The sequence below is a fragment of the Equus przewalskii genome, chromosome 15, assembly GCF_037783145.1.
Source record: "Equus przewalskii isolate Varuska chromosome 15, EquPr2, whole genome shotgun sequence".
NCBI lineage: Eukaryota > Metazoa > Chordata > Mammalia > Perissodactyla > Equidae > Equus > Equus przewalskii.
Genome location: NC_091845.1, coordinates 41,556,669 through 41,696,898, shown reverse-complemented (window position 1 = coordinate 41,696,898; position 140,230 = coordinate 41,556,669). Strand labels below are relative to the sequence as shown.

General features: G+C 49.0%; 7 protein-coding genes across 31 annotated transcripts in view; 2 read left to right on the top strand and 5 right to left on the bottom strand.

Moving 5' to 3' along the window:
• Positions 1–14,459: 14,459 nt before the first annotated feature.
• Positions 14,460–23,692, top strand: FAM240A (family with sequence similarity 240 member A). Its single transcript, XM_008520332.2, has 2 exons — positions 14,460–14,602; positions 23,115–23,692. The coding sequence occupies exons 1-2, from the start codon at positions 14,460–14,462 to the stop codon at positions 23,203–23,205; spliced, it is 234 nt and encodes a 77-aa protein (XP_008518554.1). The 3' UTR covers positions 23,206–23,692.
• Positions 23,693–51,333: 27,641 nt separating this feature from the next.
• ALS2CL (ALS2 C-terminal like) lies at positions 51,334–74,662 on the bottom strand. 16 transcript variants are annotated; one of them, XR_011527461.1, is made up of 28 exons: positions 73,703–73,813; positions 71,350–71,461; positions 70,762–70,896; positions 69,589–69,714; positions 68,592–68,790; positions 68,130–68,195; positions 67,513–67,678; positions 66,907–67,038; positions 66,069–66,188; positions 64,469–64,527; positions 64,269–64,335; positions 63,599–63,795; positions 62,515–62,580; positions 61,984–62,082; positions 61,731–61,892; positions 60,909–61,020; positions 59,713–59,790; positions 58,599–58,729; positions 57,252–57,425; positions 57,000–57,096; positions 56,630–56,787; positions 55,993–56,061; positions 55,106–55,279; positions 53,798–53,840; positions 52,890–52,951; positions 52,634–52,797; positions 52,217–52,313; positions 51,334–51,830 (listed from the first exon to the last, which is right to left on the bottom strand). XR_011527461.1 is itself a non-coding variant. In XM_008520323.2 (28 exons), exons 4-28 carry the CDS (start codon positions 69,689–69,691, stop codon positions 51,750–51,752), a joined length of 2,862 nt encoding a protein of 953 aa, XP_008518545.1. In that variant the 5' UTR covers positions 69,692–69,714; positions 70,762–70,896; positions 71,350–71,536; positions 73,703–73,841; the 3' UTR covers positions 51,334–51,749. The 16 variants fall into 16 exon arrangements, 12 of the variants coding, with proteins under 12 accessions (XP_008518545.1, XP_008518546.1, XP_070433237.1 ...); XM_008520323.2 differs by having other exon boundaries at positions 52,634–52,783; positions 71,350–71,536; positions 73,703–73,841; XM_008520324.2 differs by having other exon boundaries at positions 52,634–52,783; positions 73,703–73,825.
• A 3,502-nt stretch (positions 74,663–78,164) lies between these two features.
• On the top strand, positions 78,165–87,303 carry TMIE (transmembrane inner ear). Its single transcript, XM_070577134.1, has 4 exons — positions 78,165–78,672; positions 82,143–82,260; positions 85,571–85,720; positions 86,018–87,303. The coding sequence occupies exons 1-4, from the start codon at positions 78,577–78,579 to the stop codon at positions 86,116–86,118; spliced, it is 465 nt and encodes a 154-aa protein (XP_070433235.1). The 5' UTR covers positions 78,165–78,576; the 3' UTR covers positions 86,119–87,303.
• A 1,164-nt stretch (positions 87,304–88,467) lies between these two features.
• On the bottom strand, positions 88,468–94,045 carry PRSS50 (serine protease 50). Its single transcript, XM_008520321.2, has 7 exons — positions 93,811–94,045; positions 93,370–93,595; positions 93,099–93,296; positions 92,007–92,169; positions 90,709–90,992; positions 89,307–89,473; positions 88,468–88,845 (listed from the first exon to the last, which is right to left on the bottom strand). Exons 1-7 carry the CDS (start codon positions 93,898–93,900, stop codon positions 88,615–88,617), a joined length of 1,359 nt encoding a protein of 452 aa, XP_008518543.2. The 5' UTR covers positions 93,901–94,045; the 3' UTR covers positions 88,468–88,614.
• Positions 93,993–110,028, bottom strand: PRSS46 (Putative serine protease 46). Of its 4 annotated transcripts, XR_011527460.1 has the most exons (7): positions 109,853–110,012; positions 106,925–107,102; positions 106,490–106,749; positions 105,521–105,684; positions 95,270–95,520; positions 94,512–94,686; positions 93,993–94,402 (listed from the first exon to the last, which is right to left on the bottom strand). XR_011527460.1 is itself a non-coding variant. In XM_070577131.1 (6 exons), the coding sequence occupies exons 1-6, from the start codon at positions 109,932–109,934 to the stop codon at positions 94,390–94,392; spliced, it is 948 nt and encodes a 315-aa protein (XP_070433232.1). In that variant the 5' UTR covers positions 109,935–110,012; the 3' UTR covers positions 93,993–94,389. The 4 variants fall into 4 exon arrangements, 3 of the variants coding, with proteins under 3 accessions (XP_070433232.1, XP_070433234.1, XP_070433233.1); XM_070577131.1 differs by lacking the exon at positions 94,512–94,686; XM_070577133.1 differs by having other exon boundaries at positions 93,993–94,686; positions 106,490–106,557.
• A 10,323-nt stretch (positions 110,029–120,351) lies between these two features.
• On the bottom strand, positions 120,352–133,770 carry PRSS45 (Putative serine protease 45). The gene is made up of 6 exons (XM_008520320.2): positions 133,487–133,770; positions 126,702–126,728; positions 123,007–123,154; positions 122,218–122,492; positions 121,177–121,340; positions 120,352–120,849 (listed from the first exon to the last, which is right to left on the bottom strand). The coding sequence occupies exons 1-6, from the start codon at positions 133,596–133,598 to the stop codon at positions 120,616–120,618; spliced, it is 960 nt and encodes a 319-aa protein (XP_008518542.2). The 5' UTR covers positions 133,599–133,770; the 3' UTR covers positions 120,352–120,615.
• Positions 133,771–135,796: 2,026 nt separating this feature from the next.
• Positions 135,797–140,230, bottom strand: part of LOC103551049 (serine protease 44-like) — a 4,898-nt gene continuing 464 nt past the window's right edge. Inside the window, exons 2-6 of one of the 7 annotated variants that reach the window (XM_070577129.1) lie at positions 140,131–140,230; positions 139,782–139,938; positions 139,160–139,422; positions 138,247–138,407; positions 135,797–136,555 (exon numbers count right to left, since the gene is read on the bottom strand). The exon at positions 140,131–140,230 is cut by the window's right edge and continues 89 nt beyond it. In XM_070577129.1, the coding sequence (XP_070433230.1) occupies positions 136,487–136,555; positions 138,247–138,407; positions 139,160–139,422; positions 139,782–139,938; positions 140,131–140,230 (750 nt within the window). In that variant the 3' untranslated portion in view covers positions 135,797–136,486. Of the gene's footprint in view, positions 136,724–138,246; positions 138,408–139,159; positions 139,423–139,781; positions 139,939–140,130 lie in introns of all 7 variants that reach the window. The other 6 variants (XM_070577127.1, XM_070577128.1, XM_070577130.1 and 3 more) reach the window with 6 other exon arrangements.

The following is a 140,230-nucleotide window of genomic DNA, read 5'->3' as shown; positions in this document are numbered from 1 at the left end:
TGTAAGTGAATATCTATGTTATTAGAAAATGCACATTGAAATATGAAGTATTTGGGAGCAAAAGAGCATGACGTTTGCAGCCTACTTTCAAACAGTTCAGAAAGGAGATGATGATAGATACAGATAGATTAGATAGATGATAGATAGAGAGACAGATGATAGATATAAAGAAAAACAGAGAGAGGTAGGAAATGCTACAGCAAAAGTGGCAAAATTAACATTTGGTTCATCTTGGTGAAGGATATGGAATTCTTTGTACTGTTCTTACAACTTTTCTGTTAAATGTGAAATTATTTCAAAATAAAAAGTTAAAAAAAACCCGAAGCAAAACAGGACAAGTGAAAAGGAAAATACCAAATGAAATACATGCAGGGGAAGAATATAGTGGTACAGTCACTCTGGAAAATAGTCTGCCAGTTTCCAAAAAAACTAAACAAGTACTTACCACATGACCCAGCAACTGAATTCACGGGTATGTATCCCAAAGAAGTGAAAACTTCTGCCCATAAAAAACCTTTACACGGATGTTTGTAGTAGCTTTATTTGTAATAGCCAAAAGCTGGAAACAACCAAAACATCCTTCAATAGGAAAATCGTTAAACAAACTGTGACGCATTCATACAACAATATACTACTCAGTAATAAAAGGAACAAACTATTGAATACACACAACAGTCAGGGCATTATGTTGAGTGCAAAGAGCCAATCCCAAAGGTTACATACTGTATGATTCCATGTATATAATGTTCTCGAAATGACAAAATTGTAGAGATAGGGAACAAACTAGTGGTTGCCAGAGGTGGTGCAAGAAGGCAGGGAAGGAAGTGGCTGTGATTATAAAGGGACAACACAAGGGATCTGCGCGATGGAACAGGTCTGTATCTTGACTGTGGTGTTGGACACACAAATCTATACATATAGTACAATTGCACAGACCTACACACACACAACACACACACACACACAAGCACGTGTGAAACTTGATGAAGCTCTGTGGACCGTACCACAGTCAGTTTGCTGCTGTGCTGTAGTTCCACAACGTACTAACACTGGGGGAAACTGGGTGGAGGGTGCACAGGACCACCCTGCACATTTCTTTGCAACTCCTTGTGAATCTATAATTATTCCGAAATAAACAGTTCCAACCAGAAAAACAGCAAGCCCCAGACAGAGCTCATGTGGGCTCCCTTCCTGAGACAGCTGTGACCTCTGCTCCAGGAGGAGACATCCTGTGGGAAGTCGGACCTGAGTGTTGTCCTCACTTCTCATTGTATCTGGCAACCCCTAAAGCTTTGCAAGAAGTCTCAACTCCCTTCTTCATTTAACTTATCACTGGGGAAGAGACGGTGAAAGTACAAGAGCAGAGACCCACGGAAGTCTGGGTGTGGCCCTTAAGCATGAGGTCATTCCCAGGTGCTGGAGCTCACATTGGATTATGGATTTTGAAGTCAGACTGCTTGGGTCCAAACCCAAATCTGTCACCTACTCTCAATAAGACCTCAGATAAGGTGCTTGCCCTTTCATGCCTCAGTTTTCTCATCTGGGAAATGGGGATGATGCTCCTAGGTGTACGATGTATATCATACCGTGTTTGTACAGATAAAGCTTAGAAAAGTACCAGACACCTAGAAAAGGTTAATAAATGTTATCTGTTATTTCTAATACTAACAAAACTATTGTTTATCATTATCGTGGCTCTCTACAGGTTTTATCATTCCTATTTTACAATGAAGAAACTGAGATTTAGCAAACTAATTAACTACCGTGGGCCAAATAGTGACAGAGCTGAGGCCCAAATCCAGGTTTCAAAGCTCAAAGCCCTTCCCATTATGCCTGTTGGAGTAAGTGTGTGTGGAAGGCTTCCCAGCAAAAAGAGGAGAAAAAAATTCAGACAGCAAAGAAAAGGAAAAAGAGTAGATTATGTTCTAGAGAAAGATGTGAAAGACCATCTCAACTGACTTAAACGATAAAGGAAATTTATTTTCCCACTTGCCATGAATCCCTGAGGTTAGGAGCCTCTGGGGTCAGTGAATACGGTGGCTCAGCAACGTCATCAGTCACATGGGTCTATCTTTCAACTCTGCCAATTTCAGTGATGATTTGGCTCCCATGATGGTCCCAGCATAATTGCATCATTCCAAGGGTCATATGGAGACATGACAAAATCCAAGGGAAAAAGAAGACTACTCTCAACATGCATTTCTTTTTTTTTTTTAATTGAGTTAATGATAGGTTACAGTCTTGTGAAATTTCAGTTGTACATTAATGTTTGTCATTCGTGTTGTAGGTGCACCACTTCACCCTTTGTGCCCACCCCCCACCCCACCTTTCCCCTGGTATCCACTAAACTGTTCTTAGTCCACAGTTTTCAATTCCTCATATGAGTGGAGTCATACACAGATTATCCTTCTCTAGCTGGCTTATTTCACTTAACATAATTCCCTCAAGGTCCATCCATGTTATTGCAAATGGGATGATTTTGTTCTGTTTTAGGGCTGAGTAGTATTCCATTGTATATATATACCCCATCTTCTTTATCCATTCATCTGTCGATGGGCACTTAGGTTGCTTCCATGTCTTGGCTATTGTAAATAATGCTGCAGTGAACATTGGGGTACATAGGACTTTTGGGATTGCTGACTTCAAGCTCTTTGGATAAATACCCAGTAGTGGGATAGCTGGATCGTATGGTAGTTCTATTTTTAATTTTTTGAGGAATCTCCATACTATTTTCCATAGTGGCTGCACCAGTTTGCATTCCCACCAGCAGTCTATGAGGGTTCCTTTTTCACCACAACCTCTCCAACATTTGTTACTATTAGTTTTAGATATTTTTGTCATTCTAATGGGTGTAAGGTGATATCTTAGTGTAGTTTTGATTTGCATTTCCCTGATGATCAGCGATGATGAGCATCTTTTCATGAACATTCATTTCTTAAGACAAAAAAATCTTAACCAGAATCCCCATCCCAGGAAACACCATTTCACATCTCATTGCCTAGAATTGTGTCACATGCCCATGGATGACCCTTATTGGCTCAGTGAAGCACATGCTGTGTGGAGAAAGATGAGTTACTGTTATGGACTGGGTGTGTCTCCCCAAAATGCATATGTTGAAACCCTACTCTCCAACTGATGGCCTTTGGGAGGTAATTAGGATTAGATGAGGTCACAAGGGTTCCATCCTCATGGATGGGATTGGTGCCCTTATAAGAGTCACAAGAGAGCTTGCTTCCTCTCTCTGCAAACTGCCACATGAGGACACAATGAGAAGTCAGCGGTCTGCAACCTGGAAGAGGGCCCTCACCGGAACTCAGCTGCTCTGGCCCCTGATCTCAGACTTCGGCCTCCATAACCGTGAGGAATAAATTTCTGTTGTTTATAAGCTACCCAATCTATGCTACTTTGTTTCAGCAGCCCAAACAACAAGACAATTACCCAAGCAAAACTGAGATTCGGTCACAAAGAAGTGGACAGGGGCTATTGGGTAAGTAGTCAACAGCTGTGCTGTGGCGGGTAACCACGTCCTCCTCCCACCAGGAAAAGCACCTTCTCCTTTGACAGTCCTTGTCAACAGGCAAGGTTGGTTTAAGGACTGAGCCACAACACAAATCTTACAAAGTTTCAGGTACGACAAACTGTTTTTGACAATAGTTGATACCTGTATGTATCAGTCAGAACAGGCTGGGCTGTGATGCCATAATAGGCAACACCAAAATTTCTGAAACAAACAAGTGTTGCAGTTTACCTTTTGTTCCCCAAACCCCCGACAGGTGCAAGCACCCAAGGTCGTACTCAATATCCCAGGCTCAAGCATCTTCTGGCATCTCCACCTCAACCAGTGATTTCAGAGTTCACAGTGTAGGAGGTGCGAGCTTGGAGAGTCTCACACCAGCCTGTAAGTGCTTCGGCCTGGAAGTGACACACAGTACTTCTTGCCCAGGCCTCTGTCTAGTGCTGGGCCCATGGCTCTGCTCAGCTGCAGGGAAGTCTGGTACTGCAGTCATCCACGTGTCCAGGAAAAGAAGGAGAGCCAGAAATATCCATGAGTTCTAGAAAAGTCAACCACAGCCCCTGTCCAGGAAGCCCAGAAGGGGCTCCTGCTCCATCTGGATCTGGGCATCAGAGAAGGAATCTTGATTCAGCCAGGACAAGGCTGGAACAAGCAGCCTGTCCGCTTTCTTCACCACAACTCCCTCCTCCAGTGGGACCTCCTATATTTGATAGGAGCTTGGTTCCAGTGGGGACCAGCTCCAGCTAATCAGAATAACTGGAAATTGTCTTAAAGTGACAAATGTAAAACTTTTCAAAAATTGAAAACACAGGTAGAAGCATGCTGAGTTGGGAAAATCATTGTGCCCTTATCCCCAGGCCCCTCCTAAGCTGTGAGGCTTGTTAAATACAATTTTAAATGTTTCCTAGCCTATAATATGAACCATGCTGGTATTACAACAGAAAGGACCTGGCTGTAAACAGCCCTCCTTCCTCCCCTGGTGATGGGAAACCCTGAAACAGGAGTAAATATGTCAGAAACAGGTCCAAGGGAAGTGACCGTGGCTAGGGATGTGCACTTGGTCAGAATCCGCCTGCCCCCACCCGCCAGAGAGAACTTTGATTCTGTCTCTGAGGTCTTCTTACACTTTGCAGAGGAAGACTGCAGATAACATGGATCCTGGGCACACGCTCATTCTAAATAAGATGCTGGGCTTCATGCAGTTGGAGAGTCTGATTAAGAAGACCCCTGTAATGCCTGTTCATTAAATAAGTTATAAACACAGAATAAAAATTTGGAAATTCAGAAGATTGTCAATTCAAAACTCAGTTGAACTTGGAAAATCATAAATGTTTGGCATCTGAAGTAAACAAATTATGGAGCCTGGGAAATTCCAGGCTAGGGGATTAAGTAGGTTTTTCAGATCATTTGTGAGCCCACGGCAGCAAATACTTAAGAAGCTTAATTTGATAAGTTTTTTCTTAAAGGCCTTGCTAATGGCTTCAATAAAGATTGAGGAATCTCCTGTAACCAAAAAGGCTTTCCCAGCATTTAGCATGCCAGTGCAAAAAAAAAAAAAAAAAAAATCCTTCACGATAATCTTTCACCTATTAAATATTCAGCTCCACTGTGGATTTTTTTATAGAGGGAAAACGTATTTAAAAACTTGCAGTAGAAATATCTTCCTACCGTTTCTATCCTATCCTCTCTGCTCGCATAACACTTAGCAGCAGAAAAACACTGAAAGCAAAATGGGTATTTTTACCTTTAAATACACTTCAGCGATATCAGGGTTGCGCCAGTATCATTTTCAATAGGTGGGGCTTTGAGGACTGGCTTCCAAACCTATCCCGCTTCTCCACTATGAGAAAACCTCAACTGCGTGAGCTGGTTCCACGGCTCCATTAGGCATTCACATTAGCAAGAAAAAGGCTCATTAAAATACCTGCATGGATTCGACATCAGCTATTCCACCTTGCCTCACCGCCCTAGGCTTTTGCAGTAGAGGTCTGAGCGACATTGTTAAGTCGTAAGCGTGCTTATTGATGGCCTAGCTGAGTTTGAGGACAACCTGACTGTCTTCAGAAGAGGGACCCTTCCAGATGTTTAATCCAGGAACACAACATCTCCTTGAAATGGCTTGAAGGCCACTCTCACCTGAGACCCCTTCTCTTTTGAAGCTTTTTACTAGCCAACTGTCACTGGTAGCCAGCTCCTGCTCCCACAAGAGGAGCGAACTAAGCAGACTGTGAAATGTCATCGCCAAGCTCCAGGCATGGATTAGCGACTCCAAAGGGCAACAAGCCTCTCTAAGTCATCCTGTAAAGTGACCCCGAAGTGTGACTTGCCATGCCATCCCAGGCTCTCTTGCCCCCTGACGGGTGGAGGGCTGCTTTGCCTGATACACAGCAGATTCGTGCTCACGGCCGATCCAGAGCATCTTCTAAACAATAACTCTGGTTCCAGCCAAGTCATGGTCCCTGTAGGGCCTGCCAGAGCAGAAGCTCACCCCTCCCAGGGTGGGCAGGGGGAGCAGGGGATGGGGACTATTTTTCACCGGGAAGGAGGCCACCATGTCCTTGGAATGAGATCTCTGTGATTCTGCTACTAATTTGGTGCATGTAACCTTGAAAGGCTGAGGCATTTCTGTAATTCCTCCACTCCCCATATAAAGGGTTGAGACCCTGAGGTTTCAGGACCAGGCTCTGGCCTTTGTAAGCCCCCAGAGCTGCAATACTCGCCCTCCTTGACACCGTATCAAGACAGCAGCAGATTCATCTCAAAGGTAAAGCATGTTGAACTTGAGTGTGCTTGTGATGGAAGTTCATCTTGCACTTCTTGGCGGAAGTGAAGTGGACGTATTCCTTATAAAACTGTCTTTTTCCGTCACTGCGATTCACCTTCCCCTCTGAACCCCCTCCTTGCATCTGCTTGGGAATGACTTAGAAATCCTAATGGAGATTTTACAGCATGTAACCGCTATCACAATCAGGCCACAGAAGAATTCCACCTCCCCAAAATCCCCTTGTGCTATGCCTTTGTGGTTACACTGTCCCCCTAGCTCTAACCCCAGGCAATTATTATAGTTTTGTCTTTTCAAGAATGTCATGTAAATGGAATCATAGAGACTATATAGTGTAATGAGATTGGCTTCTTCCACTCAGCATGATGCCTTTGAGATTCATCCAAGTTATTGGATATATCAATAGTTTCTTCCTTTTCATTGCTGCACAGTATTCCATTGTATGGATGTTCGACAGTGTTTTATCCATTCACTCGTTGAAGGACTATTATGTTGTTTCCACTTTTTGGCAATTACAAATAGAACTGTGTACAGATGTACAGGCTGTTCCTGGAGCACGTTTCCATTTCTCCAGGCTAAATACCTAGGAGCGGGCTCCTGGGTCACACGGTGGGTATATGTTTATAAGAAACTGCTAAACTGCTTTCTGCAATAATACCTGTACTATTTTGCATACCCAGGAGCAGTGTATGAGAGTTCCAATTGCTCCACACTTGTCCTCTCTAGCACTCGATATTGCCCATATTTTTTATTTTGGCCATTCTTATAAGAGTGTCGTGGTATTCCTACACAGTTTTAATTTGTATTTCCCTAGTGGCTGATGATATTCAACATCCTTTAATGTGCTTATTTGATATCTGTGTATCCTCTTTGGTGAAGTGTCTGTTAAATGTCAAAGTACTTTGCTCCTCTTTTAATTGGGTTGTTTTCACAGTGTTGAGTTTTGAGAGTTATCCATTCTGGACATAAATCCTCTATCATATATGTGATTTGCAATTTTTTTTCTCAGTATATATCTTGTCTTTCATTTCCTTGTCTTTTGCAGAGTAAAACTTTTTAATTTTGATGAAGCCCAAATTATTAATTTTTTCTGTTATGAATTGTGCTTTTGGTGTCATAGCTAAGAACTCTTTGCCTAACCCCAAGCCACAAAAACTTTCTCCTAAAATTTTTAGTTTTGCATTTTATATTAGATCTATGATCCATTTGGAGTTAATTTTTATGTAAAATGTGGGGTTTAGGTCGAGGTTCTTTTTTTTTGGCATATTGCCATCCTGTTGTTACAACACCATTTGTTGGACACGTCTTTGCTGGGTCTCTCCCGGTGCCAACACCACACGTCTTCATTATCACAGCTTTATAGTAAGTCTTAAAATGAGGGGGTGTGATTCCTTCAACTTTATTCATTTTCAAAAGTTTAACTTGCTCTAGTCCTTTAGCCTTTCCATATAAGTTTTAGAATCAGCTTGTTTTTATCTGTAAAAAATCCAGCTTGGATTTTTATTAGAATTGTGATAAATCTATGGATTCACTTTGGGAGAACTGCTCTCTCTGCGATGCTGAGCCTTCCAGTCCATTATTGACATGATATGGCTCTCCATTTATTGAAGTTTTCTTTTATTTCATTCATCAGCATTTTGGAGTTTTTAGCAAACATATTTTTACCCGTTTTGTTAGATTTATACCTAAGTATTTCATTTTGGGGAGTTACTGTAAATGATATTGTATTTTTAATTTCAGTTTCCAATTGTTCATTGCTAGCATATATTAATTTTTGTGTATTGATCTCATAGCCTGCATCCTTTCTAAACTCATTTGTTAGCTCTGGGAATTTTTTTGTCATTAGTTTTATGTGCACTTGAAAAGAATCTGTATTCTGCCCTCCTTGGGTGGAGAGATCTATAAATTACACTTAGATCTAGTTGGCTGATGGTGATGTTCAGTTTTTCTATATCTGTGATGATTTTTCCCTCTCTACTAGTTCCGCTGTTGGGGATCAGATCCAGGCATGTGCAGCCTGGCGGCCAGCCTAGGCACTTACAAGCAATTTTTAAGGAGTCTCTTTCCAGGGGTCCGCCCACCTCCGTGGTATCCCTGGTAGTCTCCAATTCCCTGGGCTCCCCTTCTTCAGTCCTTTGGCCAGAAACCCACGGCTTTAGTTACCTGTTCTGCCATGTCCTTCTGCTGGCTGCACTCACATCTGGGGTCAAGTGCCCAGAGGACTGAGAGAGAAAAAGGAGCGAGGCCCTGCTCCACCTGACAGGATCACGGCTCCTCCTATCTGAGCAAGTGTGCCGCCCCCAGGGTTTTGTGTCTCTGCAGGCCCTGTTGCTGGGCCCTTCCATTGCTGCTGCCAAGCCTCCCTCACCTTGGTGTTTCCTGGAGACCCCAGAGAATAAAGGAAAACAAGTGATTTCCCTCACTGTCTGAGCCTTAGGAGTCTCCTTTCTCCGTAGAACCAGAGGTCTTCTTGGAGCCCTCTCTATGCACGATCCCACTTCTGGGATTCGGGTTGCCTTGAGTGTATGCTGGGGATACCAGGGTAAAAGAGGAAAGCTTCCCACCATTCGGCGGCGATTGGAATTCTGGCCTTCTCCAATCCACCTGCCACTGTTTACTTTCCCAAGTTCGCAAACAGCTGCCCTGTGCGGGCTGTCTGGGCTCTGCAGCTGCGTTCCTGGGAGAGTCAGAGCGGGGTGCATGTCCTCCATTTTGTCTGGAGCTGGGACCCCTCTGTTCTATTTCAGGCTGTGGTCTCTATGAAGCCTTTTGAAATGTTGTCAAAAATAATCACAGAATAGTTGCTCCTCTGAGGTGTTGGATATGCAGGAAGTGTGTCGGTGGTGTGCGTGGTCAGCTGGTATATAATGAGCCACTCTAGCCAAGAGTCTAGAATAGTCAGTATAAGCCCAAATCCTTTTTTAAAAAAACCTCTCGCATTTTTCAATTTGGGTTTAATATTCCGAGTAACCTGAGACTTGGGACATTAAATGGCTGGCACAGCATCAGGGCTCACAAGGGACAAATGTGCCTTTGTGTAGTTGGCTTCCTGAGCATTAGCCGGCCCCTTGTGCAGCAGCCTCACAGATGAGGAAAGTGCAATACATTTTGTTTAACTGAATTGGTGTGAAGGTGTTCCCTGCTGTCATTCTCTTTAAGCACTATTTCATTTTGTGACGGAAAGTTCATAATTGTCATTGAAGTTATGGCTTCTGCAAGTTGGTGGTGATTGACGGGAAGCAGTAGTATGAATTCTCTAGATAGAAATGCAATCTGGTGGATAGTATTCTTGGCTGGGGAGATGCAGAGGAACAGAGCCATTTATTTATCAGGACAGTCCCCTGTGTTTCCAAAGGGCTGTCCAGCTGTTGATATTTTCCTCGTCACATTTCTGCAAGGAGAGCAGTTGTCCTCATTTCCTGGTTTTAAAAGCCAGGAAACCGAAGCACAAATGCTCACAGAAACCCACGTACCCTGGGAAGGAAGGAGCTAAACCCTAAGAGAGAGTGGGACCCTGAGAGGCTGACAGGGTGCCCCAGTAGGTCAGAGCCAGGGAACTCAGATGGATCTCTAGTCCAAAGACAGAAGACATTTTCCTCTACTTTTATTGAGCCATAACTCATGCATAATAAAATTCACTTGTTTTAAGTGTACAGTTTGATAAGTTTTGGCAATTGTATACAGCTGGGTAGCCATCACAAGAAACAAGATACAGAACATTTCTGTAACCCTCAAGTCCCCCATCCCGATCCCAGGCCACCCCCACTGCTTCTGTCGCTCTGCTTCGGCAGGGCTGTTATTGCAGGTCTCTGCATAGCCCACTTCCCGTACCTGGGTGCTCCTACCCACTCATTCTGCATGTCCCTTCCCCTAGGAAGCACCCTGAACCCCTCAGACCAGGTCGGGGGACTCTCCTTGTGCCCCTCCATCCCAGCTCCTGTCACAGGAAGTGCTGGTGCCTGTGGCAAATGTGTGTCCAGCTCACTTCCTGTTACACCTGAAGTCACCTGACTTCTCCAGCCCTTGGGGGTGAGGGGGGATGGGGCATCAGGCATCTTTAATTCCCTCTTTCTTGCTTTATTTCTGCATTTTCCTAAAAGAATATCTCTAAAGTTGTCACTGTTATTTCCTTGAGGATACATTATTGTATCTCTACAGTTCTGTTCATAAAGAGGAACAACGGAAACAGGTTAAGAAGAGAAGGTAGCCTGTCTAAAAGCAAAATGCATTTTTTCTTAGAGAAGATCCTGCTTGTTTTCACCATTGTTTCACCAGCATTTTCCAGCAAAACAGCTGGTTAGGTTGTAAAAGTACACGATGGAGACGGAGGCGAAACTTCCCTCTAGTGGGAGGTCTGCTGTTCCTGGGGAAACACGCAGCTTCTTCTCACACTGTGGGACACCTCCCAGTGCATGGGCGTGGAGAGGCTCATCTCTGATGGATCAGAGGCAAAATGACATAAGGATGACATCAGTCAGAAGCTCTGACCACACGCTTCTCTGGGCGTGATCTCATATGCGACGACGCCGGACCTAAGAACAGACTTCTGCCCTGTCGTCTAAGCCTTCCGAAATGGTGCCCAGCAGACCAGGGACAAAGCTAAATGAATCTCAGCCACATACTCAAGGAGGCAAACATTCAATAGAACGTACAAATAAGGAAAACTGACACTTTATTTAGGTTGTCAGCTACATTCTGTTAGCTTTGGCTAATGGTGTCCCTACACCAGACCACAGTGAGAAAATCAGAGGGGCAGGACCAAGCTCGTCAGAGTCGGGCACACAGGACGATGCTGAATACACATTTATGTTAGGCATTTTCATAAACATGATCTGATTTAATCTTCATAACAATCCCATTTCACAGATGGCAAAACCGAGGTACGGAACACATAAAGTCCCAAAGCTCCGAGCGGATGACGGGCACATGCTGCCCTGTGGGGTGTTCCTCCCCGGCTCTCTCGCCCTCCTGCTTGTTGCTATGTGAATCTGGGTCCCGGGAGTGAGCAGGCAGCAGCCTGTGTTAGGCACGCAGGGTAGGTGCATCTGGGCATCTGCTGCAGGCGAGGTGAGATTTCATGAATTTCTGATTCCAGGAGCTGCCAGGATGACAGGAATAGCAGCAAACCAAGGCAGCGAGCGTTTTGCAGCCTAGGCACAGGGTACAGCTTGGGGAAGGGAGAGGCTCCGAGAGGCTCCGAGAGGCCCCAAGTCACTCCGTAGAAAAAGAAGACAGGGAGAGAGCTGAAGAGTGCAGCACCCTGAGGAGGGCTGGGAAGCAGAGGGGGCATTTACAGAGGGTCTGGGAGGCCAGAGCGGGGCACAGGGGTGGGAATACATCCTTAAGAGAGACATGAGGTGCATTAAATTCACGGCTGCAAACTGATGGTCCGCAGGCTGAATTTGGTCCCAAACGCCTCTCTCCTGTGTCCAGTGGGGTAAAGAAAAAGTGTTTTGATGCTCATGGGTGGGACATGAATGGACTCTGTGGTGTCCACGTCCCTTGGCTCCCTGCCGGACACAGCTGCTTCACTCCCCTGTGATGTTCACCTGGCCCAGGGGGGCTGGGTCCGTGATTCTGCCTAAACTGCTCCTGTTCTCAGCGACTCCTCTGGCCTGGAGCCCCAGAAGCTCAGCCCAGAAGAAGACTGCAGCAGATGTAGCACGAGTGGTTTCCACAGCTTGCTGCCTGCATTCTTCTGGGCCCACCCTGATGTGATTGTCTGCTTGTCGGGAGGCCTCCCTTGTTTTCAGCTGTTCTCTGAACCTGGTTCCTAACTCCCCAGCCTTGGCATCCCTCAGACCCAGACACACGCAGTGCATCCAGACGAGCAGTTGTGAAGTGCCCGACAGCGTGCACAGTCCATGTTCAGGCTCAGACTTGTATTTTCTTAAATAAGCTAAATGCTTCAGAGTAAAAAGAAACCCTTTAATTTTTGCGGGAAAAAAAATCTAATGAGCATTTCCTTCTCCAAACTGTCTCTCCCCTGAGTGCCAGACACATCATGTGAACTTGCAATGGTCAGGACCAGGATGATTTTGTGTTAATGCACTCCAGTAAATAACCGTGCAAATGGGGTTCTTCCCTTTGCCCGCCCTGAGGAGCATGTTCTGCCGTGACGCGTGCCTGCCAGGTCCACTAAGGCCAGTAGGTAGGCAAGGTGACTGGAGGGTGCCCCTCACACTGTCCCTACAGACCTCCCCTCAATGCCCGAAGCAACACCAAAGCACTGCTGGCCACTTGCAGGCCAGCTCTTTGGGATAAAGATAAGCTGGTGGTGAGGGAGGGGGCGTGCGTTTATTCAGTTCAACAAATATTTATTGAGCACCCCTAGACGCTTTAAGATCTTTAAACAAAACATAGGATAGTCTCCATTTTCCAAAGAACTCTGCTCCGGGGTGAGGGGCTGACTGCAAAGTCAGTCAGATCTCTGCTTACACTGTGTGACCTTGATAAAGCCAAATTGCTACTGCTGAACCTCCACTTTATTACCTGCAAAATGGGAAAATAGTACCTGCTCTCCAAGACGACTATGACTGTGACACGCCTATGCCCCCCGCCTCACCTCAGCCTCCCAGGGGCCTGCTCTGGACACAGACGTGACCCTACCACGAGAGGACAGGATCAAAGGCTGTGCGCCTTGCTGCACATTCGAATCCTAGGGGGGCTTTAAAAAGTCCTGATGCCCAGGCCACGCCCCAGGCTGATGAAATCAGACTCCCTGGGGTGGAGCCCTGGCATCAGCTGAGTGTAAAGCTCCCCAGGTGATTCCAATGAGCAGCCAAGGTGAACAGCCACTGACCCAGAAGGAAAGAGAAGTGCAATTATTTCATCTCGAGAGACAGAAGTCTGGGGAGGCTATTATGACTACTTCTTGTCAATTATAGTATTATGCCCTGTGTAATTTGAGGTTTAAGAACTACAACGTCATATTTATTCAGAACTTTATAAACTGCAAAGCACTTTCACATTCATGATCAAATTTAATCTTCAGAGAAAATTTAAGGAAACTGAGGCCTGGAGAATTTAATGACAAGCAGAAGGTACATCAGGTTAATGGACAAACACAGCTGGAGTGAACATCTACCTTCAAACCCCTCTCTCCTGCCCCAACCCCACCACCCGGGTCAATCCCTCTGAGAGCTGTGATCCAGACCTTCATGCTGGATTCTGGACCCACGTGTCCAGATGCCCTCCAGGATTGCCCCCTTGGCTGTTAGCGTTGGGCAGCTCCACTCTGTCCAGCACTGCTCAAGGCCGCTGCCCACGGGCCGTCCTCTCTGGTGTCTCCCATCTTTGGTCAGGCACAGCCGCTGGAGTCTCCACTGACACCTCCTCACCTTCATTGACCACAGGGAGTTGACCGCCCCCAGAGGACCGTGTGAATCCGTCCACTTTTCATGATCCCGGCCTCTACCACCCCCATCACAGCTTCTCCCTGAGCAGTTCCAATAGCCTGCTAACTCCTTTCCCTGCACCCCCTCTCATCCTCCAGTCCCTGCTTTTGACTTCTCTGCTGGACCCACTGAGGTCTGGGAGTCAGGCAGAGTTTCTTCATTTAAAAAAGTGAGCATTCTCGAGTGTCTGACGTGTATAATTCCACACACAAGTACGCGTGCACACATGCACGCATGCACCTCAAAGCTGCTTGCTCTGGGTGTGTCACACACTAGGACCACTTTCTGTGACAAACTCCTTTAATAAAGGGCTTGAAAACATTCAGAAGTCTGCAGCTGCCTTCTTCCAGCCAGTCGTGGGACCACAGGCAAGTTCTGTAACCCTTCAAATGTCTCACCTACAAAATGAGGAAGGCAATGCCCACTCACGGGGATGTCGTGACCATTGAATGGACTGACGGCATAAAATGCCTGCACACTCTACTTCCTGGTAAAACTGGAGAAGGCGTTCTTCTGGGAGGGGGAAGGAGGGCCAGCGGTGTTTGCCAGGTGCCTGTGATGTGCCACACTCCCAGGGGAGCTTCTGCAGTCCCATCACTGCATCCCAACAAGCGTGAGGTGATGTTGTCCCCACCTCAGTGAGGTTCCGTGGCCGGTCAGGGTCTCCCTCAGGTCAGTGGCAGAGTCTGGTTCAAACAGTCTGCACCCTCCGGAGTCCAAGGGAGCGTGCTGTGCGGGCTTCGGCTGACGTTTTCCTTTTCAGGGGATGAACAATCAGTATGCCCGCCGGGAGGTCTTCTGCCGGAACACCTGTCACGAGCTCAAACGCTTCTGGGAAAGGGAGATTGGCAAACAGACTTACTATCGAGAGTCGGAGGAACACCGCCTGGGAAGAAGCGCCCTGAGAAAGTAGGTGGCTTCTTTGCGTATTTTTTATTAATTACTTTTTAAAAGTAGACTATTTTCTAGAGCAGTTTTAGGTTCCTGGTAAAACTGAGCAGAAAGTAGGGAGTCCCATAGACCCTCCGTCCCCACACAGCCTCCCCTGCTGTCAACATCCCCGCCAGGGCGATCCATGCGTTACAATCAAGAACCTACCTTGACACATCATTCTCACCCTTCTTTGTCTATTTTTTTCAAAGCAAAATTGATTTCCCCAGAAGAATGCCAGATGGCATGTTAGAATATGTAATTATCTTAATTTTCCATGCAGTCCTGCCGCCATCTATAGTTATGAGCAGTAATTTAAAAAAGCCAAGTTAACAAATGTACACTATAATTCTTATCTTTATGAACGGAAAAATCTCTCCTTTCTGTCACCATGTCTAGCTCGTGAGGGTTACACTAAACTTGGGGGGCGGGTCAGCAGAGCTGTCCGTGAAAAGCAATCAAGCAAAGGAGACAGTGATCAATTCTCAGCACTTGTTTGGGTAAAGACATGAGATGCCCTGTGTGTTCATGAAGGAGGGCTGATGGGCCCTCAGCCCTCTGGTGTGCATCCCTGTTGTCACGAAGTGAGTCCATCCAGTGGAGAGACCAGGGTCGCAGTCATAGTAGAAACTGGCAGCTCACCACACACACACACACACACACACACACACACTCACTGCCTCTCCATTGCTGGAGGGAGCCACTCACAGGCCACAGTGAGGGACAGGCCCCTCTGGGTTCTCTGTGCACTCCTGGAACAGCTCAGCCGGTGCCCATTCACTGAGGCCACAGCTTGTGCATGGCTGGCAGGTGGTGGGGCAGGTGCGTGCTGGCTGGACAGCAGGGCTCATGATTCCATTCTGTCTGAGAACATGCATTAATTCACATGAGTTAAACTCATTGTTGCCTTCCAAGGCCCCTCCTAGCCCTAGACGGGAGCCCAGCCTCCTCCACATTTAGAGACCTGCTCAGCCCCGTTCCTGGTCACAGGCAAGAAAAAGCAGGCCGTCCTACCTGCTGAAGCGTCGTGTTAGGGCCTCTCGTCTGGGGATTCTCAGAGTAGCTGAGTTGGGTGTTCAGTCCTTTCTGCAGTCCCTGCCATCCTCCTACCCCCCAGCCAGGCCACTCAGCAGGCTATACACCAGAGGCCACAGTGAGTTCTGTGCCGTGCGCGTGTCCCCCCAGGGAGCACACAGAACGCCCCAGGTGGAGTGAAACTGGCCTGAGGAAGATGCAGAAACCAAAGCCTGGAAGTGAGGTGCAAGCCAAGGGGTGAGCAAAGTAGGCCCTGGAGCAAACTGCACAGTTTGTAAAAGAGTTCAAATATATGTCCGTCGATACAACAGAAGACTGCAGGAAATGAGCTCTCTGGGTGGCGGGGTGGCAAGACTTTCACTTATTATTTATCCTTCCCTCCTCTCTTCCACTTTGAACCAGAGAGCCAGCTCCAGAGAGCCTCTGCTCTTGACCACTACTCCGTCTTGTCCATTCACTAAAAAAGGCAGAGTCCCAGCTCATTAGGTTGTTCTGCGGCTTGAACAAGAAAATGTGCCTAAAGCACCCAGCGTGGTGCGTGGCCGAGCTCAGGGCTCAGGGATGTCAGTTCCCCTCCCTCCTCCGCACTCCCACCAATCCAGGACCCATCGAATGTAGCAGCAGCAAGATGCCAAAGGAAGAGCCCTGGCCTTTGGGTCTCTGGATGAGTTAGCAAATCTCTGTGTGCCTCAGATTCCTCCTTGTTATTTTTATCACAGAGAAAGAGACACTAAGAGAAGTAAGAGGGATGCTGAGGGGTTACTGCCTTTTACTAGTGGGGAGCACTTGGTTGATAGTGTTGTTCAAGTGTTCTATGTCCTTACTGATCGCTTGTCTATTTGTTTTATTGATGGCTGAAATATGGGAATTGAAATCTTCAGCCATAATTGCGGATTTGTCGATTTCTTCTGACAGTTCTATCACATTTTGTTCATGTATTTTGAAGCTCTGTTATTACATGAATGTTTAGAATTGTTATATCCTCTTGATGAATTGACCCCTTTATTGTAAAATGACATCTTTCTCTTGGATAATATTCTCTGCTATGAAATCTACTTTGTCTGATATCAATATAACCGCTCCAGCTTTCTTTTTAATTTATTTTTTTACTGTATTGAGGTCATAATGGTTTATAACATTGTGTAATTTCAGGTGTACGTTATTACGTATCAGCTTCTGTATGGACTGCATCATGCTCACCACCAGTAGTCTAGTTTTCATCTGTCACCATACATCCGTGCCCCTTTACCTCTTTTGCCCACCCCGCCAAACCCCTTCCCCTCTGGTAACCACTAGTCTGTTTATCCATGTGCTTGTTTATCTTCCACATATGAGTGAAATTATACGGTTTGCCCTTTTCTGTCTGGCTTATTTCACTTAACATAATACCCTTCAGTTCCATCCATGTCATTGCATGTGGGATAATTTTGCCTTTTTTATGGCTGAGTAGTATTCCATTGTGTATACATACTACATCTTCTTTATCCAGTCATCAGTTGATGGGTACTTGGGTTGCTTCCACTTCTTGGCTGTTGTGAATAATGCTGCAGTAAACATAGGGGTGCATAAGTCTCTTTGAATTGTTGATTTCAATTTCTTTGGATAAATACCCAGTAGTGGGATGGCCGGGTCATATGGTATTTCTATATTTAATTTTTTGAGAAATCTCTGTACTGTCTTCCATAGAGGCAGTACCAGTTTGCATTCCACTAGCAGTGTATGAGGGTTCCCTTTTCTCCACATCCTCTCCAACATTTGTTATTGTTTATCTTGTTAATTATAGCCATTCTACCGGGTATAAGGTAATATCTCACTGTAGTTCTGGGTTGCATTTCCCTAATAATTAGTGATCTTGAACATCTTTTCATGTTCCTGTTGGCCATCTGTATATTTTCTTTGCAAAGATGTCTGTTCATATCCTCTGCCTGTTTTTCTTTTTCTTTTTTTTTTTTTTGAGGAAGATTAGCTCTGAGCTAACATCTGCTGCCAATCCTCTTCTTTTTGCTGAGGAAGACTGGCCCTGAGCTAATCCGTGCCCATCTTCGTCTACTTTATATGTGGGATGACTACCACAGCATGGCTTGCCAAGTGATGCCATGTCTGCACCCGGGATCCAAACTGGCGAACCCCAGGCCGCCAAAGTGGAATGTGCAAACCTAACCGCTGCACCGCTGGGCCGACCTCTGCTTGTTTTTTGATGGGGTTGTTTGTCTTTTTGTGTTGAGCTGTATGAGTTCTTTATATATTTTGGAAATTAACCTCTTGCCAGATATATGACTTACAAATATTTTCTTTCAGTTGGTGGGTTGTCTTTTTGTTTTGTTCATGGTTCCCTTTGCGGTGCAGAAGCTTTTTTTAGTTCCATTTATTTTTTCTTTTGTTTCCCTTGCCTGAGTAGACATGGTGTTCAAAAAGATGCTGCTAAGACTGATGTCAAAGAGTGTCCTGCCTATATTTTCTTCTAGGAGTTTTATGGTTTCAGGTCTTACATTCAAGTCTTTAATCCATTTTGAGATAATTTTTGTGTGTGATGTAAGATAACGATCTACTTTCATTGTTCTGCATGTGGCTGTCCAGTTTTCTCAACATCAATTATTGAAGAGACTTTCCTTTCTCCATTGTATGTTCTTGGTTCCTTTGTCAAAGATTAGCTGTCCATAGACATGTGTTTTATTTCTGGACTCTCAAGTCTGTTCCATTGCTCTGTGTGTCTGTTTTTGGGCCAGTACCATGCTGTTTTGATTACTGTGGCTTTGTGTGGTATATTTTGAAGTCAGGGATTGTGATGCCTCTAGTTTTGTTCTTTTTTCTCGAGATTGTTTTGGCTATCAGGCTCTTTTGTTGTTCCATATAAATTTTAGAACTCTTTGTTCTATTTCCGTGAAGAATGTCATTGGGATTCTGACTGGGATTGCATTGAATCTGTAGATTGCTTTAGGCAATATGGACATTTTAACTATGTTTATTCTTCCGATCCATGAGCATGGAATATGTTTCCATTTCTTTATGTCTTCTTCTATTTCTTTTCAATAATGTATTACGGTTTTCATTGTAGAGGTCTTTCACCTCCTTGGTTAAATTTACTCCTAGATATTTTATTCTTTTTGCTGTGATTATAAATGGGATTGTATTCTTGACTTTTCTTTCTGCTAGTTCATTACAGTGTAGAAATGCAACTGATTTTTGTAAGTTGATTTTGTACCCTGCAACTTTGTTGTAGTTGCTGATTATTTCTAATAGCTTTCTGGTGGATTCTTCAGGGTTTTCTATGTATAAAATCATATCATCTGCAAACAGCAAGGATTTGGATTCTCTCTCTCTCTTTCTTTCTTTCTATTATTCTATTTCTTTTATTCCAATTTGTATTCCTTTTATTTCTTTTTCTTGACTAATTACTCTGGCCAAAACCTCTAGTACTGTGTTGAATAGGAGTGGTGAGAGTGGCCACCCTTGTCTTGTTTCTGTTCTCAGAGGGATGGTTTTCAGTTTTTTACCGTTAAGTATGATGTAGGTTTTGGGTTTGTCATATATGACCTTTATTATCTTGAGATATTTTCCTTCTGTACCCATTTTTTGGGAAGTTTTTATCATAAATAGATGTTGGATTTTGTCAAATGCTTTCTCTGCATCTGTTGAGATGATCATGTGATTTTATTCCTCATTTTGTTAATGTAGTGTATCACGTTGATTGATTTGTGGATGTTGGATCATGCCTGTGTCCCTGGTATAAATCCCAGTTGATCATGGTGTATGATCCTTTTAATGTATTGCTGTATTGGATTTGCCAATATTTTGTTGAGGATTTTTGCATCTATGTTCATCAGTGATATTGGCCTGTAGCTTTCCTTCTTTGTGTTGTCCTTGTCTGGCTTAGGAATCAGGGTGATGTTGGCCTCATAGAATGAGTTAGGAAGTGTTCTGTCTTCTTCAATTTTTTGGAATAGTTTGAGAAGGATAGGTATTAAATCTTCTTTGAATGTTTGGTAGAATTCTCCACAGAAGCCATCTGGTCCTGGATTTTGTTTTTTGGGAGGTTTTTGATTACTGTTTCAATCTCTTTACTTGTTATTGGTCTATTCAGATTCTCTATTTCTTCTTGATTCAGTTTGGGAGGTTGTATGAGTCTAAGAATTTATCCATTTCTTCTAGGCTGTCCAATTTGTTGGCATATAGTTTTTCTTAGTATTCTTTTATAATCCTTTGTATTTCTGTGGTATCCATTGTAATTTCTCCTCTTTCATTTCTAATTTTATTTGTTTGAGGTTTCTCTCTTTTTTTCTCAGTGAGTCTGGCTGAGGGTTTGTCAATTTTGTTTATCTTCTCAAAGAACCACCTCTTAGCTTCATTGATCCTTTCTATTTTTTTTTAGTCTCTCTTTTATTTATTTCTGCTCTAGCTATTATTATTTCTCTCTTTCTTCTGTCTTTGGGCTTTGTTTGTTCTTCTTTTTCTAATTCTGTTAGGAGTAGTTTAAGATTACTTATTTGAGATTTTTCTTCTTTGTTGAGGTAGGCCTGTATTGCTATAAATTTCCCTCTTAGCACTGCTTTTGCTGCATCCCATAAGAGTTGGTGTTTTCATTTTCATTTGTCTCCAGGATTTTTTGATTTCTCCTTTGATTTCTTCATTGATCCAGTGGTTGTTCAGTAGTATGCTGTTTAGTCTCCACATATTTGTGACTTTCCCAGACTTTTTTTTGTAATTGGTTTCTAGTTTCACAGCCTTGTGGTTAGAAAAGACACTTGATATGATTTCAATCTTCTTAAATTTATTCAGTTTGCTTTGTTTCCCAAAACATGATCTATTTTTGAGAATGTTCCATGTGCACTTGAGAAGAATGTGTATTCTACTATTTTTGGATGGAATGTTCTGTATGTATCTAGTAAGTCCATCTGGTCTAGTATTTCATATAAGGCCACTGTTTCCTTGTTGACTTTCTCTCTGAATGATCTATCCATTGATGTAAGTGGGGTGTTGAGGTCCCCTATTATTATTGTGTTGCTATTACTTTCTCCCTCTAGGCCTGTTAATAGTGGCTTTATATACTTTAGTGCTCCTGTGTTAGGTGCATATATAGTCATAAATGTTTTGTCCTCTTGGTGGAATGTCCCTTTTATCATTATATACTGCCCCTCTTTGTCTCTCATTGTCTTTTTTATCTTTTTTTTTTTTAGGAAGATTAGCCCTGAGCTAATTACTGCCAATCCTCCTCTTTTTGCTGAGGAAGACTGGCCCTGAGCTAACATCCATGCCCATCTTCCTCTACTTTATATGTGGGATGCCTACCACAGCATGGCATGCCAAGTGGTGCCATGTCCACACCTGGGAACCGAACCAGCAAACCCCAGGCTGCCAAAGCGGAACATGTGAACTTAACCATTGCGCCACTGGGCCAGCTTCTGTCTCTTTTATCTTGAAATCTGCTTTGTCTTATATAAGTATGGCAACATTTGCTTTCTTTTGCTTGCCATTTGCTTGGAGTATTGTCTTCCTTCTCTTCACACTGAGCCTGTGTTTATCTTTAGAGCTGAGATGTATTTCCTGGAGGCAGCGTATTGTTGGGTCTTGGTGTTTTTGTTTTTTTTTTTAAAGATTTTATTTTTTTCCTTTTTCTCCCCAAAGCCCCCCAGTACATAGTTGTATATTCTTCATTGTGGGTCCTTCTAGTTGTGGCATGTGGGACGCTGCCTCAGCATGGTTTGAAGAGCAGTGCCATGTCCATGCCCAGGATTCGAACCAACGAAACACTGGGCTGCCTGCAGCAGAGCACGTGAACTTAACCACTCAGCCACGGGGCCAGCCCCTGGGTCTTGTTTTTTAATCCATCCAGTCACTCTGTGTCTTTTGATTGGAGAATTCAATCCATTTACATTTAGAGTGATTATTTATATACAAGGGCTTAATAGTGCCATTTTATCTCTTGTTTTCTGGTTCTTCTATATTTCCATTGTTTCCTTTCCCTTGTATTTCTGACTGCATTTCAGTTTGGTGATTTTCCATCATGGTTTTCTCTTTGTTTATGATTTGCAGCTATGCTCTGATTTTTTGTTCAATGGTTACCACGAGGTTTGTTTAAAAGATCTCATAGCTGAGATAGTCCATTTTCTGAGAGCCTCTTATCTCCATTAGCCGAAGTAGGCTCCATCCCTCTCCTCTTTCCCATCTAAGTTATTGTTGTCACAAATTGTTCTTTTCTGTGTTGTGAGTTTGCAACTAAGTTGAAGTGTTTATAGTTATTTTTCATGGTTTTCTTCCCTTTATCTTTTATGTTATAATTAAGTGTTTACTAACCTATTCTGGTATAGAGTTGCAATTTTCTGATTCTATCTGTCTATTTATCTCCTTGGTCAAGGTTTTGTAAATTTTTCTTTTTAGTTTCAGATCACTCCAGCTTTCTTTGATTGGGGTTAAGATGGAATATTTTTCCATCCTTTTACTTTTAACCTATTTGTTTCTTCATATTTAAGTGATTTTCTTGTAAGCAGCATATATTAGATATAGCTTTCTAATCCAATTTGACAATTTTTGCATTTTAGTTGGATTTTTACGTCATTAACATTAACTGGTATAACTGAGTTTAAGTCCTCCATCTTGCTTTTTGTCTCCTATTTCTCTCCCCTGTCCTTTATTCCTTCTTTTCTGCCTTCTTTTGGATTAATTAAATATTTGTTATGATTCCATTTTACCTCCTCTGTTGGCTTTGTAACTATATCTCTCTGTGTTATTTTAGTGGTTGCTTAGGATTTATATTTACATCCCTAACTTATCACAGTCCACCTTCAAGTGATATGACATTTCCTGTAGAGTGTGAGACCCTTACAAGGTATAGTCCCATTTCTCCCCTCCTGGCTCTTGTGCTATTGTACAAAGTATCATTTGACTTCCACATACGTTATAATCCCCACATTACATCAGTTTTTGCTTTCAACTGTTGATCATCTTTTAAAGAGATGTAAATAGTAAGAAAAAAATTATTAATATGTACTCACATGGTTACCTTTTCAGGTGTTCTTCATTCCGTTGTGTACTTCCAGATTTCCATATGGTCTGATTTCCCTTCTGCTTGAAGCACTTCTTTTAACATATCATTTAGTGACAGTCTGCTGGTGATGAATTCTTTGAGTTTTTTCATGTCTGAAAACATCCTTATTTCACCTCTGTTTTTGAAAGATAGCTTTGCTGGGTAAAAAATTCTAGATTGCCAGGGCCTTTTTTCTGTATTTTAAAGATAATTTACTTTCAAAGGAAAGTTCAGAGGAGTAAGATTAGAATATTTTGAACAGAAGTGAGAGTTAAAATATGTATATATTTAAATTTGCAAGTCCTGTGCATATCTTTTAAAACCTGAACACACACACACACACACACATTCAGAAAAAAAGGGAAAGAAGCTTCCCTGAACCAACAGACACGGAGATGAGCACTCCGTTTATGTGTGTCTTGTTTCTATTTTCAGGCTCAGAGAAGAATGGAAGCAGAGACTAGAAACAAAGCTGAGACTGCGGAACAATCCAGATGAGACTGAAAAGCGGGCCAATGTTGGCTGAGAGCTTCTTGCTTCGTTGACACAAGAGAATACACAGCACTGAGATCACTCTGCCAGGAGAAGTTCATGCAAATCCCTGAGCCCCTTTGCTATAGCAAACAGACCTCAAGCCACTGTTTCCCCCACCTGCGAGGGGATTTATCTGTAAATCCTTTCCCAGGGCTAAATGGGAATAATTAGCCAAGTCAGTCCTCTGCCTGGGGGCCAGAATGTTATCCCAGATATCCCTAAAGCTGAGATTATTTAATATCAAAGCTCCACACAGCATATTTTATTTCTATATAATTGTCTTCTAATTTTGAAATCCAAATATTGTGAATTCTAAGCACACTAGGGGAGATGATCTTCACAGTCATGCTTTAAACAGTGCATAGTAGTTTTCCCCACATTTCTCCTTGGAAATAGTTTTATGTAGTCCTATCTCTTGTTTTCTTTTGATGAAAAGAGAAATGCACCTATCGGCAGAAATTAAAACATTGTAAATAGTCATTAAGAGAAGGTTTGCAAATAAATTGATCTAATATCATTTTTTCTTCGAATGAATGCAATTGGCTTATTTGAAAACATGTTTACCTAGAATCGTTAAATAAGGTCAGGATAATTTTAATAAAACTTGGTTGTCTTGCCATTACTAGTGTGCATGCTCTTCATTTTATTGCTTTACTTTAAATCTCTACATGCTTTCACTGGTTATCTCTCTGTCAGCTCAGCTAAAGTATATCTGGCCACCTCAACAAAGTGTTTGCCACATAGATTCTGGACTTAGAAATGTCACTGTCACTCCCCAGCCATCTCTCAGTTCCCCTTTATAGGACTGCTGCTCCCAAAAGTGCAAATTGCTCCTTGCCAACCATGGCAAGGGAGCAGAGAGATGCATGCTGTAAAGTACCCGATGGTTGTAGGAAGCACCTGCAAGGCCTTACATACACAGGAGCAATGTTACCAGGACACACACAGAGCAAGGCAAGGGCAATTCCAGACAGTAGTGAGTGTAGTGTTCCAGTCCTCTAAATGCCCTGATGTGCCATAAAGTGCTCCTATCCACATCCCTGAGCCCAGAAGCCTTCATCAGGGTGATAAGAGGCACCAAAAGGCAAGAAGTGTTGAGAGATCATTTTCCCAGGTCCCATTCTCATATGATCCAGGAAACAGGGCTCAGAGCCCTCCCTCCCACTACGGTCTCTCATTCAATCTGGGATTCGATCCAGCTAATAAACTATGAATTCCAGCTGGGTTCATTCGAGAGCATTTTTATGAAAGTGAAATTTTTGTCGGGTATAAGAGGAAAATAGGAATTAAATAGAGGGAGAAGAGAAATAGGGCTCACAGGCGGAGAGGCTCTCAGAAGCAAAGGCCTATCATCATGAGCTGTAAAACACTGCCGCTGGAATCAGCTGGAACCTACTGCTGGAATGAAGCAGAGGGAGGCAGAAAATGCAGGGGAAGAGTCATTGTGCACTTACTCGTTCACCACATGCCAGGCTCTGTGCTAGACAACTGGAATACAGCAGAGAAGACCAGAAGCACTGGCTCTGGAGGCTACAGTCTAGGGAAGACGGCAGAAAAGTCAAGGCAATTCAACGTGAGGGACTTTAGCACTGGGAGCCACAGCAGGCAAATGTGCACACCCCATGTGGGGACCCATTCTGGCCTAGGGAGGGCTACTTAAGAACAGGCTAGTTAAGCCCAAGTAAGCAGGATCCAGGTAAAGCTGAGATTCAGGGCTCATGGGTCCGGGCTCTTGAGAGAACACATTCAATAAGGCAGGAATAGGAATGAGGAGAAAGTGTAGGAAGAATCTGTAAGAATCAGCATACAGGGCCTTTTTGGCTGAGAGTTTGAGCTTTTCCCAAGGGCACAGGAAGCCCCTGAAGGGTGTTAGCCAGGGAAATGCCACAATGGCCATGGTTGTGAAAGGTTACTCCATACTGAAAGGTGGGAAGACCAGCCAGGAGCTTCTGCAGCTGCCTCCTGAGAAATGAGAAGGCCACACTAAGACTCTGTGCCCTGGCAGCAAGGACTGGGAAAGAAAGGGAGAGGGAAGGGTAAGTGCCATTTTCTCACAGTACTGCAGCTGGAAGCCCAAGATCAAGGTCCCAGCCTGGTCAGTTTCTGGTAAGAGCTCTCTCTTGGCTTCCAAATGGCCACCTTCTCACTGTGTCCTCATATGGCAGGGGAGAGGAAAGGGACAGAGAGAGAGCAAGCTCTCTGCTGCGTCCTCTTATAAAGGCATTAGTCCCAACACAAGTGCCCCACCCTCGTGACCTCATCTAAACCTAATTTTCTCTCAAAGTCCTCATCTCCAAATGCTGTCACATTGGGAGTTAGGGCTTCAATGTACGAATTTGCAGAAGGGGGAGAGATGATCCACAGCTCAGCCCACAGCAGAAAGGGATGCTTTACATCTGTGTATCAAGTCTTAGACACGTCCCTGGGCACATCCCATTTGTGAAACTGACCAGGATCAACACAGCAAAAACTTTGAGAGCTGAACTATGGTGTGGAACACTACCCAGGTTTCAAATTGGCCTCTGGGTAGCACGCAACAGCAGACCACAAAAGCAGTCAAAGGCTTTGAAAAGTAATTGACATTTAAAACATAGCCCACAAAAGTGGGCCAGGACATGATTCCTGGACATAAATAGATTGACTGCCTGTTAAAATAGATATGTAAAAAGGAGAGCCTCATAATCTTGGACTCAAAATGTCCAGGATATAATCCAAAATTACTCATACCAAGAGCCAAGAAAATCTTAACTCAAATGAGAAAGGATAATCAACAGACGCTAATAGTGAGATGACACAGATGTTTGGAATTATCTGACCATAATTTTAAAGCAGTTACAAAAATGCTCCAACAAGCAATTACAAGCACTCTTTAAGCAAACGGAAAAAGTAAAACAAATCTCAGCAAAGAAATAAAAGATATAAAGAAGAACCAAATGGAAATTTTAAAAATGAAAAATACAATAACCAAACTAACAAACAAATGATAAAAATAATACTGCATGAGCTCAACAGCGGAATGAAAAATACAGAGGAAAGAATTAGTGGATTGTAGAAGTTAATAAAATTATCTACTTTGAACAATAAAGAGAAAATAGGTTTTCTTTAGAAAAAGGAACAGAGTCTCAGGATCTGAGGGACAATAACAAAAGATCTAAACTTTGTGTCATTGGAATCTCAAAAGGAGAGGAGAAAGCATAGGCTGAAAAACATTTGAAGACATAATAGTTGGAAAATGTCCAAATTTGGTGAAAGACATAAACCTACTGATTCAAAAAGCTGAGAACGATTGTTAACAAAAAGAATAAAATACCTCAGGGTGAATTTAACTAAGGAAGTGAAGGACCTATACAACGAAAACAACAAGGCTTTCCTGAAAAAAATGGATGAAGACATAAAGAGATGGAAAGACATTCCACGTACATGAATTGGAAGAATAAACATAGTTAAAATGTTCATACTACTTAAAGCAATCTACAGAATCAATGCTGTCCAAATCAGAATCCCAACGACATTCTTTGCAGAATTAGAACAAAGAATCCTAAAATTCATATGGGGCAACAAAAGACCCCAAATTGCTAAAGCAATCCTGAGAAAAAAGAACAAAGCTAGAAGCATCACAATCCCTGACTTCAAAGCATACTACAAAGTTACAGTAATCAAAACAGCATGGTACCGTACAAAAACAGGTGCACAGATCAATGGAACAGAATTGAAAGTCCAGAAATAAAACCACACATCTATGGACAGCTAATCTTCGACAAAGGAGCTGAGGGCATACAAAGGAGAAAAGAAAGTCTTTTCAACAAATGGTGCTGGGAACACTGGAAAGCCACATGTAAAAGAATGAAAATTGACCATTCTTTTTCACCATTTACAAAAATAAACTCTAAATGGATCAAAGACCTAAATGTAAGACCTGAAACCATAAGCCTTCTAGAGGAAAATGTAGGCAGTACACTCTTTGACATCAGTATTAAAAGGATCTTTCAGACACCAAATCTTCTCAGACAAGGGAAACAATAGAAAGAATAAACAAATGGGACCTCATCAAACTAAAGAGCTTCTTCAAGGCAAGGGAAAACAAGATTGAAACAAAAAAACAACCCATTAATTGGGAAAAAATATTTGAAAGTCATATATCCAACAAAGGGGATATACATATCCATAATATATAAAGAATTCACACAACTCAACAACAAAAACTCAAACAACCCAATCAAAAAATGGGCAGAGGAGATGAACAGACATTTCTCCAAAGAAGACATACAGATGGCCAATAGACACATGAGAAGATGCTCATCATCACTGATCATCAGGGAAATGCAAATCAAAACTACACTAAGATATCACCTTACACCTATTAGAATGGCAAAAACAACCAAAACAAAAAGTAACAAGTGTTGGAGAGGTTGTGGAGAAAAAGGATCCCTCATACACTGCTGGTGGGAGTGCAAACTGGTGCAGCCACTATGGAAAACAGTATGGAGATTTCTCAAAAAATTAAAAATAGAAATACAATATGACCCAGCCATCCCACTACTGGGTATCTATCCAAAGAACTTGAAGTCAGCAATTCCAAAAGTCCCATGCACCCCAATGTTCATCGCAGCATTATTTACAATAGGCAAGACGTGGAAGCAACCTAAGTGCCCATCAACTGATGATTGGATAAAGAAGATATGGCGTAAATATACAATGGAATACTACTCAGCCATAAATAAAAGAATAAAATCATCCCATTCACAACAACATGGATGGACCTTGAGGGGATTATGTTAAGTGAAATAAGCCAGACAGAGAAGGACAATCTGTATGACTCCACTCATATGAGAAATTTAAACATGTGGACAAGAGAACAGATTAGTGGCTACCAGGGGAAAGGGGGGCGGGGGTGGGCACAAAGTGTGAATGGGTGCACCTACAACACAACTGACAGACAATAATGTACAACTGAAATTTCACAAGATTGTAACCTATCATTAACTCAATTAAAAAAATAAAATAAAATAAAAACCTGAGAGACTCCCAAACAGGATAAACCTAACGAAATCCATATACAGTATGGTCAAACTTCTGAAAACTAAAGACAAAGAAAAAAATCTTCAAATCAGCTAGAGAGAAATGATGTATCACCTATAAGATAACAATGATTCAAATCATAGCAGAAGCTCATCAGAAATCATGGAGGCCAAAAGGAAGTGGCATAACATTTTTCAAGTGCTCAAAGAAAAGAACTATCAACCCAGAATTCCATATCTAGTGAAAAGAGCTTTCAGGACTAAAGGTGAAATAAAGATGTTCTTAAAGCAAGAAAAACTAAGAAAATTTGTCACTGCCAGACCTACTCTAAAAAATTGTTGCAGGAAGTCCTTCAAACAGAAAGGAACTGATGGGGGCTGGCCCAGTGGTGCAGCGGTTAAGTTCACACGTTCCACTTTGGCGGCCCAGGGTTCACAGGTTCAGATCCTGGGTGCGGACATGGCACCGCTTGGCAAGCCATGCTGTGGTAGGTGTCCCACATATAAAGTGGAGGAAGATGGGCACGGATGTTAGCTCAGGGCCAGTCTTCCTCAGCAAAAAGAGGAAGATTGGCAGCAGACGTTAACTCAGGGCTAATCTTCCTCAAAAAAAAAAAAAAGAGAAAGGAACTGATATCAGAAAGAAAGAACAGCAGGAATAAAGAGAAGGAACAGAAAGGGTAAATATCTGTGTAACTGTAATATACTCTTTTCTTCCTGAGTTTTTAAAATTATGTTTGATGGTTGAAAGCAAAAAATTGCTGTGATTCTTATCTGATGTGATTCTTACTGTATGTGGAGGTAATATTTAACTATATCATAATTGGTGGTAAGGTTTCTATTATTCCACTTGAATAATGGTGATGCAGCACACTGTAAAATTAATTACATGTATTATAATCCCTGAAGCAACTAATGAAAAAACTATAAAAAGTGATATCAAAGTCAAAAACACAGATAGATAAATTGAAATGAAATACTGAAAAATATTCAAGCAATCCACAGGAAGGCAGGTAAGTGGAAACAGAAAAATGGATAACAAGGGGAACAAACAGAAAACAAGTAATAAAATAGCAGACTTAAACCCTAGCCTATCAAGAATTATATAAATATAAATAGCCTAAACAATTAAAAGACGGAGATTGTTAGAATGGATTAAAAAACACAACCCAATTCTACGCTCTCTATGAGAAGCTCACTTCAAATATAATAATGTAGGCAGGTTAAAAGGAAACAAATGGAAAATCATATACCACGCAAACAGTCATCAAAAGAAAACCAGAGTGGCTATTTTAAAATCTACCAAAGTAAACTACAAAGGAAAGAAAATTATCAGGGATAAAGTGGGACATACTGATAAAAGGGTCAATTCACCAAGAAGTCATAGCAACATTAAATGTGTATGCACCAAGCAGAGTTTCAAAAGACACAAAGCAAAACTGACAGAACTGAAAGGAGAAATAGACACATTCACAACTACAGTTGGGGACTTCAACATCCTTCTCTCAGTGATCAATAGGACCACCAGAGAGAAAATCAGCAAGGATATACAAGAACTAAATACGGGGTCTAATGGACATTTATAGAACACTCCACCCAATGATAGCAAAATACATATTCTCTTCAAGCACACCAAGTTAGAGCATATCATAGGTCATAAAAGAAGCCATAACAAATTCAAAAGAAGTAAACTAGAAATCAGTAACAGAAAGACAACAGGAAAATCTCTGAACTTGGAAAATTGGAAATTAAATAACACATTTCTAACAATCTGTGGGGAAAGAGGAAATCTCAAGAGAAATTAGAAAATATTTTAAACTGAATGAAAGTGAAAATACAACATATAAAATTAGTGGGATGTGCTCTACTCAACAACAACAGCGTACACATTTTTCTCAAGTGCACATGGAACCTTCTCCAGGATAGACCATGTGCTAGGCCACAAAACAAGTCTTAATAAGTTTTAAAAGATTGAAGTCATATAAAGTATCTTTTCCAACCACACGGAATGAAACTTGAAATCAACAGCAGAAGGAAAACTGGAAAACCCACAAATGTTTGGAAATCAGACAACACACTCTTAAACAAGCAATGAGGCAAAAAAGAAACCTCTAGGGAAATTAGAAAATATCCTGAGACAAATGAAAATGAAAACACAACATACAAAACTTATGAAATACAGCAAAAGCAGTGCTAAGGGGGGAATTTATAGCTGTAAATACTTACATTACAAAGGAAGATCGCGAATCAAGAACCTAACCTTATACCTTAAGGAACTATAAAAAGAAGAAAAAAACTAAACCCAAATCTGGAAGAAGGAAAAAATAATAAAGATTAGAGCAGATACAAACAAAATAGAGAATAGAAAAACGACAGAGAACATCAACAAAACCGACAGGTGGTTCTTTGAAAGGTTCAACAAAATTGACAAACTTTAACTAGATTGACTAAGAAAAAAACAGAGAAGATTCAAAACCAGAAATGAAAGAGGAAACATTACTACCGATTTTAGAGAAAGAAAAAGGATTATAAGAGAATACAATAAACAATTGTATTCCAACAAATTGGAAAACCTAGAAATTGACAAATTCCTAGAAATACACAGGCTAACAAGATTGAAACGTGAGGAAATAGAAAACATGACCACACATCTATCTAGTAAGGAGATTGAATCAATAATGCAAAACCTCCCAACACAGAAAAGCCCAGGGTCAGATGGCTTCACTGGTGGATTCCACGAAACATTTAAAGAAGATTGAACACCAATTCTCCTCAAACTCTTCCAAAAAACTGAAGAGGAGGCAACACTTCCAAACTCATTCTATAAGGTCAAAATAACCATGATATCAAAGCCAGACAAAGACACCAAAAGAAAAGAAAACTACAGATCAGTATTCCTGATGAATATGGTTGCAAAAATCCTCAACAAAACACTAGTAAACAGAATTCAACAGCACACTGAAAAGATTATACATCATAACCAAGTGGTATTTATTCCTAGGATACAGGGATATTTGAACATATGAAAATCAATCAGTGTGATACACCACATTAACAGAATCAGAGACAAAAACCACACGATCACCCCAATTGATGCAGGAAAAGCATTTGACAAAATTCAATACCCTTTCATAATGAAAACATTCAGTAAACTAGGGATAGAAGGAAACTACCTTAATTTAACAAAGGCCGTATATGAAAAGCCCACAGCTAACATCATACTCAACGGTGAAAGACTGAATAAAATACTTAGGCATTAACTTAACCAAAGAGGCAAAAGACTTGTATACTGAAAACTATAAAATATTGCTGGAAAAAATTAAAGACACAAATAAATGAAAAGACATCCTGTGTTCATGGATCGGAAAATTGAACAGTGTTAAGATTTCAGTACTACCCAAAGATAAACAGATTTGATGCAATTCAATCAAAATCCCAATGATGTTTTTTTTTACAGAAATAGAAAAATCTGCCCAATATTCATATGAAATCTCAAGGAACTCTGAATAACCAAAACAATCTTGAAAAAAGAAGAATAAAGTTTGAGGTCTCACATTTACTGATTTCAAAACTTTTCACAAAGCTACAAGTAATCAAAACAGTGATACTAGCATAAAGACGGACATATAGGCCAATGGGATGGAATAGACAGTCCAGAAATAAACTCTTGCATGTGTGATCAAATGACTTTCGACAAGGGTGCCAAGAACCTTCAATGAAGAAAGGACAGTCTTTCCAACAAATGATGCTGGAAAAACTGGATATCCACATACAAAAGAATGAAATTGGACCCTAAACTTACACCATATACAAAAATTAATTTCAAAATGGATCAAAGACCTAAACATACGGCTAAAACTAAAACTCTTAGAAGAAAACGTAGGGAGAAAGCTTTATGACCTTGGATTTAGCAATAATTTCTTGAAGATGACTCCAAAAACATAGGTAACAAAAGGAAAAATAGATAAACTGGACTACATCAAAATTAAAAATTTCTATACATCAAAAGACACAATCAACAGGATGACAAGGCAACCCACAGAACGGGAGAAAACATTTGTAAATGACATATCTGATAAAGGATTAATATGCAAAATATATACACAACTTCTACAACTCAACAACAAAAAAATAACGACCCAGTTCAAAAGTAGGCAATAAACTTGAGTAGACATATTTTAGTAGGAATTCAATAGACATCTCCAAAGAAAAAATATAAATGGTCAATACGCACATGAAAAAGATGCTCAACACAACTATTCATGAGGGAAATGCAAATCAAAACCACAGTGAGATACACCTCACACCCATAGGATGGCTACTATCCAAAAAAACAGAAAATAGCAAGTGTTGATGAGGATGTGGAGAAATTGAAATGCTTGTGCCCTGTTGGTAGGAAAAAAAATGGTGCAGTTGCTATGGAAAATGGTATGGCGGTTCCTCAAAAAATTAAACATGGAATTACCATATGATCCCGCAATTCTATTTCTGCATATAGACCCAAGAGAACTGAAAGCAGGATCTTGAAGAGATATGTGTACACCCATAGTCATAGCAGCATTATTCACAATAGCCAAAAGGCAGAGGCAACCCATGTGTCCAGAAGGATGAACGGATAAGGAAGATTTGGTATATACCTACAACGGAATGTTATTCAGCCTTAAAAAGAAAGGAAATTCTGACACTTGCTGTAACATGGATAAACCTTGAGGACATGTGCTAAGTGAAATAAGCTGGTCACAAAAGGCAAATACTGTATGATTCCCACCAGGCCTACATGGAATGGGGAAGGAGCAGTTTCTCCAATAAAAAGTGGAAAGTGTACTGAGCAGAAAATAACAACAGTCCCCAAAGATCCAAGGGGACTGTGACCAAATGGCAAACACCCACAAGACCCACCAATCCTCCTTGGGGCCCAGTCCCACTCCCACCCTTGACTGTTTTGAGCAGCATCTGCTCAGAGGAGAAGTTTCCTTCTGGCCGTTCCTCTCCAAATCTGTGGTCCCCACGACACTCATGATTGTACCACAAAGCCCTGTCCTGACTTGGGTTCAGAAGAGAGTAGGTTGCAGATGCCGCTGATATTTCCCCAGTGTGGGGTGGGGCCAAGAAAGAGAATCCATTATCTTCTGAGTGTCTGAAGTAGTACCATGGAAATTTGAGAGCTCAGGGGGCCACCACTGTGACCGGAAGCAGAGAAGTCTAACTGCTGGGAAACAAGAGGGAAGACGCCAGGAGAAAAGCACAGGGGTGACAAAAGTGCCCTCCAGGGTTCTCGGCAGCTTCCCTCTCCCAGTTCCAGTCCTTCCCGGAGTCTGGCTGCTTTCCTGACTTGGGCTCCATGAGGTACTGCTGCATCCATATAATAAATTCCCTCCCTTTAAACCACTCAGAGTTGATTCCTCCTATGCACAAACAGTCCCAAATAACGTAGAGTAAAAGGGATTTCAGGGTCTGGATCAGGGGGTGGGCTGTTCTTTAGACGCTGGCCTCCCGCATCACCTGTAAAGTCTGTTGGGACCCTAGGCCCCAGATGTTGGACAATGCTCTAGTATGCCGAGTTACACCTCTGAGGAAAGCGTCAATCTGAGAGTTTTGGCGTGATGGGTTAAGAAGAGCACCCAGTGTCCACTCATCTCAGGGACTGAATTCTGCAGATAAACCACTCCCAGTCCCATTTCAAGGGGACCCAATAACCTGGGCTCTCCAGAGCAGTCCCAGTTTCAGACGTGCCACCAATATCTGATCTTGTGTCAAGCATTAGTGAAGAAATGTGGTCACCATATCCTCCAAGAGTGTTCCAAGGATTTTTTGTGGCTCTCAGATTCACTTTCTAGGCGAGTAAGTAGTCCTGCGCTCTCACTGGATAAAGGATCCGGTGATCTGGAGAAGCTGCGGGACAGGATAGAATATATTTCACAGGGACCAGGGAGCTGGTGCTGTTTGTTCTGAAACCACAAAGCACCTACTGTATTGGTCTAACTTTCCATGTAATATAAATATACAGAAAGAGAATTCTGTGCATAACTCCAGCGAGGTGAACTTTGTCACCTTCGTTGTTTAAGATCTGAGCTTCATTTTGCCATCTTTAAAATACAGTTAATAATAGTAGCTGAACGTGAAGGCAGAAACCTTGGCTGCCTTGGCATCTAGCACAGCCCTGGGGTCTGGAACAACACTCATAACATGTTGTGAGACACAAAACTTATCTGTAGGATGAATGAATGGAGGGTTTGCGTATGGCACAAGCCCGTTGCTTTATGAGAAACTCCTAAATAATACCCCATTCAAGCAGGGCTGAAGAGATTGAAGAGATGTCATTCAAGGCTTATTTCCTCCCCTTTAAGCAGAGAGCTAGCTCAGCCTGTCTGAATCAACATAAAACAGGCTGATGGCAGTTGCTAAGCTTCAGAGGCTACTCCTTTTCACAAGGCCACTTCCTGACCAGGAAGCTTTCAGTATTTCCTAACTGTCCAAATGTTTCCATTTGGCCTACAAACAATGGGAATTACAGGGCTGTGGTGCTTCTGGAACCTTCCCACAGTGTGCCCAGTTCAGTTGTGCCAGGCCTGAGTCCACCTCCTGGTGTGCTCTGCAGCTTCTCTGTTTCTAGTTTGTCTGTAATAAACATAATTGTACATCTCTGCCCTGAGTGGCTTCAATGATGGGTGGCCCATGCCCCATGTTCGTGACCGTGGCCCCACTCAGATCCTCCCAGCCCCAGAAGGCTGTCTGGGAAGACAGCTCCTGAGTCTACGGAGGACTTGAGACAAGAAGAGGGAAGAATACAAAGAAGGCAGAGAACAAAACTGAGGAAAGTGAAACCCACAAAGGAGAGAGAGAGTATAGTTTTCTGGAAAGACTCTTGTACAGGGTTTAGAAGAATTCATTGTTAATCTGATTCATCTGACTGACAGAGGCTAGCCAATTTCATCTAGTTTGACTCATACAGCATTTAATTAAGCCAACCGTGAACAGGACTTCCAGCTGCAGGATGAAGCCAAACTGTAGTACTGACCGCAGCCATATCCCCCAGGGTCCTGGGTCCAACCAGCTGAACAAATTCCATCAACCACCTGGGATTTCCACCTCAGAAAGCCAAGTGGCTTTCTCCTTAGATTTCAGCATCGACCTTCCCCCTTGGCCCGAGGGATTAACCCAGGTACAGCAGAACGTATTAGCAATTGCAGACTCCACCTCAACCTGCAAGGAGGAAGTCAAGGGAGAGTCTACATCCTCCATAATAACCCTGGCCAGTGAGCTGAGGCTGACCTGAATGTCTTCCAGAGCCAAGGTGGCGTCATTGATCACGGTAGCTAAAATCAGAGACAAATTTCGTACCACCTTTTCTAATTGGATGACTCCCATTGTAGGGAAAAATGCTCTCAGGGTGTACAGACATAGGGAGTCTGAGTAACAACACTAGCCTCATTTTGAAGAAATCTCCACAGTTGTCTGAGGGCTACAGGATCCACTGGTGGTGTTTCCTTAAGCGCTTAAAGTCTCCTACGACAACCCTAAGGTACCGGCCACCTGGGGCCTGCTAGGATGGAGACAGGTGTCTGTATCCAAGAGAGCCAGGAAAGAGAAGTCCTTCCCTTCTCTGAATTTCCCCTCATACTCAGACAGCTGTGCGTGGCTTTGAGCCCTCTTGGGGAAAGGGAGACCTCTGCCCTCCTTTGTCCTTGAAGCCAAATTTCTCCTGGAAGCAGTGAGGTTAGGATGGAAGGCGTGGAGGGATCAACATCCTGTCTTGTGGATTTACTCCTGGTTTGCTGGTTTCCTGTGGTGGCAACCTTGATGCTTTATGGACATTATTTTTCTGGACTTTTTAATTCTATACTGTGCTTTTCTGAGGGATTCTTGAATGAAAGGCTCAAGTAACATACACTGATTGTCCAGTGTATAATTATTTATAAGCAGAATTTTAGGTGTGCAATATGTAAGAGACACAGTAGGCTTGAAGCAGTGTAGGTAGACAGACATAAATTAATAAAGCGAATCAGTCTTATTACGTCGGGTTACAACAGAGAGCATCAATAACTGGAATAATTGTGCCCATTTTAAAGGAATGTTGTGATATTTTAACTTAAATAGTGCTTAAATTTGGGACTCGGGAATGAATTAATTTTGCACTGAAATCCAAATTAGTTATGTTTTTTTTAAAGTTGTTTATTTCTATTCTGACAACAGTTTGCGGGTAACTACATAAATGGTCTTGGAACTGACTTTTTTGTGTGTGAGGAAGATTGGCCCTGCGCTAACATTTGTTGCCAATCTTCCTCTTTTTGCTTGAGGAAGACTGGCCCTGAGCTAATATCTGTGCCAACCTTCCTCTATTTTATATGTGGGATGTGGCCACAGCAAGGCTTGATGAGTGGTGTGTGTAGGTCCACGCTTGGGATCCAAACCCGTGAAGCCTGGGCCACCAAGGCAGAGCACGGGAACTTAACCACTACGCCACCGGGCCAGCCCCTTAATTATGTTTTCAACTTAGGAGAATTTGCCCCAGATGAAGTTTATGTTTTTCTTCTCTTCTGATCTTTATATTATAAACATTTTCAAATTTAAAGTGTAATGACAGTATTATGAATATGCATATACATGTGATCAAGAGTTAACAATTGTTAACGTGTTGCTATGTTTGCTTCATTCAACATTGTTTTGAAAATCTTTTTGAAAATAAATTATAGACATACTGACATTTCACCCCTCACATTTCTCTAAAAACTGTCATTTTTCCTATATAACTAGTATAAAATTATCACACCTAACAAAACCAAGAGTCATCCCTTGAATTTATCTAACACCCCGGAAAAACATATTTCTCAAGAATGAATTGCCCAGCTAAAGTAGGGAAACATTGCATATCCAGGACATAACCTGAAGATATGATATTTGTCTCTAAGAATCTAGAATAGTTTCCTTGTAGAAAGGAACAAAATAGCTCCCTTAAACATGGGAGACGATAAGTGACAGAAATTTTAATTTTGTCCAAAAAACCTGTAGGCAGCATCAACAGAAAATTATGCAATTCATTGCTACTGTCTTACTGTAGCATCAGGGTGGACAATATGTCTGAAGTTCTCAAAGGGACTCTTTTCCTTGGAAATCAGTAGGCACCCCTGAATTGAAGACATCTCGTCTTTTCTCTTCTTGTCAGATGCACACCCATGTGTGAGGTGCCTAGATCATCAGCTCAAACCCAAATCAAGACCACTGTCTCCCAAAGAAAGCGACCTTCTGGGCTTCCATGCCCACTGAGGATGGCTCTGGCCTGTGCAGCTCTGTGCTTCTCTGTCCCCACGGTTGTGGTCCTTGGGGTCTCTGTGAAGCACTGAGACCTGCCTGTGTGAAGGCCAACAAGCGGACTCAGTTCCACCCTGCTAGCCTCCCTCACCCTGTGTTTCCTCTGTTCCTTTCTTCTCACTGGCCATCCCAACATGGGCACCTGCATCCTTCAACAAACGACATTTGCAGCTGTGTTGACTGTGGCTATTTCCACTGTTTTGGCTAAAACCATCACCGTGGTTTTGGCTTTAAACACCACTGCACCAGGGGAAAGGATGAGGCACTGGTTGATACCAGAAATACCTAACTCTGTCATTCCATCTGTGCCTTGGTCCAAGTCACTATCTGTGGTTGGGAACCTCTCCCCCTTTCACTGGAATGAACACACACTCTGAGCCTATACATATCATCATTGGATGCAGTAAGGGCTCTGTCACTCCTTCTACTGTGTCCTGGATACCTGGGATCCTTGGCCCTGGGGAGCGTCACTGTGGCTTTCCTGGCCAGGAACCTGCAGGACACCTACAATGAAGCCAAGTTCAACCATGCTGGTGTTCTGCAGTGTCTAGGTCACCTTTCTTCCTGTCTATCACAGCACCAAGGGGAAGGCCATGGTGGCCGTGGAGTTCTTCTCTATCTTGGCCTCCAGTGCAGAGCTCCTAGGCTGCATCTTTGCCCCCACGTGCTGCATTATTATTCTGCTGAGCCCTGATAAGAACACCCTGCAAGGGATAAAGAATAAAACCAGTCCCAGAATCAATAAGCCTTCCAGAGATTTACCTCATGGCTCTCAAATAGATAAGCAACAGACACTGAAAATAAATCACCTTTTTTGTAGAGATAGTGGTTCAAAGTTAAATTTATAATTTATCTGTCTCAATTGACAAAGGTTTTTCTTATGTTCTCTACTATAGCAGGGGCACAGCCACCCTCAGTCAATAGTTCCTACCAAAGCAATCTTGAGAAAGAACAAAGCTGGAGGTGTCATGCTCCCCGATTTCAAACTATACCACAAAGCTATAACAATCAAAACTGTATGGGACTGGCACAAACAAAGAAACATAGATCAATGGAACAGAATAGAGAGCCCAGAAATAAACCCATGCATATGTGGCCAATGGATCCAAGACAAAAGAAGCAAGAATATACAATGGGGAAAAGACAGTCTCCTCAATAAATGGTGCTGCGAAACTGGACAGCCACATGCAAAAGAATAAAACTGGACCACTTTTCTACATCATATACAAAAATAAACTCAAAATGGATTAAAGACTTAAATGTAAGACCTGAAACCATAAAACTCCTAGAAGAAAACATAGGAGGTAAACTCTTTGACAACGGTCTTAGCAAAATTTTTTTGGATCTATCTCCTCAGGCAAAGGCAACAAAAGCAAAAATAAACAAATGGGACTACATCAAACTGAAAAGCTCTTGCACGGGGAAAAAAACCATCAACAAAACAAAAAGGCAATCTATTGAATGGGAGAAGACATTTGCAAATGATGTACCTGATAAGGAGTTAATATCCAAAATATACAAAGAACTCACACAACTCAAAATCAAAAAAGCAAATGATCCAATTAAAAATTGAGCAGAGGGGCTGGCCCCGAGGCCGAGTGGTTAAGTTCGAGCGCTCCACTGCAGGTGGCCCAGTGTTTCGTTGGTTCGAATCCTGGACGCCAACATGGCACTGCTCATCAAACCACGCTGAGGCAGCATCCCATATGCCACAACTAGAAGGACCCTCAACAAAGAATATACAACTATGTACCAGGGGGCTTTGGGGAGAAAAAGGAAAAAAAAATAATTGAGCAGAGAATCTGAATAGGCATTTTTCAGGAAGACATGTAGATGGCCAACAGATACATGAAAAGGTGCTCAACATCACTAATCATCCCGGAAATGCAAATCAAACCACAAAGAGATATCACCTCACACTGTCAGAATGGCTATTATCAAAAAGACAACATATAACAAGAGTTAGTGAGGATGTAGAGAAAAGAGAACTCTCGTGCACTGTTGGTGGGAATGTAAATGGTGCAATCACTATGCAAAACAGTATGGAGGTTCCTCAAAAAATTAAAAAGAGAACTACCATATGATCCAGCAATTCCATTTCTGGGTATTCATCTAAAGAAAACGAAAACACTAATTCAAAAAGATATATGCACCCCTATGTTCATTGCAGCATTTTTTACAATAGCCAAGATATGGAAGCAACCTAAGTGTCCATTGATAGATGAATAGATAAAGAAGATGTGGTGTATATATACAATGGAATATTATTCAACTGTAAAAAGAATGCAGTCTTGCCATTTGCAACAGCATGGATGGACCTACAGGATATTATGCTAAGTGAAATAAGTGAGACAGAGAAATACAAATGCCACATGACTTCATTAATATGTGGAATCTAAAAACAAACAAACAAACAAAACAGAAACAAACTCGTAGATACAAAGAACAATCTGTTGGTTGCCAGAGGGGAAGGGGTCGGGGGATGGGCAAAATAGGTGAAGGAGATTAAGAGGTACGGACTTCCAATTATAAAATAAACAAGTCATGGGGATGTAAACGCACAGCATAGGGACTATAGTGAATAATACTGTAATAACTTCATATGATGACAGACGGTTACTAGACTTGTCGTGGTGATCATTTCGTAATATATATAAATGTCGAACCACTAAGTTGCATACCTAATACTAATATAATATTGTATGTCAACTACACTTCAATAAGAAAAGAAAGAAAGAAAAGGTTAAATTAAATTTAAACAAAAAACAATTCCTAAAACTTCAAGTTTAATCTTGGATATTCCACTCACCAATATTAAATCTATCATTTGTTTGTACGTCCTAGGACTTCATTTTACCCTCCACTTCTTGAATCGATTTTGCAGGCTATGCACTGACAGGTGGTATAGCCACCAGGTGGTGGTCTATTTTAATTTTGTCCAAAAACCTTTAGGCAGCACCAAGAGTTGATATTTGTTGTTAAATAAAATGGTCTTTCACATCCTAATTTGGGGGTTTATTCTCCTGTCTCTTCTTCTAATATTTTTTAGGGTTTTATTTTTACCTTTTAACTGTTCGATTCATCTGGTATTTATTTTTGTGAAGGTGCATGGAGGAAGCTACATCATCCTTTATTAAGAGAGGGAACTGGAGGGGGTGTGGTTTGTCACCTGCCCTGAGTGAGTGGGGTCTACGTGACCAGATGGGCCTAAAGGGTAAGACTGAAGGGAGTTTGGGGCCAAAAGGCCCAGCTTTGGGAAGGTCCTACATGATGACAGGGGAGTATATAAGCTGAAGATGTCACAAACTAGGAAGGAACAGAATCTTGGCTTCCAGGGTGCCTGGGAATCAATCCTGCAGGGTCTGTGCTCTCCATGCACAAGTGACGGGCAGGACAAGATCAGAGAGCTGCAGAGGCTGCATCAGAGGGAAGAATTTCCTGAGAGTCAGAACCGACCAGCACAAGAGATGGAGGTGGGAGAGGTGGGGTCTGCCCTGCACTCACTCTGTCCACCATCTGGAGTGACGGGGAGCATGCAAGACTTAAGGGAGTTGGAGGGTGTCTCTGTATTAGCCAGGGCTGGCGAGGGTGAAACCACACCAGTTATATTGACAAAAAGAATTTAATATTAAAGTGTTAATCAGTGTATGTGTTTTCTATTGCACTGTAGCCACGATCACAGATTTAGTGGCTTCAAGGTTTCTTATCTTTCAGTTCCATAGGTTATAAATCCAACACAGCTCTCCCTGGTCTAGCGTCAAAGTGCCGGCAGGGCTGCATCCTCGCAGGGGGCTCTAGAGGAGAATCCAGTTCTCTGCCTTTTCCAGTGTCTAGACGCTCTCACCTTCCTGTGCTCCCACCTCCCTATGTCCCCATCTTCAAAGCCAGCAACATCCCATCTCTGGGGCCATTCCTCCATAGTCATATCGCCCTCTGATTCTCTTCTTCTGTCTCCCTCTTCCACTCTGAAGGACTCATGTGATTAGATTAGGCGCACCCAGATAATCCAGAATAATCTCCCCATCTCAATGTCCTTAACTTAATCACATCTACAAAGTCCCTTTGCCATATAAAGTGACTTATTCACAGGTTCCAGGAACTAGGTGATGGACATCTTTGAGGACAATTATTCCGCCTACCATGCCCAACAACTGATGAACTGAACAGGCAAAAAAAGAATTCTCAAGTATAGAAAGCAGCTTCCTCTCCCTAGGGCCAGGGAAAGAAATGGAAGAGGCTAAAATATCAAAATTTAAAATCTTGGAAGATGGGCCCCATGGTTCAGGAACCCAGAACTCTGAGAAAGGGTGCATCTCATCACTTGCACTGGGGGTGGGGTTTGTAAGAGGCCTCGATGAACTGGTTCTGCAAATGGTGGAAGACTGCGAGCTGGAATGAGCACCCACCGGGGCGAACCTGCGAGACAACTGCCCACCTCGAAACTAAACATGCAGCTCTGTTTCCTTTGTGTTTCTTTATACAATAGTCTTCCATGTTTCGTCATCGATGATGGATTCCCATGTACATAAGGATATGAAGTTTCCCATCTTAATAAATTCCCGTTTTTAAAAGGAAGTATATAAAAAAATTGTAATTCAATGACAAATAGTTGATATGGAGAAAGGACTACTCTGTTCACCTATCGCTACGTTAAAAAGACACCGCAATTGTTTATTTTTTCTTCTTTTTCCCCTTGCCCGAGGAGACATAAGATTCAAAAAGATACTTAGCAGTCTAAGATCGATCGATGTTAAAGAGTGTACTGCCTATGTTTTCTTCTACGAGTTTTGTGGTTTCAGGTTTTACATTCAAGTCTTTAATCTATTTTGAGTTAATTTTTGTGTTGTATGTGGAAGATAAGAGAATAAACACATAGATAAGGAAAACAGATTGGTGGTTACCAGAGGGGAAGCAGGGGGAGGGAGGGGGAAAGGGGGAAAGGGGCATGTGTGTATGGTGACTTCCAGTGGTGAATACGATGCAGTCTATACAGAAACTGAAATATAATAAAGTTCACCTGAAATTATACGTTATAAACCAATGTGACGTCAATAAAAAATAAAATAAAAATAAAATATTAAGACACCACAAAACATGGCTTAAAACAACAGCAGTTACTTAGTTTGCACGTGAATCTGGGGTTGACTGGACTTAGCTGGGCAGCTGCTGCTTGGCAGTATCTCCTAATGTTCCGGTCAGATGGTGGCCGAGGCTGCACTTATCTCAAAAGTGTTCTCATCCCCGTACCCAGGGTCTGGGCTGGAAGACTCAAACTGGATGCCAGAGGAGTTGGGTCTACCGGGCATCTCCCTCTCTCTCTCCCGAGGTGGAGAACTGACTGCGGTGGGGCAGACTAGGGAGACCAAGGAGGAGGCTGGGGCAGGCGTCCAGCTGAAAGGTGACCATGGCCTGCAGAAGGGGGTATCCATGAACCAGAGAGAGAGGCAGATGCTCTGGAGGTCCAGGTTGGACTTGACCGACAGTGTGCTGTAGGAACAGCAGTGGGGCGGGGAGGAGGAAGGGGTCAGAGATCTTTCAGGACTTCCAGGTGCACTCTCCAGGCCAGATCAGGGATGAAGGCTTGAAGGGGGAACAGGGAGGGATGTCGGATCTCTGCTTTGGAAACAGCGAGTGGAGAACAGGCTACGGCTCTGCCCTGGCACTCTAGCATTCTCGCACATCCCACACACGCCCCGCAGGCAAGACTTGACTGCAGTCTGATCTGAGTCCTAGCAAACGCCCTGCAGCTCCTTCTGGAGCACGGGGAGATGAGCGTGGCGAGGAGTCTCCACAAGGCCTCTCTCCTCCATTTTCCTAGTTTCACACACACACCCCCCGTTAGGGTACAGCCACGAGCTATAAAATTGCTTGGCTGTAATTTGGAGGCAGCCCCTCAGTGGTTAAGTGACCCACTGCTCAGGCTGTCTGTCTTCTGGCCCCCTGGTTCAGTGTATGCTGTGGGACCAGGCGTGTGGGAGCTGACACCACGGAGAGCTGGCTTACGCTCTCTGTGTAGACAGTAAACAGTCTGAATCCATGTGGGCTCAGTGTTTCTCACTGGCTGGGTCTCTGGGAGCGTGGCACGTCCACACAGCAGCTCCAGCAGTGTTAGCCGCCCCGCTGCTCCTTGGGGCCTGCTTCACTGCTTGACAGCGTGCCACCCAGTGTAGGGCCAGCAAGAGTACAGTGCCTTTTTTGGAGAAAAGACACAGAGGCCCACACAGCCAAGCTGAGGGATGGGAAAACACTCCTTAGGATCCTGCTGGGCACCCTGTACCCCAAGGGTGGGTGGGAGGAGAGGAACAAGGGTGCCCCCGTCCCGCCCGTTAATCAGTGTCTGAGGCTGAGCAGCAGGTGGTAGGATTGAAGCAGTCACCAGAATGTGGCCTCAGCCGTAGCTGTGAGTATGTTGAGGCAGAACTGGCGGCTACTTGACATTTACGTAACCCCAGAGTCAGCCTGGGGTACAGAGCTGCTCCCCCCCGCCCTCTTCTGCCCTCAGCTGCCTTAGGAAAAAACAATCCCCCTGAGAACAAGTACTCCCTGGGCCCTGAGAGGGGCACGGCATGAAAAGCCAGAGGAGAGAAGAAGCCGCAGCCTTGCCGTCCCCGGAGCCCCGGCTCCCCCAGCCCTGCACCCCGGAGTCCCAGCGCGCAGAGGGCAGGTAGCATGAGCTCCGCAGCGGCTGCTCCAACCCCTCAAGTGCACACATAACTCTTTGGTCCACTCCTTTAAACAAGCAAACAAAAATGCCTCGGTGTAACTGATAGGATTTGGGCAAAATTTACAGTGAAAAGCAGAGTTTTAAAGCCATCTTGTGTGGGGGGCGTTCTGGCCAAGTTACCGTCCTGCTGCAGAAATGCAGAGCTGGTACTGGTGCGTCACACGCTTGTCCTGTAAATGCTCACGAGGTAGGGGAGGTTCCACTGCTCAGGGCACAGCCACAGGTAAAAAAGTGCCAGTGCGACAACCCCCCTGCCACGTGCCACCAGTGGTTGGGTCAGAATTCAGTGGCAGTGCCTCTGCTCTCTGAAGAACCAAGTTTTCACTGTGTAGATGAAGTCTTGGTGTTGACAGGTCGGCAGCCTCAGTCTTAACAACCTGGCGTTACCACACCTCCACCAGCAGGGGCGGCTGCGAGACCCCAACAAAACCCAGGGGTCTGCTTGCCAAGGAGCGTCTTGAACGACCTGGACAGATTCCCAGTGCCAGAGCTCTGGCAGTCAAGAAGAGAAGCGCTGTCCCTCACAAGCTGAAGTCTGTTTCTGACGCAGAAGCTGTCACTGTGTGCTGGATTTGTAACTCCCATCAGAAGTTTTTCTTACAGGAAAAACGGCCACACTCCATGGAGCTCTGGCCCCAGCTTAGTCTGCATCGGATCTTTGACCTCCACCCTCTAGGGGCAAATGGTGCTGCTTCACCACTGTCAAGACTTTTTCAGGTTACAAGTGACTTTTTCTGTCCAATCAGCCAACTCTGGCCCTACCATGTCCTTGAAACTAATGTGTGTTGTTTCCTTTGATGGACATTCCGCACACCCAGGTAGCGGATCCTGCTGAACGCATGGTGGAAACAGATGTTCTAAGGATGAGTAACACTGCTCCTGACCGTAAAGGATGCTCCCACTGGGGAAAAGCCAAGGTTAGGACAGTGGCAATGGGACAAGCGCAGAGCTGGGAACCTACTAGGCTCTCTTGTCTCAGCCATGTGGTGGCAGTAGAGCAGTACAGAAGACAAGGATGGATGGCGGAAGAGACCACCACCACCAACCGCAGAGCTGGTAGATGCAGAAGTGCTTAAAGAAACCACCCAATAGGCTGAACAGACTGCCCTCCGCTCAGCCCAATTAGTCTAAAAGAGCCTTTAAATTACAAGTGTTGTTGACTGACAATCATACAGACTCTCAGCAAAAGCGACCCCCGGTGTTTTGAATATGGCAACTGCCTGACAAATGTCACTCAGCACACCCCATTTGAGTGCCAATTCCTGGCTTGTAACTGGGCACTGGTGGACAATGATAGCCCAGCTTCCCTTCCCACGTGTTGTTCCTCCCTGCTGTCTCCATTATGGAATAAAGCAGGCACTGCCCAGCAAACATCTATTATTCAATGAAAATGATATATCTAAGAAAGGAGTAAACTAGCCATTGATGGACTCTCCCGCCTGCATGAAAGGGTGGCCAGTCACCCCTAGGCACAGCTGTCCTGGCCATGGGGTCTGGGCCAGCACCTTGGACTCCTTGTGAGCTTCAGTACACCAAGGTCCCTGAGGACTCCTGGGCCTAATTCTCAGATGGTCCAGCTAAGTTAAAGGGCCCACTGCAGCTGGGCAGCTGCAGAGAAAAAACTGTATAAAACAGTGTGTGAAGAGAAAACTCTGCCCCAGGGCAGAGCTGCACACTGTGGTGTCCATCCTGGAAAACACCCCCAGAATGCATCTTGTTACACTTTCACTCACTTGTAGCTGGTAGGCAATAGGCCGTCGGTGTGGTCAGGCACCTGACAATGGGACAACTGGATGATCAAGTCCCAACCCCTGTAGGGACAAACATTGTGGCAGCAGACTACACCAGACTCACGCCGTCTGTTCATGACCCATATGGACGTCCATGGACAAGGACCCTTTGGCAATGAACATCAGTGGGACCCACAAGCTAACCAATTCTGCATCATCAAGGTAAAGACCACAGCCACCTGGATGCACCATCACACGGGGCCTGGCAATTCAAGCTACAAATCGAAGCCTGGCGATGCCAACACACGAGGCCAAGGAAGACTGGTTAACGTGCCTGATTCCAGCTCCACTGTCAAGTGACGAAGGGAGCTCCAGGGCGCATAGTCCAGTGCACTGGACCTGCCAGTCCTGGTAAATAGACTCTACAGACCCTCCTCCCCGCTCCCAGGGGTACTGCTGGGTGTCAACGGTAGTAGATGCCTTTTCTGGGTGTCACAATAATTCCCATCTGCAGAGCAAACGCAGGCCGTACTACCCAAGAACTCCCAAATGTACTGCTACATATTTGAACTTCCGAACACATCCAGTCAATGATGCCACCCTCATGGTCAAGAGCACCAGCAGCATGCAGCTATCCAGGCATTCAGGGGACATTTCATGGCCCGTCTCATCCACAGACAAGAGGGGCCATTAAAAGATGAAATGGGGCTGGCTCCATGGTGTAGTGGTTAAGTCCGGTGCACTATGCTCCAGCAGCCTGGGTTCACAGGTTTGGATCCCAGGCACGGACCTACACATGCTGTGCCATGCTGTGGCAGGGACCTACATACAAGATAGGGGAAGACTGGCACAGACATTAGCTCAGGGCTAATCTTCCTCAAGCAAAAAAAGAGGAAGACTAGCAACAGATGTTAGCTTGGAGTGATTTTCGTCACAAAAAAAAAAAGAAAGAAAGAAAGAAATGGACTCTAGGCACTAGCCCCGTGGCCAAGTGGTTAAGTTTGCGTGCTCTGCTTTGGGCGGCCCAGGGTTTCACCAGTTTGGATCCTGGGTGTGGACCTAGCACGGCTCATCAGGCCATGCTGAGGCAGTGTCCCACATAGCACAACCAGAAGTACCTGCAACCAGAATATACAACTATGTACTCGGGGGCTTTGGGGAGAAGAAGAAAAAAAAAAAAGATGAAATGGACTCTAAAAAAAACCTGAAAAAATAAGTAGATTCTAATTGTGGCAATTCCCCAGAAATGCACCACCCATTTATGTACAATGTTTAATCACGAGGTGGGAAGAGGGAATGAGAAAAGGCCCCCACTGGCTGCGAGAGCCCCCAGCCACGGAACGAGCCCTCTCCCTCTCCCCTTTTTCCCTCCTGTGCCTACCTTCTGGGACCTACGGGTGGCAGAGTAGAGCCGGCGGTGGGAGATTCCAACCCGGGGCCTCTCTCGCCCCCTGCCTACTCTTGCTGCAGCGGCGCAGTTATGGACACTGGTGATAATGGTCATGAGCACGAGGTGACCGCTCTAAGGTGGTCCTGCTGGTGCGGCCTGCACGTCAGGGGTGGGCGATGATCTAGGATGGCGCATGGTAATCACCTCGGGATGAACCTAGCCAGATGGAGTGGGGTAGACACGGTGAGACTTTTAAAAGGGTAAAGTACCTGTGCTGCAGGAACAGGTCATACTGACTGGGCGGCCACGAAGGGAGAGCTCCCCCAGCGGGGAAGGAGAGGTGGGGGTGGGGCCATTAGTGTCTCACCTGCAGGACACCTGGCCCAGCCTGTCATCTCAGAATGCTTTGGTAACATTGTCCCCGACTGTGCCCACTGCCCTCAGTCTTACTCCTGGAAACCTACTTTCTAGGGAGACTTTCAACTGAGGGCTATCGATGTGGAAGGCAGGATGGCCTTCACCAAAACGATAAAACAAGATTAATTTTCTAGATACTGACATCAACTCCCGTGGCTTCATCTTATTATCGCTGGTGTCCTGTGGTCTCCCTCTGCTGCCCAAAACACCAAAACCCAAACCACACCTCTCTCATGCGCTTCTTCCAGGCCACGGCCACTGCCTAAATTGATTGCCGGATCTGTCCTCCCCCACCCAACCTGCTGACGGGACCACCTCCCCCTCCCCTGAACTCTCGTCAGCCACCCCTGGACCCGAGAGGGCAGGCCTCAGCTGGGGACACATGTGGCGATCACTTTGGGAGAGACCTGCCCATCTTGAAGCAACTTCTGTGTGTGGGAAGAGGGCCCAAAGGAGGAGAGGACAGGTGGCCCAGACACCTGGGCTCCAGGCTCAGCACCCACGTGGCACTGGGGCTGTGCCATCAACCATCTGTGCCTGGGGTCTGAGTCAGGTCCCCAGCCTGACCTAGCTGCTCAGTCCTCTGCTTCTCCAGGAGCAGAAAGTGTTCCTCCTGCCCCGAGGGCCTCGGTTTCCCGGTTTTGGATTCCTGGGGCTTTGGTTAGGAGGAAATAGAGCCAGGCACACTGGGAGAGCCTGCAAAGGCCTGGGAAAGCCCTCTTCACAGCACGAGCCCGAGCTGCACCACTGCCTGCTTTTCCCAGCTCCAGGTCTCCTCCCATCGGGATCGCAGGACAGCAGTGCCGCCTAACAACTCTTCTTACAGACAGCAAACAGGACCTAGTTAGGGGAAGGACTTGGGCAAGGTCATGAAGAGACCAAGGCCCTGGCAGCGTGGCTCCTACCCCAGGTTCATGCCCACGGCAAGAGTGAAAACCAAAGCTCATGTCTGCACAACACTTGACAAAGCCAACTGAGAGAGTCCTGCCCAGGACAGGACCCTGAGCTGACCTGAACCTGACCTTGACCCTCACTCTAACCTAGCTCATTCTAAACTCTCACTCCCACTCTAATCCTAACTCCTAACCCTAACCTCACACTGACCCTGACTCTGACCTTAACCCTAATCCTTTACACTGACCTTGACCCTAACCTTAAACTTATCCCTTCTCCAGTGGCCATAGGAGGGCAGTCCCCACCCCTCACTGATCTAAGTGTGTAGCCATCCCTCTGGGAGAGTCGACAGCTGAGGCCGTGTAGCCCTCACTGAGGTCCCTGCTCAGGGAACACTGGCCTCAGCTACATGGCACCACTAAGGGTCTCGCCAGTAGCCCCACAGCACCCCGACTGCCCCTCATGCTCCCATTCCCTCCAGCCTTCTCTGGGGCTGCAGCGGGCAAGCAGCTGCCTGGGTGGTGCCCTGGTTTCCAAAACCCTTGGGGGTGATCTGAATACACAGAGGCTTGGTCAGAACTTGGGTCACTCTGGACGTCTGCCAGCTCCCACTGTGGATTAGCTGTGCACTCAATTTCTCCAGCTCCCTCTTCTCCCTGCCTAGCATGCCCAGGTAGTCTACTGGTGCCTTTTCGGGAGAGGTCTTCTCACCTGAACAGGGCAGGGACCTCATTTGCCATGTTCCAGATCATACTCCACACAGGGAAAAGGGCTGCCATCCAGGAGACCCCGGTGAGTCTCACTGACTTCCTGAGGAGGGAGCTAGTCCCTAGAGGGGACTTCATGGGGTGACTCTGTGCCCCTGTCCCCTTCAGGAGGACACTATCTCCATGGGTCAACAGCTGTAACCTAGCCACCACATGCCATTTCCCGCAGTGAGAGCTCAATGCCTTGCAGCCAAAGGGGCTCCTGCAGCAGCTAGGAGAGGTCACTGCTGGGGTCCCTGTAGGTGACCTATCTCCATCGGCCTCCCTGAGGCACCCACATGTCAAGTGGTGTCCTGGCTCCAGGTGTCTCTTCTATAAATGAAGCTGTTCACCTCACTTGTCAGTTTCCTCACTGTCCACGGTTTTGTTCCAAGGGTCTGATACAGCCCCAGCTGCCCTTGGAATCTCCTGAGGCCCCGTCCAGAGGCTCCAGCTCAGCAAGAGGTGGGTGGAAGGGTCCTGGTGAATGTGAACTCAGTGAGGGTGCACTGGTCCTGGAGAGGCAGTGGTGGGCCGGGGTCTCTGGAGTGGGGCCGCCCTGAGGCAAGGCTGTCCTCACTTGTCAAAGGACAAGAACTAGGTGAGAACGGTTGGAGGGCATTAAAACACCGGCGAGTCGCCACAGTCCCGGGTAAGCGTGAATGCCCACAGCATCCTGGGTATCCTCACTCTTCATCAACCTCCTTCCAGGGACCTTCAGGGGGATGCCACAGGAGTTTAGGGCAGAACCAGAGCCTAAGACCCTTCACTCAGGCTGCCACATGTAGCAGAACCAGCCAGAGAAAGCTTCACCCTCGCCCCACTGCCCCATATCATCTCTGAGGGCCTGTGGGTGCCCCCCAGCCACTACCACCTCCTCGCCCCGAGGCTCCCAGGGGGGAACTCAGCTTTGGGCTCAGGTGTGACTGAGCTTTCTCAGAATCTCCCTCAGCCCCTCCCTCACACGCTGAGGTGAGCGCTTCGTTTATGAAGGGCATACCCGGAGCCAAGAACACTGACCTGAGTTGCTTACGTCCAGGGCATGGAGCCAGGGTGGGCCCAGCCGCTGGGCCCGGCTTGTCCTCCATGGCTGCACCCCTGCAAAATCTGCCCACTGCCCAGGCTTCACCCCTGAACCACTTCAGAACACAGTCGCCCTGCCTACTGTCACATCTCCTCTTAGGGCAGGGGGAGCTCCTGTAGGTCACCTGGCCCAAGCCCCTCGATGTGGGGAGAAACCGAGGCCCGAAAGGGATGAAGCTGCCACAAGATCCAGCTCCTGTGTCTTTTGGTCCCACACTAGGACTACCATGTAAACCAAGTCCTCCCCTCCCAAAGGCATCCGAGCTCCCACTGCCTCCCCGCCCCGCCCAGGGTCCCAAGCCAGAGGTGCGACTGTCAGGGCACAGGCCCGCCTCATGCTGTCCCTCTGCACACAGGCCACAGAGGTCACAGGTGTGCAATTCCCGGGCCACTTGGGGCTCCACTGGCGGTATGGCAAGAAAGGCGCGCTTCCTCCCCAGACCCTCCAGCTTGCTCCAGCACCGCCCTTTGCATCATGGATACGCACCACACCAAACTCAGCCCCTCAACTGCATACCCACGAGGGGAAGGGCCTCCCCAGAGGCCACCCACAGGTCAGGGTGGAGCCGGAGCTCCTTCTGCCTCCCAGCCCTGAGCAGCCAGCTTGCCCTGGGACACAGGTCCCCAGGAGACCACTCATGGGAAAAAGGCCCAACACAGAGTGGTCACTACCACCTTGGAGCCTTCTGACCAGGAGTGGAGAAATGGCACGAGACTGACAGTGACATGAGAACTTCAGTTACAGCCCAAAACACTAAAGGCAGACTTCTGGGAGGACCCCAGAATCCAGCAAGATGGACGGAAAGTCCTTTACAGACCACCAAGTCCATCATTTTATAGATGGCAACATTGAGGCCCAGAGAGGCCTGGTAACTTGGGAGTAAGGCACCAGCAAAGAGAAGCCAGGGGCTCCTAGCCCCAGCCTGTGAGCTGCTGCAGGTCACAGAGGTCATCCAAACCTGGCCCAGTGGCCTAAAGAGTGGCAGGGGGAAGGGAAAGGAGAAGCCCCCAGCTCTGGGGCCACATCCATCACGCCCAACCCTCATCCCAGTCAGGGCAGCAGCGGTATCTCCCTGCAAGAAAATAATCGCTCATCTCCTCCAAGAGCCACCTCCACGGGCCCATGCTGCCCGCTGCTCCTGGGTCCACAAGGGCCAGGCTGGGCCATGCTCGCTCCCACGGGAAGTCCATGGTGGCCCCTGCAGTTTGTCCAGGAAAGGCTGAGCTACCAGGACACCCTGGAGTCCCAGCGGCTGGGCAAGCGATGCAGCCTCATGTCTTCCTTCTGGATGTGCTCGTAACAAGACTGGTGGGAGAGAGGCGAGGATGAGGTCAGCTGGTCTGCCCGCTCCCGGCCACGTGCACAAGATCCAGGGCCCAATATTGGGGTGCGCTCACCTCTCGGGCCTGGACCACCTCCAACTCAGCCCTCAGCCACCCTGCAAGGAAATGGGGCCCTCCCTCTCCTACTGTGCTCTGGGATACAGCCTGGAACACACTCCAGGCCCTGGGGATCTGAGGGCTGGGATGCACTGTGGCCATCCCCCACCCCCACCCGGCCCCTTTTAACAAGGGCAGGAGCAGGGGCTGTGAAGACGCTGCGATGGAGACACATAAGCTGTGAATTTCAGCTCATCCCTGTGATGGTGTTTGGGGTGAGGAAGGGGCTGGCCCACTCCCTCTGTCCCTCACCTCCAGGGCTGTGAGCAGAAAGTCATACAGGCCTCCTATGTGGATAGGTTCCATCAGGTCACGGATCAAGTGGATCTCGGCTCCCAGGTGCTGGATTCTGGAGAACCACCGCCCCACAGTGAGAGGGAGAAGAGGGCATCAGGGACAGGCACTGAGCAGCTGAGGAAGGAGCCCTGGCCTGGGTGGCTAGACACCTGGGGTGTGGCCCCTACTCTGCTTCTGGCACTCATGGGTGGGTTCCTGGGACCCTGCCCTCTCTGGGCCTCAGCTTCCCCATCTGTACCAAGAAAAGCTGTGTCCACAAACCCTGATGTTCAAAGACCAGAGCACGTCTTGGTTGGGGGTGGGATGGGGCGGGGCAGGGTGGGAAGGGATCCTCCTGCAGCCTACCCCCCAGCTCTGTCTGGCTGGGCTCACCGGGCACGCGATACCACATAGATGAGCAGCGGCAGCAGGTCGTCCATGGGCAGCTTGTGCTCCTGGCCCAGCACCCGTGACACGGTGGCCTCAATTTCCCCATACGTCCTCTCCAGCACCTCCAGCTTCTCCCGGGGGTCTACCGTGGTGCTGCAGCAGGGGCACTGGCTCCAGATCAAGGCCCCTGGGTTCAGTCCCAACCAGGGGCCCCAACACCCCTGCCTCCACCCCCACCCTCTGGAGGGCACAGACTCACATGATCCTCTGCAGACACTCGGTAGCTGACAGGAAGCACTTGTCCCTGACCAGGGAGCATCTCTGCAGGGAGGGACAGCAGGCTGGATGAGGCTGCAGCTCCTCCGTGCTGTCACCTCCTTCCCAGGGCCGGAGCTGGCCTTGAGGCCCTTGCCTCCCACCCCTTCTCTATCACTGGCTTCAGCACAGCCCTACCCACAGGGTTGGGTGACACAGGGCAAGTCACAGCTCCACCATGAGCCTCAGTTTACTCAACTGTAAAGTGGGGTAAATGGTCTCCAGGAGGTTGGGAGGATCAAAGCGGATAGGAAGACAATCATGACAGCCAACGGCCACTGGGTGCCACCTACTTCTGAGTGCCTAAGTCAACGTCTCTCAAACCCAAGGGCTTGTTGAAACACTGATTCTGGGTCCACTCCCTGAGTTTCTGACTCAGTAGGTCTGGGGAGGGTCCAAGTATCTGCTTTTCTAATAGGTTCCCAGAGGCTGCTGCTGCTGCTGGTCCAGGATGCACACGATGAGAACCACAGCCTGTTGTGCACCAGCCCACCTCCTCCTCACAGCAACCCCGTGTAGTAGTACTAATACTACAGCACGGAGTACTTTCTCAGACGAGGAAACTGAGGCACAGAGGTCAAGTACCTTGCCCACGCTCACACAGCCAGGAAAAGGGGGGAAGCTTGCTCACCGGGCCGGCGGCTGCACCCTCGCCCTCGCTCACGGGAGACAGAACGACGCAGGAGGCCTGGTGTCGCCCCCGTCCCCGCAGCTGCCCACCCGGCCCCTCTGCAGTCTCTGAGCAGCAGTCAAGCGGCTGAGGGCTGCTTGGAAGCCTGAGCAAATTCTGGGGGCCCAGCTCAGGCTCAGGCCTCCCTCTCCCTGGGGCAGGTAACGGGCCCACCCTTGCACCTGATTGGTCGTCAGCTTGAGGTCCTTGAGGGGCCACAGGTGCCTGAAATCAAACAAGTGAGATGGAAGGCTTTGCCAGGAGCAGGGGCAGGCCCTGAGGTCAGAGGGCAAAGTCCCTGTGCATCTTGCCCCCAGCACGGCTGAGAGCAGCTAATGGGTCCACAGTGGCATCCTGGAGTGCATGTGTGGAGCCCAAGGCAACAGGGGGCTGGGAGGGATTCCTGGAGGAGGGAGCCCTTCATCTGGTCCCAAAACGTGAGCAGGACTTGGCTAGGGTGAGGGGCAGGGGGTGGGGGAAGCAGTGCTGCAGGCCAAGGGACCCTCATGAGCAGAGTCCTGGTGGTCAGGCCAGAGTGAGAGTTGGGGAGACTGTCTGGGGGCTTGGCAGCCAGTGCAGGCTGGCAAGCAGGGAGGGGCACAGACGCCAGGCAGTGCAATGCAAGGCAGCGACTTGGGAGCTAGTGGAGCAGGGAGGCCAGCATGGAGGAAGTGGCACAAAGGCAGCAGGGGTGGCTGGGGAGGAGGGACCCTTGGGAAGCTGCTGGCGACCAGGTGTCTGGGCTGGTGACTGTCAGATGCAGGAAACATTCACCATGATGGAAAGAGAAACCATGTTTTTGGGGGTGGGTGGGAAGCACCCTCGCTATGTGACGGAGGAGACCGGGTGTGGGAGGAGAGGGAGAATGCATGCCCTCCATCGGGCGGGGGTCACTCTCAGTATCAGGGAGCAGAAGGGGCACTAAGGAGAAAGGTTATTTTGGAGACCAAGGAGAGAGGGGAGGCCTAGCCCTGCTCCAGGACCAGGCCCCTTTCTGCCCTTGAGGATCTCCGCTCCCCTGCTCTCAGTCAAGAGCTAGGAGCGGGAGACCCTGCCCCAGTGGTCAATATTGAGGTAGGCCTGGCCAATATGCCACAGCCAGCATTCAGGGGGAGGCTCAAGACCCAAGCCAAGCTAGTGAGGAACTTCAGGGGCCCTACTGGAGCTGTCAAGAGGGAGACACCAGCTCCCTGAGAGGACAGTAGGAAGATTGAGCTGGGAGAATATAAACCTTAAGTGCTGGTGCCGTGTTACCATAAGCGGCAGCCAGAGACAGACCAAGAGAGAAAGAGAGTTGCTTCCCTTTGCCATGCAGTTAAGCACGGAGATCCAGCCACACCTGAATCTAGCCACACGTGCATAACCCTAGAATTTCATGGGTACGTGAGCCAATTAACACTCCCCCTTTTTTGCTGAAGACAATTTGAATTGCACTGGTAGCCTCTGCTCCACAAGAGCCCTGGCACACACGGCACGGGGGGATGGCTTACTTCTGCACGTCCAGGAACTCGAGCAGCTTGGTGTCGGGGAAGAGGCTCAGGTGGGCAATGCCCTGGCTGTAGAGACTGTCCTCTCTCTCATGAAGAAGCAGGTAGAGAGTGAAGAGCTCTGAGTAGAAGCTGGGCAGCACGAGGGGCAGCACCAGTCCATGCACCTGCAGGTCCCTGAGTGACGGTGACCAGGCTGGGGTCAGCAGGGTGAGGGCCTAGCGGTGGGGATCACTATTCATGATCCCCATTTAATTCAAAGTAAAGCCAGGGCCCTGGATAGACAAACACTCAGCAGCCATTCCAGGCTAGTCCAGTTCTGCCTCCTGGTTTTCTGCGTTTCCTAGGACTCCAGGGGGAAGTTTTCCCTCCTGTCACATACACTTTCCCAGGCCTCCTGCAATGCAGTGACAGAAAGGCCTCTCTGATCAGGATCTCTGGGCCTGGAATCTGAAGGCAAGTTGTAAGATTTGGTCTCAGGGGACCAGGAGAGACAGATTTAATGACCCACATAACTCCTGCTCTGTGTGACCTTAGGCTCAGCCCCTACCAGGCCTCAGTTTCCCTATCCATGCACAGGGAGAAGGAGGGTGCCTGGGGAAGTTGCTCACCCTCTGCACACTCAAGAGATGAGGTTAAGATAACACATGTAGAATAAAGATGCACTTGGTGCATTGTACAGGGGTCCCCGCCGGGGTTGCTCAAGGAACAGAGGTCGTAGGTCATTCTGACCCCCAAACAGTCAATGAATGATGCTCGGTCAGTGGCATGAACTCTCAACACTTCCCCAGGTATAACCCCTTCCCCCGAGCACAGGTGTGAGGCCTCCCTGGACCCAAGCCTGGCTGCCCCAGGGGAGAGGACCCTGCAGACCCCATGGGAGCGCTCACCTCGTCTCTGCGTCTTCGTCTTCCTCTGGAGCCTGGCCTTTGCGCTGTAAGGCAACCTGCAGCAGACCCCTGCAACCCAAAGAGAAAGGGACGGCATGGCTGCCACCTCCCAGAGCACCGGAGCCACCAACTGCCAGGGAAGCTGGGCTTTGTCCCCTAGAACCATGGAGCATGAGGCCTGCAGAGCCGAGCCTCCCAAACCTCAGCAGTCAGGAGGCTGGGAGTACAGGACATCAGCCCAAGAGTCTCGGAGCCCCGTGACAGAAGGAACTGACGTGTCCAGGACCCCCATCTGTAATGTCTGATGGGGTCGCAGCTCAGCCAGGACTGGAGATGAGGTCTGAGGCCAGGGTGAGGCTCAGTTTAGAGTTCCCCTGGGGTGAGGGGTCGGCCCAGGGCCTGGTGGGAGCTTGGACTCTGGCCATGGCTGGGCCCTGCTCTTTCATCTACCTTCTAACCCCACTGCTCCCCAGCTGCACACTGACCAGCCCATCCTATGTTTCCTCCTCGATCCAGACCTGAGGGAGAGGCGCCATTCCTGCCCAGGGCGCCAAGCAGAGCTGACACCTGGAAAGGGCACAGCCCACCCGCCTGGGCTCCCAGGGCAGTGGTGGGCCCCACGTGCCACCGAGCTCACCTGTAGGCGGCCCAGAGTTCCTGGGCGTGCTGCTTCACCTCCTCCTGGGCCAGCCCCTGCAGGTGCTTGTTGGCCCCGATGCCTGCGTACGTGGCCTGGAAGGTCAGCATCAGTGTCCGGAGCACTTTTCCCAGGGGGTGTAGCCAGTTGCTCAGAGCCTGGGCAGGTGTAAAGGCAACAAACAGATGCTCAGGCCGGGGGCTGGAGCACAGCCTGCCCAGACACGACCCCCAAGTCTGCTCCCATTTCAGAGATGGGAACACTGAGGCCTCTGAGGAGAAAGGGGCCACGGGCCTGTCCCCTGGGGTCAGCAGCAGGGGGCAGTGAGAAGGTCGCCTCCCGGCAGGCCGCCCTCCCCAAGGCCTCTCACCTTCCTGAGGCACTGCTGCAGGGCCTTGGGCTCCCGGTGCTGCAGCAGCTCCTCCAGGATGTCTTCCATTCTGCATGCACTGTCCTCAGAGTGGCTCCTGGGGCACCGTGCACACGTCTCTCACCCACACCTGGGCCCACGCCCACCCTCTTCAGGAAGCCTTCCTTCCTGTGCCCTCTGAGCCCCCTGACCTCAGCACAGGCCCTCTGGATGCCCTCGTGGGTGCACACGCACACGCACGCTGGGCCTCACCTCTCACAGCACAGGTACTCCTGGGACTTGCGCAGCTCCTTCGAGCTCTGCACGTGGAAGCCCAGCAGGGCCTCTTGCAGCTCCGCAGGGCAGCCAGCGCGCACGAAGTCCCGGAAGGGGCCGTAGACGCCCTGCCAGCGGCTCTCCATGGGGAAGGCGCACAGACCCAGCTGCCTGCAACAGAGATGGTGGGGATGAGGGGCAGATGGAGCTATGGTGGGTAGGACCCTGTCGGCGCCTGGCCCCAACTCAGGGCCCAGGAAGGGTGGACGGATTTGGGGGACAGGGGGGCTGACCTCCAAGGCTCCTGGAGGACAAAGGAGAGGTGGAGAGAAGGACAGAGAGAATCTACTCCACGGTGGAGAAGAGAGACAGGGGCACACAGAGCCTGCAAAAGGAGACAAAGATCTGGAGAGCTGGAGGCCAAGTCCAGAGAGTGCGGTCTTGGCCTAAGAGAGCCCAGGGCCCGAAGTCCAGGATTCCCCTGCCATGAGACCCCACCCTCCCTCCCACCACAACGGGCTCCTTCCTGAGCTTGATCCTGTCTTGGCCAACAGGCCTGAGGGGTTCGGGGCATGTGTGTCTAGTGGACACTGTCTAACGGGTCACTGCCCTCCCGTGTCATGCTCACAGACTTTCCTATACCTGCACCCCACCGGGCTGGGTCATATCCCGACGGTTTGCTGTCCACTCCCAGCTCCTGCTGTCAGGAAGCAGCATGCAGGGACAACAGATCAAGGAGTCAACTGTACCCCCTCCCTACATCTGAAATGCTGCCTGGGACCATTAGAACCACCATCCACACCTCAACAGACATGGCGAGAGTCACCACTTGAACTAGAGTTTTCCAAGTAAAAACTCTGTCCCCGTGGAGAAGAAGCCTCTCCCCTTCTCAAATATCCCATGATAGTGACACCGAGGCACTTAGCAAGTTTCCTTCTTCATGTTGGCTGCCAGGGAACCCAGAGCCAGGTTAAGTTCAAGTATAACCACTGTGAGGCCTTATCAGTACTTCCCTTTCTTTTAAGCTCAACTCACACTTTTATTTTTTATTTTGCTCTTGTTTGTTTTGTTTCATAAACTGTCTTGTATCATTCCTAGAAAAAAAGCAGGGTTTAAGCAAAACCTACACATGATATTTTGTGGCATGTGGAGTTATTGCCACATAGTCCTTGATTCCAAGAGTCTCTCACTGAGGGTTGTGTGACCTGGGCTCTCTTATCCCTCCAAAGAGCCAGGAGCAGTTCAGAAGGCCCCTGTGATGAGGCCTGAGTCCTTGGGGTAGAAACACACACAGACACCCACCACAGGCCCTGGAACGCGTGGGCCAGATGGGCAGGCTCTTACCTCTTGCGGGTGCAGCTTGGGTCTGGGGGGAGGGCAGCTGTATCCAGAATGCCCTGGGTGTGCAGTCCTCCTCCTGCCTCGCTGCCAAAAGAGCCCTCCAGGGTGAAGCCATTGGGGAAGGTGACCTTGCCCTGGAAGCCGGGAATGGAGGCAGGGATGTCCGTCCACCCATCTGTCTGTCCAGCTGCCCTTCCAACCAATTGTGACAGGCCTCATGTTGTCCATCCTGTGTCACAGAGGCTAGAGACTGGTGGGTGGCCTTCTCACCATCACCCAATCTGCCCCATCTTGAGGGGCTCATAATCCTCCATCCCTGCAGGAGCCCCTGACCAAGAGCTGGCCCGCTGCCCAGGGGCTCATCTCTGAGGGTGAAGACAGGGAGAGAGAGAAGATACTCACAGGTCAGAGTGGGGGAAGCACTGCTGCAGGGTGGGGGGAGGTAAGTCCAGAAGTAGGCAGAGGCCTGGGCAAGGCATGGGGTGCCCCTGGCCCCGGGGAGGGGAAGGCACAGGGTGCCCCTGGCCCTGGGGAGGGGAAGGCGTGGGGTGCCCCTGGCCCTGGGGAGGGGAAGGCGTGGGGTGCTCCTGGCCCTGGGGAGGACAATTCTTTGCTGCATGGGGCTGTCCCATTCATAGCACTCCCAGTCTCCACCCATGAGCTGCCACAGTGTCCTACAGTCATTACGAAACCAAAACAGTCCCCACACTTCCAAAAGCCTCAGCAGGGACACAACTGCCTCCAGCTGTCAGCTCACACAGGAACACACTGAAGGACAGTGACTCCAGGGGCACCTGCCCAAGGCACTGATGCTGGTGGTGGAGGGGGTGGATTCCCAACTAGGGGGCCAGTGGGAGGACAGATCCCGGAGACCACGAGCACCTTCTACATGCAAGGCAAGCCTGCTGCCCCCTCCTGACTCCCGCCAGGATCCAATCACACCTCCGCAGCACGGAGGGTCGCTGCACCCGCCCCTGGATGTGGTGGAGATGGGAGACGCACTCCTCGCCCCTTGCCACCCACTGCCCACACGCTCAGCCCTGGGTCCAAGAGCAGAGATTACAGACTCCAGCCAAGGCCTCGGCAGGGAGTAGAGTGGGGTCCCAGGGGCCCTCACCTTCCCCACAAGGGTCAGGTCTCTGGTGAAGGTGCCCTCGTACAAGGAGTCGTCTTCAGTGAGGAGGACACCTGGGCCCTAGGGAAGGAAGCCAGGGAGAGTAGGAGCAGTGGGTTAGGAAGGACAGGGAGACTGGGGGAGGGAAGGGGACGGGAGGAATGGGGGAGGTGGGCATTCACCCCTGGGGCAGAAGAGTCCTGAGCCCTGTCACACCTCCCAGAACTCTGCCCAGGTGAAATGCCAGCCCTCGGCCCTCTGTGCCCTGAGTACCAGCCCATTGGCCTCATCCTGGGTCACCCTGAGCACCATCCTGGGACCTGGCTCCTCCTCTCCAGTGGCCTCTCTCAGGAAACCCCTGGGGGTCCCTGCCTTCACTCCTATGTCTCAGGAAGTGCTGGGCTTCTCCTGAACCATCTCTACCTCCCTGTCACTGACCCCAGGACAGTGGAGCTGATCAGGCTCCCTTGCTGCACTGGCTGCCAGGAAGCTCAGAGCCAAATGAGATCCAATTTGTGTTCTACGTATTTCTGAGTCTATTTTATGTGCCTATTCTTGCCTTCTCTTCCTCCTTCAATTCTTCACAGAACAAAGTGGAGCATAAACAAACAAACAAGCCATAATAACAGTAACAGCCATGAGACCAGAGCCCCACTCTGTGCCAAAATACCTGGCAGGGTGGAGATGAGGCAGAAGGTGAGTGTTGGTGTGCCTGGGCTCAGGAGCAGGTTCTCTGACCTCTCTGAGCCTCACATTTGTCACTCATACATTAGGGACCATGACATGACCTGCAGGGTGACTGGAAGGATGCCAGAGATCATGCTGGGAGGCTCAGCCCACAGACCTCAGTTAGGGGTCTATAAATGTTGGCTGCAGAGGCTGTTGGCATCATCATTACCATGTACTTCATTCTTGCATTCAGCTGAGTGTTTAAGATAAGTAGCTAACCTGAGTTGCAGATGGAGAAACTGAGGCTGGGAGGGGCAGGGACTTGGCCAAGGCCAGAGTAGGGAGCTGGCAGAACTGGACGCCAGCCCAGGTTCTGGCTCCCTCCAGCACCTAGAAACCCAGCTTCCCGCCCCATCCACCCCTGACCAGCCTCAGCGCAGCTTTGGCGCCCCCAGAGCAGGGAGGTTCCAGAATTCAGCCCAGGTGCAGGAAGAGAGGAGCTCAGGACAAACACAGGTCGCCCCACTCACCACCATCTTGTCTGCCTGGAAGGTCCCCTGGTAGCAGATGCCTGCCTGGGTGACCATGACCCCCGGGCCATGGCGCTGGTCAGCCTGCCACATGCCAATATAGCGCTCACCCCTGAGGGAGGAGGGGGTGTGGCCAGAGTTGGATCAGAATCCGTCCCATGCACCTTCTGTGTGCTCTGCTGGCATGGGAGGGTGGGCACACAAGGAGCAATGACATCGCCTGAATCCACTCAACTCAAATCCGGGGCAGGCGAGGTCAGGACCACAAAGAGGAGCAGCTGGTGGAGGAGGGATGGAGCCTGCCTGGGGGAGGGCACCCTGGCAGGCTTCCTGGAGGAGGTGGTAAGAAGGACAAATGGAGTTGGGGGTGCGATTCAAGCAGGTGCAAAGCCATGGAGGCAGGAGTGTAAGACACATGTGGGGATGTCCAGTGGTCTAGAAGGCTGGAGGGGTGCATGGGCAGCACAGCAGGGTAAGGTCAGAGAAGGAGTCAAGGCCTCGAATACCAGGCAGAGGACCCTGGGCTTAGTCTCACAGCCCAGAAAGCCTAGAAGGGCTGTGATCCTTAGACGGGACAGATCTGGGGTAGAAGCTCCTCTCCGACAGAGCAAGGAGGCCGGAGTGGGGAGGCTCCTGCACTCAAGGGCTCCCTCCTCCTGAGCCTCGGCAACAACTGAGGGAGTGGAGAGGAAGTGAGGGACTTCAGACTCAGGGGACAAACAGAATGGACCCACGGACTACATGGAGCCCACGCCCTGAGGAAATTTGCTTCGTGAGGGTCCTCTCTGTCCCCTAGTCCTAGGGGGGCTGCAGAGTGCTCACCTGTCACTGTCCTCCTCGACGCCATAGCCACTCCTCTGGCCCCTCTCCCAGTGGCCCGTGTACTTGCAGGGCTGAGGGGCCTGTGGGGTGCTCTCCAGGACCCCAAATCCATGCCGCAGACCTGCCTGGAAGTAGCCCTTGTACACCTTGTCAGTGCCGTACCTGGAGAGGGGCACCGATGGCTGGCCCCGTCAGCCCAGAGGACACACCCGTCCCATGAGCCCACCCGGCCGTCCGGCCCAAGGTCACTTACTCACAGATGCCGTAGCCGTTCATGCTGCCTTCCCACCAGTGGCACTTGTAACAGTCAAACTTGTCCTCAGAGGCCCGGGGCACCAGGCGGATGCCAAAGCTGTCAGTGTGGGTGGAAAGGGAGGAAAGTCAACATCGGGGCCACCGTCTGGCCCGAGACACCCCGTCCCACCTGCTCCATACCACCCAGGAGTGTTCCTGCCTCCAAGGGGCCTTCTCAGATGATGGGGAGAATCTCACAGGTGTTCAGCGCCCCCTCTTCTTCCCAAGGGCCCCTATCAGCACCCCTCACACCCCCATCCTGACCCCAGGCACCCTGGGAGCACCTTCTGATCCTGGACCACTCCCTCCATGACCCGCCCCACCCTCGGAGCCTCGGTTCCCCTTTTGAACAATGAGGGGAGCTGGACCAGATGGCCTCTAAGTTCCCGCTTGAGCTTTGGGAATTTAGGATGGAGCCAGGCTGGTGACAGTGGCGGGGTGAAAGCCATTCCCCTGCCCACATACCCTCCCACATCAGCCCCAGCCTCACCCATGCTCCAGGCCCTGGCAGAAATTCCCTACATGGTTCCGTCCGTCTGGCCACTTCAGGGTCCCCCTGGAACACAGTCGAAGTCCACAGGCATCAGGCCCACCAGACCGATCCTTCGACACACACAGGACCCCCAGCCAGCCTCCACTGCAGACTCTCTGAGGCCTAGGTTCCCCTTGGACTGGACTCTCTGCCTCCACTCAGCCCTCTTCTCTGAGCTCTGTGACCCCATAGGGGCTCTCAGCCCTTCTCTACTCCTGGCACAACTGCCCCAGCAGCCTCATGGGGGCACACTCACCAAACCCTGTAGCAAGAGCTCTGGAAACATCCAGGTTCCCTTTTTTCCCTTAACCAACAGGAAGCTCAGAGCTAAACTTCAAGCTCAAGCCAGATGCTAGTCAGTGGGGTTTCTAGCATCCTCCTCCCTCTTCTGACGTGGCATTACTTTTCCTATCTTTTTGTTCATAAGCTTCCTCCAGCCCTTTCCGGAAGCAGGCAGGGTATCAGAAACTAACAGACATGCTTGCAAGGGTAACTCTGGAGTCCCTTCTTTTTCCTGGGTCTTGGTTTTCCCAAATGTAGCACAGGGAGGGGCCCTATGTTCTTCAAAAGCCTACCTGCCCGTGGGGTCAGACCTGCGACTGAGGCGAGGCTCACCCTATAACCTGCCTGGAGGCCTTAGGCAAGAGCCACCCCTATGACATAGGTGATGACATGCCCACAGCCTTCTCGTGAGGACTGATGAAGACAGGATGTCCACAGACCATCTCCACCCCACCAGATGGTGCTACGCAGATATGACAATGACTCCTCCACCTTCCTAAGAACAGAACAGCAACTGCGGGTCCCGCAGGCCGGCCACCTGACGTCTGCCCCATGCTCTCCAGCGTCACCATCATCATGACTTTATTTTGCAGACACCTACTATAGGCCAGGTCCTGTCTAAGAGGACTTACGAGAGACTCTGGAGAACAAACAGAACTGACTGAACTGACCACAGGGAGTAACAGCCTTTGGTTCTTGCCCCAAGGCAGACTTCCAGGAGGAGCCCTGCCTTGCTCGCCCCAGAGCCCCGGTCACTCACTTGCCATGGGGCCTGCCCCGGCACCACTCGCCCTCATAGGTGGCCTCGCAGAGCCGGCCCTCCGCGCGGAAGGTGTAAGCTGCGCTGCGGCAGGCAGGAGCTTCGGAGGCCTCCAGGCCAGCCCCCAGCACCGGGAAGTCCTTCTTCCCACGCAGGGCCTGGCACACAGCTTGGGTAACCTTCCTCTGCCAGACCACCTGGTGGGGACAGGGGAAACACAGGACAGGTCACTACTGCTGGAGGCAGCCCCTCTAGGAGGCACCTTCGGGGGTGGCTCTAGGTAGCCCCTTCCACTCCCCGCCCCCACCACGCTCTTGGGGGACCTCCCCAAGTCCCCCTCCTTGGGGGACCTCCGACTGCTCCACACTGCTCCTTAGGGCCTTCCACCCAGACCTAAGATCCTTGTCTGCAGTTTCAGGGCCCGACCAGAGAGCCAGACACAACCACTGGGCAGGGAGCAACACGGCCCCAATCCTGGCTTCACAAAGAAAAATACCCTGTTCTCTGATGCCTGACCTCAGACTGACTCGTGACCCTCTGACCATGACCCCAGAGGCCTGACACTCCCATGGAGCCTCCACGGTTGTATACTTGTGCCCTCCCCATCATCTGTCACCCTCCCTAACTCCCGTGACCCCACTCCCCCAACTCACAGTTCATCTGCACTCACCTGGCCCTGAGGGTCCTTGGAGCTAAAAGAGAACTCTTCCTCAGGCGTGAGGAGGTGAGACGTGCACCTGGACAGATGGAGGCGATGAGTAGGCCCCAGCTCTGGCCAGGAGAGTGCTGAGGGAGGGCCTGGGGTGCAGACAGGTTTCATGGGGGTGGAAGGAGGGAAAGCCAGGGGTGTCCCTGGAGGGGCCTGCTCACCCGTCCTGCCCAGGATCCACCCACACGAGCTTCAGATCAAAGGTGTGGAAATTGGAGCCCTGGAAAAAGATGGGGCACAGGCGTCCTCTAGAGCCCAGACCAGACGCTCTCCTACTCCTCCGACCCAGCCTAGCCCCCAAGCACCAGGCCGCTGGCATGCCCCACGGTGTCCCTCGGCTGCCCAGTCCAACATGCCAGCACTGTGTCCCTCATCACCCTGCCTGTTCCCCATCTCCAGGGAGCTCCTCCATCTCCCTTCCCACCCGAGGGCCTGGCCAGGAACCCCGGAACAGCCTCCTCTGCCCCCCACCATCCTGCTCCATCATGGCCACCAGAATGATCTTCTGGAAACACAGCTCAGACCCTGTCAGCCCCTGCTGGAAACCTCTCTAAGGCTCCTATGCCTGAGGGATAGAGACCTCACTGTGAGCCTAATACCTGAGACCACACAGCCCACTCCCAGCACATGTGCCTTAGCCCCACCCTCTCCATACCATGGCACCACAGCCACTCCACACTCGCACCTTCTCAAGCTCGCCCCAAACTCTCCTGGACCTGAACCTCTGCTCATGCTGCTCCTCCTACCTGAAATGCCATCCCTGCTGTGAGAGCCAGACTGAGCGCCCCTTCCTCTGAAAGATTTTGTGTAGTGACCTCCTGCCTGGTGCCATAGGAGGAGGAGGAGGCACCAGGCCCAGGCCTGAAGGGGAAGAGTGCGCCAGACACAGGCCAGGGACAAGAGTCGGTCCGGCAGAGATAACAGGATATACAAAGGTCCAGAGGTGGGAAAGGGCTCAGAGAATTTAAGTTATAGTATGGTCAGTGTACGTGGAGCAGAGAGAGTGAAGTCGGGAGTGGAGGGGAACTCAAACTGAATCAGAACAAAGCCCAAAATGAGGCTTCAGGAGACCAGGGTTTGGGTGGGACAAGTAGCTTCCCTCCTGGGCCTCAGCTTCCCTGACTGCAGGGGAGTTCCAGACTGACATTGGAAGGAGACAAAGAAGACAGTGCTGTGGCTGTCACAAAGACAATATGAGCTAGGGGCACTAAGCACACTCAAGTTTGCTGGCCATGTGACAATCCCAAACCCAGGCCTGGCTCCCTCCTGACTCCTATAATGCTGAGGGCTCAGGCCCACGTCTATGTGGTTCTCTTCTCTAGCAGCCTTGCATGCACCCTGAGTGGTTCATCCAGCCCTCCTTAGCCAACAAGGGCCATCTGGGGTTCCTCTGGGGTTCCTCTCCTATTTGAAGAAGAGAACTAAGAGTTGTCTGGCATCCGGTAAAGGAGCAACTCGCTCACAATTATCCCATTTTCCAGATGAGGAAACCGAGGTGGAGACATTTAGCAAGGAGCCAGCTGGGAAGCATCAAGGCTGGGATGCACCTCGAGTGACCTTTCCCCACAGCCCACATGCCTTCAGAGACAGCTCCTGCATGCTGCCCACCCCCAGACCCCAGTACTCCGCCTTTCTGCCCCCATCTGCTCCCCATGAGCCCAAGTTCTCCCTCCCAGCTGTTTGTCTCTTTCCCACTCCTTTTTCAACCAGACCCCAGACCCCCCCTCTGGCCCCAAGACGTGTGGTCAGTCCCACCCCAACCTGTAGCAGAACGAGGGCATCATCAAAAAGCAGCACGCGCTCTGCCCGCAGCAGGGTGACTGTCACAGGTACATCCTGGCTGTCTTGCAAGAGTCGGCGAGCAGGGGTGCAGAGCACATCCTGGTGGGTGGGGAGGTGCAAGGCTCAGGCACTGCTGTCCTGGATGCTGCCGGCCACCCTACCACCTGCTCCTGCCCTGGACACCTCCCCCCTCACTCCAAGCATCTCCTGGAAGCTCCCAGGTCAGTGATGGACACTGGGGCTCTGAGGTCTGCAGGGTCCTCTTGGCCACTTCCAGCAGGGCAGCACAACTTCTCATGAAGCTTCACTTTGTCCTCCCCGGCCCCACCTCACACAATGGCCCCAGACAAGCCCCATCAAACCCCATCTCACCCGGGATTCTGCCATCCCAGCCTCTCTTTGGCAATTCTTGTCCCCTTTACCTGCTCTCCTAATTCTCTACTAATCCTCTGGGTCCCAAGCCTGTCACACCCTCTCGGGGCACAGAGGACTTTCCCCATGCAAAGGGAGTCCATGCCACACTGGGCAGTGCCATGGGGATCCAATCGTCTGACATCCCAGAAGACAGGGTCAGTTCTGCTGACAGCACTTCCCCAGAGCCAGCTCCTGACCTGGCCGAGGAGGTGCTCAACAAATAGGTGAAGATGCTAGACAGAGGGATCTCACAGCCACCTGGTTCAACCACCACCCCTACTTCCAGATGGGGAAACTGGCACAGAGAGTACAGCAAGCAGCTAGAGCCACCCAGCATGTCCCCACCTGATGGGAACCCCTTCCCTGACCCCTTCCCTGACCGCCCCTTAGGCCTTGAACTCACCCTCGGCCGGCTGCTCAAGGTGTGCCAGAGGGCCTGGGTGGCCACAGCCTGGTCCAGCGCCTGCCTCATGAAGGACTGTAGGTCCCCAAAGAGGGTGGCTGTGTGCACCACCAGCTCCCGGCTGGGGTGATGCTGCAAGCAGGGAGACAGAGCAGCCAGGCAGGGGCTTAGCGGAACCTTCCCACCCAGTGATGGCTGCCCCCCACCCTGGCCTGGCCCAACCTGCTCAGGAGGCCTGGGTCTATGCCACAGTTTGCCCTTTCCTCCCTGCCAGCTCCTCCTCTGGGGAGGGACCAGTATGAACATGCTTCCAGGGGAGTCAGGACCACTCAATGACTCCCCTAGCTGGGCCCGGGCCCTGTGTCCTCACTCCCAGGACTTGATTCTACATCTGCTCTCTGGGTCTCTGCTGGCTCCACCAGTGCAAAGCCATGTACCTCAAATCCCCCAGAACAGGATCAGGTCCCCAAGGTATGGCCGGGTCCTTCTCAAACCACGGTCCTGAGAAAGGCGGGTCCCCTGAGCCAAGGCCCTGTTTCTCCCCTCATTCAGCTCCCTCACAGGTGACAGGCCCAGCAAGCAGCACCTTCCACCCCTGCTACCTACCTCCCCGATGGTTTCGCTGAGGCTCAGCAGGAGGAGCACGTACTGCTGCACATGATGGGTGAGCGGCTGGCGGAGGGCCTGGACCAGTGCTGTACCCACCGAGCCCTCGGAGCTCATGCCCCACAGCAGCTGCCGCAGCACCTTCCGCTGGGCCCGCCAGTACTCGCTGAGTGGAGGAAGGGCCACAAGCTACCTTCACTCTCCCCTCCTCCATTCCTGCACCCACCACCATCGCCTCCCTGCTCTGGCTAAGCCCCCCAGATCCCAGGACCAGTCCCAGACCCCCAACTTCTCTCCTATCAGATCAACACAGTGCCTGAGTCAGGCTATTGGAGATTTAGTGACAATATCTCCGAGTTGAAAGGGATCATTGACTACAACCATCCACCCTGAGGAGGAGGGTCCCTCCTTCCTTGCCCGCCCGCAGGGTCAGCCCTGGCTAGTGGCCTCACCAGGCTTCCCTCCCTCTATCCTGACATGGATCAGTGTGAAACTGTTCGAGCTCAGGAGGAGTCACGGGCTGTGACAGTCGCTGCTCTGGGGACTGGGCTTCCTCAACCCTTCCCTCCGAGACACCCCCACCCACTCAGAGGCCCAGTGCGGCACCCTGGGCTCACCTCCTCCTCTTTGCTGCCTTCTGAAAGGCCTGCACCACCACGCAGTTCGTATAGGACTCGATGTACCTGCAGGCAGCACAGGCGACACCCTACAGGCCCAGCTCCCAGCTCCAGATCCAAGGCCCTGCCCTTCAGGGGCCCCCAGATCTCACTCGCTGAGGGACTGTGGCCCCGAGCGCCCAGACAGTGGCCTGGCTCTGGGCACTGGTGACCTCAAGTCCCAACTGACCCAACTAGACAATTCAAACTCACAAAGTATTTCTTCCCTGGGAGGCCGTAGGCTCAGGTCTAGAAAGTCCGAGCCTGCGCCAGGCTAAATGCCCAAGCCCACTGAGGCCGACCCCAGGGGAGCCCCACCCCAGGCTGAACCAAACCTTTGCCTAAGTGCTGACCCAGCTGAGCCCTAGTGCCAGGTGCTTTCTGACGCCCAGGCTGAGCCCCAGTCCCCCTCGACTGCCTTACTCCACGTGAACCTGCAGGACATGGTCAGCACGACGCAGCAGCAGCAGGGATTCCAGGCCGACGGAGTCTGGGTGGCACAGCCTCTCCCGCAGCGAGTGCAGGCTTTCCTCCATCACCTCCCAGAGCTGCTGGGAGCTCCCGTGCAGCTGCTGCAAGAGCCGCAAGCACTCTCTGCCCTGGGGATCCGAGGGCTCTGGGGCTGGGGGTGGAACACAACCACACTGTGAGGGGTGATGGAGCCACTCCACCTTCCAGGGAGCACACAGAGGCCCTGAGTAGTCACCTGAGGGCCAGCAGCACCCCAGCCCTGGAGCTGGAGCCAGGGTCCTGCATCCCTGGGGTCCTCGGGACAGGATTGGAAGCCCATGTGTCCCCTTGAGCTCAGCAGGGAACGAGAAGGCTGGAGTGGTCAGGAGCCCCGTCGAGGAGTAAATAAGGGCACATGTCCACCTCCTCACTAAACAGGGACAGCACTGATGACCTAGGGGCACCAAGTACACTAATTCCCTGAGTCTCTAGGCTTCCTCGGGTCCAGCATATGGAGTCTGTAGGGATCCTGTAATCCCTGCCACTCATGGATGCATGGACAGAGCTCCTGAGAGGAAGGCACCTGCCCAAGGTCACTTCATAAGTGAGACTCAAGCTGGAAGTAACACTTAGACATCCTGCAGTCCGATCTTGCACCAGGTGAGAACAAGATGAGAATCCAGGCCTGTGTGCTGGGAGAAGTAGAATTTTTGTCTACACACTGCCAGATCTGGGCTAGAACAGGGTTCACGGCCTGGCCTCTCAGGATACCTCTGAGAAGGGAGCAGCCAGCACCTGGGGGCTAGGACTCCAGGCCCATCAGAAGATGCCCATACCAAGTGTTACCACTCCCATTTTCAGCTGAGAAAGCTGCAGCTCAGAAGGTCCAACTAGGTAGGACTCCAGCCCCTGGGATGGTCTCTGTGTCCCCTGCCCCCCCCTGCCCCCCCACAGGAGAGCTGAGACTCACCAGCTGTGACCAGGGGCTGGAGGACAAGGCTGTTGATGCGGGCAAGGGTAGCCAAGAAGACCTCCTCCAGCCGCAGCAGGGCTGCCTCCTCAGGGCTGCACATGGTCCCGGTGCTGGATTCAGAGCCTGGGAGCGGGTCACAGTTTACAGTGAGACAGCACCGGGCAGCAGGGTCAGTGCCCACCTTCTCAGGCCATTTGGCCCACGACCACACCACATCGGAATGGAGCAACGAGCCTGAGTGGCCTCAAAGGGGAGTTCCTGGCCTGGCCACTTACTCCTGCCCCACTCTCCACCTGGGCCCAGCTTAAGGGAGCCTGAAGAAGTGGGAGAGAGGGCTCAGAACTGCCCAGGGAAGCATCCCTTTTCACCTAAAAAGGCAGATGCTCTCAAGGCCAGTTCTGGCCTCCTCATCTCCCTGATCAAACATCCACCATGGCTCCCAAGGGCTCAGAGTAATACCTAGCAGTGCTCTGACCCAGCACCCTCTCCAGTGAGTCTCTGGACACAAGGATATACTGTCAGAGGAGTCCAGTCTTTTAATCAAGGTCATGGCTCAGGACTCCTTGAGGCTAAGAGGGGACCCAACAGGGCTGTGTAAGCAAGGAGAGGTCTGTGGGAACAGTGGGGGTTTCCTGCTGGAGCCACGAAGGGTGGGCAAGAAATAAAGAGGCAGAGAGGAGGATGAGGGATGCAGGTGGTGCAGGTGGGGGAACCATGAGAGCAAAGGCTTGTGGGCATGAGGGTCCAGGCTCCACGGGCGGCCCACCAAGAGCACCCTAAGGGGCTGATGGAGGAGCCCTGGAGGACCTCAGAGCAAGGAAGTGGTGGTACCCAAAGTCAGACTTGGGGAGAGGGACTTGGTGACAGTTGCAGAAGAGATGGTGCTGAGCAGGGAGAGGATGAGGTCAGCATGGGCGGAAGCCAGACCCTCATAACCCTGCTGGATGGGTCTTTGTCAAGACCTGGGGGCCATAGGGGCAGGTGAGCTTGAGCCCTTGGACTTACTGCCCTGGAGTGAAGGACCCTCCAAGCAGCAGGGATCACCAGGGAATGCATCCTCCTGATGGGAGGGAGGGGCAGCAAGGGGCCTGGGCTCAAACCTACCTCCACAGCCAGGCTGCAGCCTCCAATCGGACATAGCCCTCTCCCACCAAACTTTGGTGCCCTCACCTGGCAAAGGAGGTCATCTGCCCAGATGACCTGACCAGATATCTCATGTGGAGAGCTAGAGAGTCTTTTAGTCCAAGACCCTCAGACTCTGCCTCTCCCTGGCTCTGACACTCTGAGGCTCTGGAGTTAGCTGACCTGGGTGGGGTGAGAGACATAAATTGAGGCAGCCAATGATGGGCAGATGACACAGGCAGACCCAAAAGGGCAAACGAGAAGGGGTCTCAGCCCTCCCCACCCAGTGCCAAGGACACCAAAGAGCATCCCAGGGTCCTGGCAGAGCCTACAACTCCCAGGGAATTGGCTGTGAGGCGGGTGCCTCAGACCTCTGGCCCAGGGCCCAGGACCAGGCATTCCGGCCCCACCTTTCCTGCTACTGCTTCAGGAGGGCGAGGCCTTGGGAGGGTGAGGCAGGAAGGGGAAGCGGCTGGACGCCCAGCTGCAGCCTTCTCTCTCTGCTGGCCCCTGCAGCAGCCCCAGCCCCTCTGGGGAAGGGAGCAGGTTGTTCCAGGTCAGCTCAAGCAGACCAGGAAAGCCCAGCCAAGGGGTCAGGGGTGCAGCAAGTGTGGTCTGGACCCACCTGATCCTCACCTGTATCTCCAGAAACTGATGTAATGGAAAGGTCCTTTGAGGGATGACCTTTGACCTTTCCACCCTCAGCTGGCAGTCAGTCACGGTCTGAGCTGAGAGGTGAGGACACTGGCTAAAGGCAGAGGGGAGAGGGTACAGCCAGGATGGGAAGTGTAGACTAGGAACCAGATCAGGGTGAGCCAGGAACCTGCAGCAAATAATTCGCTGCTGGGAGGCCTTGAGCACCAGGAGCCTCCACACTCACCTGAGGGCCAGGTAGCAATCCCCCCGTCCCCCCTGCCAGTGCCACACTCAGGGCAAGGAGCTCTCAGTCCTTCTCCACCTCAGGCTTCCTACCCCTTGCCCCCATGGGGCTGGCAGAGGCTCCCTTATGCTGGACCCCTGGCCCACACTTCAGCTGCTCCCAGAGGACCCCCTCCCAACCCCTCCCTGGCTGTTCAGCCCTGGTCATGCCCCAGCTTCTCCACAGCCCTGCTCCTCTCTGGGCCTCAGTCATCTCCTCTACCAAATAGGGGTCCGACTAGATCAGAGCTTGTCAAACTATTTTAGTCCTCCCTAAAAAGGATAAACTGATGCAGCAGAGCTGCTCTGGGTTTGGGGACCTGGTCCTCAGCCTCCCTTACCTCTCCAAGCAGCCTGGGGCCCCTTGGGACGAGTCTGACAGACCCCCAGTGACCCAAGTTTGCAGACACTATTCTGGGGCCCTTCCAGGTATGTGGCCCCAAAGAGATCTCTGACTCTAGGAAACCAAGTCACACTGCCCGGAGGAAGGACCAGAAGTTAAGCATGGCTCCTGAGGTGGCACAGGGGCGGGAGGAGGCTGCAGTTGAAGCTGACAGTCCGGTCTGGCAGCCCCGAGAGGCTCTGCTCCCAGGCTAGGGAATTTGGGGCTTCATCCTGGAGGCACTGAGGAGAGTGTGCAGGCAGGGATGAGGCAAGGCATGAGTGTGCATGAGTGTGTGTGTTTGCAGGGAAGGAGGGGGAGGTACTGAACCTTAAATGAGAGGGACCCAGCAGGAGTACTTCCCTCTCAAATCCTAGTCCCACCACCAACCCACCCCTCTCTGATCAATGGCATGGCCTCCTTACCCTCTCCTTCCATCCAGTTTTTAAGGTTCCTTAGTAATAAGCTGCACAGGACATACACATGGGGAAACTGAGGCCCAGGAAGGTATGGGAGGGCCCAGAGATACCCTACATAGAACACGTATAGGGCTCAGACCCAGGCCTCTGCCTCCCAGTCCCACCAGGCTCACCTGAGCTAGGTACTTCTGAAAGGCTGGGCAACTCACCTGAGGGCACACACCTGGAAGGGCCCAGCCTCCTACCTCCCCAGGCAGGCTTGATGCTCACCATGGGGCGGGGTGAGGACAGAACTGGCTAGTCTTGGCGTGCCTAGGTGAGTCAGCTGCCTGTCCCCATGGTGATCTAACCAGCAGCCAGACCTGCTCTCTCCCTTGCATTCTTGGCCTCTGTCCATGCTGTGTCCCTTTTGGGCAGGGTCGCTGAGGCCTCCCCTGCCCTCTCCAAGGCCTGGTCCCTCAGGCCCCTCAGCCACACCCTGTTATGGCACCCACTCTGGTATTTCCTGGTCTGGACAGGCAAGAAAGTTCTGCTTGCTGTGGAGGCTCTTTCCTGGGCTGTTCTGGAGCCCCCTGGATCAACCAGGAAGCCCAGTGGTAGACAGAGGAGAGAGGGGCTGCCCAAGGGAAGGGGCGCTGAACCGTCACAGCTGACCCTTCAGAGTCTGCACCTGGGGCTTTCCCCAGCACCTTTCTCTGCCCCTCTGTGACTCCAAGCCTCTTGTCCTAGACCCACACCCACTCCCAATCTCTCTCTGGTTGCATATTTCACAGCTTATCTTCCTTTCCCTGCCCAAGCACACAAAGTCACTTTGGGAAACTGCAGTTTCCCTAGCATCGGATCCCGTCCCAGCCACCCGGCTCATGCCTTTTCACTGCAAATACCACCAGCCGGCGTCAGCTCCTCCTAGCAGCCTCAGGCTGGATGAGGCCCCACGGCCCTCGAACCTCTTGCCCAAGCTAAGACCCTGGACACTGCGCTCGTGCGGTGCACGGCCGCGGGGAGGAGAGGGATGTCCCTGCGCTGCCCCTAAATGCGAGCCGCGTAACCACGGGACAGGCAGGAACAAGCTGAACCCCGCTGGGACGGAAGGGGTCTTTGGACAAACTCGGACGGCCCAGGGGTGAGCGCCACTGGGGACCGAGGTATCGTGGAGGGACAGCGACGCAGCGGCCCGAGGGGGCGCGAAGGCCAAAGTCCCACCTGGCACCAGGAGAGCACGGAGCAAACGAGCCCGCCCACAGACGCGCGACCTCCACCCCGCCCTTACCTGTGCGCTCCCGGCGCCCAGCGCACGGAGCGCCACTGCCACTACCGCTGCTCCCTCGCCGCCGCCCCCACGCCGCCCAGCCCGTCTCGGGCCGGCCCCCATCCCGCCCCCGTCCGCTCCACCACTTCCCCCCACGTCTGCCCCTCCGCCGGTCCCCGCCGCCCCGCCCCCGTCTGCTCCTCCACCCGCCCCTATTCCGCCGCCCCGCCCCCGTCCGCTCCTCCACCTTCCCCCACGTCCGCCCCTCCACCCTAGTCCCCGCCGCCCCGCCCCCGTCAGCTCCTCCACCCTCCCCCCCCGTTCCGCCCCCACACCCCCCTCCTCTCGTCCACCTCCCCCGCCCCGCCCCGCCGGTCTCGGGGCCCGCCCCCCGCCCCACCCCGCTGCGCTCCGCCCTTCCGCCCCGCCCCGCGCCGCGCCGCGCCGCGCCGCGTTGCTGGAGGCTGGTGGGGTTAGGGGCCCGCCTGGAGGAAGCAGGACGTGGTGTCCGTGCGCTCTCGCTCCCGAGGTTTCGCCTGAGCTCTCCCTCTGGCGTTCTCCAGGGTCCAAAGGCTCCTGGGACCCAGCGCGGGTGGCAGAGGTAGAGGGAGGGGAATTGGGAAGCTTGACCCCTCCGCCCCCCACCAACGCACACACACTCAACGCTCAGGCTCGCCCCTCTGCCCGGGCGAGGGCTCCCAGGAGAGCCAGGCGGTGTCCGGGAAGCGGCCTGCGTTTCCGCGGCCCGGCAGGGCCTTCCTAGTCCCCCTGGCTCACCCTTCTGACGCTCTGCGGGTCTAGGGTGCTGCCCCGTGACCTCCTCGACGCGCACCGAGTCACAGACGCCCGCACAAGCGGCGCGCTGGGTGGGTTCGTGAAACTTGTAGCCGAGAGTGGGGTAAACCGAGGCTGTGCCGCGGTCCCTTGGGCCAGGCGTCAACGACCAGTTGCCACTCCTGTCTGTGTGATCTTGGGGAAGGCTGGGGGCCACTCTTCCCTCAGCCACTTCCCACTCACTGGGTGACTTCACGAGCATTACCAAATCCAGTTTTATCATCTATGAAATGGGGCAAGACCTGCCCAGCCCCTCTCCCTGCTTGTCCTTGGCTTGGGGCCAGGTAATTTGTCCTGGTGGTGCCCAAAGGACAGCCTCCCCTGGGTCCACCTGCCCTTGGCCCCCTGCAACACAGCCAAGGGCCCTTGCCCAATCCCACATGCACACACCCACCTGCACCACTCCCACATCGGCTGCACACATACACAATTCCACAGTCAATGGAATGTAGTGGTGTGTACACTCATTTGTGCCACATGGACCCGTCTACTATTGAACCCACTGGCAGGGCCTCCACGTTGCACACCTTGAGTGGCAGCCCTGTACATGGGCACATGTATGCAGACCATGTGCCTGTCCACATGGACACAGACTTACACATTGCTCCATGGAACACACACTGACTCACACCCAGACACACACAGAGATAAGTGCAGAGTGTACATGTCCTCCCATGTAAGAGAGTGCCCTGGGACACAAACACGTGTTTATGCACACACAGGTCTCACCCAGGCCTGGCCCAGCCCCAGAGCTATTCTGGGCCAGGCACCAGGCCAGCAAGGTCAGAGACTGCCAGCTCCCAGCAGGCCCCAGCCGCTGTGTCACAGGCCTAAGCCACCTAGCCCCCACCCCCAGCCCAGGCTAAGTCCAAGATGCCCTGGATCCCAGCCTGGCTCCATGACTGGGGGGGGATCCCTGCTCCCTACCACCTGCTTTCCCAGAGCTGAACCTTGATCCCTGGGGTTTCAGGCTCCAGGAGAGAACCATCCACAGGGTCCCTGGGCCACTGCCAACTGACTCTGCCCGTGGCTTCCAACTCAGAGGCCCTGGAGGCTGGACTGGATCCCTACAGGAAACCCACAGGAGCTAAAAATAGTATACAAGGGACAAACAGAGTTCTGCATGCCAGCATTCACGCCACCATGCATGGAGGAGAGGCTGTCTTACAGGGGAGCCAGACTGGGGAGCCTGGGGGTCCAGAGCTCCACCACCCCAGACCTGATGGCTCACATGGGGGTGGGGTGCAGGGGGCTATGGGGACTTCGTAAGAACTAGAAACAGTACTGGACATGGGCAGAGCCTTGGGATAAGGGCTGAAGACTGAGTTTGAGGCCCCTGTTCCTCAGTGACCTTAGGAAGGGCACAACCCCTCGCTGGGCCTCAGTTCTTCATGAGTAAACAGGGGAGACAGATAAAAAGGTGGAAAAGGTTTTAGCTTTCAGGATATTCCTCTCCCCACGGCATTTAACACTAGAGAAGTGGAAACAGTACAAATGTTGGGTAGCGGGACATTGATTGAACAAGGTATTGTTGGGTTTCTATACAGTGTAATATCACACTACCTTTAACAATGACAACAATAACTGTAACACCCAGCATTTACTGGAGGCTTCTGCCGTGCAGGTGCCGTGATACTGTAGTTATACCCATTTTACAGACGAGGGATTGAAGCTCAGAGAGATTGAGTAGCCCCCTGAGAGCTCACAGCTGTCAATCTGAGCATGCCCCAGAAGTCTGTTTTAAGCTTTAATAACTTCAGAAGACATAAAGTATAAAGCAACAAATTTACAAGAAACAGGATTTGAAAGTTTAATTACTTAAATTTTCTTTGTGCTAATTTCGTTTTGTGGATTTTGTATAACTTTAACTTTTTTCAGTCAACTTTTCCCGTTTTCAGAGGGCGAAAAAGGAAATTTAAATAATTCAACTTTCAAACGGAGTTTCTTGTAAATTCGTAGCTTTATACTTCTGAGGTTACTGAAGCCTAAAACTGTACCAAGACTTTCGGGATACACTGTTATTCTAAGTCAGTTTGACTTCAGGGCCTGTGTGACAGTATTTGACAGTGTGTTTAGGGTGGGGTGAGGATCGAGGATGCTTGTGTTGGGTAGAAAGCTCTGGGAAAAAGCTATATGATAAGTAGCCTACAGAGAAATCTCAGCTGTATTCAACAGCCTGCAGAGAAGTGGAACCCACTTGGAGCAGTGGCCATCTCAGGCGACAATAGGGACACACATGACCGTATTCCCTCTCAGATTTCTTCAGTGGGCTTGCCCCACTTCTTGGATGGAAGGGTGATGAACTTTACAGGAAACAATGACACCCCTCCCCTCCTGGGCTGAGCCATCCCATCAAGGAGAGCCATCATGTTCTCAGCACTTCCATAATCCTTAGTTCACATAATCCTCCTATCAGCTCTATGATGGGAGTCTTGCCCTCTCCATTCCATAGATAAAGACATCAAAGCAGAGAAGAGTAATGGTTTGCCCAAGGCCACTGTCAGGCTCCCTAACCTCAGCCCAGTGCAGCAAGGCCTCTCTGACCCTATGTCCCAAGGGTGACCTCCCTGGCTGGTCAGTGTGGCTTTCCCTAGCCTGGTCCATGACAGATCGCATGAGGAAGTTGGTGGGGGTGGCGGGGTGGGGGGCGGCAAGAGCTACAGCAAGTGATTTGGGCTTTAGTGGACTTCCTCTTTGCCTGACCAGGGAAGCCTGGAAAGGATGGGGTGGCCCAGCATGCCCAGCCCTCAATCTTTACTACCTACTGTCAAGGGTCTCCTCGATAAGTCCATTGGGCCTGCCGTCCTTTGTCAATAGCTCTCCCATTTCCCTGCCTGCCCTATCGTCACACAGCCCTGACACCTATGGGTGTCCACAGCTGGCCCTCTGCTCTCTGCAGCAAACTGTCTTGGTCCTTGCTCTTCTATGCACCTCCAGGCAAGATCCCCATGAGGCTCTGGATCTACAGGGTCTCCAGTTCTGAGGGCAGGCCCAAGGCCCAAAGCACCCCAGCCTGAGCAGGTCTCCACCTGTGTCCTTGGTGATGAGGAATACAGCGGCCCAACACCTGGGCTGTTTCTCCAGCACTCAGCAGGCAGGAGATGAATAGTAATGGAAGGAGGGAAAGGAGAGATGTGGGAGGATGGACCAGAGCAGTCTCCCCACCCTAGGCCTCCCCACTCCTGCTTCAAAGTCCTCCCCGGGCCTCCACAGCTCCTCAGATCCTCTCTCCCTCTATCCCTAGGTTGGCAAGGCTTACCCTGGAATGAGGACCAGAGTGCAATGAGGGCCAGCTTCAGTGTGAGGTCAGGGTCAGGGCTCAGACTGGGGCAGAGGCTGAGGGTCAGCCAGGATCAGAAAATGGTCCTCCAGTCCTTCCAGGGGGAACCCACCCTGTCCTGCCGGCTGCAGATACTGGCTCCTTCAGGAACCTTCCATAGCACCTGCAGCTGGCGACTCTGACCATATCATTCCTCTCCCCACCCCCCAGCTCTGGTGTCCAAGGTGATCAGAGCTGCCTCTGGGCAGGAAGCCAGCCCAGAAAGCCCAGGATATCCCTGAGCGCCTGTCACCATGGCGACCTGCCTGCCATGGCCCCCACCCCCACCCCAACCTGGGTCCAGCATGGTTTTTCAAATCCAGAACGTCAGAATGGGAAGGGCCTCCTAGATGAGCAGATTCCGGCCCCTCCCCTTGTCCCAGACGGAGAAACTGAGGCCCCAGTGGGGAAGGGAGGGTGGGACCTGTTGTTCAAGGACCTGACCCCAGCCTGTCCTCCCTCCCCCGCACTCCCACCCCTATGTCGGACCAGGTTGGGTTAGGGGAGGAGGGCAGTCTGGAGTCTGATCTCCCGGGAGCGGGGCGGGCCCTCCACCCACCGTGATGTGGGTGCGAGCAGCACAGAAACCAGACACCGACGATGAATAAATGATGCCCGCTCGCAGCCTGCGACCAGATCGCCACCGCCGAGCGCCGGCTGGCCAGCGGGCAGTCACAGAGCCACCCCTGCCGGCGGCCTCCCTCCGCTCCCCGACCTGCGGCCGAGGCCTGGCGGCGCGAAGATGGCGGGGCGGCGGCGAGGCGCGGGGCCCCTCTGGGCGCTGGGCGGCGCCGCGCTGGGGGTTTGCCTCGCGGGGGTCGCCGGGCAGCTGGTGGAGGTGAGGCGGGGCGGCGCGGAGGGGCGCGGGGTGGTGTCATCGTCCAGGCAGAGGGTGGGGGGCTCCTTTCTGACCGGGAGCCGGCTTTTTCCCCTCCTCTTGCCTTAGGAGACCTGGCTTAATGGGGTGACACAGCCCTGCCCCGAGCGCTTCTAGGCTGTGAGGGAGACAGCCCCCAATGGTCTGACGGGAGGGCACTACCCCTGATTTCAGGAGTATTAGCCTGATAGGGGAGACTGGCTCTGATTTTAGGGATCCCCAGTCTCCCTGAGAATACAGCCTTGCCCTGTCTGCTGTGGGACGCTCAGCCCCAGTCCTCTAGTCTTTGGTCTGATGGGGGCAGGGAGGGCATAGTCCTTGGTTTCAGCGACCTCTAGTCTCAGAGGGGAGATGTAGGCCCTAATCTTAGGGTGTGCTGGTGTGCTGGAAGAAACAGCTTCTGCCTCCAGAGATCCTGCAGGGTCCCCTGTCTAAAGGGGGAGACACAACCTTGGGAAGGAGGTGAGGGCATTCCACGCTGGAGGGTGGGGGCAGGAGGATGAGGAGCCCCTTTATGGAGCAGCCATGTGTTGAGTCTGACTCCATGCGGAGCACTGGGTCCTGGAGGGGAGGGGCAGGCAGGGCAGGACCCAGGGACTCGGAGGACTTACTCGGTCTGGTGGTAACGGGGAGCTAGCAAAGGTTTCTGAGCAGAGTCATGATGGGTCCTGGTTTGGAAGGAGGAGAAAAATTGGAAGAGGTACATAGTTGGGAGAACTGGGAGGAGCTGCTGAGATAGCCCAGGAAGAGGTGAGGAGGATGGCTGAGGTGGTTGGCCAGGAGCTTGGCTGGGCCAGGAAGGGCTGAGAGGGCAAGGGTGGGGACATCTGCAGCCTCTCTGGTCTCTCTGGACCCCATTCCTGCTGAGCCAGGAAGGGGAGCCAAAGAGGCAGACAGGACCCAGAATTCTGGAGCATGAGGCCAGAGGGAGTAGGCCCCAGAGGTGAGCCAGGGAGGAGTAGGGGATGGAGCCTGTGCAGGCAGGGGTGGAGTGGAGAGAGCAGAGGAAGAGAAGTGCAAGAGACAGGAGGCACCCAGGAGAACCCTTGAGGGACAGGTGGTAGGGGACAGGATGGGAGATGGAGGACAGACCCATACTGGGGGTCTGAGGGACATGGGAAGACAGCCCTGCACCCCAATGCTAGCCTGTCCCTGCTGCTGACCAGGGGGTGTGATTAGAAGGCTGGGCTGGAGTCAGATGTCAGCTCCAGTGTCCCTGTAAGGGGAGCCAGGCTGGCTTGAGCCCCATGGAATGTACTTGGGCCCCTCACCAGCTGCCCTGAGGCCTCGGGTGCAGAAACTCAGTTGGCCTGGGTATAGGAGAAGCCTGAGGGTGGGGGTCGAGTCAATTCTGAGCCAAGGACTCTTCCCCCCCAGTACCCAGGAGCATGTCTTCTCCCAGCTCATCAAGGGAAATTGCATTTGGACTCCATCTGCCTGCCAGCTGCCTACAGCCTGAGCAAGGGCCTGGCCAAGCCCAGGGGATCGAGGGAAGCACCAGAAAGATGGGCAGGGCAGAGTTCACACCCCCCACTACCCCAGCCCCTACAGGCACCACCCTCCATCTGGCTGGAAGGCTCTGATGCAGGCCAGGACCTCCAAGCTTCAGAGTTCAGACCCCAAGCAGTACCCACCACAAGGAGATGCCTGACTATTACCTGTTACCTGTTACCCTCCACCCAAGATCCCTATTGGGGTGAGAGCACAGGCTCAATTCCACCCAGAACAAAGCTGGAACAAGAATGTGTCAGGAGTGAGCTCTCAGCTGCCCAGGCTCAGAATCTGAGATCCTTACTCTGGCCCTCCAAGTCTTCCAGTCATACCACCCAGCCAGGCCAACACACTAAGCCTTAGAATCAGGGCCCAAACCCTGGCCCTGACACTACGGAGGTGTGCCCAACCACACCCACATGTACTCCAACCACACGTGTTGCCCCATACCCACAAATGTGTGCCCATTCCCATATGTGTGCTCCAATCCCATATGTATGCCCCAGCCCCACACACGTTCCCTGAACCTACACATGTGCCTGACCCCACACGCATGTTCCTCAACCCCATATACATGTGTCTGACCCCACAAATGGATCCAGGCCACTGGGATGATGCCGAAGAGCCGTGTCTTCTTGTTAATTTTACGACTCAGGTTGGGTAGAGAGAGCTTCCCAAATAGCCCTGGAAACACCTCACTCAAGTTACTAATGAAGAGAGTGGGGCCCAGAGAAAAGAAGGCTCCCACCCCAGTTCACCCTGGTGAGGAGAAAAAAACTGGGGAATCATGTACCCACCCCAGGAGCACAGACCCTCTGGGTTCCCTGGGGCAGGCTCCTGATCCTTTCTGAGCGTCCCCAACATAGACTGAAGGGGGCTCTTCATTAGATAAGGAGTACCTGGCTTGTGGCAGGTGCCCAGTCCACGCTTATGGAAAGACTGGATGGATGGTCAGTTGGGCTGTGGGTTATCTTTCCTGCCCAGAGAGCCAGAAGAGACTCCTCATGTCGGTCCTTATGTGGTTAATGAAGGGATAATGTATTGCACAAATGCCCCAGGGTCCTCTCTCCCTCCAAGCACTAACCCTCATCCACACCCCTCTGCGAAACTCGGTGACAGAGATGAATCATATCTCTCTTAGCCTTGCAGGTCAGGGACAAGTCTTGCTCAGAATCCCCAGAGTAGGGGGCCATGTCCACTCAGACTCCAGGGCAGGGCCATGTCCCATAGACCCCCAGGGTGGAGCCACGTCCCTTCAGGTCCTCAGGGCAGGGTGGTGTCCCAGGCTGTGCTGTGCTCTGCTCAGCCTTGCTCCAGCCATGCTTACATCTTTTGGCCTCCAGGTGTCGCTGCTGTGTTGCAGACAAACTATCTAGTCCTGTCCTGTGAGGACTCTGGCCTAGCCTTCTCGTCAGAGGTGGTGACTCCGGTAGGACATGCAACTGTTGAGGCACCTGGTGTGGGTCCTGGCCAGGCAGGAGAGCCACAGGGCACTGACTCCGGCTCCACACCCCACCCCACCACACTGAGGGTAGCAAGAGCCAAGTTCCCCAGGGCAGCACAGGCCTTGCCTTGTCTCTGGCCTTGGTCCTGAGACCCCATCTGCTTTTGTGGGGCCAGGACTGGAGTGAAGGAGAGGCCTGCAGGCTGCCTGCAGGGGCCTTGAACCTGATTGCCCCTCCGGGCCTCAGTTTCCCCAAGCATCAAGCACCCTCACCCTCCAATCCCCAGCTCCACAGTTCTGAGGCTCTGCTCTCTTCTCTTGTTCTAAGTCTGGAACTTCCTAAGGTCTAGGGTGTTGGCTGTGAATGTATAAGACACTTGATTCTAGGAGATTCTGAAATGCTTGAGCTGAGTCCTTGCTGAGACCTGGGCCTCTCTTGGCCCAGTCCCAACCCCCGGCCTCTGCCTGGCTCACTCCCCTCTTTCCCGACTCACAGCCCAGCACGGCCCCGCCCAAGCCCAAGCCGCCCCCGCTGACCAAGGAGACCGTGGTGTTCTGGGACATGCGCCTGTGGCACGTGGTGGGCATCTTCTCGCTCTTCGTGCTGTCCATCAGTGAGTAGCTGCTCCCTGCCCTCCCCACCACACCACAGCGGGAGCACAGCACCCCCCTGCCCCAGCACTACCCCCAGGGGCTCAGAGCAGCAATTCCGGGCAGTGCAAGCAAGCCAGGCGCCCACAGGAGGCCCGCTGTGGTTTCTGGCACCTCTTGATCCACACAAAGTCCCTGTGGAGGGCTGACAGGCCAGTGGTGACCTGAAGTTTCAATTCTGCCCAACCGGGGAAGCAGCCACATGGCAATTATGGTAATTACAGGGGACTCCACTGAACCAGGACAGGACGTGTCATTTTTCCCTATCGCTGGCCTCCTGATGCTTTTCCGGCAGTTTGGCCAGCTTAAAGGGCCCACACCCAGGGGCCCCACCAAGGCCACCCTTAGTTGCGGCTCAGCCCAGAGGCTCCCCAGACACCTAGCAGATGTGATTCCCAGGCTGCAAACCTTGCCTTGTCAAATACTATTTCCCTGGAACGACTCACACCCACCTCCATTAAAAACAGGAGACCCTTTCCTCCCCTGGCACTGGGAGCTGCTTGATGCAAAGTTGCAAAAGAAATGGGCTTGGCATGTTCCCTTCAGTCGTCCTTCTGGAGGTGGGGGGGTCTGAGGTTGGGGAAAGAGGTCAGGGAAATGCCAGCTGGGTGGGCAAGGCCACCATGGCACAAAGCAGAGTCTGACAGAAGTTCCTACAAGGTCGGGTAGGGGGGTTGGGGGATGCAGGCAGAGAAAGGAAAGAAAACCCACTCGCCCTGCAAAGGCTTCAGAGAGGAGGGGTCCTCTGAGTGCAGTTCTGAGGGAAGATGGGTGGGGTTTTGGCAGGTGGGCTACTGGGAGGGCATTCCAGGCAGAGGGGATGGTGTGCGCAGAGGTGGGAGGAAACAGCCTCCACACAAGCTCTCAGATAACCCCTAGAGGACAGTTACTGAGCACACCTTGGGCTGGGGGCTAAAGCGGCATTTAAGTTCTAGCCAGAGCTGTCCTGGGATGAGGTCCCTGGAGGGCAGGGCTGACCGCAAAGGGCCATCCACATGTGGGGGCTCCAAGGGAGAGAAGCACACCTGATTTTCACGTGCTTCTCCTGGCACCGGAAGTGCCCTCCCAAGGGAAAATATCCACCTCGTACCATCATTTCTTCACAGCTCCAGTGGGAGCAGGATCTGAGCAAGAGGCTACTCAGGCCTCTCTATGGAGGTCCCACAGACAGACAGGTGTGGCTGCAGCCTCAGCCCAGGTGTCAAGAGAGGGGCACAACCCTCAGCACCAAGAGGCAGGGTTGGGTGGGGGCATCTGCTCTGCAGGGGCCATAGAAACAATCTGGGGTGCAGATCCAGGAGCAGCTCTGGGGGGCCCCAGGAGTAGAGCTGAGAGCACTGTGGGGCCTCGAAACACGCAATGGCCTCTCTCAGGCTCTGCTCAGCCTCAGATGGTGGAGGTGCCTGAGGCCACATGAGAAAATTGCAGTATCAGAGCCAAGGAGGCACTTGGACATCAACCACACAGAACAACCCCTATTCCTAACCCCATTTCCTAGAAGAGGGCAAGGGCTAGTCCCACAGGCCTCAGAGCAGCAGGTCAGCACCTACTGCCCTCCATGCAGAGCTCTAGGGAGTAGGGATGACACAGCTCCATCTCCTGGGCAGGAAATATCTTTCCTGCTTCCCAGTCCGCTTGGGCCTAGGCAGTGCAGCTCTAGGGGAGCATCACCCCCAGAGCCTTGTGGAGAGGCTGGGGTTGGAATAGGGTGCCTCTGGGGGATCTCCTTCAGCCCAGGGACTCATATCCCAAGCCCCTGCCTGGGCCCTGGAACTCGATCCAAGACACTTTGTTTCTCTCCTTCTTTGAAGGGAAGCAACCAGGCCAGGCTGGGTAGGACAAGCCTGGAATGAGGGGCTGTGTTTGAGCCCCACTCTGGCTGCCAATAGCTGCCCTCTGAGCTCTCTTCTTTGTGGATAGCCTGAATGGGCATGGTCCTGAGGAGGTGCCTGGTGGCTGGCTGGAAGGGGTGGCCCAAGCCAGTAGGGTCAGGGTGGGGGACCAACCTTGAGCCTCAGGCATACACACAGAGATCCGGAGAAGACCAGAACCAGCTCTTTGGCTAAGTAAGGCATGCTGTCTACTCAGGTCTACCCGTGGACAGCCATGTACAGTCAGACCTACTGCTGAGGTTCTGGTGCAGTGCTCCCCAGCTCCCCCATCCATTCATTCAGGAGTCCAGTCCCGTCCTCAGCAGCAAAGGCTTTGAGACCATCTCATCCATTCATTCATTTTTTTCTTTCATTCTGTGAGTCTGGGTGAGACTCAGTAGGGCCACAATATTTGGTTTAAGAGGTTGCACAAGATGACCCCAGAGGGTTCTCCAGCCCAGGCCACATAGGTCTGATCCATCTTCCCCAAAATAGGCCTGGCTTGTCCTGCCTGGCCCTCCTGTCCCCAGGAGTCTGCCAGGAAGCTATGTCTGGTCATCTGATTTATAATAGGAAGCAGCTCCATCCCCTTCCCTGAGGCTGGGGCCAAGGTGGTCAGACTGTGGGGGCCTTAGAAAAATAAACTCAGTCCGTCTGGGTCCTGGCAGCCCTGCTCTGCCATGCCCATCACTAGACAGGCCAGCTCCATGCTCTGGCCCAGCTTGCGTGGGTGCAGCTGCCCTCAGCTGGAAAATGGCTCCTGGAATAACTTGGTCTGAGGTGAACGCCCCAGGGCAAGGTCTGTGCCCTCTCACCGGTTCTTGCAGCCAGGAGGAGCCCAGGCTTGTCCTCAGGGAGGTTGAGGAGGATGCAGCCATGTCCTCCAGTGTCTGAAGCAGCTCTGGTCCTGCTCTCAGGAGCCTGGGGAGGAAAAACTAGGATGCACTAGGAGCCCAGAGGCTTGCATGGAAGCACAGGACAGTCTCCAAGAAGTTGGAGCTGGAGCCATAGGGCAGCCCTCTGCCCTGCCCTCTGGGAACTCTCAGTCTAGTCAGAAGGACCCTCAGGACCAGGGCCAGCGATGGGGCTAATGCAAAATGAAAACATGAGACCCATTGTTCAAAAATTATTACGAATTTCAAGATAGTGACAGCAGAGTATTAAACCAAGCACAAGGCCCTTCTAAGAGGGGGCCCTGTGTGACTGTACGAAGCCAGCCCCGCTTAGGAAAGATAGCTTGGAAATCCCAGAGCCCACAGGGGTTTTGTCAAGATGTGGAGCCTCCTGCTGCAGTCTCTGGGTAAGACACACATAGGTAGGCAGAGGCAGGCCTAAAGTTGGGTACCACTCCTGAGGTGTCCAAGCTCCGGCCCCGGCCAAGCCTGCTCTGTCCCTGCTACAGTTATCACTCTGTGCTGTGTCTTCAATTGCCGCGTGCCACGGACCCGGAAGGAGATTGAAGCCCGGTACCTGCAGCGAAAGGCAGCCAAGATGTACACGGACAAACTGGAGACTGTGCCACCCCTCAACGAGCTCACAGAAATCCCTGGAGGTGAGCAGGCCCGAGCCCCCAGCCCCACCACCATCCAACCTTGCTGAGCCAACCAGCTCCTCAGCCCTGCTGCCCAGTGTCCTTCCTCCCAGCCCCCTGTAGCAGGTTCAGGGGGACCCAGCCCTGTTTCTGGAGACGAGAGCACAGAAACGGGTCAGAGAGAGGCAGGTAAAACAAGGAGCTATTCTGCAGGTGGGAGAGGTTTGGAATGAGTGAAGGGCTGGCATGGGAGGCTCTGCTGCAGGCCCTGGGACCCTGTCTTCCTCCTGCCACGCATCTCTTTCCTCTCCCCCACAGAGGACAAGAAGAAGAAGAAGAAGGACAGCGTGGACACAGTGGCTATCAAGGTAGAGGAGGATGAGAAGAACGAGGCCAAGAAGAAGAAAGGAGAGAAATGAGGAGAGCGTCCTGGAGGTGGAGCTGGGGTTGGCAGGCCCTGGGGCTCAAGTCCTGGCCAGGATCCAGGCACCTTAGACTCCAAGCTCATCCATGGACCATAGAGGTTGCAGAACATCTTCTCCCTGCTCAGAAGGGGAGCTGGGGTCCATGGCCACGTCCTTATGGCCCATTGGGGCAGGGACAAGACTGCACCAGCTGTCTGACCTCCCAGCCTGGACTCCACTATTTTCACCCCATCCACATGGCCACTCAGCAACACTGGTCTTGGGCCACTGTCCTGCAGATCCAGAGCAGCCTCACACCTACCCAGGCATGCCTCTGTCCCACTCCTTCTGCCAGGAACAGCAGTGGCTAAAGGAGTAACAGGATGTGGGTTCCCTTCTGGAAGGGGATGGCTGAACTGGATAGGCTAAGGTATAAGGTCATCCCCAGGCTGGTCACTAGGAGAGAGAGGGTCACTGGAGGGGGTTGTGGCAGCAGGAGGTTCTCGGATTTGGCTAGAGAGCAGCCCTGGTGGGGAGCCATGCTCCAAGCCTGGCATGGGTTCTTGCTGAAGTGGGTGAGCAGAGGTGGCCCAGAAGCAGGAGAACCCCAGTGCAGCAGATACCAAGCTCAGGCAATGGGGTGCGCTTGTTTTACACATTGTGATGGGGCTGAAGCTGCCAGGGGGTGAGGCCCAGGGCTCGGGGCTGGGGGCTGCAGGCATGCAGAGGACGAGGCCAGCAGGCCAGAGGAAGACAGCGCCCCTTCTTGGGAATCCAGGGAATATTTGAGAAGCCAAGAGGGACCTTGGGCTGCCCTGGTAGCCCTTCCTATGCTCAGCTGTGGGGGCCACAGGGCCCTAGGGGATCACCACAGCAGGCAGTTAGGGCTTGAGGCAGCAGCCAGCCTTCTACCTGCTGAATATAACAGCAGGCAGTGCCTCTTCCGCCATTCTCAACTGTGTTGCCTAAAGGAAGCGCGGCTGGCCAGAAGCAAACGCCACCTGAGGACTGCCTCCTTGGGGATGGGAGATGCAGAGGGGTTTCCAGATGGCAGTGAATGTCAGCTGAGGCGCCCAGACCTGGGCCTAGAGACTGAGGAGACACCAGAGAAGGTTTCTGAGCCAGGGGAGGTGCTGGAAAAGCTCACGCTGCCTCTGCAGCCTGCAAAGATGTGTAAATAAAGCTGAGTGCCTTCTCCTACCCGAGTGCCTGCTGCCTGCTCGTACCTGAGTGACCTGAGACGACCCTCAGCCTGCCACCATCCCTCAGCATTTATATGGAGGGTGATGCAGCAATCCGTGACAGGTGGTGCAGGCCAGGTTGAAGTTCCCTCCCTGACTTTTCTCCCAGCCTCAGTTAGGATGAGCTGGAGGGGGAGACGGTGGCCAAGAGGCTGCGGGGCAGCTGCAACCAGCTGGGCCTAGGCCTGCTTGCTCTCCGCTCCCCTCCACTCCACCCTGTGGCTTTCAATAGGCCTTTGACGGTCTGAGCCTGGTGCTGGGGACACAGAGGAGTCAAGCCTGGATCATTATTATACAAGGGCAAAGATCCAGGCTGACATGGGGGAAGGAGCACAGGGTCTTGGAGCAGCAAGGGGCGAGAGATGGCAGAAGGCCCTGCTGTGGAAGCTGAGTACTCACGCTGCCACCAGGTGGGAACGGGTGGCTGACCTATGGGCTATGGGCTTCTCATATATAGGGTTGTGGCAAGGTCATTCCACCCATACAGGCCAGAGCCATCATGCGTGGCCAGGCAGCAGAAGCCCAGAGGGGCAGGGGCCACTTGAAGGCAAACAGAGCTGGTAAAGCAGCTGGTAAAGCCTGAGGGAGTCCAGGTCCCAGCTCCATCTGCCCCACCAGCTGCCTTCCTGACCCCTGACCTGGGCCTCCACTCACCCTGTATGGAGAGGCATGGGTGCTGATGGTGGGGATAATGTCTGATCCCAGTGGGCACTTGCCCCATCTCCAGGCAGAGGCAGGGCTAGAGGGTCAAAGTTCACTACAGTGCTTCAGGGCAATGACAAGGTATGTTCTAGCTACTGGCCGGAAGGGCCAGAGGCAAGGAGAGCCTGATTCCCACTACGGTATCACAGAAAGGACACCTTGTGGCCCAGACAGAGCCGTACCCTCCCCCCAGCCTTGGGCTGTGTCTGGCAGCTGCAGCTTCAGCCTGGGCAGTATGTTCTGGGCCCTCCATCATCTGACCCCAGTATCATCCCTTCACACTCCCTCTACCTTCCTTGGGAGCCACTCCAAACCTCTGGAAACTGCCCTGAGTTTCCCATCCCACCCTGGTCTGGTTCACTCATCTCCCACTCAAACAGCCCAGGGAGCGAGGGGCTTCGGAGGTCCAGGAAGGCAGAGGCATGGGGAAGAGAAGTGTTTAATTAAGCACCCAGGCTCTGCCCTGCCTTGCGAGACTGCGAGAGCTGCACCTGCAGCATTCTGGGCACTGAGGGCAGCGAGGAGCGGCCTGGGCAAGGAAGGGCACCCCCAGGGACGGCGCTGAGTGTCAGAGCACAGTAAGGAGGCTGAGGGGCAGCGGCAGCACCAGGAACAGGGCCCTGGGTGGGGCTGGCAGAGCCTGCCCGGTGACACGTTCCCAGATCCAGTGCTGGTAGGAGGAGATCTGCAGGTAGATGGGCGGGGGCTTGCTCTTCTTGCAGCCGGGGCCCCAGCTCACCATCCCCACTAGGTACCACGTGCTCTCCACAGGGCAGGCCAAGGGTTCACCACTTGTCTCCTGTGGGGAAACAAAAACATGTGGCCTGAGGGAGACAGGACCCCACTCAGGGATAAGCAGAGTGCTCTCACATGAGATCTTCTCCACCGCCCCCAAGGTCACATAGCCGAGAGGTGCCCTTGAGGTCTAAACCCAGGAGATCTTCCTCAGAGGGCTGCATCTCCCATCTCTCTCCATGTCCGCCCTCCATCTCTCATCTCTTTAACACCCACCCTCCATCTTCCCACCATTCCCCATCCTTCTTTCTCATCAACCTCCATCCTCACCCCCCATCTCCTCCCTCCATCCCATCTCTCCTCTCTATCTTCCCCCTCATCACCCCTGCTCATCCCTCCCCACTCTTAACCTCCTCTCCCTCCTTCCCCTCCCCATTCCTTCAGGTCCCGCCTCCCCTGTGCCCTGAGCCCCACTTCTGGCCAGGTGCCCTTGGAGGTGAGTGAGTGAGGGGGAGAGGTGCTCACATAGCAGAACTGCTCCCTGTCCAAGTCCTCCGCACAAATCATCTGGGAGTTGATGATCCGAACCAGAGAGGGGATTTTGGAGAACCTGTGATAGACGGAGTCACACTCCGTGCTGTTGACAACAGTGACTTCCTTCTCCTGAATGGTCCGGAACTGGGGCCATACACCTGGAGGACAGGGGCCCCTGTTTAGGCTTAGCAGTTTTGCTGCTGCCCACTGCCACCAGCCTTGTCTCTGTCCTCCCTTTGCTCCTTGCCTCTGCTACTTGCCCCACAACAGCCCTGGAGACCTCTCCAGGCTCAGGTCACCTTCCATTGCAGCTGACACTTCCCAAGGGCTGCTCAATATAGAGACCTCGGAGCAGGCTGCCCACCATCAGGCATTACTGGACCTGGTCTCACTTCCTGCAGATTCCAATCCACTGAGTCCATTCCTACTTCAGTATCTTGGCTTTTGTCCTTCCTTCTATCCTGAATGCCTGCCAAGCCCCTCTTGGGTCCAAATCCCTCCTTTTCTTCAAGCCCTCCCCACAGGCCTCTTCCTCCCCTGAGCCTGCCCAGACTGCCCTCCGTGGGTCCCAGACACTGCTTACTCCCTTCCTCCCTCTCGTCAGTGTGTCTGTCCCTAGCCTGAGCTCCTGGAGGGCAGGAGACTTCTCACCATTCCCAGCCATTCCCCAGACAGGCCACAGCAGGAAAGTCAAAAGGCCACCTCCCACCCCCGACGCTCCCCCCTGGCCTGGAACCCTGTGGGCTGTCTTTAGGCAGTCGGCTCTGTGAGGCCATAGGGAAAGACATCTTTCTTGTGGGAAAGGGATAGGGGGCTCCCTGAAGGGAGTGGACATTCCTGGGGCTCGTGAGGAAATGGACCCTTGGATGGGCCTCGGACAATACTCCTGCTCTTTGGGCCTTGCTCCTAAATTGGGGTGAAGAGGGATTGAGGGCCACTGCAGGGACGGGGGAGCCATGAGTGGACCCTGAGTGACTCCCAACCTCCGGGTGCAGACTACCCTTAGCCAGCCATGGGGGGTCTTCTGGGGAGCTTTTCACAGACACAGAACCCTGCTCCTCTCACCTCAGATGTTCTACTTCAAGTCATGGCTGCCCTGGGATTGTGTACAGACAGCAAGATATTACTCTGTGCCCACTCTGCCTTCAAAGAGGGCCTATTTCCATGCTCTGGCCTGGGCCTGAGAGTTCACGGGCAATCTGGGTCCCCTAAGGCCTGAATGGCCAGGATATGCTCACTGCTCAGACGCCAGAGATTAGAGTCCAACAGGAAGGTCCAGGGGCAGCAGGCTCCCTGGGGAAGGTGTCTCAGAAACATCTGTCCATGGTAGACTCAGCCTGCACCCAGTCCTCTCCTGTGCCACCCACCCTGGTCCTGGGAGGTTCCCACTCACCATCAGCCCTGGGGCGGCCCCAGCCCGTCACGGTGCAGAGGGACTGGTCCTTCATCACATAGTCCAAGCCAGGCAGGCAGATGGGCCCGATGTACTTGCTGTACTTGAGTGCCCCCTCAAGCTTGAGGAGGGCAATGTCGTTGTCCTGGCCGATCCAGGACCAGTACCGACGGGACTGGAACTTGCTGTTCACGATGACCTGGCTCACCGGGACATCGGAAGTAGTCTGCACCATCTGGTCAATCCACGGGCTCCCCGCCCGCACTGAATAGACAACATCCCGCCTAGGGGAACCACGAGGGGAGTCTGCCATCAGCTCCTGGCACCCCACCCCAGTCTCCACCCCATTCTCCGCCCCACTGTTGCACTCGGAGCACCGGCCACCCACCTGCTTCAATCCCCCTGAGTCTACTCCTCACAACAGATGTGAACAGGGCCCTGCATACACACTGTGTGCTCCAGTACTCACACAACCCTGCATTTTATGGAGGAGGAAACCAAGGTTCAGAGAAGCCCAGTGACCGGCTCAAGGCTACACAGCTAGGGAGTGGTGGAATGGGGACATAGACCCAGTTTTCTCTGGTTCCAAACTCTAGACTCTGTCCAGCGCCCTGTGCTGGGCCCTGGAAGTGACAGAGGCTCCATGCAGTTAGCCACGGCCTCGCCCTCCAGCCTCCTTTCCTGGTGTGCCCCTGGGGTCTCTATGTCCGCCTTTAGGCTTGGAGCACACTTCTCCACAGGTCAGCCCTCACGGCCAGCACAGATGTTACCCTCAGGCTGTTCCTTGGCCCTGGAACCTGGGCATGCCCTCTTGCTTGTCCCCACATCCACCAGACTCCCCTGTGAGTATCTATCTTCTCATCTGTCTTCCCCAGCAACCTGAGAGGAGGGATGTGTCCCCTCTCTCCCCAGTGCCCAGGCAGGGCCTGGCTTCAAAGGAGTGTCAAAGGCTGTCAGTTGAAAGGAAGGAAGGAACGAGAAAGTGAAGCAAAGGGTGTGGATTGAAAGAATTAGGACCTTCTTTCTGCAGCTAAGAGGAAGGGAGCCTGGGCAATGGCTTCCAAGCCTCCATTTCCCATCCATGGAACAACTGCACGAGACTGAGGCACAAGGTGAGGGGAGCCAGCTCCCACTCCCGGTAAGGAACCTGCACCTGCTTGGAGCTGGGGTGAGGCTGGGGCTGGGACCGTGGGGTTCCACAGAGGGCATAGCTGCTGCTGACAGGCCAGCTGGTGGGATGACTGAGCCCCCAGTGGCTCCACACACCTTTCCGCCCACCCACCTAGGCACCCACTCACTGGATCAGGCAGTGGGCCACAGTCAGCACCCACTGGGAGGCAATGAGGGTGCCTGCGCAGATGTGTGTGCCATTGGCCTGCACACTGACCATCCATGGCCACCGCCGAGCCATGGCCTCTGGGTCCCTGAGGGTGGGGTCCTGCTCGTAGGAGACGCCGCAGGCTGAGGAGGAAGGTGAGAGCTTGATGAGGGATAGGCCCTTCCAGCTACATCCAACAGAACCTTCCCCACCCCGCCCCCTCAGCTTGATCTACCCACTCTCCAACCGCGGGCCCGTACCCATCCAATGATTCTCCTTTCACCAGTCATCACATACTGATGCTGTCCACATTTGGACTGGGGTCTCCAGCCACTGAAGGGCCTAAGTGCTCCCCAGGAATCCCTCTCTCTGTTCCCACAGCCTGAGTCCCAGAGCATTCCCAGCTGACCAGCCTGGTGCACCACTGGCTCCTTTGTCCTGGCTAAGCAGCCCCTCAGAGCTGGCCAGACCCTTCACAAACTCATCCATGTTTCCATCTGGTTCCCCCTACTTCAGCCAAGGCAGAACCCTCTCCCTCCTCTGGGAACCCCCTCCTGTGATTCAGTGAGAGAAAGAGGCAGTGACCTAAGAAAAAAATGGGCAAAGGACAATGGGCATGACAGACACATCCCGAGGACAAAACCCCAGCAGCAAACCCGCACAGCAGCTGCCCAGCCCCTTCTGTCCTCAGGAAGGGCAGCCTGAAGTCGCAGGCAGTTCTGCTCCACACCACCTGCCAGGCAAACTGAGTGTCCCTGATGCCCGAGTTGGTGAGGATGATGGCCCCAGACCATTCACTCACTGGGAGCCTGGGGCAGGGCAGGCTGGGCAGGGCAGGGCCTGGTGGACAGGCCACTGGCCCCACAGCCTGGGCAGGCAAGTGAGAACATGCAGCCCACCCACACTCCTGGACTTTCCTTGCCTCCTACCTCCACAGGATGGGAGGCCTGGCCCACAGTAAGGGCTCAAGAGACACTCCCTGCCTCTTTCTCCTCTGTCCCTTCTGTCCCCAGGGATCAAATGTTCTTAAGACTGCTTGGCACCCTCCTCCACCGTGGAGTCCAGTACTCACTGGGAACAAAGTCGACGGTGACTTTAGAAACAGGGTCCGGCCACCTGATGGTGAAGGTCTGCGGCCGGATGGTGGACACCAGCCTGTGGAGGCGAGGTTTGCCTGAGGGACCGGTGCCACTGGGGGCACAGGGGGCGCCAGGGTCAGTGGGAGCAGCCACGCACAGCGCCCCCGGCGCTTCGCCTGCGCCCAAGCAGCCTGTGGAAGGATGCAGAGGGTCAGAGGCGGTCTGGCCCGGTCCGGGCGGGGACGGGGGGGGGCCAGGGCTCACCCGCGGGCCTCAGCAGCAGCAGCAGCAGCAGGAGAACGGTGGGCGCGGGGGCAGACATCCGGGAACCCCGCTTCCCGCACCGGGATTCCATCCCTAGGTAGCAGTGACTGCGCCGCGGTGCTCCTCTCGCGGCAGCGCTCCTGGTGCCCGCCCCACGACGGCGCCCCCCATTGGCCGTCGGTGACAGCCTCCGCTGCGGGGTCGCTGCGGCGCTCCTGGTCCTGGCCTGCGCGGCGCCCCCCAGTGGTCACCCACGAAGGTGCTCCAGGCGTCCCTAGTGACTGACCTTCCTAGTGACTGACCCCCCTTCTGCCTGCCACAGTGGTGGCTGGCCTGATGGCGCCCCCTGATTGCCCTGTTTCTGACCTCGCCTCTGCTCTCCATGGCCCCTCCAAACAGTTTCCTGGAGTCCCTCGAGCTAACCTCCACCAGTTCCTGTACCTCCTCACTCCTGCAGCCGGCTGCCCTGGGCTTGCTCTTGCTTTCATCCTTCCCCTGGTGAGATGGAGGCCCAACTCCTGGGGCTGGCATCCAAGCTTTCCAAGTGGCCCCGCTTTCCCTCCATCCTGGCAACTACAAAGGTGGGGCTTTGCCTCAGGGCACTGAAATTAAGCAGACTGAAATGTTTTCAATAATGATTTTTGAAGACTGCATGATTTTAAGCAGCATCCCCCCAACAACCTCTATTCGGCAAATGCCCTTCCCTGACAGATCCATCTGCTTAGGAACAAGGGCACAGGTGAGGTATCCATTCACAGAGAAAGAGGGATGGCAACCATCAAGCCCCTCCTGGAGCAGAAGGCCACTTCGTATGTTGGAATTTGGGGGACATTTTGATGGCTCCATGACGTAGATGAATAATATGTTTTAAAGGTAGTGTGGGGGAAATCCTATGAGAAGCTTCGGTTCAAAGCTGTTGGAAGTCTAGCCTAGTAAAAGATAAGGTGAAAGTTCAATCAGGCCAGGACATTCTAGCTTGCTGGGGCCTGCTGTCTTGGTAGAGACGCTCAGGCTGGCGAGTCAGTGCTCCAATCTGTAAGAAAACGGCAAATCACACCCACTACCCTCCTGGTGCCCAAAGGGCAAGAGTAGCTGGCCACTCTGAGCCTGAGGCCCCCAGATCTGAGGGGCCCCCACACCACCTCCGCACAGGGGGCGGGGCTGTGCCCTCCCAGTCTGGCTAGCTCGCGCCAGCCTGTCCTTGCTCTCCAGAGCCTGATGGAGGTCAGTGAGGCAGCTCAGGAACTCAGGGTGCAGTCAGCTCACACAGTTCACCCAAGCAGGCACTCTGCCTTGCTCCCCCATCATCACCTACTCCTGCCAGGGAGAGAAGAGGAACTGGTCAGGTTCTGTAGACCCTTAGGGGGATATGAGGGGTTGGAAGAGGCCCACGGGTTCTGGAACAAGGGCCATGAGTGCAGCTCTGGTCATTGTGAGTTTCTTGGAAAGAGGCCAACCCTTGCAAGAAGGCCTGCGGGAAACTGTTGGTCAGAGAACCAGAAGAGGGCCATGGTGACCTGGGATTGCTAGAGGGCTGAGATGACTAAGCAGCGACTGGGATCACAGAGCCAGCGCAGTATTTGGCAGAAAAGGAAACTACATCCCAGAGAGGGGAACACAACAGGTACAAGTAAGACTCTCAGGGCAGGCTCCCCTTGAGAGGAAAGCCTCAGCAGGGGGGCTCAAAGGGTTCCGGCCAAAGTCCAGAAGAAAGATGATTTCAGTGATGCAAAGTTCAAGAGCATCTTCATTGAACAACTGAAAAAACAGTGGCTCTGGGACCCTCCCCCAAGGGTGCTCTGCCCTGATCCCTGTGTCCTCCGGTCTCCACTTCTCCCCAGGCAGACAGACGGAGGAAGAAGTAGGCTCCAGGAGTGAGCACCCTGGACACACCACTCACAGGAGCCACAGGGAGCGCAAGTTGACCAGGAGACTGTAGCCAGTGAGGAAGACTGGGCTCAGCAAGGCAGGGCTAGCCCTACTGATGAACTTCACGTCAGAGATCTGCCTCCTGATCCAGTGGGAGAAGTGGGAGGTGCTGGTGTAGAGGCCTGGGTAGTTGCGCCTGCCGCAGCTATGACTCCAGCTCACCACCCCCATCTGAATCCAGGTCTTGTTCACTTGGCAGACGAGGGAGCTGCCAGAGTTACCCTGTGGAGAGGAGGAAGGGAGCCATAAGGGAGGCAGCAGAGGGCCTCACTGCAGGCCCTGGATAAACTCCCACCTTCCTGGGCCATATCCTCAGCATGAGCTGCATCAGGCCTGTGCTGTCCTCAACACTGAGGCACGGAAGCTCTGCCTGGGGCCCAAGCTCAATGGCACTGGCCTGTCTCCTCATTCTCGAGAACTCTCTGACCATAGTGCCCTGGTACCCTCATCCGCCCTCCCCTTAAATCGGGGTGAGTCTCCAAGGTGTTGCCCTTGACCTTCTTCTTTTCTACAATCCTGCTTGTAGAGTGGGCTATTTGAAATGCAAACCAGCCCCTCTCTTTTCATGCAGAGCAGGTGCATGTATAAGAATAAGTTTACAACAGCATACATCAAAAGGTAATCACTTATTTCTGCTGATGGTGGGTTTATGATCTTTTTAAAACTTTCTTTCCATTCTTCTGTATTGTTGAAAAGTTTTATAAATCAGGAAAACAGTTCTCTTTCTCTCTCTCTCTCCATATATATTTTTTAATGTTATGCAAACCAAGATTTAGAGCACATAATCTAATGAAGAGTGCATAAGACATTTAAGGAAAAAAATAATAAAACTATCTTTAAGAACATAAAAGGAGACTTACATTAATCCACAGATAGACCATTGTTCTTAGATGAGGCAACTTAAAACAATATAAAAATGCCAATTCTCAACATTTGGCTTCCTGCAGTATGGAAGACTAGGTACGCTACCTGACTTTGCTGAAGATAACTAAATATGTGAGATTTTTTTAAATTATTATTTTAAATGCATGGGCTAGCTGGCAAGAAAATAAAGGCTCCTCAGAGTCTAAAACCCAAGGGAGGGCTGAAGTCCGGAGAAGTAGGCAAAGCCCAGAAGATGGCTTTTGCCTGAAAGCCATTTGCCAAACCCGCTGAACCTGATCTTCGGTTTTTGCAGCCCTGCTGATGGGTGCAGGAGACAAAAGGCAAAACCCAGGGCCTGGCCAGGGTGGGTAGTCTAAGAGAGACCTCCTGCAAAAAGTTACACCTCCAAACAAGGACCACGTCTTCCGAGTGAGGATAACCCGGAAAACCTGCCCTCCTGTGAACTTGCAACTTGAATTCACACTGTCTGGGTGATTCAAAAAACCTGAGCCAAGGATGTCATTTAAAGTGGTCCTGGGTTGGTCCTATGCCCAGGTATCTGGCAGAAGCAAATACAGATTTTGTTGAAGGAATCCACTTTTCAAGCCATGCTTCAGAGAATTCCCACAGAGAAGACTCTAAAGAACATGTCCTCATTCTTAAAAACGTTGCTGTACATACAGGGAAGCTGAGGCACCACAAGCAAATGCCAGCCAGCAGAAAAAATCGAGAGCAGAACCAGCGCCTTCATGGCCTGAGATCAGGAGTCATCACACAGAAGCTTCAAGGTTCCTGGTTAGGCACTATTTCGTAGGCGTGGTGGTGTGGGTATGGGTGTTGGTTGTGTTCTTCTTTATTCTCCATACACATTTTATAAATATTCTTTTGTTGCTATTCAATAGAGAGTAAAAGCAATTACAAATTATAACAACATCCGGTCTCCTTACACTGATCTCTAAAGTTCAAGGGATTCCAAAGAAAATGTCAGCAGGCTTTTTTCAAGACCTTGACAATCTGATTCTAAAATTGATCTTAAAGGATAAAAGTCCATGAATTCTATGACAGGTTTGAGAAACAAGAGCAAATTGGAGAGTCAGGCTGGAGGCAGATTTGACCTACCAGAGAGTTAGATATATTTCAAAGCTATACTGATAGAAACTGTGGTTCTAGTGTGGAAACAGAAAAACAGATCAACGGGGCAATGGAGAGCCACCCTGATGGCTGCACGTGAGGAGACTTGGCACATGCTCCAGAAAGTGTCCCATCTGCGGGAAAGGAGGTCTCTGTTGTAAAGGGTGGGGAAACAGATGGAGAAAAATGAAGTTGTTTCCTACCCTAACAAAACTCTAGAGGAATTAAAACTCCAAATGTGAAAAGTTAAAATGATAAGGCCATGCAGGGTCATGACTCTATGACTTAGGATGAAGCATATGTTTTAAAATAAGACTAGAAACCCACAAACCTGAAAAGGGGAAATGTATTAGGCGTAATTACATCAAAATGAAGACTGTTCAGTGAAGGATATCAAAGCTCATCGAAGATAGGTGATGAATTAAGAGAGGGCATTTGCTTTGTCTAGAACTAACTGGAGGTCAATATTTAGCCTATCCAAAGAAACTCTGAGAATTGACAAGCAAAGAAGGAGAGCTGAGGGAGATTCAAGGGTTTCCATGTCTAGGAGATTACACAGTCGCCAGCTCCCTGACAGTCTGGCAAGGCAGGGACCCCCTCCCCTAGGAACCCCATAGAAGGGAAATGGGGTGGGCTTTGGTGAGGTTTAAATCATACTGATTTTTAAATTGAGGCTTATAATAGGACTGGGGGTTAATAACTGAAAGTGACCGAAAGTTATAGACTCTGCCCAAAATGATGTTTGGGGAAGGGAAGAAGATTTGACATAGGGGATGTGGAGGCAATGACTTGAAAGAATAAAAACCATTTAACGTGGATTCTCTAACAAATTGAGATTTCTCAACAAAAAAATACAGGAGGGGATATGCAGTACAATATCATTTATGCAAATTAAAATATACATATAGCAAGACTATGTATTTTTCAAAGATACAGACATGTTTAAAGACATATATTAAACAGATCTGAGTAGGCACCTTTTGTGGGGAGAGAAAATGGAGAATGAGGGGGAAAATGAAGACAGTGATAATCAAGCCAGTAATGACAGTGTGAGGGCCCTTATCTGAGAGAGATGGTTAACTGGGAGCCAGAGAAAAAGAGAACAGTCGAGAGATTTGTATATGAACGTTCTCTCACCACAGTGAAATAAAACCAAACCCCAAGAACAAAATGTGAACTCCCCTATCAAGGAAAACAATCAACTTTCAACAATATTAAAGGAAAAACAGAATTAAAATCTACAATTAGAGTGCAGAAAGGTAACACCACATATCACAAAGCCCATGGGATGCGGGCCTGAACTTCACACAGAAGAGGCCTAGTCTAAATACTTTTTTTTTTTTCAAAGATTGGCACCTGAGCTAACAACTGTTGCCAATCTTCTTTTTTTTCCCCCCCGCTTTTTCTCCCCCAATTCCCCCGGCACATAGTTGTATATTTTTAGTTGTGGGTCCTCCTAGTTGTGGCATGTGGGATGCTGCCTCAGCATGGCCTGATGAGCAGTGCCGTGTCCGCGCCCAGGATCCGAACCAGTGAAACCCCGGGCCACCGAAGGCGGAGCATGCGAACTTAACCACTTGGCCACGGGGCCGGCCCCTAAATACTTTTAATATTAAACAAGAGAGAAAGAAAACAAATTTTTTGTTGCTATCATCAATTATTTATCACTGCACGTTCAGCTCAAAACACTTGAAAAGGAATTAATAAAGGCAAAAAGGGGATAATCATGCATTAGCAAGCAGAAAAATCATAGACTAGAAATGAAATCAACAGCTTGTTCTTAAAAAAATAAAAACAAAATAGATAAGCACCTTGTAAGTCTTACCAAGAAAAACAGAAAGAAAAGGAAAAAGCAAATACTTCAGTGTGAGTAGAAAAGAGACTAGAACCACATCCAAGGAAAATATACTTTCTCAGAGTCTGAAGAATGTTTATAACTTCGTCTTTATGGATTTAAATTCTGGATGAATGAATAATTTCTAATAAAATCATATAAGTCCAATAACCATGATCAAAACAACTTAAAATATTGCCCAAGAACGACCCCTCAAAGGAAAACAGGCCTATGTGGTTTCATAGGCACCTTCTACCCAGCGTTCAAGGAGCAGATAATTTCTGTTATTTCAAATGTTCCAGAACATGGACTAATATTTTTCAAGTGAAGCATAGTCCTGATTCTATAACTTGACAAAAGGGGCACATTCCTCAAAACACCTTAAAATGGAGCCTATCTCTATTGGAGGAAAAAAAACAAAACAAAACACAAAGGCTGTTGGATTGTGCTACATGGGTTGTGCCGAACAGGACTGCTCATTGGTAGGCCCGCACCTCTCCGGGGCCGTGCACCAACATTATCCTGTGCCTGGCCCAGGGTCTGGCACAGGAATGTCTGTTGGATGAATAAACATATTAAATATATTCTAAAAAAAGATATCATAAATCTGAATCCAACAGACTAATGAAACAAAAGTACACCATGACGAGGGATCCTGGCACACTGAATAGATGGATACAAGGAATCTGTTCACGGAACTGACTTGGCACATGGAGTTAGAGCATAGGGTCATCTTGGTAGCTGCAGAAAACACATTTAATGAAGGAGGGCATTCATTCCTGAAATAAAATGCCATAGTAAAACAGAAAGGAATGACTCTCTCCCTGACAGATGATATGCCAAATTAGCACCATGCTTCATGATGAGGTGTGAGAAGCATTTCCATGAAGACCAGCAACAAGAAAAAGTATAGCTACAATTCCAGTTTTTTGGGGGGAGAGGTACCCAAAATAATGAAAAAAGTAAAAATCATGGAAATAAAAGTGGTGAAATCATTACTAATTGCAGTTTATATGAGTATAGGCCTGGAAAGCCCAAGAGAGTCAACTGAAAACTCTTAGATCTAATACAAGAGTTAAGAAAGCTGAACTCCCAGATATTTTCAACAAGAGGAAGAGTCTGGGGGTTGAAAATAAAGGAAGGTTCTCGTCCAGCTAAGGAGGAAGCTGTAGAACTTGATTAACTCCAGGTGTTAATTCAAATCTAAATATATGTTTGGAAAATATAAGGCGACCAGTAGCAGAATGAAATTGAGATATGACAAATTCTAAACCCCTACAGGAGAAAAGTGGAGTGGAAAAAATTCAAAACAAGACATAAGGTCAGGGGTCAAAAAGAACCATTCTTCTTGGTAAATGGAGTAAATGACTGTCTCCCATGATGTGTTGAAAAAGTAGCATCCAGCTTCATGCTGCTTAGAAGAGACGCACCTGAAATAAGATGGCACAGTGTTCCCTGGAAGACAGAGCAATTGCTCTGGAATACAGTTCTTGTCATTGCGATAGACAAGAAACAGAAACAAGAGGCATACACATGAAAAGAAGGAGGCAAATTTCTCATTGCTTGCAGATGATATGTCGCTGGGCCTATAAAATTAAAGAGAATTAACTAGATCCAGGAAGGTTGCTTATTACAAAGTAAATACACAGAAAAATCAATATATAGTACAGACAGAAAATGCAATGGAAGAAAACATACTGCTCACGATAGAGATATAATATAAAACCTCAAGGAATTAACGTAAGAAGAAGAGTGCAGGAACCATATGGAGGAAGCTATAAACTCTTGCTCTAGGGACATAGAGAAATAGAGCAAAACAGTCTATTTTCCTTAAATTAATCTAGTAATTTCCACCAAAATCACCACATGATTTTCTTTTTGACGTTATTCTAAGATTATTCAATTAGGATGAACATGGGAGAACAGCCAGGTAAATTATCTAACAGAAAAATAATGAAGGGAGACTTGCCTTACTTCACAGAAAAAAGAATTATAAAGCTACAATAATTTAAAAAGAGTGGTGGTGGCATAGGAATGAGACTGCAAAGGGCAAAAATAGACCAAAACAAGATGGCACTGTAGACTGTAATAAAGAGGGTATTTCTAATTCATTGCCAAAAACACAGAAGTATTCAATAAAAAATGTTTTACATAACTGGCTGCATTTGGAGAAAAACATTTGTAAAAAAACAAAACAGAATCCTTCTCTCAACCTTCCAGATGAATCAAAATTAAAATATTTAAAGAAAATAATTAAAAACATATTTGAGTAATTTTGTAATCTTAGTGTGGGAGAGGTATTTCCAAGCACAGCACAAAAACTACAATCATCAAGAGAAATAATGATAAATGTGAACACATCAAAATTTTAAATAATGCTATGGGAAAAAATTCACAGCAAAAAAAGATAAATGATGGATGAGTAGGGTAAAATATTGTAAAGCATTTTACAAAGGGTTAAAACTTCTGGCTCCCAAAATTTTTTGGTAACTTTTTATTTTGGAATAATTTGAGACTTCAGAAAAGATGCAAGTATAATGTTTTTACCCAGATTCACTAATTATTATTAATGTTTTACCATATTTGTTTTATATTCTCTCTTCATATGTATATGTGTATGTGTATGTGTATATGTGTGTATATATACACACACATATATTTGTGAACCATTTAAAGTTAAGTTGAAAAAGACATGATGCTCCTTTCCCACTAGTCTCTACAGCATATAATATCCAGAGTTTTAAATAGAAATCAATGAAAGCAAAAGTAGTTTAACAGAAAAACATGGACAAAGGACAGGGAAAAGCGTAAATGGTACATTGAACCCAGCAAGCATCTTTATTTGGGCTTTTTTTTGTCTCTTTAAAATTTGTTTAGAAGGTGAGTTCTTTCTCTGACCCTGGGTAAAAACTTGCGCAGAACCAGAACATTTCGCTCACTGTGGTTAATGTAATCGTGATCACTATGCTTACACTGTCACATAAATAGCTCAGACACCAGAATGTCCACTTTCATGCAATAATCACAATGCTAGACTTGATTTAAAGCACAACTCGTCCCCACTGCTATCTGGGGCTTTTGGCAGGAGGCCTGGGAAGGAGGAAGCCAGGTCTCTTCTGTCCCCTTCCTTCCCTTCAGCTCCGCTCCTCTGACCCCATCTTGCTAACCTGTCTTCTGAACTGGCCAAGGTTGAAGCAGGCTGGTACTACACAATGTTATATGTCAATTATATCTCAATAAAGCTGGAAAAAAATCAAAACACATTTTAATTTTCATGTCTTAGTGAGGAGGCAGGAGAAGCAGCTTGCCTCACAGGCACTTCCTGCTCTCTGGGCTGGGGGAGATTGACAGCCGACTCTCCCGCTGGCTTCAGGGGACACACATCACACTCTGACTGATCCTGCTGAAACCCCTCCCAGGAGACTTGCAGTGTGGACAGGCACCCTCCATCCCCTTGGAGGGGGACAGGTGAGAGCGCAGGAGCAGCTCTCTCCAGAGAAATCCTCCTCACAAAATCACCTCCCATTCTACCCTCTTGGCCCTCTGATACACACATGTGGTGGAATGGCACTCACACAACTCTCCTTGAATCCTAATACATAGTGTATTTTGATGCCTTCAAAGAAATTTCCTATTTAATATCCTACTGCACAAGCAATTCACAAAATTGCTCAATTTCATGAAATTGAAGCAAAAATAAGAGTTTTAGTCTACCAAGAGAACAAAAGTTAAAATAAAAATAATGCCTAATGTTGGTGATGATGTGGGGAAAAGAGCACTCATATACTGTTGGCATTAATACAAATGGATCAAATCTTTGGGGAGGTGAATTTGTCACTATTAAAATTTTAAATGTGCATACAATTGATCTTGTAATTACACTATCAAAAATTTATTCTAGAGAAACTTGGACAAATATTCAAAGATATATATTGAAATGAGTTTAAATGTCTATCAACAGGAGAATAGTTAAATAGATTATGATATAGCCACATGAAAGAGTCATTACTCAGTAGGAAACGGAATTATGTATACAGACATAGAAAGTAGTTCAACATACATTTCAAGTGAAAATAAAAAAGTTTGAGAACAAAATTATATTTACAGTCTTCTGTTAAAAATCAAGAATATTCAGAGCAGCAGAGTTTGTGATATGAAAAAATTGGAAAAAAATGTAAAACTTATTTGGAGTTTTATATATGTATAGAAAGAAATGTTAGAGATACAAACTAAACAACTTAGAGTGGAAATTTCTAGGTAGTTTGATTATAGGAAAGTTCCATTTTCTAATTCCTGCATTTATGTATTACTTTTTTTTTTAAGAAAATGTGTGTATTTCCTTCCAAATCACAAAACATAATATTTTTAAATAAGGTAGTGATAATGGAATCATAACAGTGCAAAATGTAAGAGATGAATCCAAAGTTTAACTGAAAGATGACTTCACGGCCTTAAGTACTTCAAACACAAAACTAGAAAGGGTAAACTTTTTTTGCTCAAGAAGACAGAAAAAAAACAAATCGAGCCCAAGGGAAGAAGAAAAATTAATAAATAGAGAAAATAATAAAATAAACATTAAAAAAATTTAGCTACATACCAGTCCACCAAACAAGTCTCAAGGTGTTCCATGGAACTGGTGTCACTCTAGAACTAATTTTATGACTACGGGGAAATTGCGTTGAAAATCAGTAACAAAAACAAACAAGCAAACATGCATTTGGAAACGTAAAAAAACACTTCCAAGTAGTTACGGGTCGAAATGAAATAAAAATGAGAATTATAATAAAATATTTAGAAGTGGATGACAATAAAAATGCTATATATTAAAATATATGGCATTAAGCTAAAGCAATATTTAGAGAGAAATTTGTAGCCTTAAATACTTGTATTAGAAAAAAGACCATAAATAAATTATCTAGGTGTCCAACTCAAGGAGTTAGCCCCTGTGTATATAGAAATTTGATTTATGAGAGAAGTGGCAACAGTCAATACAGGAAATAGTTTTTTCAATGAATGGCATTGGGACAACTGGTAGCCCAAATGGGGAAATAAATAAAAATTGACACCTATCTTATACCATTCACAAAATGAATGCACTTGGATTCAAGACCTAAATGTGGAAACCAAAATTTCCAAACTTTTAGGGAAAAAATGTAGGAAAATGTCTTTATGACCTTGGGAAAAGGAAGGATTTCTTAAATGAGACACAAAAAGCCTAAACCAGAAAGGAAAACATGGATGGATGTTTAACTAAAATAAAATCTAAATTGCTGTTCAGCAAAGGACAGTATAAACAAAATGAAAGATAAATCAAAAACTGGGAGAAGATATTTGCAATATGCACAACGAATCAGCATCCAAAATATAAAATTAGTGTCAGTATATAACATAAATATATAATAATATATAATTATATAAAACATAGTAATAAAGTTATATAATATATAATAATAAAATGATATAATAACAACTAATATAAATATATAATAAAAATATAAAATCAGTATCCAAAATATAATAAAAAGAAAAAGGCAAACAATGAAAAATGTGCAAAATATCCAAGTAAGTGATCCATAGAAGAAGAATGACGAATGGTGAACATAGAAAAGATACACAACTGCACTAGTAACTGGGGACATGCACATAGCAACCACAATGGGATATTATTTCTTTATTTCTCATCCATCAGAATGAAAAACATTTTATAGTCTGACACTACCAAAAGTTGACAAGGATACAGAGCAATGGAATTCTCAAACTGCTGTAAGAATATCGATTAATAGAATCACCTTGGAAAACAATTTGACGATGACTATTAAAGATGAAGCTATGCACAGCCTATGACCCACTAGTTCTTTGCAGGATGCATTCTCTCAAGAAATTCTGGAACACGTAAATAGGAAGAAGTGTGTAAGAATATTCAGAGCAGCAGAGTTTGTGATATGAAAAAATTGGAAACTATCTCAATGTTAATAAACAAGGGAATGGATAAATTGTGGCATATTCACAAAAAAGAATATGGTAGATAGAGCTGTTAATTAATGGATTAAAGCTGCATGGATCATTATGGATAAATCTCAAAAACAATGTTGAATAGAAGATGCAAGAGGCAGAAGCATGCTTACAGAATGATGCCATTTAAGCAAAACTGGTTGTACCAGCACCTGGCCCAGATCTGGGCATGTGACTGCTGTTCAGAAGTGTTCAAATGACCTGAGAAGTACTGCCATTATTATTATCATACAGGAGTAAAGAGTATTTTCACCCCTATTATACAGACTGGGATACTGAAGCCCAGGGAAAGGAGATTTTCATAAGGTCTCCCAGTGCCATATGAAAAGGAAGGCCTGACCCCGGAAAGCCCCTCCCTGCCCCAGTCCACACACTCCACACCTGACAAGAGTCCACGCCCCATTCTGAGCTGGCACACAGCATGTCGTTCCCAATGAACTTCTTCTGGCCCTTCAAGAAGAGGAACTGGTACCGTTGATTGCAGATATTACTGTTTATGATCTTGACAGCCACCTCCTGAAGACTGTAGGGTGGCTTTGGGGTCACTGAGGAGAAAGAGATCCTGCCTTGTCGTCCCTTCAGCCCCCTGGCACGTCTCCATCTGGGAGCTGCCCACGTTCGCTAACGCGGGAGGCAGGGCCATTTCCTGGGGTAGTGATTTACACCAGCCCCAGACCACAGACTGACTTTTGAAAAAGACCAAGCTCATTAAAAAGACTAAGCAAAAGTCTCCCAAGGGGCTCAGAGCAATATCCATGTGTGAATGAGGACAAGGAGAGATTACCCCAATAATTCAGGTTCCTTGAGGGTGAGGAGCTGAGAACTCTTCTGTGGCTACCTGGCAAGGTGGCAAGACCCTAGAGCCCAGAGTGTGCCAACCCCTGGAAGACAGGACTCCACAAAAGCTTCTAGATTCTAGGACCCTAGAGTGGCACCAACAGGGGCCAGACCTCCCGGAATGATCAGTGCCTGGAGGTAACAAGTGTGTACGATGGCTGCTCGCTACCTCGGTACCTCCTGAAACCATGGCCCTTGTACCACCTGTAGACAGGGAACCTCATTAATAGCCAAGGATTCATTTCCCGCCGTGCTGCGAGGGAAGGGCTTGGCATCGGATTTAACTTAACTTTGGAAACAGAGGTCCGTACAGGCCACGTGTATCTTTTACACTTGCGCACTGTATATATCTCCCTTCCACAGAAGTCAGGACAGTGTGCAGCACGTGTAGGTGCTCAGGAAATGTTTTCTGACAGAGTGAATGAGTGAATGAAAGGCTGAAGGAATGAGCCCGTGGTGGAGTCGTGTTCTGAAGAGGCAAGTGTCTTGGGACCTCTGCCTGCCTTCACTTACCTTGAGTATCTGTCAGTCCCCACCCGATCACCCAGCACATGGTTCCGATGGACGGCTTGAAGTTGGTGCTGGGTAGACAAACAGGCTGGATGAGGGGGGACCAAGAGACGGGGTCCCTGAGCTTCAGGAGAGCAACGTCCTGGGATATGAGGTTGTTGAAACCCTCATGAATCACGATGCGAGTGACCAGGAGCTGAGTGCCGTTTTCTGGGAGGCGTTGGACTCCCACCCTCACGGAGTACTGTTTGGGGTCCGTGGATCTGCAGGGCCATAGGTAGGAGCCAGATTGCCAGCAATGAGGCCATAAATGGTTGGCGAAATGTGGGCTGAGCACTGGGCCACCCAGTCAGGCCCCTACTCCCAGATCCCCAGGTTCACCAGGGCCCCCTAGGCCAGAAAGCAAAGCCCCTGGACTGGCTGGCCACCCTGACTGACCTCTGTAAGCAGTGCGCGGCCGTGAGGATCCACTGGTGGTGGATGAGGGACCCACTGCAGATGTACATGCCCAGGAATAGGATGCTCGCCTGCCATGGCCACTTGCCTACCTCCACCAACTTCCCCTTCACCATCTTGCAGGAGATGTTGGTCTGACCGCAGGCCTGTAACCAGGAATCTGAGGAAAAGCGTAGAAAGGGGGCCATAGCAGCCCCATGCAGACTCAGGCAGCAAAGGGCAGTCCTCAGACCCCTGTACACAGCAGACTGTCGAGGCAGAGAGAGCCGCCTCCCAGCCATCATAAGCAGCCACTGCCACATGCAGCTGTGGGGAGGGGCTTTTCTCACGGCCCCGAAAATGGGAAGCAAAGGCCCAGAGGCAGCAGGTGCTCCACATTATATAGAGAGACCGAAACAATGGGGACCAGATAGCCCCTTCAGAGTTTGTTATGAGCCATCACCCTAGGATTCATCCCTGCCACCTCATTTACACAAGCAGGTGGTTGGGGGAGTGAAGGAGAAGAGAGATCACTCATCAGAGGAGTGAGTTGTCAGTCAAGGGATAAGTGAGGGGGCACACGTGAGCAGAGTTGCTTGTCAGTTGTAGCCAGAAAGCAATGGACAGTCATGTTGCATCACACAACTCCAGGGCCCGCCTTCATAGACCACCACGCTGGAGGTGTGCTCTCTGTGATCATACAAGGAAGTGAGTAGAGTTGCTTATCAATTCCCTCCTTGACCCTCACCGGCTTCGACAGCAGCAGTGGGAGGAGAAGAGGCTACACTGAACCCAATATGAGATTGAGATTTTGAACTGGACCATCTTGGGTGGTATTTAATAACTGAACATCAGTGAGGACTGGAAAGGGAGAAATTCTATAGCAAAGGTTGGAGACCAAGATTAAAGGCAAATAATATGTATAGCCTGCTGTCAAGTTGTCACGTGCAGTCATAGACCTCCTCGTGGAGGCAAAGCTGGACAGGTGTTTACACAGTCACAAGCTGGTGTGGTTCCGGAAGTCTGTTTCCCTCAGCAGCTCAGCTTGCAGTGCTTAGTGGAGCATCAGGGACTCAGCAGCGGTGACCAAAGCCTGTCCCTGCCTGGGGGCTCTGTGGTATTGGTGGAGGGGGTACAACAATAAACAGACAAAGCTAATAGTCTATGGTGACCCCTACCCATTAGCAGAAACATCTACTGGGCCCTGCCTCATACAAATCCCTCAGAGAGTCACAAACCACTGATGTTTGGGCTCATTCTACCATGTTCCAGGGCTTTTGTACCATCAGATGTAGATAGTACATTGTTCTCTTGCCATAGACTCCTGTGGCTGGGCACCTTCACCCTCAACAAGCAGCCTCCCACAGGGATCCACAGGCACCCGCACAAGCACACACACCTCCGTGGAGTCTTGTCTTGCCTTTCCCTTTCAAGGGCAGGTGTATATATATGGAGAGAGAGAGAATGTGGCAGGCTTATGGCTACTTTGTTTTTTCAGATTACAGCCTGCCTCAAGCAAGACTGTTCCACTTTGGGAGGAAAGAGGAGGCTTCTGGAAGCTTGCCCTTTCCTTTCTCCAAAAGCTGAGGCCCTGCGGAGCCGGGATCCCACAGAAAGAACTTTACCACTTAAAAAGTGACCTAGGAGGCAGGGTTGGGCTTCGCCTCGTGCTCCACAACCTCAGTGGGTTCCCCAGGCTCAGAGAACAGCACTCCTCAGAACTCACGTCCAGGACAACATCGACTCCAACCTCCTTCCCCAAAACCTTATGCAGGATTTGCAGGATTCAGCCTGGAGATGCCAGTGCTGGGTGCCAGCAGCAAGTATAGCAGCTGAATCTGGGAGAAGCCATGATGGATTACTTAGGGGGATGAGGCTTTGCACATCCACCTTGTCATAAGCACAGCATCACCATTCCATACACAGGAGACACTCAGTGGATCAAGTGCATTCCACTACAGACCTCCTCCACCCCTTCTTGGAGTCCCACAGTCAGAGCACTCCCACTTACAAGCTCTACTCTGATGTCACCACCTACCTTCACATGTGGTGACAGGAAGACATGTCTTGGCTCATAACCTCTGTCCCTATAAGCTCACAGCCTCAGCCCCTTCCCCATCATCATAGGCACAGCGGTCAGCTGGATGGAGTTGTGCACATCTTCACCAGCCCAAAAGCACAGATGCCCAAGGGCAGTGCAGGGTAGGTGAGCACTCACTGCCTCCCTCACTCAACAAGGCACTGGTCCAAGAAGGGGAGTCACAGAGGGAAAAAGATAAAGTCTCTGAGTTGGGGGACACATTCCTACTCACAAATGCTATGCCAGCATGTTTTCTGCCAAGCAGCAGAATGGGCAGCTGGCAGGCGACCCGAGCCAGGGCTGCCACCACAAAGACTACATGTGGTCAGTAAGGGTGGGAGCCCAGAGGCCTTCTGTCACATGGGGCCTGAAACTTTTCACCCCCGAAGAGGCTTTTGAAAACTGGTATTGAATCCTGGCTCCACAAGCCACTTAGGTTCTCTGGACCTTGTTTTCCTATTGTGAAATGAGGACATTGGTAAAGCCCACCTCACCAGGTGTTGAGACATGAGCGCCTTATATAGGGTGAGCAGTCACTCACACACCACATCGTCATCATCACAAGTTTTGATTCTCCTAGATTGTGCCTCCCAAACAAGCTCATCGGTCCCACGGATGTTAGTGTGTTTTCCCAATTTTTAATAAGACTCTTCTCTCGTGTCATTGTCACCCTGCAAACCGGAACAGCCTTGACACCGTCTGGGTTCCCAGGCTTGGCACACCATGCAGCCTCGTGAGGATGTGTCCATCAGGAAACAGACAAAAGGAGACCCTTCAGGCATGAGGACAGCTGACATAGGCACCCAGGCAAAAAGACCCCTCCTGTCTCTCCCATGTCCCCAAAGTCCTACCTTCAACATAGAGTTGATTTCCAAGTCTGGCAGAAGACAATGGATATGTGAAGCCCTGAAGCTCTCCTGGCCTACAAGCCATGGCAAGCAGGTGCCCAGCCCTCACTGGTATTCATAATGAGATGAGGGAGCAGGGTGGGGCAGGGCATCTCCGCTGTGTGAGAATTCTAGAACTCACGGTTTGTTTATTCAGCGTAGCAGGGAGTGGACCTCTGCCCCCTGGGTTGGGGACTCACTCAGCTGGGGCAGCAGCAGGATGCTGAGAAGGAGACAGTGTGGTCATGGCAAGGTCCCACCAGCAGCCCTGATGCTGCTGCCAGGTACCGCCCTGGAATGGTACTCCTGGTGCCCAGCCCTGAGCCTGTGACAGCACTTGGTGTCTGGCCCGTGACACTACCTCCTGGGCTCAGCCTTGGCCTTGATGGTGTCTCCATGTGCCCACGGGCCTGTGGCAGTCTCAGGTATCTAGTTCGTGACAGTGCCTGGTGCCTGGCCTGTGAGGCACCCCTACTGCCCAGTCTCAGCTCTTTCATGAAGCCCTTTTGATGGGCCCCCTGGAGGCGTGGACAGTGAGGCACTAATAGCGGAGTGGCTAGTTCCTGCTCTAGGTGACTGAGCTGGAAGAGGAGTTTTCCTTTTTCCCACAGGTTCTGCATTTTTAAGAGAACAACTCCTGTGTATAGGGACGCCAAGTGCTTTTGGCCTGGGAAAGTGGCTTCCTGAGAGGAAGCAGCTTGCAGGCCTGGGTCTTCATGAATCAGCAGAATAAATGACATCCTGGGATCCCTCTCCACCACCCCACTGAGATCCCCTCCCCAAGGATCCCATGGTCCTCACACTGTCCATGAGGATGGCTCACTCCTGCTCCATCCTGTTGCCAGTGCTGTTGAGGACTTGGGGTAGAGAGGTTGTTCACACGCTGCTCGGGGAGATGGACTGGGGCCATCGCTGTGGAATACTATTTGGAATCATTTAGTAAAGCAGAAAATGTGCCTACTCCACAATCTGCAGTTCCACCCCCTGTTGCGAGCCCTGGAAACAGTCATGCACGTACGCAGCAAGAAAGACATGCAAGACTGTTGACAGCGGCGACGTTGGGCACAAACTGCCATCAGCTACCCAACTACCATCAGAGGTAGGATAGATGCACAGAATACTCAACAGCAATGAGAATGGACCACTACATGTAAGCACACGGCGACTCTCAGAAACATATTGTTGAGTGAACGAAGTCAGACACAAAAGATACATACTGTATGAAATTGAAAAACAGGCAAAACAAACTACTTTTAGGGATACATGGTAGAAAATCAAGGAAATGATTATCCCTACAAACATATTTCCTCTAGCGGGAAAGAGGAAGAAAGAGAGAGAGAGAGAAGGAAGAAAATCCAGAGACAACTCTACTCTTCTGCCTTTGTGGAAAATAATACTTTGGGGAAAACAATCAGTCAATAAGACAAGATAATTGAATAAAGACCAAGCATATCCATTATGCCCAATAATGTGAATAAAAACCCTCTACTTTTAAAAGTTAAAGATTCTTATACAGTCATGCATCATATAACAACATTTTGGTCAACAATGGACCGCATACATGATGGTGGTCCCATAAGATTAGTACCACATAGCCTAGGTGTGTAGCAGCCTACACCATCTAGGTTTGTGTAAGTTCATGCTATGATGTTCGCGCAAGGATGAAACTGCCTAACAATGCCTTTGTCAGAAGAGGTCCCCATCATTAAGCAACACATGACTGTATCGGGTAGAAAAAAAAATCCACTCACATGCTACTTATTAGAGACCCACCTAAAACAAAGTGATGTGAAGCAGTTGAAAGTAAGAAGATGGGTCAAAATATATTAAATATATGCAAGCAAAAATAGAAATGGGAATGTTAATCTCTAAAAATGTGATTCAGAACAAAAGCTTTAAACAGAAAAAGAAGTTATTTTACGTTGAAAAAGATACAAATTACAATGACTATGTAACATCATAAAGTTCTGTTCATGAGTAACATAACATCAAACTTATAAAGCAAAATCAACCAGTGATATATGAGAAATTGAAAAACCTCACTCGCAGAGAGAAAGTCTTCTCCAACTCTCTCTGTCTTTGAGGGACGGAATACCTATAAAAAATCAACATCACACTAGACTGCTAAGAAAACCACAATAACTTCCCTAAAAGCTTAACTAGTTTGGGCCATATTTTTTACCATGATGCAATAAAACAAGAATTTAATAACAAAAGAATAAGCAAAATAAACAAAATTATTTAGAAATTTTTTAAATAAACTTTGTCAACTTATTTTGAAGAATTAAAAACATTACATAAATTACTTAGAAAATACTAATAATTAGAGCAATGCATAAAAAACCTTATTGGGTGTGTTCAAGACAAATCCATAACCTTAAAGATATGTATTTAATTTTTTTTATTTATTTATTTTGAGGAAGATTAGCCCTGAGCTAACATCTGCTGCCAATCCTCTGCTTTTTTGCTGAGGAAGACTGGCCCTGAGCTAACATCCATGCCCATCTTCTTCTACTTTATATGTGGGACGCCTGTCACAGCATAGCTTGACAAGCAGTGTGTAGGTCTGCACTCAGGATCCGAACCAGTGAACCTGGGGCCGTCAAAGCAGAACGTGCAAAGTTAACCGCTGCACCACCAGGCTGGCCCCTAAAGGTATTTATTATTGGATAACAAAGAGTGAAAATAAAGGAATTGAATGCTCTAATCAAGAAACTTTACAGTATAGGTGCAAAATAAACCCAAGGAAAATCTGTAGGAAACATGTACAAAATATAAAATTATACCCTAATCAATTAGAACAGCAGAATTAGGAATGAACTCTATGATCTGGATCTTTGAAAAACCAAATAATATTAAATAGGACAAAGGCATATTTTATGTTGATAGGGTATAAGTATAGTAAGCAAGATGGTATAGGTATAGTAGGCACGAACCTTGCACTCCTAACAACACAGCTTTGAAGCCTAAAGCAAGAACTGCTAGAACTGCAAGAAGAAATAGCCTTAATTCTGTGGTAAGCCTCTCAGAAATCAACGGATTATACTGACATAAAGTACTTGAAGTGGTGAGAGGATGTGAAGAACACAGTCAACAAGCCTGGTCCAATCAGTTATAGCTACAACTTTGTTTCAAAACACTCAACACTTTCATTTCAAACATGCAACTTTCACTAAAACTGACCAAATACTAGGCACAAATAAAACCTCAATAAATTCCAAAACACAGACATAACTAAATCCATATTGTGATAGAGTTCTTAATAGAGAAAAAGGAGAAGCCCCTACCCTTCCCCCAAACTATCCATCAGGAAAGTAAATAACACCTTTCTATATATAACTCTTGGGTTAAATAAGAAATATAGTGAGAAATTAAAAACAATACGGAAATGAATGACAATGAGGTCAGCACCGCAAATCCCATGAAATATGGTCAAAGTGAGACTCAGAGGAAATTTTATGGAATTAAATTAAAATATTAGAATCCAAAGAAGTCTATAATAATGAACTAAGCATACTACTCAAGAAGTTAGAAAAAGAACAATAGAATAAATCTCCCAGAAGAAGAAGATTGGAATTACTAAAGCTAAAAGAGCTTTAATGAAATTTAAAAAAACAAAACAAAAAGCAGTAGATTTGGATCACTAAAACCAAAAGTTAGTTTGTACTATTTAGGAGTTCCCAAATAAGAAAAACTTTCACTCAAACAGGCTTAAAATTTCTGTCTCCTCTCTTCAGTGGTGGTGGCTTCATCCTCAGTTGGTCCCCTGTTGAGAAATGGTTGCCAGCAGCTCAGAGCCTTCTGCTTCCTCATCCACATTCAGAGACAGAGAGTGTGCACGTCTCTCCTCTAACTGTGCCTTATGCTGATGGGAATACACCAACTGGGGTCAGGTGGCTGAGGCACTGGACTATGCGAACCAGATCAACCCAATGAGCCATCCTTCCTGGGAGCTGGGAGTATGACAGCTTCTCCCTGAAGAAGATAAGCAGCATGGCAAAGGGTGTGGGCGGCTGACCAGGATCTGGGGTGAAATGAGGGGAGGAGGGATACCTGAAAGTTAAACAATAAAAGTACACCAGATGGTTTTTTGAAAACACCTATGAAATAGACAAAAGTTTGGCAATTCTAACCTTTAATAATTAAGAAAAGGGAGAGAGTACACATATAAATAATATTAGTAACAGGAAAGGAGCCATAGGTTCAAATTTTACACATCAGTTTGAATTTAAAAATCTAAGTTAAATTAAGTGATTTTTCTATACTAAAATTAATGCAAAAAGAGGTGGGAAACCAAACTAGGAAAGTAACTCTAAAAGATATTTTTAAATAGTCAAAGATTTGTTCCCTAAAAAAGGCATCAGGCCCAGCAAGTTTTACGTGCACAATCCACCGAACCTAAGATAATGGATAATGCTGGTGTTAAATAAACTGCTCTAGGGCATAGGAAAATGCTAGAAAGCTTCTCAACATGTATTAAAAGACTAGCATAGCAATGACACCAAACTTGAACAAAAGGTAGAACAAAAAGGAAAACTATAGGCCAACCCAACATTGGGGCAAAAATTTTAAACAAAATGCCAGTAAATTGAATCCACAGTGTATTGTAGGATTTACCAAGGAAATCAATTGAGATCTAGTACAGTCATGAATCACTTACTGACAGGGATACATTCTGAGAAATGTGTAACTAGGTGATTTCATCATTGTGCAAACATCATAGAGTGTGCTTACACAAATCTAGATGGAATAGCCTACTACATACGTAGGCTATATGGTGCAGCCTATTGCTCCCAGGCGACAAACCTGTACAGCATGTTACTGTACTGAATACTGTAGGCAAGTGTAACACAATGCTAAGTATTTGTGTATATAAACATAGAAAAGGTACACTAAAAATACAGCATAAAAGATGAAAAATGGTACACCTGTAAAGGCACTTACCAGGAAAGGAGCCTGCAGGACTGGAAGTTGCTCTGGGGAGTCAGTGAGCGAGTGGAGAGTGAATGTGAGAGCCTAGGACGTTACTGGACACTGCTGTGGACTTTACAAACACTGGACACTTAGGCTATGCTAAATTTATTTACAAATTTTTTCTTTCTTTAATAATAAATTAACCTTAGCTTACTGTAACATTTTTACTTTATACGCTTTTTAATTTTGTTTAACTTTTTGACTCTTTTGTAATGGCATTTAGCTTAAAACACAAACACACTGTACAGCTGTCAAAAATATTTCCTTTCTTGGGGCTGGCCCAGTGGCACAGCAGTTAAGTTTACACATTCCACTTCGGGAGCTTGGGGTTCGCCGGTTTGGATCCCAAGTGCAGAGCTAGGCACTGCTTGTCAAGCCATGCTGTGGCAGGCGTCCCACATATAAAGTAGAGGAAGATGGACAGGGATGTTAGCTCAGGGCCAGTCTTCCTCAGCAAAAAAGAAGAGGATTGGCAGCAGATGTTAGCTCAGGGCTAATCTTCCTCAAAAAAAAAAAAATTCTTTTTCTTTCTTTCCTTAGTGCCAGCCCTGATGGCCTAGAAGTTAAAGTTTGTTGCACTCTGCTTCAGTGGCCTGGGTTCAGTTCCTGAGCACAGAATCATACTACTCGTCTGTCAGCAGCCATGCTGTGGTGGCAGCTCACATAGAAGAACTAGAAGGACTTACAACTATTCATACTGGGACTGAGGAAAAACATATTTTCTTTCTTTATATTCTTATTCTATAAGCTTTTTTCTATTTTTAAATGTTTTCTTACTTTTTAAACTTTTTTGTTAAAAACTAAGACACAAACACATACATTGGCCTAGGCCTTAATGTGTCAGTATCCTCAGTATCACTGTCTTCCACCTCCACATCTCATTCCACTGGAAAGTCTTCAGGGGCAATAACACGCATGGAGCTGTCCTCTCCTATGATAACAATGCGTTCCTCTGGAATACCTCCTGAAGGACCTGCCTGAGGCTCTTCTTGAGGAGGGGTCACTCTTTTCAGAAATAAGTCCATGGTGGTTTGTTTGGTCTGTGTCTGTTTTTCATCATAGATTTGCTTGTAAGCAGAAATGCACCATGAACATTCCTCTCTATTAATGAAAACCTTTCGGTGTTGGGGGTCCATGCTTTCAAACTTCTTAAGGAGCTTGTTGAGGTGTACAACACCTTCTGCTAAAGCCTTCACTGTGAATTTTCTTGGGGGTGGTTCTTCTTTTTTTTCCTGCAGTTTTCTTTTCTCTTGCCTCTCCTTCAGCTGTGCGTTCCTGTTCCAGTTCCAACAACTCCTCATTAGTCAGTTCCTCAGGAACCACCTCTAGGAGCTCCTCAGTGTCATCCTCATCTACACCCAGCTTAAAGTTGTTTGCCATCTCAGCCACGGCCCGGTTGATTTTTGCAACCTCCTTATCCTTTGCAAATCCTTTGAAGTCATGGACGAATCTCTTCAGTGTCTTCCTCCAGATGCCATCCACTCCTTGGTGACACGCAAGCAAGGTTCTTGATGCAGTCATAGATGTCGTAATCCTTCTAGAATTGCATCAGTGTCTTCTCAGTGTCTTCCTCAGTTGCAGCAACAGCCTGGACAAAGGTCCTCCTCAGATAGTAGGCCTGGAAAGCTGCTATAACCTCTTGATTCATTGGTTGGATCAAACAGGTGGTGTTTGGCAGGAGAAGCACCACTTTGATGGGACAAAGACCACAAATAAAAGGAAGATGTGTGGGAGTATTATCAACAATAAGCAAAATCTTGAAAGGTATGTTATCCTCCAAACAGTACTTCTCCATTTCACTGGCATAACAATTCAGGAGGGCATCTTGAAAGAGGAGCTAGGTCATCCACGACTTCTTATTGCTGCTGTGGTACACTGGCACTGTGTGCTCATTGATATGCTTGAAGGCCCTGGGGTTCTCACTGTGCCAGATCACAAAAGGTTGCAATTTGTAGCCTGCAACATTGCCCCCAAGCAAGACTGTTATCCTGTCCTTAAAAGCCTTGAAACCTGGCATTGACTTGGCCTCCTTAAGGATGAAAGTCCTTTCAGGCATTGTTTCCAGAATAGGAAGTTTTCACCCATATTGAACATTTCCTCTGGCAAGTAATTTTCCTCCACAATCAGCTTATCTAGAGTTTCCAAAAGTTCTTCAGCTGCCTTCACATCAGCACTCACAGACTCACCACCCACTCTCACATTATGTGATGAATAACGGTTCTTGAGTCACTTAAACCACCCAGAGCCAGCAGTAAATTCAACATCACCAGCTTTTTCTTTCAACATCACAAACCATGCTCATCATGGTGCTGAGCGGCATACACTTCTGTGTTTGGTCTTCAATCTAGGCCGTTAGAAGTTTCTCCATGTCTGATAGAGGCCCTTCTCGAATTTTTGTTAGTCTTTTTACCTTCAAAAAGACTTCCTTTACAGTTTCCATCACTTTGTTCTTCGAGATGGTAGCTATGGTGAAATGGGACACACCTGACTGGTGAGCAATAACCCTCACTGATTTTCCACCTTCATAGTCCTTAATCACTTTTAACTTCATTTCCAGGTCAATGACTCGATGTGGCCTCTTACTGGCAACATTAGCCGTGGATTTTGTATGCTTAGGGGCCATGATGAACAACATAACATGAGATTAAATCAAGCACAAGAGAAAATGATGCAATCCACAGACAGGGTAAACATGATGTATGAGGCTGCTGCCAGCGTAACAGCATACTGTTTCACAGTAACCCTTTCTCTTATATAAGTAGAGAAAGTACACTCTAAAATAACAATAAAAAGTATAGTATAGTAAATATACAAACCAGTAACCTAGTCATTTATTATCAAGTATTATGTACTTTACATAATTGTATGTGCTGTACTTTGATACAAACGGCAGCACAGTAGGTTTGTTTACGCCAGCATCACCACAAACACGTGAGTAATGCATTGCACTATGACATTATGACAGCTACAACGTCAACGTCACTAAGCGATGGAAATTTTTCAGCTCCTTTATAATCTTATGGAACCACCATCATATATGTCGTCTGCTGTCGACCAAAACATCATTGTGCAGTGCCTGACTGTAATGTATTTCACTATGTGAACAAATTAAATGAGAAAAATCATATAATCATCTTAATAGTTCACTACTCTGTCACCAGGCTCAAAACAGCGCCTAGCACGGAGAAAACTCCCAAGAAATATCTGTGGAATGGAGGAAAGAGTGAAGTCAGGATCAGCACATGTATTCCCGCCATTATTGTTACTGTTTCACACAGTGCTGCAGGCCTCCAGCAAGGAGGTAACAAAAGAAACAAATGGTATGACTTTGAAAAAGGACAAGATGTAGCTGTCACCATTTTAGGTTATTTAGTCACCCAAAAATAAGCCAAGAGAATCCACTGAATTAAATAAGACAGTTCTGCAAGAGAGCCAGGAATCAAGATCACCATTTTTTTAAAAATCCATCAACAGCTTCAAAATACCTAACATGTAGAATTAGAAAAAATGTAATGGGAAAGACATCACCCACAACAAATGTAACCAAAATTTGTAGAATACTTAGAAAATAAATAATATTTTCCCAGACATCCATGAATAGAAGAGATGAATAAGTGGAGACATATACCATATCCCTGGTCAGGAACTCAACATTGTAAAAATGATAGTTCTCCCAAAATTAGTCTGTGTACTTAATTTCAATTCCAACATCAATAGTATTTTTAATGGAAATTGATTCTAAAGTTTATACGGAAGACAAATTTTGTAGATTAGGCAATTTTTTTAAAAAAAGAAGAGGAGAGCTTTTGCTACCATTTAACAAAACATAACATAAAGCTGACTGAAATAGTACAGCACTAATCCAGGAACAAACAGATCAGTGGGGAAATAACAGAGGTTTCAAAAACATACCCATGAATATATTGGGTATATTTATATATTTATAATAATTCATTATTATAAATGTGAACATTCAAATCAGCAGGAAAAGGATGGACTTTACAAGAAATAGTGTCAACAAAATTGGCTATCCAGTTGGAAACAGTTGGATCCCCACCTCACATCATATATAAACACAAATTTCAAATAGATTACAGTTACACTTAAAAAACAAATTTATCAAAATATTAAAAGAAATAAGAGAATATCGCTTTTAAAATCTGGAGATGGAGAAAATCATCTTAAGCAAGGCATAAAACCCATAAAGAAAGTCAAGATTGATTTGACTCCATGATAATTTTGAAAGTCTTTATGGAAAAATTACCCATCCACTCCACATATTTCTAAAAGACAAGTGGCTCATCTGCAGAAAATAATTGACAAAGACCTAATAAGATAAAGATCTTCCATAAGGAAAAGATAAGCAACCCACTTTTTAAAATAGGCAAAGTGTATGAACAAGGAATTTGCTAGAGAAAAAGTACACCTTTTTTCAATAAATACATGAAAAGACATTTTTCCAATCAAGAAAATGCAAACTAAAACAGCAATGATATAACTTTCTACCATTGGATGGGCAAAATTTTAAAGATTAATAATATTCATTTTTAGCAAAAGGGGAAACATTCATTCTTGTATACCGTAGGTATGAATGTAAACTGGCTCAGCTTTTGGGAAGGGTGAATTTGACAGTCTTCATCCAAAATTATTAAATTTGTCTTTCCTTTGACTGTCCTCCCCTCAGCCCACTCCTAGGAAGACAACTGTGAAAATGCTTCCGAGTGTGTCTGCCCCACCTCCACCCCTGCGTATGCAGGAGGGTGTTCACGGCAGCACTGCCACATGTGCACAAGTCAGAGACAGCCCAAAACTGGCGCTGGTTAAATAGCATACGTCACATCTGCACAGAACACACGCATCATGTAAAGTTATGAATAGCTCTAGGTGCTGACATAGAAAGGTTTTCAAGGAATATAATTTTTTTAAATGTAGGTTAATAATAAATATATAAGATCCCATTTATTTAAAAAATCATAAAGATTTTTTTTAAGGATGCTAAAAAATGATTCCTCCTGGGAAGGGGAACAGCACTGGCAGTGTGGGTGGATGAGAGAGAGGGAATCTTCAGGTGTTTCGAATTTGTTTTAGTAAATCACAAGACCATATTCAGATATTGCTTATAATTTTTTTTTTAATTTAAAAGAAAAAAATGTAGAAGGTGAACATGCAATACTTTTGCAATCAGTTTTTAAGTGCCCTTCAAAAAAAATGAAAGCTAATTTTTGAGCAGTGTATCTGGGTCCTTCCTACTGTTAGCCTATGGGGCACATCTCAACTGCTCCCTTACAGCCACATTCACTTTACAGATGAGGAAACTGAGGCCTCAGGCCCAGGCCCTTTCCCAGCACTAACGCCCCAGCACTACTTACATAGCAAAAACCATCAGCCCCTACTCTGGGGAGCCTCCTGGCAGAATTAATTCCAGGAGGTCCTGCCCGTCCACCCACCCCCAACCCCCAGAGCCATCCAGAAAAGAGAACAGAGCCAGCTCATATTTGCACAAATTTAATCCCTGCTACCCTGGTCCCCAATTCCAGAGCCCTTCTAGGCCACAGTTCCCTTCTCCTGATCACCCAAGGCCTAGTCATCCACCACATCCCTCCCCACTGGGATGCCAAAGCAGGACCCCGTCTCCCAGGGGCCACTCTTTCTCCACCTTGATTCTTGTTGAATAGGCACCCATGACCTTGGTCTAGACTTGATCTGGCCCCATTCAGCAAAAGCAAAGCAGGAAGAAGAAGGGAGCGGGGAGATTAGGGACCCATGTGGGGCTGCAGCAGCCAGGACAGGAACAAAAGCCAGGCAGAGGCACGGGGGCCTGAGAGAGCCCCATTGCCTATTTGTGTCTTGATCCATTTGCTGTATTTGGTGACACGGGAGTACACGCCTGGATTCTGTGACTTGGCGCAGGCTTTGTCCCAGGATAACACCCCAGCCAGAATCCATCTGTCCTCAACTTCACAAGCCAATGGGCCACCAGCGTCCCCCTAGGCAAACGGAGAGGAGTGAGGGAGGCTCTGGGCCCACCTGGGACCCAGGGGATCCAGGGCCCAGAACGCCCACCCTTTGAGTTCTGCTAGGAAGATTCTTTCACCCCTTGAGGATCTTACTACCTAGGGTCCTCCTTCAGCTTCTCAGTTGGAGAACCCAACTCAGAATATCAGGCAAAATCAAAGTCGCAGGGGAAGGGAGATGGGAGCAGAGCATTGCCTGGTGATGGTGACAAAGAGGGAGGCCAAGCAAACCCCTCCCCAGGGAACTGCCCCTCAACCTGGCAGTCAATCCCAACAGAAAGAGAGCTGCCAGAAACTCACATTGCACAAGTTTTCTCCATAATTGGTGGCACAGACCATGTCCTGCATGACAAGGGGGAGAATGTGGGGGACGACGGCCATCTTGCGGTAAACCCGGTCACACCTCTTGTTGTCCATGATAAACACCTCGGCCTCCTGCAGCTCTGGGGTCAACGTGGAGTTGGCTGTGGAGGAGCCCAGTAGGGTGAGAACTGATTCCTCACTCCATTCAGTCCTGGCCTCTTCCCAGTGTCTTGTCACCTCCATTGAGACTCAGCCTAGCCAAGCCCCTTCACACCTCCAGGCCCTCCTTCACTTGATCCTTTCCCCTGCAGTGTGGACCATGTCTGGCAAGCCCCTCACCCTCTACGGCTCTGTTTCAGGATCCCTCTCTCTGGGAAGCTTTTGCTTCTGAATCAAGCAGGCCACAATCCAAGTTTCAATGCAATCACTTACAAACTGAGACCCTAGCCACGTCCTGCTTCTCTCTAGCATCTGTGCTTTACAGTGGCTGTGCCGTCTGCCACCTGACTAACACTGCTCCTCCTTCAGGCATCTCAGGTAGACCCTCTTGCCCAGAGCTCAATCCAGATCACTCCTGGCTTGATCCCAAAACCATCTGACAAAATCTTTGCCTCTTTCCTTGTCAGCCTGCGCCCCGGCCCATACTCAGTTATGAGTCCTCTGCAGGCAGGGCATGTATTCCCAATGCCAAGGGTTTAGCATGTGGCAGACGCTCGAAATTTGTCAAGTGAACAAATGAGCGAGTGAGTGAATTTATGAATCCCTGACTCTGAGCTTCTGTAAGAGGCAAATGATCATGCCCAGCCCTGGCACTACTAGGCCTGAATGAGGAGCCCACAGCAAGCACAATGGTGTAAATCATGACAGCGCCTCCCACGTGAGGAGCAGTCCTACCACATCCAAAGAACCAGGGGACAGAGGTAATAGCCACAAGCTTCCTGAGAGGCACCATGAGGGGGTCCAGCAGGCAAGACCCCTGAAGGAAAGAACTGCACCCTCTGTGGCACCGCACTCCACCCCCTATCCTATCCTGCTCACCTGAGTAGCGCTGTTTAATCTGGCCCCAGCCGGTCACCCAACACTGTGTCCCAACCTTCAGGTTGTAGCTGGGCTCTGGGAGGCAGATGGGCTGCACATACTTGCTGAAGATGGCAGGAGTATGAAGCCGGAGAAGGGCAACATCACCCATGATGAAGGTTCGGCCCCAGTACTTAGGGTGAACAATGATGTCCTTCACAGGGATTGAGAAGACCTTCAAGGGGTCCCAGGACTTCAGCTTGGAGGTGCCCAGCACCACTGAGTAATCTTTGTTGCTACAGGAGACATAGAGCACCACCTGGTAGCTGTCAGGTTCCCAAGCAACACTACGCTCCTGCCTCCTCCAAGGACCTCTTCCCTTTGCAGAAGTTCTGCCTGATATGCTCTGATCACTCCATCTTGCTAATCCAGCCTGGGGTTCAGAGATATGACTGCCTCCTCATTCATCATTCAAGGTGATTCAAGGTGGCCTGGTCTATGTGTTGTGCATGCAGGTGTGTAGGTGTTAGCACACAGATACGTTCTCACGAGCGCGGGGAAGCTGGGGTATATGCTGGGTTTCCTGCTGCCCTGCCTAGGGTACAGTCTGTGTTGCTTGGAGCTCCTGCCCCAGCTCAGTCCTGGGCCCCCTCTGACATCCTGAGCATGACTCTTCCCTGCTCTGAACATCCGTTCCCACTGCCCCCACCTCCCTCTCTCCCACGTTGTTTCACACAGGAAACAAGGAGGCCAGCCTGGGCTTGTGGCAGCCCTGGCTCTCCAGGCCCTGGACACAGGGGCAACACTCACCCTTGGATGCAGTGAGCAGCAGTCATCACCCAGCTGAGGTCAATGAGAGCTCCTCCACACACGTGTTCGTTTTCAATCCGCAGGCTCACCTCCCAGGGCCAATGGCGGGTCACATCCAAACCCTCAGACCACCAGGGTTTGCCACAAACTTCAGGAACAAGTATGTCAGGGAGACACAGGTGCCACATAGAGGAGGATAAGAATGATCGAGAACAAGATGCCCTGCCCTGGGCAATTTGCACCAGGCTGTAAACTCAGGGTCTTGTTCCCACTTCAAAGAGGGGAAGACAGAGGGTAAGAGAAGGGCAGTGGCCTACCCAACAGCACTGAGCTAGACAGAAAATGACAATGACCGAGATGAAAAGCAAGACAGAGATGTAGAGACATCACAGGAGAAGAGAGAGAGGGATACTAAGACACACAGGGAGCAATCAGCATAGAACCTCAAAACAAGAGAGAAGCATAGAAGGAGCCCCAGGACAAGAAATGCATTTTCTTGTGTTTGGGGTAAATTCCTACACCTTGTTCCTGAAAGGCTCTAATGCTTGCTGCATCTCTTAGAGGCAAAAGGCCTCTGTCATGCTGCTCAGACTCAGGAAAAGCTCCAGACACCTGTGTCAGAAGTCTTTACACAGATCGTTCAAGAATGAGCCCACAGAGGCCCCCCACTCACAGCTTACACACTCTGTTGGCTCGTACCTCCAACAATCAAATTGCACAATTGTAAGAATGAACATAGACGTAGAAATCATGAATAAAATATTAACCAACATTACATTTTTAAAAAATAATGCACCAGGATCTTGTAGAGATTGTCCCAGGAGTGCAAAGGTGGTCCCACAATGGAAGAGCTCTCAGTGTATTCTCCACCTAAACAGCTCTTTTTCTCTAAAGAGAGAAAGATTATGTGCCTCTCACAACAGACAGAGAAAAAGGCATTTGAAAAATTCAACTTTTATGTTCAATATTTATGTTCAATAAAATTCAATATTTATGACTAAAAACACCCCACATATTTATGACTTAGCAAACTAGGAATAGAAAGGAAATCCTTAACTTTATAAAAGTTATATGCCACAAATGTACAGCAAACATCATCTAGCATTAAAGAACAGGCAAAAAGAATATATAGCGTGAGAAGCCAGGAATAATGGTCCTTGGTAGGAAAAGGGCACAGAAAGCAATAGAGAGGGCCTAAGGGGGCTTCTACGTGTTGCTACTGCTCTATTTTCTGACCTGGGTGGTGACTGCACTGGTGTGCTCACAGTGTGATAATTTCTTGAGCTGGACACTTAAAATTTGTGTACTTTTTTGTGTGTATATAATACTTCAACAACTTGCTTTTAAAATCAACATTTCTTTACCTCGGCACAACCTACTAAAAAATATGTTAAAAAATAAGATACATTTTCAATAGCAAAAAATTATAAAATACCAAGGAATTAACTTATGCAACACTATGCAAGATTTCTGTGGCAATACATTTAAAACTCTAATAAAGAATACTGAAAATGATTTCCATAAATGGAGAGACATCTCTTACTCTTAAAAAGAACAACTAAATATTTCAGATGTAATTTTTCCCAGAATTAATCTATAACATCACTTTCCATGTTAGAATTTTTAAGAAATTTGATAAACTTACTCTAAAATTGAAATAAAAAAATAAAAGTCCACGAAATGCTCAGTCTTTGAAAAAGTAGAGCAAAGAAGGGACACTTGTCCTAGCAAATAATAAAACACACATCAAAGCCATAATAACCAAAACAGTGTGATACTGATAAAGACAGACAAATGCACTAATGGAAAAGAATAGAGAGCTTGAGACTGCTTCATGGAATACAGGAATTTAATGTAAATAAAGGAGCCACCACTATCAGTGGGTAAAGGATGGACTGTTGAGGAGATGGTACTGGGGAAACAAGCTCACTATAAAAGAAAAAAGAAAAAGAAAACTGGATTCCCTTCAAGGAGCGTCTGAAGACTTAAAGGTGACAGTAAAACCGTAAAGTTGACAGTAGACCACGTGACGTGCAGCAGGAAGGGGCTCCTTAAACACAACCTCAAGACACAAACACACACAAAAAGCATTAAGCTGATTAACACAAAAATCAAGGATTTTTGACTGGAGGAACAAAGGTAACACACAAGTGACAGATTGGGAGGCAATACTGGCAACATCTAAAATCTTTTTTTTTAGGAAAATACAAAGAACTTTAGGAAAATCAAGAGGAAAAGAGAATAATAAACAGTACACAAAGGATAAAGACAGCCAATTTATTAGAAGAGGAAACTCAAGAGACCAACAGCACCATTGAGACATGTTCAAACTCATTAGTGATGAGAAAAATGTCAATTAAATCAAGAAGTCTTTTATTTGCCGGGGCTGGCCCCGTCGCCGAGTGGTTAAGTTCGCGCGCTCCGCTGCAGGCGGCCCAGTGTTTCGTTGGTTCGAATCCTGGGCGCGGACATGACACTGCTCATCAGACCACGCTGAGGCAGCGTCTCACATGCCACAACTAGAAGGACCCACAACGAAGAATATACAACTATGTACCGGGGGCTTTTGGGAGAAAAAGGAAAAAATAAAATCTTTAAAAAAAAAAAGAAGTCTTTTATTTGCCTATTAGATTGGCAAAAAATAAAAAGTTGGATTGGAAAAAAGTGGATCATGCCAAGGGTTGGGAGGTCCATAGCAACATATACACCTTCATAAACTGCTGGCAAGAATGCAGAGGGTTTACCAAAATGGAATATGGACAGTAGATAAAAGTATGGTAGTAGTGTAAACTTTTGAAGTTGATAAGTCTACTGCAGTTATCTAAGAGAATATTCTTAGAAAATACACACCAAAGTATTTAGAGATAATGAGCCATGTTGTATGCTACCCTCAACTGATTCTGAAAAAAAAAATGTTCCTTGCACAATTTGTATTTTCGTAATGTTTCGTAAGCTTAAAATTATTTCCAAAGAAAATGTTTTTTTAAATGGGGCTGAATGAAAAGAAGAGGAAAGGGAAATATCTAGAGTACATACCATTTATGTAAGTTAAAAAAACATGCACACAAGACCACAACGTAAAAATCTTGTAAAAATCAAGAACACACACAAACAAAAAGACACGCCTTGAACGTATAGAAAGGTTGGGAGGAGGGGGAAGATGGGGAACGGGAGTGGGGCATGGACACAAGCAGGAATAACTAACTTAATCCACCGAACGATCCATAACAAATCAGGCTGGACCCTTGACAATGGAAGCCCATGAACAAGCAGAAGCAACCCAACCCTCCACCCCTGAGGTCTAAGGAAAGAGACAGGAAGATCCCAGAAGAGCTGGGCTCTGCAGACGCTGCCACAGGGTCCAGGAGGCTCCATCGGCAACTGAACAGTTTAGAGCCCAAAAGGTTTCTCAGTGGGAAAGGGTCTGCGTTAGCTTCCTGGACATGTCCCCAGATGAGATGCAGCAGATGGGAATTCACAGAGGCTCTGCATTCCCACAGAAGGCCCAGATACTCTTTGCTCTGCACTGTTAGTTCTGTATGTTCCGGCAGCCACAGGCTGTTCTTTAGATAACAGTCCCCTTAGACTAAATTGCTGCTTCCTACAGACCCAGAAACACTATCTATGTTACCCTCTTCAGAACATACCCTCCCAGGAGCTGAGATTTTCCTGAAGCAGGGGCTCACCCTACCCACCTGGTTTGGTGTTGCCTTCTTTGTAACCTGAAGGAGAAAAGGGAGACAGAGATGATGCGAGAGTTGTGACAGGATAACAGTGAAGAAGCGCACTTTTCATTAATTAGTTCATTTACCAAATATTTGCTAACCTCCCACTCCATTCCCAGCCTAGAGCCTGAGGCTGGGGGGACAGTGGTCTATCAGACAGATAGCGCTGTATTTGCCCTTGAGGAACAAGCCGTTCAGCCGGGGAGACAAAAGTAAACACATAATCGCCTGTGTGAGATTAATGCAGGGACAAGGCCACAGACGTCAGGTGAGGCCCGAAGAAGTGGTGGACAGAGAACCTTCTAGGAAGAGGGGTTATTGTGTCTGGTCTTGAAGGTGAGAAGGTAAAACAGAAATGAAAAGTGACAATGACATTTCTTACAAAAGAAACACTGTGGTGCATGTCGGAGACCCCAGAGGATAAAGGGCAAGGCCTGTGATGGCAAGAAATGAGGCAGGGGAGGAGAGTCAAGGGTCAATCCCAAGGGGCTTCATAAGCCAGCCAAGAGGGTCTGGGTGAGACCCTCTGGGAGCAGGGCGGCCAATGGAGGCGTGACATGCTCAGGCTTTTCTTGTGAAGGCAGCATGGAGAACAGATAGGAAGGTGACAAGACTGAGGGCAGTGAGATCCCACCGGAGGCTCAGCAGAACCCAGGCAAGAAATAAGGAGGTCTGAATGAGGAAGGGGCAGTAAAAACAGACAGGGTGAGCTGGATGTGGAACTTAGGGAGATGGCTAAGTCTAGGACGACCCCCCCAGGTTCTGATTTTAGAGAAGAGTGACTGCTATCTACTGAGTTAGAGAACCCAGTTTGTACGAAGATGAGGGCCTCAACTTTGGACCCCAAGGAGTTGAGATTTCTAGGTCATTCAGGTGGAGATGTCCAGCAGGTGGCTGCACATCCAGACACATTGTCTTGTGAGGCAGTAGCACATAAATGGCAGCTCAATGCCCAGGGCAAGTGAGTTCACCCAGGGAGTGAAGAGGGAACCTAGACAGCATCTTAGGGAACACCAATACGTCAGGGATGCACAGACCATGGGTGGCCTGAGAGGGACACAGAGGAGCAGGGGAGTTACCTTGAGGTACAGGAGAACCAGGAAGATGGCCTAAGAGAAGCCAAGAGGCTAGAGAAAATGAAAAAGGAGAGAGTAGTCAAAAGTCAGGGATAATACCACAGACTAGGGAGACCGATGGATAGAACCAGAACACAATAGCAAATATTCAATTATAGCATTAGGGTAAAGGTAAGGAAACTACCAAAACAAGGACGATCTTAGCACTCTACCAATTAATAAGACGAGTTGGAATAAAAAATGAAAATAATTATTTAGGAGGGGAAGAGCAAAGGGTCTAAATCAGTATTGGTCAAGTAGGTAAGAGACCACCAGAGAATAGACCATATTATACACGAGATTCTAAATACAAACTTCAAGGTAGACACTAAAATAAAGTACAGAACAGAGTCACAAATCATAAATAAGGAAAAATCTAAGAAACCCAGCATAAGAAATTGCAGTATTAAATGGGTAGTCTAAAGCACACAGGAAAAGAAACGCAGGAAAACAAGATAATGAGCAACAGATTAACAGCATTAAGTCCACATGCATCAATAATCACTCTCAACGTAAACTGATTGAACTCTCCAATAAAAAGACACAGAGTGGCAAAATGGATTAAAGAACAAGATCCAACAATTTGTTGCCTCCAGGAAACACACCTCAGCCCCAGGGGCAAACACAGACTCAGGGTGAAGGGGTGGAGGACAATACTTCAAGCAAATAGCAAGGAAAAAAAGGCAGGTGTTGCAATTCTCATATCAGACCAAGTGGATTTCAAAATAAGACAGGTAAAGAGAGACACAGAGGGACAATATATAATGATCAAAGGGACACTTCATCAAGAAGAAATAACGCTTATAAATATCTATGCACCCAACACAGGAGCACCAAGATTCATAAAGCAACTATTAACAGACCTAAAGGAAGATGTTAAAAACAACACAATAATAGTAGGGGACCTCAACACCCCACTCACATCAATGGACAGATCATCCAGACAGAAAATCAACAAGGAAATAGTGGAGCTGAATGAAAAACTAAAACAATTGGACTTAATAGACATATATAGATCACTCCACCCTGAAAGAGCTGAATACACATTCTTCTCAAGTGCACATGGAACATTCTCTAGGATAGACCATATGTTGGGAAACAAGGCAAGCCTCTACAAATTTAAAAAAATTGAAATAATAACCAGCATCTTCTCGGATCATAGTGCTATAAGGCTAGAAATTAATTACAAGGAAAAAGCTGAGAAAGGCACAAAGATGTGGAGACTGAACAACACACTACTGAACAAGCAATGGATCACTGAAGAAATTAAAGAAGAAATAAAAAAATACCTGGAAACAAATGAAAATGATAGCATGCCATACCAACTCATATGGGATACAGCAAAAGCTGTATTAAGAGGAAAATTCATCACAATACAGGCACGTCTTAACAAACAAGAAAAATCCCAAATAAGCAACCTTAAAGCACACCTAACTGAACTAGAGAAAAAAGAACAAATGAAGCCCAAAGTCAGCAGAAGGAGAGAAATAATAAAAATCAGAGCAGAAATAAATACTATTGAAACGAAAAAGGCAGTAGAAAGGATCAATGAGACAAAGAGCTGGTTTTTTGTGAAGATAAATAAAATTGACAAACCACTAGCCAGACTTACAAAGAAAAAAAGGGAGAAAGCTCAAATAAACAAAATCAGAAATGAGCGAGGAGAAATAACAACAGACTCTGCAGAAATACAACAGATTATAAGAGAATACTACAAAAAACTATATGCCAACAGAATGGATAACCTAGAGGAAATGGATAAATTCTTGGACTCCTACAATCTCCCAAAGCTCACTCAAGAAGAGGCAGACAATTTGAACAGACCAATCACAAGGAAAGAGATTGAAACAGCAATCAAAAACATCCCAAAGAATAAAACCCCAGGACCAGATGGCTTTCCTGGGGAATTCTACCAAACTTTCAGAGAGGATTTAATACCTATCCTTTTCAAGCTATTCCAAAAAATTAGGGAAGATGGAACACTTCCTAACACATTCTATGAGGCCAATATCATGCTGATCCCAAAACCTGACAAGGACACCATGAAAAAAGAGAACTACAGGCCAATATCACTGATGAACATAGATGCAAAAATTCTAAACAAAATTTTGGCAACCAGAATTCAGCAATTCATCAAAAGAATCATACATCATGGGTCTGGCCCCGTGGCCGAGTGGTTAAGTTCGCGCGCTCCGCTGCAGGCGGCCCAGTGTTTCGTTGGTTCGAATCCTGGGCGCGGACATGGCACCGCTCATCAAACCACGCTGATGCAGCGTCCCACATGCCACAACTAGAAGGACCCACAACGAAGAATATACAACTATGTACTGGGGGGCTTTGGGGAGAAAAAGGAAAAAATAAAATCTTTAAAAAAAAAAAAAGAATCATACATCATGATCAGGTGGGATTCATACCAGGGACACAGGGATGGTTCAACATCCGCAAATTAATCAACGTGATACACCACATCAACAAACTGAGGAATAAAAACCACATGATCCTCTCAATAGATGCAGAGAAGGCATTTGACAAGACCCAACAGCCATTTATAATAAAAACTCTGAACAAAATGGTCATAGAAGGAAACTACCTCAACATAATAAAGGCCATATACGACAAACCCATAGCCAACATCATACTCAATGGGCAAAAAACTGAACCCCATCCCCCTGAAAACAGGAACGAGACAAGGATGCCCTCTATCACCACTCTTATTTAACATAGTACTGGAGGTCCTGGCCAGAGCAATCAGGCAAGAAAAAGGAATAAAAGGAATCCAAATAGGGAGGGAAGAAGTGAAACTCTTGCTGTTTGCAGACGACATGATCTTATATATAGAAAACCCCAAAGAATCCATTGGAAAACTGTTAGAAGTAATCAACAACTACAGCAAAGTTGCAGGGTATAAAATCAATTTGCATAAATCAGTAGCATTTCTATACTCCAGTAATAAACCAACAGAAAAAGAACTCAAGAATACAATACCATTCACAATCGCAACAAAAAGAATAAAATACCTTGGGGTAAACTTAACTAAGGAAGTGAAGGACCTATATAATGAAAATTACAAGGCCTTTCTGAGAGAATTGGATGACGACATAAGGAGATGGAAAGACATTCCATGTACATGGATTGGAAGAATAAACATAGTTAAAATGTCCGTTCTACCTAAAGCAATCTACAGATTCAACGCCATCCCAATCGGAATCCCAATGACATTCTTTACAGAATTAGAACAAAGAATCCTAAAATTCATATGGGGCAACAAAAGACCCCGAATTTCTAAAGCAATCCTGAGAAAAAAGAACAAAAGGGGAGGCATCACAATCCCTGACTTCAAAACATACTACAAAGCTACAGTAATCAAAACAGCATGGTACTGGTACAAAAACAGGCGCACAGATCAATGGAACAGAATTGAAAGCCCAGAAATAAAACCACACATCTATGGACAGCTTATCTTTGACAAAGGAGCTGAGGGCATACAATGGAGAAAAGAAAGTCTTTTCAACAAATGGTGCTGGGAAAACTGGAAAGCCACATGTAAAAGAATGAAAATTGACCATTCTTTATCACCATTCACCAAAATAAACTCAAAATGGATTAAAGACCTAAAGGTGAGACCTGAAACCATAAGGCTTCTGGAAGAAAACATAGGCAGTACACTCTTTGACATCAGTATTAAAAGGATCTTTTCGGACACCATGTCTTCTCAGAGAAGGGAAACAATGGAAAGAATAAACAAATGGGACTTCATCAGATTAAAGAGCTTCTTCAAGGCAAATGAAAACAGGATTGAAACAAAAAAACAACCCACTAACTGGGAAAAAATATTTGCAAGTCATATATCTGACAAAGGCTTAATATCCATAATATATAAAGAACTCTCGCAACTCAACAACAAAACATCAAACAACCCAATCAAAAAATGGGCTGGAGACATGAACAGACATTTCTCCAAAGAAGATATACTGATGGCCAATAGGCACATGAAAAGATGCTCATCATCGCTGATCATCAGGGAAATGCAAATCAAAACTACACTAAGATATCACCTTACACCCGTTAGAATGACAAAAATATCTAAAACTAATAGCAACAAATGTTGGAGAGGTTGCGGAGAAAAAGGAACCCTCATACACTGCTGGTGGGAATGCAAACTGGTGCAGCCACTATGGAAAACAGTATGGAGATTCCTCAAAAAATTAAAAATAGAACTACCATACGATCCAGCCATCCCACTACTGGGTATTTATCCAAAGAGCTTGAAGTCAGCAATCCCAAAAGTCCTGTGCACCCCAATGTTTATTGCAGCACTGTTTACAATAGCCAAGACATGGAAGCAACCTAAGTGCCCAGCAACAGACGAATGGATAAAAAAGATGTGATACGTATATACAATGGAATACTACTCAGCTGCAAAACAGAACAAAATCATTCCATTTGCAATAACATGGATGGACCTTGAGAGAATTATGTTAAGTGAAATAAGCCAGCAAGAGAAGGATAATCTGTGTATGACTCCACTCATATGAGGAATTTAAAATTATGGACTAAGAACAGTTTAGTGGATACCAGGGGAAAGGTGGGGTGGGGGGTGAGCACAAAGGGTGAAGTGGTGCACCTACAACATGATTGACAAACATTAATGTACAACTGAAATTTCACAAGACTGTAACCTATCAATAACTCAATAAAAAAAAAAAAAGTCAGGGATAATAAAGGCAGAGACATGCCAGGAATGGGCTAACGATTAAGTAAGAAGTGAGGAAGCACTGGAAGGAAGCATGAAGTGAAAATTCTTATTTTGAGAGATCTGGCAGAGAGGAGAAAGAGGCAGGGAGAAGAAACACAGCAAACAGAAAGGGAGAGGGTAAAGACCTATGAGAGAGGATGTTGGAGGGAGCACAGCACAGGGAGGGCCCACGGTCCAGAGCGCGGGTGAGCAGGCCAGCCTTGAAGAGGAGGTGTGTCTCTGATTCCTAAAGAAGTGCGTGAGGATAGTGTTTAGGAGGCAAGTTTGGAGGGGGCCCCGGGCTGGAGGGAGTCAAAGGAGACAGCACCTGAGGGCCCGCCTCTTCTGAGTGAATGATGCAGCTGCTAGTGAGACACAATGGGTTGGAGCAGAGGGTCTGGGAAGAAGAAGAATTTTGGAATATTTGTTTAAGGGGACAGAGACCCCGAATTTGTCTCCGGGAGGGCAGACCCAAGTCGGGTCTCCAGTGGTGCCCAGCTGCCTGGGAAGGTCAGAGGGCCTGGGGTGGAGGGGTAGAGTGGCAGGGGCCTGTCAAGAGGGTGATTTGGGTCTCAGCCACAACGTCCACACTGACAGGGGAGGGAAGCAGCCTACCGGCGAGGAGAAAAGGCAGAGGTTCTCCCCACTACAGGTCCCAGAAGGCTGCAGGGCAGGTGGGGCCTGAGGGATGAGGCCAGAGAGTGCAGGAGTTTGGGATCCCTGGAATCGCCCTGGGGAGATCCCGGGACGGGGTAGAGGAGAGGTGATCATGAGGTAGTGGGTCACAGAGCCCCAGACGGCCAAACTGACGGCCATTCCGGGGACCAGCTCCTGCCTGGAGGGCGGGGCGGGGAAGGGCGGGGGAGGAAGGATGGGGACCAGCCCCGGAGGAGGCGCCGCCTCACCAGCGTCCAGCAGCGGCAGCAGGAGCAGCAGCAGCAGCAGGAGGCGGCGGCTCAGACGCCAGGGCCTCGCGGCTCCGGGCCCAGCGCCGAGGCTGCCCGGTGAGGTGGCCATGAGGCCCGGTGCCGCCTAGCAGCGGCCAAGACAGCTCCCACAAGCCCCGGCGCGGCCCGCGCAGGGCGAGCGAGGGCCTCTCTAGCACACGACCGCGTCTCAGACCCCGGACGGTGCCTCCAGCACGCGATGGAGTTCCAGACACGTGACGGCCCCTGAGGCACGCGAAAACGTCGCGACACGTGATGGCGCCCCTGGAGCCCTGGACACGCCCCCCTCACGTCTTGGCGCATCTTGTGCACCCCCAGCTCGTGCCTTTTCCTTGAAGATGACCTCAGAGCCCTGGATCTGTGACTGCTCCATGGTGGCCAGCCCCATGAAAGCACCCTCAAGTGTCTTAAGTTGGTGACAGTGTCCTCAGAACCTGGCCGGTGAAGGCATGCCTGGATCCCGTGATGACACCTTGTTGTCCAGCCTCTGACCACACCCTGGTCCCCTGGGCTTGGTGCATTGGAGAGTTTCACACTTTATATTGATTTGAGAACCCAAAAAGATGTAGAAAACACAAGAAAAGAACAGGAAGGCTAGGGAACCAGGGAAGAAGTCTTTGAGAAAGTGACATTTGAGCTGGACCTAAGACTTGAACAGGCATCTTGGAGGAGTCCTGAGAAGGGAAAGAAAGGCAGTCTTCCTCTTCCACAGACCACCAATGGGATGATGGCAACTAAAAGAGATGGTGGCATATCCAGGCCTTGGGATTTCACAGAGTGTTTCTGCAGAAGAATGCTGTTGGGGCCGCCTCCGTGGCCAAGTGGTTAAGTTCGCGCGCTCCGCTGCGGTGGCCCAGGGTTCGGATCTTGGGTGCAGACATGGCACCACTCGTCAGGCCACGTTGAGGTGGTGTCCCACATCCCACAAGTAGAAGGACCTGCAACTAAGATATACAACTATGTGGGGGGGGGGGGGCGGGAATAAAGCAGAAAAGAAGAGAAAAAAAGATTGGCAACAGTTGTTAGCCCAGGTGCCAATCCTTAAAAAAAAAAAAAAAAAGAAGAAGAATGCTGTCTTTCAATGTGCTGGCTGTGGCAGAGATTGGGAGATGACCACCAAGATTCCTACTTCTCTTGTCTAGTATGGTGGAGGGGTCCAGCTCTGGGGACCACATTCCCCAGCCTGGCATCTAAGGGGGTCCACATGGTGAGTTCCCACCAGTAGGAGATGAGTAGAGGTGCTGTGTGCCACTTCCATGTCAAGGCAGTCGATGGGGGGTTGCCTTCTCTACTGGTGTTAATGCAGAGCAGCAGTGGTTCTCGAAGTCTACTCCCCGGAGCAGCAGCAGCATCACCTGGGACCTTGTTAGAAATGACATTCTCAGGCCCCACCCCAGGCTACAGCACTGAAAACTCTGTGAGTGGATCTGTATTTTAACAAGCCCTCCAGGGAATTCTGATGCAGTAAAGCATGAACCACAGGGCTGAGGGGAGCATAAGATGGAGAAAAGCTACCTGCTGGCCAGGAAGACCCGATTGGAATGTTATAAGAAGAAGAAGGCAAATTTATTTTGTTAACCCATGAATATTCAGTGGCTTCTTAAAGCACTGGTTCCATACTTATTAATAGACTGGGTTTGACATAAGCTTGCAGTGTCTCAACCCCAGCCTTCCTCGAGCACCACACGGGACTGACACAGACAGCCCTCTGAAGTCCACTGCCATCTGGGAGCTAAAACATTGACCCTTGGAAGGGCAGGGACAGAAGAGTGGGAAGGAGGTGATCCGCAGGTAGTGAGGTAGACTCTGGGACACTTGGCCCTGGTGTGAGGATAAAGAGCTAGTGCCTAGGATAGTGACTCTTTCTTGCCCTCCTCTGTGTGGCAGCGCAGATCTTTGGTAACAAAGTGGAGACGAGCAGCTAGTAGAAGCAGTGGAGGAGGAGGAATATTTCTCATGCCCCAACTTCATTCTTGCTCCGAGTTCCTGTCTCTCTTGATTCTCTATTCTAAGCTGAAGATGCTTTTAAGTCAGGCCACAAAAATCCCTGCAGACATGCTGATACCATAACAGGAGTACAGGCAGCAGGACCCAGCTGGCTGAAACCGCCCCCAGGACTCACATGTGAGGAGGTGGGAACTCACCTCTCCCTCTAGGACTTAACAAGAACCAGGAATAATTCCTTACCTAAACGGGAAACTAGTTCTCTACAAAGTGTGTTAGATGCAACCTCACAACCTCCAGGAGAGCAGAGCTTGAGACATAAGAGACCCTCTAAGCATTTATTCAGTTGACATCGAAATCTCCGCACTCTATAATGCCTCAACACAACGTGGGGTGAACGTGGATGTGGCCACTAGGGCACTGAGGAAGGGGGTTCCAAGACCGAGTTGCCCCAGGAGGGCTTGTGTGGCAGAGACAGGCCACTCACAGATGGATCCATAAGGCGGGGCAGGGGAACTTCGCCCAGCCCCAGACAACCGGGTCAGACGTGGAAATCCTCGGCCTCACACCTCAGCAGGGACGTGGCGACTCCTTCTCTCTCTGAACAATCACCAAGCTGACTGGCTTGACAGCGTGTCAGGTGGGAGCTGGGAAACCACAAGCAGGGCTAACGCTGCTTCACGGTCGATGATGTATCTTTGGTTGATGTTCTCCAAGATGTCGCTGAAGCCTCAGGCTCCAGCTGGTAGCTCAGCTGGCCCTCTAACTGGGATGCTTTCACCCCCTCCTTCCCGACAGGCAGAGCGCATCCAAGGCGTGGCCAAGGCAGGTGACCAGAGCAGCAGGCTGGGACATTTTCAGGACTTCAGTTGTGCTGCCACTCTGTTGTGTGGACCTCCACAGGGTCAATGGATCCCACCCGGAATTTGAGGAAAGGGCACTGAGTAGGAGTGGGAGGTTGGATGAGAGGCCTAGTGCGGGACTCAGAAACAGGAGGGGCACGGGCCGGGGTGATCACAGGATCGCCAGGATGCCCAGGAGCAGCACCAGACACAGGGATAGGCTGAAGAAGCCTGCTGAGTCCTGAGAAGAAGAGTGACTCATTTGCTCACTGATCCACTCCTTGTAGAAACTGACTTCTGTATAAACTACAGGATCTTCTTTGCGACCACAGCTAATGCCCCAGCTCACGAACCCCATCTCGACCCATGTGTCATTAAATTTACAGACCAGGGGACCCCCAGAATCTCCCTGGAAAAAGAAAAAGACAAATTACAGGAATGGAAGAGAATTAACATCAGAACACGGGGATTGCACTGCAAAGCGCTGGGGAGATGGGCACACATGGGCCTTGCCCTGGCACCAACCGGCCCAGAATTCTGTGAATGAGATTTGAGAGTTGAAACCTTTTCCCTCCTCTGAGAAATACTGCTCTTTCCCGGGTGCTCAGGAATGCACACAAGATACAAAGCCAGTAGGCCCCCCAACAGCAGGACTGCTGCTAATAGAATGAAATTCTCCTTGAGTGCCCCTAGTCCTCCACTGCTGCTCACCACTTCCCCAGGGTCCTCTGCAAACCTCCCATGACCCAGCGACTGAAGGGGCAGCCCCTGGCGCAGGGAGAAGCCTCCCGAGCCCTGTTCCAGCTCTCAGGCAGCTTCTCTTCTGATTGTCCGGACCTAAGCCTCCACAACTGGGAAAGCTTCTGAGCCTCATCCCTGCTCGGGGGGCCCGAAATCTTCACCGCTAACCTGAAATTTCTCCCTGCCTCTAGACCCACCATCCACTCATCACTTCCCCTCTCTCTAAACTCTCCCAGACATCCTCAACCCCCGCCTCCAGCAGAACTCTCCACGTCCTTTCCCAGACCTGCTAGTAGGGCCCCCCACCAACCAGCTCAGTCACAAATGCAGAGTCCTCCTCAACCTCTCCTCACCCCCACCCTCACACACAGTCGGTCACCAAGAGCTGCTGATGCCACCTCAGACACACCTCCTTCACCCGCCCCACTGCCCCAGGTCCTGCTTGGCACTCATCATCATCGGCAGGATGATGGAAACCAACTCCTCGCCTAGACACCTGCCTGGACGGTATCTAGAAACTTGGCACAGCATCACAGGCCACACAGATTCTGACTCCAACCCCACTCTCTGGCCAGATTTGCCACTTCATTGCTCCAGACCAGTAAAATGGTCCCTAAATGTGACAAGTTCCCTCAGACCTCGGAGCCACTGTACCTGCTCTTCCCTGTCCCCACAATGCTGTTCTCTTTCCAAGAAATCCAGATACTCATCCTCTAACACCGTGCTCAAATGCCCCCCTCCTCAGGAAGGCAGCTTGGTGCAGAGGGAAGACGGTGGGCTCAGGAGTCCTGCAGGCACTCACAGGGGACCCTTGCACTAACCTCTTTGGACCTCACCACATCTGTGTAACAGGCATGGTGTCTAGGATGCAGGGTCATCTGAGCTAATGTGGGGCAATGCTCACATTGGCACCGTAAGTGACACACAGGAGGGACTCAGTTAGAGGGACTGATATGATTAGCTTACACCCCCCGACTTCCCTTACCTCGGCTGCCCCCCCAGGCAGCGAGGGCTGCTTCCTTTGGAAGGAACAGGCCAGGCCAGCTCAGGGGAGGCATGAGGGCCTCTCCCCATGGATCTCCCGAATCAAGGGGTGACAGGAGGAGGTGGCAAATAGCCCTGCCACTTGGGAATGAGGAAGCTTTGAGGGGACAACCTCAATGCAGAAGTAGCAGGGAGCCATGAACTGACCCAGCAGGGAGATTTCCCCTCTTGTTGATGGCCACAGATCATCCCTTCTTTCACTGGGTTGTCAGGTCTTTCTATCTTTTTCTTTAAAATCTGATTACACTTCTTGTAGTGAAGAAGGGTTTGCTCAGCCTCCTGGAGATTATTTGGCGTCTGTGATGAAACTACAGAGAAACAAACTAGGAGTGAGAGGATCTGCATAACTGGGGGTACGGGAGCCCCTGGACCAGAGGTGGTCTGGAGCAGTGCCTTCACACTCTCGTGCTCCCTTAGAGGAAGGCAGGGCAGTGGGTATTGTCACACTGGACACAGGAGGAAACTGAGGCCAAAAGTTGACATGGGGAGAGTAGGAGATAAAAAGTAAAGCGAAGACAATAAGGAAGAACAGATCAGGAGAGGAAGACACGAGGCCTTACCAGCCTGAAACCAAAAGCAAGCGTCTGTCACTCTGAGTATCGATAGTAACAGCGACAGTTATCCTGTGCACAGTAGGATCACAGACTCTCAGACAGCGAGTGCCCCGAAGGTACTGATCTAGCCTCCTCCCAGAGATAGGAGGCCCCACATTATCACCGACAGGGTACCTCTGGCTTGGCCTACACTCCCAGGCACAAGAAGCATCCTACCCACTTGACAGGTACTTCCAGAGAAGGACAGCTCGGACTGGCAGGCAGCTTGTCACCCTGGAGCTGAAATTCACCCTGGAGAGAACCCACTATACCTGGTACCCAGCCCCCAGGTCCTAACACACCAACAGGAATTCTTAACGCAGTTCAATTACTTCCTAGCAGCATCTTCTCCACCTTCTCCCTGCTACCTCTTAGAGGCCCAGCCTCCCTGTCCCTCCCTTCAGCCTGCAAACCAACCCCAGGGCATTAGGCTGCTCCCTGCTCAGCTTCCTGCCTGCCACTCTCACCGTTTTGTACCAGTCGGCCCCATCCAGTCACCCAGCACTCTGCCCCAGTATTCTCTTCGAAAGCCTTTTCAGAAAGGCACACAGGCTGGATGTATGAGGAATAGTTCACAGGGAAGGCCAGCAGAAGAAGGGCAATGTCATGCTGCAAACGTTCAGTACTATAAAGGGGATGGGAAACGGTATGTTGAACTGGAACCGACAGGGTGTTTCTGGAATCGTCATGTAACGTGTTGCTTCCCAGCTTCACTATATACTCCAGATGGCTGTGGGAAGAGGACATGCCCCTCACAGAGAGCCTGGAGGGTCTGTACTCCCCTTCCACACCTCCCAGCTTCTTCCCGGCCTGGTCCTGTGACAGCCATCAGGCACTTCCCGCCCTCCAAACCACATGCCCTCCCCGGACCCTTAACCACTCTAGCCAGCGGTTCTCCAAGTGAGGTCCTAGGCCCACCACCAGTAGCACTGGGGAACTTGGCAGAAACGTGAGTTCTCAGGTCTCACTCCAGACTGAATAAACACTAGGGGGCTGTGATCCCTTTTTCAGACGAGGAAGAGGAAGCTCAGGGAGGGAAACAGGACTGGCTCTATGACCTAGCCCAAGCCCAGAGTCCCAAACACTCACCTCTTTATGCAGTGGGCCGCAGTCAGCACCCACTGTCGGGCGATGAGGGAGCCTCCACACCTGTGTCTACCAAGGGTCTGCAGGCTCACCTGCCAGGGCCACTTCCCCTCCTCGGCCGGCCTTCCCCCAACTATCCTCATTTGTCGATGGCCACATCCTGGTTGGCTCAGTCAAGAGAGGGGACTGGAGGTGAAACTGCTGCCCCCGCTCCCTGCCCACTACCACCACCACCATTAGGACAGAGTCAGGTTTCCTCTCAAACTCTCCACCACAGAGTCTGCGGGGCAGCAGTGTTCCCCTTTGGCCTCCCAGGAAGGTCTGTCCCTACAGACCTGTTCAGATGCAGTACCTGGAGCAGAGAGCCTTCCAGACCCAGCGGTCTGGTCCAAGCCCAGGGTTTCTCCCACTGTAGGTGTTGAAGGCCCTGGAGCTACAGTGAGTCCTGAGAT

What these genes read in the sequence shown, in the direction of transcription:
- ALS2CL (XM_070577136.1), bottom strand. Translation starts at nt 70,729, where the DNA reads ATGTCCGATTGGAGGCTGCAGCCTGGCTGTGGAG. An exon ending in CCAAGGACCCTCAGGGCCAG is followed by an intron (nt 63,796 to 64,268) that starts GTGAGTGCAGAT and finishes TGTCCCCACCAG; the next exon opens with GTGGTCTGGCAGAGGAAGGT. An exon ending in GTCGAGGAGGACAGTGACAG is followed by an intron (nt 61,021 to 61,730) that starts GTGAGCACTCTG and finishes CTCCTCCCTCAG; the next exon opens with GGGTGAGCGCTATATTGGCA.
- PRSS50 (XM_008520321.2), bottom strand. Translation starts at nt 93,900, where the DNA reads ATGCCAGCCCCAGGAGTTGGGCCTCCATCTCACCAGGGGAAGGATGAA. An exon ending in CCGGCTGCAGGAGTGAGGAG is followed by an intron (nt 93,596 to 93,810) that starts GTACAGGAACTG and finishes GGCGCCGCGCAG; the next exon opens with GCCAGGACCAGGAGCGCCGC. An exon ending in GGGCCGCCCCAGGGCTGATG is followed by an intron (nt 89,474 to 90,708) that starts GTGAGTGGGAAC and finishes CCTGTCCTCCAG; the next exon opens with GTGTATGGCCCCAGTTCCGG.
- FAM240A (XM_008520332.2), top strand. Translation starts at nt 14,460, where the DNA reads ATGAACAATCAGTATGCCCGCCGGGAGGTCTTCTGCCGGAACACCTGT. An exon ending in GGAAGAAGCGCCCTGAGAAA is followed by an intron (nt 14,603 to 23,114) that starts GTAGGTGGCTTC and finishes TTCTATTTTCAG; the next exon opens with GCTCAGAGAAGAATGGAAGC.
- TMIE (XM_070577134.1), top strand. Translation starts at nt 78,577, where the DNA reads ATGGCGGGGCGGCGGCGAGGCGCGGGGCCCCTCTGGGCGCTGGGCGGC. An exon ending in TCGCCGGGCAGCTGGTGGAG is followed by an intron (nt 78,673 to 82,142) that starts GTGAGGCGGGGC and finishes CCCGACTCACAG; the next exon opens with CCCAGCACGGCCCCGCCCAA. An exon ending in GCTCTTCGTGCTGTCCATCA is followed by an intron (nt 82,261 to 85,570) that starts GTGAGTAGCTGC and finishes TCCCTGCTACAG; the next exon opens with TTATCACTCTGTGCTGTGTC.
- PRSS46 (XM_070577131.1), bottom strand. Translation starts at nt 109,934, where the DNA reads ATGGCTTGTAGGCCAGGAGAGCTTCAGGGCTTCACATATCCATTGTCT. An exon ending in AAATCAACTCTATGTTGAAG is followed by an intron (nt 107,103 to 109,852) that starts GTAGGACTTTGG and finishes GCTTTTCCTCAG; the next exon opens with ATTCCTGGTTACAGGCCTGC. An exon ending in GGGGCGTGGACTCTTGTCAG is followed by an intron (nt 95,521 to 105,520) that starts GTGTGGAGTGTG and finishes TCCTCTCCACAG; the next exon opens with GGTAACTCTGGCAGCTCCCT.
- PRSS45 (XM_008520320.2), bottom strand. Translation starts at nt 133,598, where the DNA reads ATGGCCACCTCACCGGGCAGCCTCGGCGCTGGGCCCGGAGCCGCGAGG. An exon ending in GCTGCTCACTGCATCCAAGG is followed by an intron (nt 122,493 to 123,006) that starts GTGAGTGTTGCC and finishes TGTCTCCTGTAG; the next exon opens with CAACAAAGATTACTCAGTGG. An exon ending in GATTAAACAGCGCTACTCAG is followed by an intron (nt 121,341 to 122,217) that starts GTGAGCAGGATA and finishes GCTCCTCCACAG; the next exon opens with CCAACTCCACGTTGACCCCA.